General features: G+C 46.9%; 2 protein-coding genes and 1 pseudogene across 3 annotated transcripts; 2 read left to right on the top strand and 1 right to left on the bottom strand.

The window, feature by feature from the left end:
* Positions 1-40,662: 40,662 nt before the first annotated feature.
* Positions 40,663-57,992, top strand: KDM8 (lysine demethylase 8). Its single transcript, XM_080912848.1, has 8 exons — positions 40,663-40,791; positions 49,001-49,501; positions 51,816-51,979; positions 53,164-53,296; positions 53,679-53,723; positions 55,535-55,684; positions 56,537-56,629; positions 56,709-57,992. Exons 2-8 carry the CDS (start codon positions 49,010-49,012, stop codon positions 56,871-56,873), a joined length of 1,242 nt encoding a protein of 413 aa, XP_080768974.1. The 5' UTR covers positions 40,663-40,791; positions 49,001-49,009; the 3' UTR covers positions 56,874-57,992.
* Positions 57,993-61,298: 3,306 nt separating this feature from the next.
* On the bottom strand, positions 61,299-86,397 carry NSMCE1 (NSE1 homolog, SMC5-SMC6 complex component). The gene is made up of 8 exons (XM_080913594.1): positions 86,366-86,397; positions 81,246-81,392; positions 67,057-67,178; positions 66,827-66,904; positions 65,858-66,004; positions 62,731-62,847; positions 61,886-62,006; positions 61,299-61,497 (listed from the first exon to the last, which is right to left on the bottom strand). The coding sequence occupies exons 2-8, from the start codon at positions 81,379-81,381 to the stop codon at positions 61,418-61,420; spliced, it is 801 nt and encodes a 266-aa protein (XP_080769720.1). The 5' UTR covers positions 81,382-81,392; positions 86,366-86,397; the 3' UTR covers positions 61,299-61,417.
* LOC308416950 (phosphatidylinositol transfer protein beta isoform-like) lies at positions 74,276-79,943 on the top strand (annotated as a pseudogene). The gene is made up of 2 exons: positions 74,276-74,369; positions 79,367-79,943. The product of its transcript is annotated as a phosphatidylinositol transfer protein beta isoform-like (transcript).
* Positions 86,398-138,504: the final 52,107 nt, after the last annotated feature.

Below are 138,504 nucleotides of genomic sequence, written 5' to 3'. Positions count from 1 at the left end.
AGTGACAGGGCCTGGGTGCCCCCTAGCGGCCGTATGTGGCACTGCCGCGGCCGTGTGGCGGGACCTTGCACTCTTCCCTAGGTACGTGCGCGCTTCACCGAATTCCCTACCTGTCCTCCTTAAAAGCCACCTCCTTGCTCTCACTCCAAACCTTAGGATCTCCTGCCCTGGCATCCTCTGGAGAGCAGAAAGATAGGCGCTTCCTTACGCTCTTTCCTGAAGGGGCTTCCTATTCCCTCCTCCGTGAAAAAGAATCGGTAAAGGTGGGGGCTGCGCGAGAGAAAATGGTTTAAGTTAATTTAAACTGTGTCTGCTGCAGGCAGCAATCCAAAAAAGGGCTTCCTTTTTTTTTTTTTTTTTTTTTTTTTTTTTTTAAGTCGTGGTGGAAGCGTCAAGGGAAGCTCTTTGCTGCAGCCCAGCGGTCAGATGGAGCCAGGTTAGTCCAATGTGGAGGCTGCGAGGAAGAAGGCAGCCCGGAAGCCTAGACCTGGTAACACCAGAGAAATCACTGGGAATGACAGCGCTTATGCTCTCTTGCAGTCCCAGCATTCAGGAAGCATAAGCAGGAGTATATCCACAAGTTCAAGGGCAGCCCGGTCTTAGGACACAGCAGGACCCAGACTGAGCACTTCCCCTCCAGGCTGTTTGCATAGGTGAGCTTATTCATCGCCCGGAGACCCTGAAGTTAGTACTATGTGATCTCCATGTCCAGAGGAGGTAAGGGCACCCAGCTGTCCAGTGGCTACGCTGGGTCCTAAGCTGCTGGGCCCTCATAGAACAGCAGGCTAACGTTCTGCCTCATGGTCAAAGCATGTAGGAAGTGTCTGGAGGCCCTCTCCAAACTGACCTCAGCTTCAGTCCCTGCAGGTAAAGCACCCCAGGACGACCTTGGTGGCGGGTGAGGCTAATGACGTCATAACCCCTCCCATCTGTCATCTACCTCCGGGCTCCACATCAAGAGGCACAGCATGCCACAGACATGGAGTCCCCAGCTTCTGCATCCGTTCAGCAGAGAGTTCCCAGGATGTCTCCTCCGGTGCCAGGAACTGTGCTAGAGAGCCAGGAGACAGGGGCCAACTCTAATAGCTACCGGTGATAACCGGGTCGGTCACCAAATACACGGTACGGCTGCATATTTGCAAGTGGCAATATGATGTACCCAAAGATGGCCTGGGCTAAGGACAACGATGTAAAAGCTCTTATTGGAAGCAGCCTCAAATGTAGCACTGGGGAGTTTACAACTATACCCGCAATGCCAAGTGCACCCAAGGTCCTGGGTTTAATCCCAGCATTCCTCCAAAAGAAAATGGGGGTTGGGGGTAATAAAAGCCCTTCCTACATGGACCCACCCACTGAGGGAAAGGACCACCTTAGGAGAAAGTGAGTTTCCCCCCTCCAGCAGGAGGGTGTCAGAGTGTGAAGAGGTGACTCTGCCTGCAGCGATGGCTCTATTAGATAAGAGTGGCTCATTTTAACCTTAATAGGCTTTGAGCTGGCAATCAAGACCCCATGTGAGTGATGTCATTCGGTCTGGGACTTAGCTGAACATACACATGCAGGAAGAAGAGAGTAAGGCAGAGGAGACTGAAGAGAGGGGAGGAAGGGGAGGGAGGAGAAGAGGAAGGGGAAAGGAGGAGAGAAGAGGGGAAGGAAAGAGGAGGGAAGGAAGAAGAGGAACAGGAGGAGACAATAAGACCCTGGTGGAGGTCAAGCCTTTGAAGACAGTCCCTGGGCTCCTTGGCTTACAATGGGTGATGTCCAAAGAGTGGTTTCAGCAGAGAGTGCCACTGAGGACCCTGAGCTCAGCCACCAGCCCATGTGGTTCACTGTAGACATCAGGCACATAAGAGCATCCCACCACACCTCTCCAATCTGGGAAAAGGTCATAATACCAAATCAGACATCACGGTTTTTAATGAGCAAAGAATCACTTTGGCACCATAATAAAATCAAAGGATGGTAAACCTGGCCACCATAAACTAGTGACCCACCATGGCCCCCATGCAACAGTCAGCACCCACTAAGCTCTGCTGCTGTAACAAATGAACCTCAACACCCTGACACAGTTTATTTCTTATCCATAACAAAATTCAGACATCCCTGTCGACTGCTATCTGGGTTATGTGACCTTCACAGAGGATCAGATGGCCCAGCAGTTAACTGCCATATCCCCAAAGTGCCACCAGCCCCACCTACTTAGAACCACAGACCTAGTCCCACAATCACAGAGAAGCTGGGGGGATGGAGGAGTGCAGGGCTGTTTGGAGAGCACCGATGTCTTTCTACCACACACCCCAGCTCATAATGGAACACAGGATGGTTTTAGGTGGTGTTTGCAGATAGTTTGCAGTGAACGTGGTGAAGTCAGTGAGAAACATTAGTTGCAAAATGAGCAAACTGTCCACAGACCACTTGTCTTAAAGGCCTTGTGAGGATGAGTGAGTATCTGCTTAGAGATCACATACATTAGCGTTTCTCTCTGTATCATTGCTGATCTGTATCTGAGGCAAGACAGAGCTGCCTCAGTCTCCAGCTTTCAAGACAGAGAGTGTCTCGCTGAGTTTCCTTCTTTTGTAATGTGCGTCTGTGTGGGTCCATGTATTGACAGCCTTGGATGTCAACCTCAGGAACACTACCTTCCTCCTTTCAGACAAGTACTCTCACTGGTCTGGAACTCAGCAATGAGACTGGCTAGGCACCTCGGACAGCCGCCTGTCTCTGCTTCCAGGGAGCTGGGATCCTAAGTGCATGCCATTGGGTCTGGATTTTATGTAGATGCAGGGGAACAAACTCAGGTCCTCATACCAGCGAGCAAAGTGCTTAACAGCGTCAGCTCCTCAGCCCACATCCATTTTCTTGATTTCCTCCTACTTCTGTAGGAAGGTAGAGTTGAGCTTTCTTCGGTGTTATTATTGGGGGATTATTGTTGTTGTTGGGGGGGTTGTTGTTGTTGTTGTTGATTTGTTTTGGGGACAGGTAGGACAGGGTCTCACTATGTAGCTTAGGCTGGGATGAAACTGGATATGCAGATCACATTGGCCTCGAACCACTGAGATCTGCCTGACTCTGCCTCCAGAGAGCTGGGATTGAAGGTGTGAGCTACCACACATTCACACTGCATCACCTGTTTTGAAAAGAGTATTAACAATGGTGGAGATACTTAAGTAGGTGAGACAAACTGTGCTGAAGACAGTGACTAAGGAAGTTGCTTTAACTGACAGAAAGATGATGTAGTCCAAGTACACACTGCGGCAACTCAATACACATACCCACTGTATGACTGCCACAGTCTGCTAAATGTACCCGGTACAGCCATGTTGTCCCAGATCTCCAGACTCACTTATCTTAGGACCAACATCCCCCCCATGTTGTCCTCTTCCACCTACTCTGTATTTAGATCCCACACAAAAGTGAGGACACAGGGCAGACAAGATGGTTCAGTGGGTAAAGGCGCTTGCCATCAAGCTGCATGACCTGAGTTCAAACCCTGGGACCTACATTGTGGAACAAGAGAGCTGACTCCTGCAATCTGTCCTCTTGCCTACACACACACACACACACACACACACACACACACACACACACAAATAGACAGACAGATTATTAAATAGATGGATAGATAGATCACATTTTTAAATATCTAATATTGTACAAAGTTCTTCCTGACTCCGGCTCGTTTCCTCCAGCTGTACCTGTGTTGTCCCAGACATGAAGACTTCCTTCTCTTTATGGATGAATAGCACTCACAGGGAGCCAGGGCCAGTGAGCTGCTCAGGAGGCTGAGACAAGAGGAAACACTTGTGCTTAGGAGCTGAAGAGCAATTTGAGCCCCTATCTCAGAAGAATGGAGAGCTCAGTGTGGCTCAGTCCTGGCATGCCTGCCCAACATGGATCAGGCCTTGAGTTCCCTGGAACCTGTAAGAGCCATTTTCCATCCTGCACGGATTTATGCATGTGTGGACCGGATGCATGTATGTGTGGAACGTGGCTATTCCATTCTCCCTTTTTAATCCATCAATGTACTCATCCTGTTCCTGTATCATGGTCCTTGGGAATAAGAGAGGCCACACTGGGAGAATCACAAGCTTAAGGCAGGCTTCGGCTCCACCAAGAGACTACCTCAAGGGAAGAAAGCAAAACTGAATTCCAGAAGGTGGCTGTTCCCGACAGACTGAGGACCCTGAACACTGCCTTGCACAGTGTCACTACTGGCTTCCCAGCAACCAGGAGCGTGCAGTCCTGTTTTCTCTACGTTCTCTTGTCCATTGCCTGTCACCCTGGCGATTATGTTTAATCTATACACACCAAGAAAACTCTGACTGTTTCCATGTTACATTCTGTTCTACATGTACTTTATGCTTATGGTAACTAGTGGGATTTCAATGCATGCTATCAAACCTCTAAAAGAACTGCCAAAATGCTTTTAAAAAGAAAAAAAAAAAGCCATCTTGCTGGCTGTGAGGTGACAGCTCCCGGCAGCTGTGACTTCTCTGATAGTCGGTGGTACTGAGGAATTTTCCCTGGACTGTTTGTTGGTCATTAATTGACCCTTTCTGTTAATGCTCACTTGGGTCCTTTGTCTCTCTCCTTAGATTTTTATTACCTTTATTTATTCGTATGTTGGTGCCTGTGCTTGTTTTAGCAGAACACCTTTTTACTTGTGTCTGTTTCACCTAAACGTGTCTGCCTTAGTCCCACCCGTGTCTACTTGAGGAAAACACTCCTTCATGTGTTTGCCCCGATCTTTCTAAAGAACCCTTAAGTTTCTACTTTATTAACCTCTTATCAGATATGTGGTTTCTCGGTGCTTTCTCCCTTCTCATGCGCTGCCTTCCTGCCCTTCTGATTTTGTGCTGGGAAGAAACTTGCTAGCTGAGCATGGTTTCACACACGTTTTGATTTTATTTGCTCGAGTTTTGATTTTATTTTCTCGTTTGCACTTTAAACATCTGTCAACTTTAAAGTACCAAACTTTACCAGACTTGTCTCGAAATCTGTCGAGACAAATACCAAGGAGTTCATCTCCTAGGTTTTTTTTTTTTTTCTTTCCCAATTTGTTTGTTTGTTTGTTTGGGTTGCTCTCATTGGCTTCTGTCTTTGGGGGGTTGGTTAGTTGGTGAGCTGGCTGGTTTGCTTTGTTTTGGAGTCTCATTTTGTAGCCTAGGCTGGCCTCAAACTCCCAGTCCAACAGGTAACTTTGTGCAGTTATAAAATAAACAGCTTTGCTTTCGCCCCTCTTTGAGACTCAGGGCTCTTATTATGAGGTGGAGATGATTGTTTTTCACATCATGGTCTCCTCAACAACTCTCAGAGGCTGAGCAAGAGGCAGGAGAACTGGATAATCAGAATAAAGACTGCCTACTCCTGGTTGGTCCGTTGATCAGTTGCACTGTGGCTGTACACACTCCTGTGCCTGTAAGGCGCTCTCCCACCCTTCCTCTCCGTGTCTCCTCCCCATCCCCAAATATTAAAACAGAATTAGATCAGCTATTCTTGAGGCACAGTCTCTCCTTGAACCTGATGCTTGGTGGCTTGACCACAGTGGCCAGCCAGCAGGCCCCAGAGACTACATCTTTCTCCACTTCCCCAGCACCAGAGTTACAGGTTCAAACCCCAAGCACTTCTATCAACTGAGCCATCTCCCTCGCCCTGGCTTAACGTTTTTGAGGATTTTAGAACAGTGGCTGACTTAAGGCTCAGCAAATTTTCGTTAGTAATGGAATCAGCCACCTGCCTCCTAATTAGGGCCATATACACATCGGCTCCTTTGAGAAGCACACTCTGCACTTGCTATGGGGTAGATGACGGAACAGCTCAGATATGCTGATGCACCCAAGTTCCTATGGGCAGGAGAGTGGCCTGGGTGGTCTCTCAGGCTTGCTTCTGAAATGCCTGGGACTTTGATCACGGTGCCCTTCCAACTCTGGTGATCTTAGCCAGTTTCCCAGCATATTCCTGCTCTTCAGTCATCCGTGAGCAGCTTGGTCTACAATGGCATTCACTTTGTTGCATACTTGTCTTCTGTGTGTGGTGAGTGAAACCGTTCTTCAAATTTATTAGATAAAAACAAAAATGCTCTTTTTTCCATTAGGAAAAATGGTTGACACCATTGTGCCTGAAAACCATTTGATGACCACCCCTGGAGTTGGGTTGGTGCACATTTCCACTGGATTGGCATCCCATGTGGCTGTATGACCCACCTCAGCCACATTATAAAGGTGGGTCAACCCGCCTCACCCCCAGTTGAACCTTGATAACTGATTTCATGTCTTTCCTCTGAAGGGACCACATCTCTAGAAGACCCAAGAGACCCAAGGTCTTGGGAACTTACCCCTCTCCACTCTTCAGTTCATTCTCATGAGTAGCCCTTATGAGGCCCTCTGTGCTCCCACCCACCCCATCTCAGTCCCCTTGGAAAGATCTTATTTTCTCTCTGTACCCAGCTGCTACCCAACATGGCCAGCTTCCCTGGTACTCACAACCAAACAGACTGTGCTCAGAAAACTCATTTGTCCCTAACACAGACGTAAGATGGAATTCTCCACGAATTCAAATGTAATTGAAAGTTATTTTCCAGTATCTAATTTGCCTTTTATCTATTTCAGGCAATATTTCAGAGGGAACCTCCCAACCAAAGCCCCACGGTTGTTTTCAGTACCAGGCCCAACCAAGGCGGGAAGCTACATGCCCCAGACAGGGATGTTACCAATTCAGAAAGTAATTACAGCATTGAACACAGCCCTAAATAAAAGTAGAAATGCGGCAGACAGGAAGGAAGCAAAAATAGAAACTGGGAACATGCTGTTTCCCCAATGCTCTGAAAAATCCACTTCTGCCTGATGCTGGGCTGAGCCCTGCCTGGCTGTCTGGAGGCAAACTGAGCTCCCATCCTGGATAGAACGGCATTCCTGTCCTCTGTCAGGCAGAAAGAAGTGCCACATGATTGGAGGTTAGGATAGGACAGATCTTGAAAGCCAATGCTCCAGAAGAAGGGGGGGTTTTCAAAAGCCATTAGTTCCAGCTCATCAATGGTGACAGCCCTTGATGGGCTCACAATGACATCATTATTGCATGTGCACACACACACACACACACACACACACACACACACACACACACACACTGCAAGCATTATTTCTTGTGAGGGCAGCATAGATTTATTTATGAGTAGATCTGATTCACATTATAAAGTAAAGTCAGCCACCCCACAAGCTTGGTGTCTTATGCACAGGACTGTGTTCCTTCCGGTTTCTTTGCTCTGCTATTATGTAGACAGAAACCCTCAACAGAGGAGTCTGATTGGAGGAAATAGATGATGGGGGCATGTTCCAGACAGGTAGGCCTTGTCTTCAGTCTCTCCTCTGTGTGCTCCTGGTGCAGCCATGAGGTGAGCACCCCTCTTCCGTCACACCCTTCCACCACAATGCTTCTGCCTCTCACTGGACCTAAAAGCGGTGGAGCCTGCCAGCCAAGGACTCCAACTTCTGAAACCACAAGTCAAAAGCAATCTTTCTTCTTGAAGTGGTCTTCCTTGGGCATTTTGCCATAATGCCAATGACAACTAACAGACATCATGTGCTGTCCTGCTTAGCCTTTTTCATTAACACCTTCCTCCAGTGAGATCCCCTATACTGATCTGAGGATGGGATTATTATGACAAGTGACCCCTGTTAGTTCTTGTTGTGGGTCACAACATAGGAAGGCCACCTCTCTGCCACTCTATGAAGTACGTGTAGTATGGGACCTTCATCAAATAGATCAGGCCATTTGTTTGGACTTTGGGCCTCCAAATTATGACCTAAGCTCTTTTTAAAACCCCCACCCTCCATTATTTTGTTGTAGGGACAGAAAATGGACAAATACTTGGCTCGAAGTCATGTCACAGTGAAATGAGAGCCAGAAGTCAGACATCTTGCTCTCCACATAGGGATTCCATGATCAAAGCTCTTGTTAGTCTTCTAGACAGAAGAGATGGCAGGTATGTGCATGTTTATTACTTCCCAGAACAACGTTCAGGGCTTGCAGACACAGGACTCATTTAATCCTCTCCACAGCCCTGAGAAGCCTCAATGTTCTTATTCCATTTTAACAACATGAATTGAGTCACAAAAATGTCAAGCCTTTCCCTGGGTCACAGCTACAGCTGGATTCTCTAGAGGGAATCAGCATACAGAGAAGCACTGTCACTCTCCATGAGGGAACACCTTGAGCAGCAGCCTGGCAAGTCTTTGCCCCAACTCTCCTCAGACAACCCTGAGCCTACCCTCCATTTCCCAGGAAATAGACTCCAGGGATCCCAAAGGTCCCTAAATACTTGGGCTTCTCCTTGGCTAAGCTAAAAGTGTGGTGGCAGTTCTGGGGAGGGGAGGCCGTTGGCAAAGTACGTGCTATGCAAGCATAAAGACCTGAGTTCAGTCCCCAGGGCTGGATGGGTTGATACACACGTGCAGTGCCAGCGCTGGGGAGAAAACACGTGGGACTTGTTGGCCAGTATATCTTATTTGGTGAGTTCCAGGCCAATGAGATGTTCCAAATTAAAAAGAAAACAACAATCAGTGGATGAGACCTGACACTGGGGAGGTGGGGTGGAGACTAGAACTAACAGAGAAAGGGGAGAGAATGTCTGGGGAGAGGAGAGGGGAGGGGAAAGAGCAGAGGAAGAGAGGAATCAGACAAAATATGGCACATAAGCTGTGCACCACAGGGAAATGAGGTCTTCATTGAATGCACTAGAGCCTCAGCTCCACCCTCTGTGCAGTCCAGCAAAGATGACTGTAGGGGGCGTGGCTGGGGACGGGTGCTGGGGGATCCTGCCCTCATGAGGCAGAATCAGACTCCCTGAAACACCAGAGAAGCCTTCACCGAGGAATGGAGGGCCGAGGCCCCAAAAGCAGCTTCCTGTGTGGACCAAGGCTGAGAGGAAAGCACACAAAGAGCCAGGAGCTGAGGGAGCCCACAGTCACCCCCAAGGTACCCATTAAAGCTCCAGAGAGGCAGAGGAAAGGGCCAGAGATGGACAGCCTGTCTGACATGGAGACTGAACTGTATCTTGAGGACCAGTGTGCAAAGCTATCATAAAGGATCCTGAGAATCCTCAGTTCGTGTGGCGGGATTCTGAGCCATTAGCAAGAATCTGCTGAGTTCAGGTGTTCACAACACCTTACCCTATTCTCTGAAAACCATCATGGAGACTTCAAGATTCTGGTGCTCACAGACACTATGGGGATCTTTCTTGCAATGTTGTCATTCTCCTGAGGCAAGGGGAAGGCTGAAGAGATGCACTTGAGTTCTAACTGATGCACAGAGGACAGATGAAGGCACTGGCTCGTGGGCTGCTTAAACAGCTGAATAGAGTCCCCAGGCCAGCCAAGGCAGCGCACACAGTCGAGCCAGGCCAGCTGTGCCAGGGCAATAATTTATTCTGGCTAAGTGGTGGTTTCCCTCCAGCAGGACATCATCATCCATCACAGTAAAGAAATGCTAGTTTGAATTTTAGCACTTTTATTTACCTTGTGTCTAATTTGTTTCCATCTGATAGCACTTTATGAACTTCTCTCATCTTTCATTGTGAATATAATTTTTCTCACACTTTGGCTCTGGAAGTGGCATGTGTGTAACACGTGCAGGCTCTAACAGTCATGTGACTGTGCTTTTTTTGCTCACTTAAGGTCTCTGTAGGTCAGGCATCACATGCTGCATGTGCCATTTTTTATTTGGTTGATGAGCAACTGCCTAACGCTATAACCGTGGTTCAGTCAGTGCAGAGAATGTGTCCCAGGAAAGATTCCTCAGCCATTGCATACTCCTCCAGCTAAGAAGTCTTTCCACAGACGAGACGGAGTCAAGTGTCCCTATAAGAAGACCCTCTAAGATGGGCAGTGGTAGTGCACGCCTTTAATCCCAGCATTAGAGAGGCAGAAGCAGGTGGATCTCTGAGTTCAAGACCAGCCTTGTCTACAGAGTGAGTTCTAGGCCAGCCAGGGCTGCACAAAGAAACCCTGTTTGAACAACAAGAAGAACAAGAGGAGGAAGAAGAAAAAAGAAGAAGATACTCCAGCGCTGACAAAAATACAGAGAGCCATTTCACAGCAAACCAAGTAAAATATTTAAGGATCTAACCCAAAGATAAATGACTGAAGGCATGACGTGAGATGGGGGAGGGTTGGTGAAAATGGTGGAAATGAGAGCAGGGGATGTGATCATGGTAAGGACAGGTGGTGGTTGTAATGGTGGTGATTGTGGTGGTGGTGGTGGTTGTAATGGTGGTGATGATGATGATGATGGTGATAATGATGGTGGTTGTAATGGTGATGCTGATAGTGATGGTGATGGTGCATATGTACATGATGATGGTAATGAATATCACAGGTGTGGTCATGGCAGAGGTGTCAACAGTGAATGGTCACAGAGTGGTAGTAATAAAACTGGCTTGGTAAAGAGAGTGGTAGTGGTGGTGAGTGTGGCTATTGTAATGGTGGGAGTGGTACTAATAGTGATAGTAGAGATGATGATGGTGGTGATGATGGTGGTAATGGTGGTGGTGATGGTAGTGGTGATGATGGTGGTGATGATGGTGGTGATGGTAGTGGTGGTGATGGTGGTGGTGATGATTGTGGTGGTGGTGGTAGTGGTGATGATGGTGGTAGTGGCGGTGATGGTGGTGGTAAAAATGATATTAGACTTGTCCTCCCAATGCTTTTACCTTAGAGGCCTCAAAAATAAAAATGGCCACATGCCCACCCTCCTGCTACCTCACCTGACATGAAATGCCCCCTGAGGAAGAGGCTACTATTGCAGGATCCCATCCAAGCAGAGACTAGCAGATCTTCCTTCCCTCTTATCAAGGCTGTAGGCATCTCCCTAATCACTCAATAGGAAATAAATTAAAAGCAAAATCTGAATCCAGCAATCCACGCCCCCCCACACACACACAGCAGGGAATATCTATTATTTACCCATAAAATATTTCAAGGGTTATTAGCATGTAAACTGTGATTAATTAAATTCACAAAAATTGTTTCTGATGCATGCAAATGAGCTAGTCCCTGCTGGGCAAGACCAAGGTGTGACTTCCCTGCTGCTGGAGGAGGTGACTGGGGGCAGTCCTCAACTTGCATCGTGCTCCAGAAACTGTAAAAAGCTAAAACGGCCAGGCAGTCTAACATGCTTGCCCTTCCAGAACTTGGGAGGTGAGGCAGGAGGATCAATGGTTTGGGGCCAGCCTGGGCTACATATAAGAATCTGTCATCAGAGAAGAAGACAGGGAGGAGAACATGGTACTCTCCTCTAGCTACTTGCTGCCCTCAACCAGACAACTCAAAATAAGAAAGTCAGCAACAGCCAGGCATTGTGGTGCACACCTTTAAGCCCAGCACTTGGGAGGCAGGAACAGGTAGATCTATGTGAGTTTGAGCCCAGCCTGGTCTACATACTAAGTTCAACACAACCAGAACTATAGCGAGGCCCTATCTTAAAAGGAAAAGGGAGGAAGAAGATCAGCAACATGGGCAGCTCTTGAGCCCCCAAAACTGTGAGCTAAGTGAACTCTTTTCCTTGAAATTTGTCCAGCCTAAGGTATTGCTATTAGTGATAGAAAACAGACTAAGAAGCCTAAATCTGGTGTTTGAACCCCAAAAACACAAATTCTTTGTTCCTTGCACTGTAGCACTGCCTTCAGCAGTCCACCACAGCCCAGACCTGGGAGCCTCTAAGCCAAGCAACCAGAGAGGAGACCTCCTGAGCTAAGGAGCCTCTTGTTTCTCTGTGGCTTTCCATGCCTCTCAGAGCCCTTCCCTGTCTCCCTAGGTTAGTCCTGCACACAGGGTTTAAGAATCATCTCTCATGGGAATTCGGCTCTTAATCTTCTAAACTCCTACCAGGATGCCTCATTTCCTGTAGGACTTTTCCAGCCCTAAGCTTCAAACCCTTCTACATTCCTCTCCCAAAACAGTGCCAAATGCCTAAGAACCACGTGGTGAGGCTCATCAAAGTAGCAGCAGCCTTTGGTATCAATTTTCATAATTAGTTGCTTTTGCCCAACGAAAGCACCTTTGAAAAGGAAAGATTTATTTTGACACACAGTTTGAGTGATGCAGTCCATCAAAGCAGGAAGAATTGGCAGTAGCTGGTCACATTTCATCTAAAAGAGCATAAAGAAGCAGAGAGTCTGCCTGTAAGACTTCAAGCCCCACCCCCAGTGACCCCAGCAAGGTTCCACCTCCTAAGGGTTCCACAACTTTATCAAACAGTCGAGCACCAACCCACAACACTGTATACAAACACACACAGACACACACACAGACACACACACACACACACACACACACACACACACACACACCGTCCCTGAGTGAACAGTAGCTGAATTCATGATCTTCTTATTTTATGCCAGTATGAAGCGCACATGTAGCCTTCCCGCCTCTTACTTCCAACAGCGTATTCAATCGATTACAAAATGTGCTCCATGTACTGTCACAAGATGGGCTTTGTGCCCGGTGATGTTGCATGTTAACACTCTGGCATGTTTAAAGTATACTCGGGAAACTATTTATGGTCCTCAGTGAGTTTGGTGCATTAAATATGTCTTTTGCACTAGGACATTTCACTTTGCAGTGAATATGGGGACATGATCCACAGAAGCCAAGGTGCGTTTGTGTAAGAATATATGGACAAGTCTCCTCATTGTCACCCCTCAGAGGAGACAGACCACACACGGGCTTGCTTCTCCCCTCACTATTTATTGGAGATTCTATTATAGCAGTATGTGTAAATCTGTCTCGTAATTTTTAACAGTTATGGAATAGCCATAATTTATTTAATGGATACCCTTCATGAGTTATTAAATATCATGGCCGACCATCACAGTCTCTGGGACTCACTCCTGCTCCATCACAGCAGTGCAGAGAGTAGAAAGCTTCCATCCTACCTGCTCTGTAGAGTCAGGGGAGCAAGACTGTTTCTTCAAGCCCCTGGGTCCAGTGGCAGGCTCTCTACCTCCTCTCTGGCCTCCACTGCTACCTAAGCTTCCCAGAGTCTGTGGGAGGCCCATCCAGGGTTTAGTAACCCGGCTATCTATTTTCATTTTGTAATAAAGTTGCTTTGCCTGCCTGTGACACAACTTCCAGGCAATTTCTTGGGAAGTTAACTTGCCTGGCCCTCCTCTTTGAAGCTTTATTGAGGCCACCCAAAAGACAGCTGCCTCAGCAGGAGCAGCTGGGCAATGGTCACCACTATCTGGAACTGTCTTCAGGAGAACAGCTACACACACACACACACACACACACACACACACACACACACACACACACGGAGTACCGTGGCGTGGCATTGCTCCAGAAGCCCAGCCTATGGGCCAAGCTTAGGGCAACACTGAAGAACACCCCAGCTCCGGAGCTCTCTAGGAGGCCTGCTCCCCACCACCCGCCCGGTCCTGTATCCTCTGATCCCTGTGAGCACGGTTTTGGGGAATCTGCCCAGGACACTTCAGTCCAGGCAGTCTTGGTCGAGAGTTGTGTTTCTATGAGCTTTCGTGCTGGACCAAGAGCACAGCACTGTCTGCAGCAGTTTGATTGGTCAGCAAAGGAGAAGAGAGAGCTCAGAGGGTCTCATTTCTGCTCATAGCTCATTGGTCAGAGTCACTACCCACTTTCCTAAAATGAGAGAACCAGATGCTCAGCAAGCAAAAATAGCAAGGAGGGTTGTTATTTACCCCTTTTGAGCATTGATTCTGAAATGACTCCCAGCTTTTGTGCCTCTGGGAGGTGGTGGGATCTTTTGGGAGAAGGACCTAATGGGAGGAAATGAGGTCACTGGAGGAGCACACATCCTCAAAGCAGATGCTGGGATCCTGGCACCCCCTTCTTCCATATTCATTCTATCCAGTCTTACATTTTGAGACCTCTGACTAATATGCACAGGCAGGATGGGGGACAGTCAACCTGACAACCCCGAGTGCTCATTAACAAGGGGTTAGAAAGCCAGCGCTGGCCCAGAAACTATCCTAGGAATTCACTGGAAAAGTCAGTGATAGTTTAAACAGCAAAAGGCATTGATGGTGGCGAAGGCTGAGGTTCAGTGGTAGAGCCCTCACCAGACACACAGCAGCCCAAGGCTCAGTCCCTCCCTGTCCTGCCCCGACATAGCATTAAATAGCTGTAATTTACAAGGGTGACAGTCAACTTTCTGTTCTACAAACACATGAGATCATGAACTTACAGAGGAAAATGATTAGGCCAGACATGGTGGCACCTGCCTTTAATATTAGCGTTCCAGAAGCAGAGACAAGAGAATATCTGTGAGTTTGAAGCCAGCCTTGTCTACACAGGATAGTCGGGACCATGTGACTTTATAACTGAAATCTTACTATTGTATGAACAGTAATGTAAATATCTGTGTTTTCTGCTTTCTTAGGTACCCCTGTGGAAGGGGGTTGAGACTTACAGGTTGAGAACTGCTGGCTTGGAGGCTTCTGTCCACAATCTGCTGTTCCCATTCCTTTATGTGACAGCAGATCACAGCCGGACAGTGTAACAGAACAGAAGTGACGGCTCAAACCCCTGGTTGGCCAAACAACTAATCTTTTCCACTTATTTCGGTAAGGCCCACCACCTGTCTGTGGAAATGCCAAGCGACCTGGAGCTTGGGACCCAGAGAGCATTCAGATCTGCAGACCAGAGTGAGAGAGGCAAGGATGGCTCAAAGATCTGCAGACCAGAGTGAGAGAGGCAAGGATGGCTCAATCACACAGGAACAGGCCAGTGTGACCACAGTGCTGGGATATACCAGTGGCCCAGGCCCAAACTCATGCCCAGCCCAAGGCCAAGTCTGACATAGATTAGGCACAATTCAATACCTATCAACGACCTCAACTCACTGTTTATACAAAGCGAGCCACGGAAAACACTGTGGTAAAGTCACAGTCACTTTATCTAGCTCATGACTTCCTATGTTTTCTGGTCTTGCTCATGGAGGTGGCAGGCTGCTTCCAGGGAACACCAGCCAGGCCAGTTCTTCTGTGCTCCGTTGGCAGGCTCATCATCCCACAGGCCAGCTCAGCCCCTTCGCTTGAATCTACAGACCTCAAAAGAGGAACAGTCTTTGTGAGCAGCGGGCACTTTTCCAGCCTCTTCGAGTGTCACATCTGCTCTGCAGCCCAAGATCATCATGTCACCAAGCTGAAACTTAAAATGTGGACTAACAGCAGGGTTTTACTTCCTCACGAGAGAGAGAGACACTGCAAAGTCAGACATCCCAAATGGGGAGTACCAGCAAGCAGGGTTTCCCTTCCTTGTGGGAGAGAGACACTGCAAAGACAGACACCCCAAAAGAAAAAGGGCTTGTGCCTGGGACCTAGAGACCATCTAGGTCTGTGGATCTGCAAGACACCACCTTCCATAGTGAGTAGGGATAAAAATCAGTGGGCAGGTGACTGGACACAAAGAGGAAAGAGAGCTGCAGGAAGTTGAGCCCTTGAATTCCACCTTTCCTCAGAACCCCTTCTATTGTTCTGTCGGTCACAAAGGTCAGAAAAGAAGAGCAGAGCCACTAGGGAGGGTCTGACCAGAAAGGAGTTGGCAGACATCAGGAGACAGCCAGCTGTGTGTGTACACTGCTCCCATAACCTTGCCCCAAAACAGGCCACTGTGGGCAGTTGTCCCTTCTGCCCCAGGGTCTATACCCCCTGCCCCTTGCCCACTCGGATCCTGTTCCCGGTCCCACTGAGCTGTGTGTGCTTCGAGATGCTGAGGAGTATAATCTCTGTGGTGATTACTAACAGCCATTACATTAAGTTTTAAAATGTTCCCTTCAAATTGAACAATGTTTTTTCAAAGTCAACAGCTGGTTCACAGCTTGAATGCAACCGTTAGGATAAATTAAATAAAAAGGGTAATAAAATCACAGTCTAAATTTAATTTCTGAAGAGTGCACAGGCTCAAAAAAAAAAAAAAAAAAAACCCAGCATTTTAAAAAAATGCCTTTAAAACACAGCTAGAAAAGCAGAAGTTAACTCACTCACTGATTACGCCAGCTAATGCGCACACTGACGAAATTAACACACAACTGCCCTAGTGTAGACCAAACTTCAAGCCCACTCTTGGGCTTCTATAATATAAGGTTCTGTTAGATAAGCTCAGTGTCCTCTTGGGAAGGAGTTTTGTTGAGGGACTTATGTATTCAAATATCTTTGTGCCTCTAATCCCAGCACTGGGGACACAGAAGGATTACCAACAGGTTAGATGCAAACCTAGGCTGTGTGGTAAAACCTTGTCTCAGGGGGGAAAAAAAAAAAAAAAATATATATATATATATATATATAAAGTGAGTTCTTATCCCTTAAAAAAATAATAGTGGAAGTGATGGCCAGGCAGGCCTCTATCCCATAATATCCCATCTGGTTATCTGCAACTCCCCTGGCAGGAGACAGGATGGCAGGGCCCCCTCCGCACGTGCTCCCATGTATGCACTTGCAAATTCATCTGCAGAAACCTGAGACCTAAGAGCCATTTACTGAGTGACCCGCAGAGAGAGACCTCAGCCCCTCAGCGGGGCAACCTGACCCTCCACACTTTGGAGGAGCAGGAGCTTGAATCGTTCATCTACAGGACAAATGATTGAATTGCTGCCGAGCTGGCCTCAGTGTCCTCCGTGAACTAGAAAGTCGGTCTTTCAAACGTGAAATGCAGGCTTACAGAACCCCAGCTTGGAAGACACCCGGTGAGACTTGGAAGGCAGCAGCGGGACTACCTGTCCCTGTGAGGGGGATAAACAATAAACAAGGTAAGAAAGTAATGCAGGAAGAATAGGAAAAAGTAACTGGCAATTTTAGAAAAGCCAAGGGGGGTGGGGGAGAAGGGAAGAAAACTGCCCGTTCTAAATGAGGCATCCAGGAGAAAGCGCATGAGAAAAGGAACTTGGAACAAAGACCTGAAGAGCAGAGCCTAGAGAGGTCTGAAGTGAGCATGCTAATGTCCTGAGGCAGGAGTGGTGCTAAAGAGACCAAGAAATGCCAAAGAGACCTCTATGCCCACATCAGGGTGATCAGAGAAAGTGGGCAATGATGGCAGAGAGCAAGAGGCGAGGTGATCATCCTTCTCCTGATCTCTTCGTAATTTTAGTTACCGGCAGTCAACTGTGCTCTGAAAAGGTTCCGGGGGAATCACACAAAGCGCATGTAAGATTTAAATCATGCACAGGGGCTGGAGAGATGGCTCCCTGGTTAAAAGCACTTGCTGCTCTTCCATGGGACCCAGATTAGATTCCCAGCACCGGTGGCAGCTTACAACCATCTGTAACTCCTTTGCCGGGGAATCAGTTGCCCTCCTTAAGCACCAGGCACACACGGTGCACATACATGAATGCAGGCACACACTCATACACATAAAATAAAAATAAATATATCTTTTTAAAAACAGTATTCAATCCTGTGCTGTTCTGAGCAGTGTGATGAATTCATCTGCAGGGGGTGGAATGAGAAACCACCCTATGACCTCACCATCCCACTTCTGCACCCAACCCCCCCCACTCCGGCACCACCACCCCACTCTTCCACCTCCACCACCCCACTCTTCCATCCCCACCCCATTCCTCTACCCCCACCACCCCACTCCTTTACCCCAACCACCCCACTCCTCCACCCCCACCACCCCACTCCTCAACCACACACACCCTACCACCTCATTCCTGCATTCCCACCAGCCCATTCCTCCAGTACCCCCATCCCCACCCTAGACTCAGGCCACTGTTTGGATTGTTTAGGAGGTGTGGCCTCGCTGGAGGAAGAAGGTTCCTGAGATCAGGCTGTGAGAGTTGAAGTCCTTCAGCCACTTCCAGCTTGCTCTCTCTGCTTCATGCTTGCAGCTGAGATGTGAGCTCTCAAGTGCCCTCTCCTGCTGTTCTGTCTGCTACCTGCTGCCACACTTGTGACACCATGGTGGACTTGCTTCCCTCTGGAACCATAAGCCCAAATAAACTATTCCTTCCATAAGTTACCTTGCTCGGGGCCATTTTATTACAGCATCAGGAAAGTAGCTAATACAGCCTCTCGCCTGGACCATGGCTCAGCGTTGTCTATGTGCCCCATGTCTGTGCTCTGCATCCTGCTCACACCTGTTACTCTCTTAGCCGTCTCAGTGACCAGACTGACTGTGTGGATCACAGTGCTTGTGTTCAATAACCCTTAGTCCACTTAACAACAGCTCCAGAGAGCGAGAGTATTCGAAGGAGGCACCTGGGCATGAAAGGCAGGAGAAGAGATCACTTCTTGTGCTCTGTGGCAATACCACAGGCCACTCAGGAAACATAAACTGGTGTTAAGGCTTAAGGCAATGGTGTGAGACATCCACTGAGAACTCGAGACATAGTCTCTACGTATAAGGGAGACTACCATAAAATCCAATTCAAAAGCCAATTCAGTTAGTCATTAGAATTTGCTGGGTGTTTAAAATGTATCGGCGAGTACATGTAAGGACCCATTGAAGGAAAGGAGGCATCAAAGGCAGCAATGGACAGGCAGCTAGCAAGCACTCAACAAGGTTAACCAAGGGCTGGCAAGGTGGTTCAGCAGCCTAACAACCTGAGTTCAATTTCCAAGATCCACACAGTGAAAGGAAAGAACCAGTTCCCATAAATTGTCTTCTGACTGCCATGTGTGTATCATGGAATGTGTGGATGTATACATTTAATAAATGTAATTTAAAAATTTTTTAAATGTCAACTAAGAAGTGAGAAGAAAAAGGAAGGGAGGGAGGGAGGGAGGGAGGGAGGGAAGGGGAGGGAGGAAAAAAGGAAGGAAAGGAAAGAGAGAGGGGGGAGGGAGGGAGGGAGGGAGGAGGGAGGGAGGAAGAAGGTGCTAGCTGGCAGAGGTGATCTGAGAAGGTCAGCTCATAAACACTCTTAGAACTGTGGGCCTATATAGCAGGGCTGTAGCCATGGGTCTATGGCAGTGCTGTAGCCATGGGCCTATGGCAAGGCTGAAGCCATGGGCCTATGGCAGGGCTGAAGCCATGAGTCTATGGCAGTGAAGCCATGGGCCTATGGCAAGGCTGAAGCCATGGGCCTATGGCAGGGCTGAAGCCATGGGCCTATGGCAGGGCTGAAGCCATGGGCCTATGGCAGGGCTGAAGCCATGAGTCTATGGCAGTGCTGAAGCCATGGGCCTATGGCAGGGCTGAAGCCATGAGTCTATGGCAGTGCTGAAGCCATGGGCCTATGGCAGGGCTGAAGCCATGAGTCTATGGCAGTGCTGAAGCCATGGGCCTATGGCAGGGCTGAAGCCATGAGTCTATGGCAGTGCTGAAGCCATGGGCCTATGGCAGGGCTGTAGCCATGGCCCTATGGTGGGACTGAAGCTATGAGCCTATGGCAGCACTGTACCTCCAGCAAGACAGTTGCAGGGCTGGGAGTGTCTGATGCTTGAGTTCTCTAGGCTGTAGATTAGGTCTTAAAGTGATGGGCCCATGATCTATAGGCCCATGATCTCATAATGAGCAGGGAGTTGGGAAGAGACCTGTCAGGCCCCTGTCAATCCACCGACTAGGAGTCTAGTACTCCAAGTTACAAGGTTGGCAGGCTGGGAAGAAGGCCCACTGGAAAGACACCCTCCCTGGATGTCAGAAAGAGTCTCAAAGGAGCTCTTTTAGCCACAGAAGAACAAAGTTATACCATTTGCAGGAAAGCACTGCACCCATCACATGTCTCAGAAGGACAAATACCATGTTTCCTCTTGCTTGTGGTTGCTAGATTTTATAGAGATACATGTGATATGAGAGCAGAAATAAACCTCTCAGGGGGCAGAGGGGGCAAGAGGGAGGAGGAGGGTGAGGAAGAAAGGGTGAGGAGCCTGGACAGAACAGGCTCAACTCACGGAGAAGCTACACAGAACTTCAAGAGAACCATCCAGAACCTGAAGGGGTTTCATTCTCCCTAAACAGGCTCCCACACACTCTCCGGAGCTGGTGGTGGCTGCCACAGGGTCTGCACTCAGCATCTAACTACTGTGGCATGGGCGGGCCTGGCTTCTTTCCAGGGATAAAATTAAAAAGCAAGGAAGGCACTGCCTAGTATACAAGCTTCAGGAAGCCCTCACTATCAGTTCTGGGGATGCACAGGGTCACTGCCAAGCAAAAGGGCCTCCTTAAGAGCCCATTTCCTGGATGTCTTCCCTCCTCTCTTCCTATTCCTGGTCCTGCTTTCTTGCCAGACTTTCAACATATCTGAATCCTCTTAAAGTTTGCTGGGCCGACAGTGCGTCTGCCTGGCTGCCTGGCGGAATGGTAGCGTAACAGAAAACATTTCCTTCAACCCAACCTTGTGCTAAGCACGCGGTCATGTCACTATTCCCATTTTACAACGTCTGAGGTATAAAGAGGTTAAGGGGCTGGCCCAAAGTCACATGAGAAAGTAACAGAATGAAGATTTAACCCTGTCATCCCATTGCCTCTGCTGCCTGGCTGTGAGAGCCACCGGAAGTGGGAACTACAATCCTCAGGTTAATAACTCATTAGTAGACCATGTGACCACTGAATCATCTTGGAACCTAGTTATCATTAGTAGCATGTGTGTCTGCTTTAATGATGTTGTGATGGCCATCGATGTGATGTTGCTCTGGGTCAGGTGACATGGCTGAGCCGAAGTCACCCTCAGTACAACAGAAGTGGGTGGTACTATTGTCTCTGTTTTACAGGTGGGGAAACCAAGACAGAAAAGGTGAAATACGTGGCTCACAGCACACAGAAAGGCACAGAGTAGATGAGAACACAGTGAGGAGAGAGGCAGGAGGCTGGGGAGGGGAGGACAGAGCAGAGGAGCCCACACATGTCCAGCTCACCCACCAGACTCTTGAACTGGACGAGATCCACTACCTTTCTCACCTGCCGTTTGAGGTCAGGCGCTGAGCCTGGCTCCTCTTTCCTCTCTCAATCCAGTGAAGAAAACAGCAGTTTTCCTCAGAATCCTTACCCAGTCCCCAGAGACAGCAGCCTCCCAACAACAAGAAGCAGATTTTCTCATCTTTAGCTTTAAGCCAAGAGACAGTTCATTAAGCTCCAAAAATCATGTAACATACCATAATAATCGCATGACATCACTCAGACAGAATAACTGTCAGGTCAACCTGACAACAACAAGTGCGCTGAGCTCCAGGACAAACCATCTTTACGAACATTGGTATTTTGCCCCATAAATCACATATTTCTCATTTACAAACACTCCAGTAAGGAAATTTCTGGCATCCAGAAATGCCTGGCTCTACCCAGATGGTGGCTCTGCCATCTTCCAGGGCAGTTTTCCATGAAAGGCCCTTTTGGTTGGTGTCATGTAGCCTATGTCATTGTGCTCTGTCTTGTCAGACAAGGTCTCTGACATTTAACTCTGCCATTGTAGCATAAATGGCTCAGAGACAGCATGTACGTGAATTACAGCTGTGCCCAAAGAACATGTTATGGACACAGGCAGAAGCCAGGGGCTTGCTCGGCCATGATCTCCTATCTCTGCTAGAGTATCAGAACCTCCCGTTCTCCAGGAGACAGGAAGGATGCCATGTCTGTAAAACAGCATCTGGGGCCATGACACCAACAGGTGAGAATGCTCGACCTTGGAGCAGAGGAGCATGTGAAGTTCAGACTGAACCCAAAACCTAGCAGTCATCCTTCTCTCTCCCTTTCCTTTGCCTCGCGTGTCTCCCCCGTCTAGGCAGATGTCCTGCTTATTACAGGTCACTGCCTGGCTCCCTCGGCCACCTATGCTCCAGCACAGAACCCCAAGGAGTCCACAGCATCGGTCAATCCTGGCCTTCAGGATGCCCAGGAAGAGACAGCTCCCAGTGTTGGGATTCTGTAAACCCCACCCCTCAGTTCCCTAGCAACAGCCAGGTATACCCCACCCCTCAATTACCTAGCAGTAGCCAGGTATGCTCCGCCCCCAGTGACCTGACACTATAAAAGAAGCTGCTTGACTCTCCTCTCTCTCTTGCTCTTGTGCTCTTGCAGCCTTGCTCCCCCACTCCTACCCCTCCTCTTCCCTTCCCTTCCCCCCTCTCCCTCCAAGTGCTCATGGCCCGGCTCTACTTCTCTACTTCTCTCTCTCTCTCTCTCTCTCTCTCTCTCTCTCTCTCTCTCTCTCTCTCTCTCTCTCTCTCTCTCTCTGCCTCTACCACCTTCTTAACTCTCCCATGACCTGAATAAACTCTATTCTGTACTATACTGTTGTGTGGCTGCTCCCTCAGGGGGAAGGGATTCCCAACATGGACCCCCCCCCCCAGAGGCATCTCCCTTACCCCCAGGCCTTGCCGCACCTCCGTGGGCCATATGCCCCCTACTCTCTTCATCCTTCCCCTAACATTGGTGTCGTGACTCGGATCGTCATCTTTTCACAACATTGGTGCCCCGTGACTTTCCTTTCAGTGACTTTTCCTTTCATTGGTGCCCCGTCATTTTTTCCTTACACCCAGGGCAGGAAACAGCCGGTGTCACCGAATGGTAATGTTAGCTTGAGTTAAACCTAGAAAACAAGCTTCGTGCACAGGATAGGGGAGCCTCACATTCTTGCCTCAGATAGGAATAGAAGCAGAGGACAGGTGATCATCCTGCTTGTAAGACAGTGACCCTGAAGCCAATTACCCTCCCCCCGCGCACATACACACACACACACACACACACACCAAAATCCCTGCTCTGCCACTGACCAACTAGAATCTTGAGAGATTTCTAATCTTCTGTGCCTCGGTTTCCCTTTCTGTAACTTAACAATGAGAACAGTACCAAGATCATAGGATCAAGATACAAACTTAACTGGATTAAAACCCATAAGCCACCTAGAACAGTACCTGGCATCCATAAATGTCAGATATATGAAAGGGCGGCTCCCCTGCCCCCTGTGACCGCAGGCACCTGCCTCCTAGGAAATAGGATGTGAACAAGCCAGGTCAGAGCATGTGGCTTTTCTTCCCTTCCTGGAAGTAACAGCCCCTAAAGCGGCATTACTGACTCTTGGTGCTCCTGCAAAGAGAGCTGTCCAAATGTCAGCCGCCAAATGTCACTTCAGCTGACTGAAAGTTGTTTCACCTGGTAACAGCCCAGAAATTAAGGTGCTTCTGTGTTTTACATGAACCTACGCTTCAGGGCTGGTTGTAGGCTTTGGCACCTGCCACTCTCAGTAGATCAGGCCCCAGCAGGCTGACAAGGAGGTGGTCTTTCCTCTCTGGGCTTTGCCTTGAGGTACCAGTGGAACTGCACCAGGCTTCCTGAGGCACCTCTGAGTACTTATTGTGTTCTCTTCCGTCTCACTCAGCTCCTGACTATTGAACAGGTTGACTATTGGCCCAGGAGGCCAAGTTAACCTCAGCTCTACCCTCCTGCACACTAGAAAGCCTGGATCCCACTTGTGAGTAAGGACAAAGATACTAACTAGTGCATTCCACTGACATCCACCCCCTCCCTCAGGAAGCACTCATAGCCTGGCTGCCATGACAATGACCTGGGAGAGGAGCATAAACCGACAGACTGCTGTTAGAATAGAAAGTGCCCTTGCTGTTGGCAGTGGCGGAGGTGGGGGGGGGGGGGCAGCAGCAGGGGTGGTGGAGAGGTTCCAGTGTATTCAACAATTAACTCCCTGACTAGAGGTTCTGTTTGGGGAAACCTGTGGAACCTTTAGGAGGTAGGGTCTAAATGGTGGACGTAGGGGGTCGTGTTGGCTTTGAACCCTGACCTGTGCTGTGCCTGCTCCCTCCCTCTGCTTCCTAATTCACTAGGATGGTCAGCCTCTGTCCCCTTACTCACTGCCACAGACTGAAATGCTCAGCCATGAGTTCCTGCCCTGAACCAAAGTAAATCTTTTCACCCTTAAATTTTGTTTCAGGCACGTTATCCTTGTAGCAAATCCACTTGCTCAGAATCACACCACTGAAAGTGGCAGTATGACTGGTAAGAAACTCCATGATGTGCTAGAATTCCTAAAGGACAAGCTTCAGGCAACTCTCACTCCTGGTAGCGAGCCCCCGACACCCCAACACCCCCTCCCTACACACTCCTACCCCCTTACTCCCACTCCCTATCCCCACACCCCCAGCCTCCTCTCCCACCCTCCCCCACACCCCTCCCCATTCTCCTCCCCCACCTTCTACCCACCCCCACCAACCCTCAACCTCTAACCCACCCCTTCCCCCACCCCCCTCCCCACCCCACTCCCCCATCCCTGAGGGGAGTAGAAGCAGTTTTTCATTCAGCTATACATTCCACATACATGAGATAATTGTGGTTTCTACCTTTTAAAAACCTTCTCTAGTTTTTCTGCAAGACACACCTTCCATTTGGCTTAAGGCTGTCAGCTTGCCAGCAGCAATTGATAAAGTCACATAATTATAATTTAAATAGAGCCTACTGTCTTTTCCCAGTAGATTCAAGCTCAGTAGATTCAACTGCAGCAAGGGTCTAAAAAACCCATCTTCAAGCCACTACCACCCCCAAGCCAGTCTCTGCTGATTGACACCTCTACTGTAACTCTATGTTGAGCCTGCGAGAGCCCCCTGAAAAAGATCTACCTTCCAGAAAGCAGGGCCACTTGGGAAACTGCTTAGCAACCATGAGGTCTGGAAGGAAATGAGGCTTGCCCAGTGTTTGGTTTGGGACCTGGGAAAAGGGACTGAAGTGCATATTTTACATACCAAAACAGACCTGGCCTCCAGGTTCTTTTAACCCTCAGTTCCTACCTGGCAGACCCTGTCTCTAACTCTAAAGTTTTCAACTGAGGGGCTGGGCTGCCCTTCCCCCAGAGGGTCCTCCCTTTTTTTCTTTCTATCTCCCTCCCTCTACTCCCCCTTCCCTTTTCCCATGGCAACCTCTCTGGCCTTGGTCCTTGGGGCCAATGAACTCGCCTTAAGTGCAGCTTTCCAATGAACCTGCCTTGAATATAACCTAATCTAGTTTAAACTGGCCCATTTTAGAGTCCGAGAAATAACCTATCACCCAGTACTTGTGCTGTGACCCTGGGCAAAGTTTCTCTTCTTCCTCCACCCCACTTTGACCATTCTTTCTCCTCTTCATCCTCTTTCCTCTTCTCTTGAGCCTTTCCCTCCTCTTTCTTGCTCCTCTCTACATAATAAGATTAAGAAGGCCATTACAATAATCTGCCAAATGAGTCTTTCTCAAAGTATGGTCCCTAGACAAGTAGCCTTGGTGCCTGCCTCCCCAGCTGTAAGAAATATTAGGGGCCAGTTCACACCTGTTCCATCCCCTGGGGCTGGAACCAGCAGTCTGTCTGAAGGCTGAAGGCTGACTAATTACAGAAGGCATACAGAGGGCTCATGTTGGGGGCAGGGGTGGATAAGTGAGGACCCTCTGCAGCAAATACATTCTTGGTCTTTGACAGGGAGAGGCTGAATCCTAAGGAATGAGTGTCCTGTGGCAGCCTTCTAGCTCATCAACAAACCTGCTAAGAAAATGGGCTTTTTCCTAAGCATTTGCTATGCTATGGGCGTGCACCCCAGTTAGGTAAAGCAGTTACCAATTATACATAATGTCCTGAGTCCAACGGCCAACAAAACGAGTAATAAAGCAACTTAAAAGCCTATGGCCTGCTGGTTCCAGACTGATGTTGCTGTTCTCCTGTAATTTAGTCTTCTTTGAGCTTTCTTCTCTTTTGTGAGGCTGGGCCTTAAAGCTGAGGGGGCCAGGCTCATTGCTGTGGTTGCAGTGGTCTTAGCCAGAGTGTGTGCACTCTGAATATGGTAACTATTAGGATGCCCACCATTCCTGACCATGTGGCCTCTTCCAAAACATAAGCTCTTTGTGGCTCTTGAAGCACACAGGGATCCCAGAACCATCACTAAAACCGACTTGGCCCCGGTATCCAATGCTGTCCCCATCCCTACACACACAGAGAGAGACAGAAACAGAGAGAGATAGAGAGAGACAGACAGACAGAGGGGAAAGAGATCCCCTAGAGCCAGGCTGAGGAAGCAGCATAACAGGTTATCCCCTGGCAGAGTTTGGAACCGTAAACACTGACTTTCCGCCAGGCTCCAAGAGGACCCTCAAGACAGTCCATTGCCACCTGGTCTCTTTGGCTAGACAAAGGGGGCTGAATTTCCATGAGAAATCTAGAGTAGCCAATCTTATAAATGTCAACCACAATTTATTAAATTTGCATTTACTTCCTCAGAGAACAACTTAGGAGCACTGGTTCTTCCTTCTACCACGTGGGTCCTGGATAGCATACTCGATCATTACACTTGGTGGCAATCGCCTTTGCCAGCTTGAGTCATCTCCTCAGCTTTACAATGTTTGGGCCAAAGCAAGATCGGGGACTCAGACCTTCCACAGAGCTGCTTCTGCAGGTCCCTGCAACTCCCCCAGTGAGGTGCAGGGAAAGAGAACCCGTCTTAACCCAGGCCCATGGCTCCCTCCCCTCCTTCCCTAAACAAGAAATCTTTGCAGTCTGCAAAAGGGAGTCCTGATCTCCTTATATTGCTTGAAGTCCCTGGTGGCATTTCACCTGTCCTGCTCCCTTTTCTGAGGACTCTCTGGATTCTCCTGAAAGAGAAGAACCAGAAAACGTCATGGGTTCTTTCTTCCCTCCCTTCTGCTCTAGTCTTTCGTCCAAGGCAATAGCTACCTGCTCTGGTCAGAATAAAAAGAAGACAGAGAAGGCAGAACAGAAGATATAAAGAAATATGTCAAAATATGCAGCTTTGTGCACAAAAACAGAAGAAGGCCACAGAGAGGTCTGGTTCCATCTGGATGGAGCCCATCCATTGCCTCCCATCCCTTTCCCCCTGGGTTGCTGGTTTAGGTGGAGAGGCCAGAGAAGACCTCTCTAAAAAGGTTACACTGAAGGTGGCATCTGAAAGGCAAAGGATCATTCCTGAAACCTTTCAGGGAGAATGCTTGTGAGTACAAAAGGCCTGGAGCACAGTTGAAGGAGTATCAGCATGCCCAAGACCGGTGGATGGGAAGAGAAAGAGGACAGATAAACCAGACCAGATTGTGATGAGGATGGTAGTCAGAAGGAATTCATCTTGAGAGTCATTTGGAGGATAAACTTGATCTGTGTGGTGGTTTGAATAGATATAGTCCCCATATATTTGTGTCTGAATGCTTGGCCCACAAGCAGTGGCACTATAAGGAAATATGGCCTTGTTGGAGTAGGTGTGACACTGTTGGAGGAAATGTGTCACTGTGGAGGTGGGCTTTGAGCTCTCCTAGGTTCAAGCTATGCCCAGTATGACGCACAGTCTCCTGCTGCCTGCAGATTAAGATGTAGGTAGAACTCTCGGCTTCTCTAGCACCATGTCAGCCTGCATGCTGCCATGTTTCCTGCCATGAAGACACTGGACTAAACCTCTAAAACTGTAAGCCAACCGAATTAAATGTTTGCCTTTATAAGAGTTTTGCTGTGGTCATGGTGTCTCTTTACAGCAATAAAACCCCAAGACAGAAATTGGTTCCAGGAGTGGGGTGTTGCTGTGAAAGCCCTGACCGTACTTATGTTTAGAGGAATATGGACTTGGGGACTTTGGATTAGGAAAGCATCAAAATGTTTTAAGTATTGCTTAATGGGCCATGCTAGTAGGGATATTGAAGACAGTGATATTGGGTGTGATTTGAACTGTGGGGGTTTGGCTCAAGAGGCTTCAGAGGAGAAAAATGTTGGTATGTTTCCTAAAAATCTTTCTTATGATATTTTGGTGAAGAATGTGGCTGCTTTTGCTTTTTTCCAAAAAAATAAAAATCTGCTGCAGCTAAATTTGGGCTTTGGATTAATTGCATTTGCAGAAGAGATTTCAAAGCAGCATAGAGTGGGCTGTGTCCTGTGGTCATTAACTGCTATGTTTATAATGATCTAAAATGAAAAGGGACACCAAGAAGAATGGAGCTAAATCTTGCATTCAGATAAACAGATTTCTTTTTTAAAGCAAGACTGTACTGGCTGGTTTTGTGTCAACTTGATACAAGCTGGAGTTATCACAGAGAAAGGAGTCTCAGTTGAGGAAATGCCTCCAGGAGATCCAGATGTAAGGCATTTTCTCAACTAGTTAGTGATCAAGGGTGGAAGGGCCCATTGTGGGTGGAGCCATTCCTGGGTTGGTAGACCTGAGTTGTATAAGAAAGCAGGCTGAGCAAGCCAGAGGAAACAAGACAGTAAGTAACATTCCTCCATGGCCTCTGCATCAGCTCCTGCTTCCTGACCTGCTTGAGTTCCAGTCCTGACTGTCTTTGGTGATGAACAGCTATGTGGAAAGTATAAGGTGTATAAACTCTTTCCTCCCCAACTTGCTTCTTGGTTATGATGTTTTGTGTAGGGATAGATATGCTGACTAAGACAAAGATTTTAAATAAAATAAAGGAAGTGGTGACCTTAGAGCAAGATCCCACCCAGTTAAACTTCCAATTCATGAAAAGGAATTAAATAACAGTTTAGGTCTATGGTGGTGACACACACCTTTAATCCCAGCACCCCATAAGCAGATATAGGAGAATTTAAGGTCAGCCTGCTCTACAGAGCAAGTTCCCAACAGCCAGCCTTAGGCAGTGAAGGAAACCATCAAAACCAGAAAGGTAGTGAAGTTGTAATTGAACAAGGGGAACATGTTCTAGCCCCAGCAAGTAGCAGAATTTAGTAGCTTTGGCCACATGGTTCTGGCCTTAGAGTAAAGAATAGAATAAAGGGATATAGAATCTCCCTCTGTGGCTAAGGGGAGTTGCTGAGACCAGGTATGTGACAGGAGTATCCTTGCATAGAGGCATAGAAGGTCATCGTGAGAAGCTGTGAAGGTTAAGCCTGGATTGCCTTGGAGACCCAAAAGGTTAGAGATGCCAGAGATGTGGGACACCTGCCAAGGAAAGCTGCTGAGAGGGAGTGGAACCAGCCCAAGGGAAAGGACTGTGCTGTAGTCAAAGCTGAAAAGAGTTGGAGAATATAAAGAGCATTGACATCAGCCATGGAGATTTAAGAGTTTGGAGTTTGGCCAGCTGGTTTTCAGTCTTGCTTTGGTCCAATATTTCTTCACTACACTCCCTTCCCTACATTTTGGAACAGTAATGTATATTCTGTGCCATTGTATGTTGGAAGTATGTGATTCAATTTTGAATTGTATATTATAGGGGATTACAGTTAAGAGATTGCATGAATCTCGGAAAAGACTTTGAACTTTGGACTTTTGAACACTGTTGATACTATGACAGGCTATGGGGACTTTTGAAGACGAAATTCATTTTGCATTACGTTCTGGCTACAAGTCTATGGGGGGCAGGGAGTGGAATGTGCTGTTTTGAATAGGTACAGTCCCCATAGACTCATGTGTTCTAATGCTTGGCCCAGAAGGAGCAGTGCTCTGAGGAACTGTGGCTTTGTTAGAGTGGGTGTGGCCTTGTTAGAGGAAGCTTTGAGGTTTCCTATGCTCAAGCTACACCCATCATGGCACACGTTATTTTTGCCTGTAAATCAAGATGTAGAACTCTCTCAGCGCCTCCAGAACCATACCTGCCTGCAAGCTGCCATGTTTCCCACCATGCCAATAATGGACTAAACTTCTGAAACTATAAGCCAGCCCCAAATTAAATGTTTTCTTTTTTTAAGAATTGTCATGGTCATGGTATCTGTTCACAGCAATGAAACCCTAACTTAGACAATCTGGTTGACATTTTTATGAGATTGTTTTGTATAAAGACCAATGTGCAGGGGCCCAAGAGGGAAATCCAAAACCTGAAGGAGCTGAAGGAAGGTGGTGGTGGCTCACTTCCACAGAGGAGCTGGAGACAGGGTTGTATGCAGACAAGGCGTGCCTCAGAGCTGTTGTTGTCTGCCCCAGGTGTGGAAAGGAAAAGAGTACAGGCTGCCCTCTGGTTTTTGTCTTAAACACTTAAGTGTCAGCCTGGGTCATTTGGTCATATTTACCAAGCACCTGCTGGGCTCTAGTACCTGGCAGGCAAAGCTTATAACCAGGGATTGGTATCCTCAGGGAGTCACCCTCAGTGTGACCCAGAAATTTCAGGGGAGGGGTAGAAGAAAGCGACAGCGTGTTCACCAACAATAGAGGTCTGTGCACCGCTGTTGCACACATTGAACGTTTGTTCCAAGCCATTGGTGGGTCAGCAGGGAAGGCTGCACACCAGGCCCAGGCCCCATAAAAATCCATTACAAACATGGGAAAGACTATACTAGAAAGACTACAAGTATTAGAGAAAAAAACTAAAAGACAGGGAGGAAGAGAGGGGGCCAAGAGCACAGGGATGTGGTCTCAATTCTAAACCGGGAGTTTAAGTAATAGCCTGTGAACACAGATCTGAGAGTGAAGGCCCAGTGACGGAGTTGTCAGCAGGAGCATACAGTAAGCACTCTATAAATGTTTCCACCACAGGCTTCCCTGGGTTCCAGGTCGAACAAGCCAGGGATAGGCTCTCACAGGCTCTCCCCGCTCACTAGTTCTCCAGCCTCTCCCCAGGTGGGCAGCATGTGAGTTACAGGTCCCTCTGGGGTGCTGTGTGTTTGGGGGCATCTGTTCCCTTTCTATTGCTTCTGGCCAGGGCTTTGAAACTCCACGGAGCAAATCACCACCTCCCTTCCCACTAATGCAAACAGCTGCTTCCTGCTTGCCAACTCCCCCGCTCTAATCACCAAGGGAGGAATTATAAATAAATGTGTACAAGCAAACAGATGCTGTCATTTAAAAAATCGATCCATCCAGCAGAAATGCCCCACTTAGGACTGAAGTGGGGACTGCGGAGCTTGGTCTCCGTGGCATTCTAATGAAATCAGGCAAACAATGGCAGAGCCTGAGAATGGATTCCAGAGGGCAGGTGACTGAGGAAGAGGGAGGGAAGAAGGGGGTAGCATCTGAGTGGCATCTGTGACACCAGCCCAGGGCAGAAGAGGAGCTCCTGTCCTAGGCACTCTCTCCTCTCCCATCTCTTCTCAAATCCTCCTCACTCCTCTCCGTTATGGCATCCAGTCAGACTCAGTCTCGGAAGCATTTAAGATGTCGCTGTCATTGTGGCTTCTCTAGGGACTAAGATCTGGGGAGGTTACAGCTTCCCAGTGCTGTCCTGGGCACGGAGACAAATCTCTCAGCTGTGCTGTGCTCAGCAATTCACCGAGAGATAGAGCTAATGATCACCAGACCCGGCTCGTAACACCTCCCCAGAATGCCTGCCAGGCTCTGCCCCTGTTGCGATAAATATTAAAAAGATGAATAAAACCTCACTATTAGCTGGAATTGTTAGAGCCATATGACATTATTAGGGTTTATTCATCAGCGGTGGCTACCCTCTTGGCTAGTCTCTCTCAGGGCTATCTCTCTGTCAGCTCGCATTCCCTGTAGCCCAGTAAAATCAAGACTCTATAGGTCTCAACAGCAGCTAGTCGGTTTCACAGGGCTCTGGGACCTGCCCTGGTCTCAGACTCAGCTCATGTTCCCTGCAACCAAAAGCCCTGGTTCCAGGGGCAGCTACCCTCTTGCAATTCCCTCGGCAGGTGGCTACCACACCAGCCCCCACACATCCCAATTCCATGGCAGGCTTGGTGCGTCCTGCCACTGTACCTTTCTCTGGAACTCAGCTGAGTCACTTGCGTGAAGGAAAACACCACACAATAAACTCTGATCCAGTTGATATGCTATGATCTGCCCACTTAGATAAGACAAACTGTCCCATAATAATTCATCCCTTATAAGATATTCATGAGTGTCCATGAAGTCGTGGTGCCGTTCGCATGCTCAGGTTCCACTGGATTTAAAAGCTGTCGCTGACTCTCCGGAGAGAATGGCAGTGTTCAGGTGTCCTCTTTTCTCAAATAAAATGATTTAACTTTAAAAAAAAAAAAGATAGTCATAACTACCTGTGACTACTCTGAGCCACGTGGAGATGGTTCATCTTTGTTTCTCATCTATCATTTTTTTCTCATCCAATCACGGGCTTTGTGCCTGCCTTCGCCTGCATAAAGAGAACAATCTGCATGCCCCATCTTCCAGTGAAAGAACACTGAGTTCTCTAGAGGAGTGGGCATCCTATGGAGAAGTGTGGGTCCCTGAACACTCCCGTCCTCCAACATCAGAATGTGATTGGTTACTGAAGGGACTCTACCCTAGAATGCAGAAAGTTCCAGAATTCATTTCATGTGTTCATCACCTGCTCAGTGAATACATAATGAAAGGATGTCTAATGATCACCAGATACTTCAGTAACTAGATGGAAGGCATGGTATGGGCCTATTTTCCTTTCTTCTTAAAATTAGCTTATTTTACATATATGGGTGTTTTTGCCTCATGTATGTCTGTTGACCACATGAATATTGTGTCCACAGATGCCAGAGCAAGACAGCAGATCATCTGGAACTGGGGACAGCTTGTGAGCTGTCCAGTGATTGATGGGAATCAAACCAAGGTCTTCTTGAAGCTCAGCAAGTGATCTTATCCACCAAACCATCTCTCAACCCCAGGGCTGTTTTTCAGATGAGAAATTTAGGTCAGGGAAGGTCAAGCACCCTGCTGATGTTGATAATGCTGATAAAGCAAATGTTGATAATGACTACTTATTGAGCACTTGCTGTGTACCAAGCAAAGTGCTGGGTGCTTCCTGCTTATGAGACTCCTTACCTACTAGGTACAGTATCCTTGGCTAGCAGATAAGGAAACAGAAGCTTAGAGGGATGGATATACTAGTTCAGGAGAGGAAGGATAAAGAAGGGGGAGGAGCAGGATAGAAGGGAGGAGAGGACCGAGAAAAGGCAAAGAATGTCAAGTAAACACACATTCACACACACATACATACACATTCACAGGCTTACACACATACACTCAGTAAAGGTTAAACCCATTACATCAAAGTAAAACATATGGCTACCCAAATTCTCATTTATGACACATAATTGAAAGGGATACACTCAGGACAATGACTGTTTTAGCACTTTCCAGTGTGCAGACCACTGTGACAAGACAGTTAGTGGCTGTGCTGAATAGTTTTGTGTCAACTTGACACAAGCTAAAGTCATCAGAGAGGAGGGAGGCTCAACTGAAAAGATGCCTCCAAGAGATCAGGCTGCAGGAAAGCCCATAGGGAATTTTCCTAATTGGTGGTTAATGAGGAGGACTGAGTCCAGGGGTGGGGGCATCCCTAGGCTGGTGGTCCTGGGTTCTATAAGAAAGCAGGCTTAGTAAGCCATGAAGAGAAAGCCACACCTCTCTAAGGCATCAGCATCAGCTCCAGTCTCCAGGTTCCAGCCCTGCTTGAATTCCTGCCCTGACTTTTTTTTAGTGGTAGACTACAACATGGAAGTGTAAACCAAATAAACCTCTTTCTCCCAACTTGCTTTTAGTCATGGTGTTTCACCACAGCAATAGAAACCCTGAGACACTGCAATGGGTTGTCCATCCCCTGCCTCTTGGTGGATATGTTCTGGTAGCCTCTCATTCTGTGTCATATCTCACTTACTGCTTAGGAAGGATCACCCCATGGACAGAAGACCTGAGAAGCCCTGAGTTTGATCCCAGAACAAAATACTTGAAAGTTGTTCTCTGACCTTATCATGTGTATGTATCAAGACACGTGTGCCCCTAATACACACACACACACACACACACACAGAGAGAGAGAGAGAGAGAGAGAGAGAGAGAGAGAGAGAGAGAGAGAGAGAACATCAAGTATGGTAGAAATACCTGTAATCCCAGTGCTCCAGAGGCAAACAGGTCCCCAGAACTCAGTGGCCAGCCAGCCTAGCCTAATCAACAAATTCCAGGCCAGATGAGAGACTGACTCAAAAAGGTAGATGGCTCCTGAGAATAAACATCTGAGGTTAACTTCTGGCCTCTACATACACAGATCCACACACTGGCACACACACACAAATCTGGGATCTTGAGATGGCTCAATGGGTAAAAGTGCCAGCCACTAAACTTGATACCCTGAGTTTAATCCCTGAACCTACATGGTGGAAGGAGAGAACTAACTCCTGCAAGTTATCCTCTGAGCTGAGGCGATCACCACCTCCAAGAACACAAGAAGAAAGGAGGTAGGTAACTTGACTTTGCAGAATGGTGGGTTTTGGGATGAGGACACAGCTGGGAGGCCTTCTTCCCTGAACACATAACCCCAGCTTAATTCTGAGAAAAAACAGAAGCTCTTCAGCAATGGGCTGGTCCCCTTAATACCTTCACAGAGTACAAGATGGCACTCCTCAAAACTGGGAATGCTGGTAAAGCAAGGGGGATCTAAGACTGCCACAAGCCAAGAGTGGATGTGGGGATAAGTGTTTGTTGGATGCCAGGGAATCCTGGGAAGAAAGGAGTCTGAGGACAGGCATGGACTTTACCACAAGCACCTCTTTGTGCTGTTTAGTAATTGTGAAAACTGTACAGTGATCCAGGAGTGAATGGAAACTCTGAACTGTCTCTGCAACCTTTTCCTCAATCTAAAAGTATTCTAGAATTAACTTTGGATGGAGCTTGTAGTTCAGTGGCAGGGAGTATGTTCAGCATGCATGAGGCCCTGAGTACCATCCCAGCATTAATTAAAGTGTAACTGTCTGTAACGTCACACTGCACCTGTTGGATACCGTCTTTGTTGGGACTCCCATCTGGTGTGCCTTGAGACAAAATGCAGAAGTCCAGCTTCCTGAGGCTGACATGTCAAAGAGATGGTATAGAGAAAGACTGCTCCCAGGCCCCACCCACATCTTTTAAACTTGCCTCACCAAGTGAGTCTGTATCAGCTGACATTACTCCACCAATCAGCCCAAGTCTATGGAAGCAGCAAGAAGCACCAGAGTACCACCTGAAGTATTTTGGTAAGGTTCTATGAAGTCACAACAAGCACAGCTTAGCTACGCAATGTAAGACGAACCAATACATGTGTGTCATTAGCAAACAATTCCTCAGCACACATCCTTTCATGTGTTTGCTTTTGCAAAACATCATTTTACCTGTGTCTGCTTCAGAACAACACTCCTTTATGTGTCTGCCCCAGCAAAACACTATCTAACACAACTGACTTTCTTAAAAAAAAAAAAAAAAAAAAAAAAAAAAAAAAAAAAAAAACAGAAATCTCCACTTAATGTGTGAGGAAGCTTTGCAAGTGTCTTTAATCCCTAGGTTTCTACTGGCCCTAAGTAGACACAGACAGCCTATCCCTACCAGGTCCTTCTCAAAAATACCTAATGTGCTTCCAGCCACTAACTGCCAGGGAGATTCATTATCAGCAGTACAAAAACACAGCTGGTTTTAAAGGCCAACTCCAGTGTCTGATGGATGTCTGCTACACATGTGCATTGACATGTGCTGGGCAGCTGATATTCCCAGGGTATGGTTCCTGTCCTGGAAGAGCTAAAAGGCCCCATCCCTGAAGGAACAGGACAGTAAATACAAGAGGATGACAGTATAGGTCAGGTACCCCTTATGAAAGACACTTGGAACCAGCGGGTATACTTTTTGATTTTGAAATATTTGCATAATAAGAGATGTTGAGGTTAGAACCAGTCTAAACAAGAAATACACCTTATTAACCTTTTAAAACAATATTGTGAATGCATCACATCAATGCCCAGCGTTTCCAAGTTTAGAAGTCTTGGGGTTTAGGGATTTGGGTTAAGGGCATGCTATGCTGGGTTAAGGCAAAAGGATGAGTCCGTATTTTCAGTGACCCATCTGTTCTGTGTTCAGTGATCTGGCCTTCCAGTGAACTCTGAGATGTACTAATTAGGGCCATTTTAGTGATGAGGAGGCTGAAACCAGAGAAATGAGATTGCTCAGGGCTGGCCAAGTGATTGAGATGGGACTTCAAAGGTATGTTCAGTTTTCCTAGCTGGGCGTATCCTATTCTGTCAAATCTTTCTCTAATTCATCACTTTGTCTGCCACTCAGACACCACTTATAAACATGGCTACTCCCTTCTACAAATTAACTTCACCTTCATTGTCTGGGATTAAATGTGTGTGCTAAGCGCATGTCTGTATTCCAGCCAGAGAGATTAAAGGTGTGTGTTAAGGCTGAGCCACACCACTATAAATAGATTTGTCTTGCTTTTTTAAGTAAATGTGATCAAATATCCTGTTACAACTTCCTCCCTGTGAATCCTGAGGCTCAAACCTAGGACATCAGGCTTGATGGTAAGCTTACCCGCCCAGCCCTCATCAACCTTCTTAAGTTGATCTTCTTAGGTATTTCATTATTGTAATGTAACCATTTGGGCTTTTTCTATGTCTGCCCCAGTTCTCAAATAATGACATAAAGTCTTAATTTTATATTACAGTGCTTATGGCCTTAGCTTAGGCTTGCTCTTCAACTAGTTCTTAATTTATGCTAACCCATTTACACTATTCTGTATGCCAGCCACATGGCTACTTAGTTTCCTCTTCTCAGTTTCCTAAGTGTGACTTCCTCCAAGTCTAGGGGGTGAATCTTCCACACCTCACTCTTTCCCCAAGTTCCTCTCTCTACACCAGTTGTCCCACCTTCTAGTCTACTTTCTGCTAAAGGCCATAGGCTTCTTATTTTGACCAATCAAAAGGTATCTTAGGCAGACAAGAAAGGACAGAGACTTCAGTGTACAAAAACATCACTCTAGCATTGTTGTTGTAGAAAATTTTAATCCCAATCCAGGGTTTCTAGCTCACGTTAATCACTCAGTTCCCAGATAAAACACACATATTCTTTATATTTACAATAAGCTTTAAACAGAACAAGAACTGGGCAGATATCTACCCTCTATGTATTAGAACCTACTTTCCTATCGATAATTCCAAATTATTACTTACTATGTTTCATCTGGGCTGCTCTTTACTCCAATTAGCCAGCCCTCAGGGCCATGTTTTCATGACTCACCTAACCCATGGCAGCTTCTCCTGTTCCCTTTTCCCTTCTTCCCTGTCTCTGACGCCAGCTATTGGCTGTTGGCATCTTCGTTTACCAATCAGAAATAACTTGGGGGCAGGGTTAAATAGAGTCACTTGGGTCTATGGATGGCCTCTAGGATTTAAGGGCCCTGCACTCAACCCACTATATATTGTAATATAAACTTAACAGTAAATTTAGCCTTCTTAACACCTGCTCCCTTGCTCTAAACAGGAGTCCCGTAATTCCTTCATGTGGACCTATCCAGCCTTCCTGTTAGTTAAGCATATCCAGCCAGTCACAGCATCATAACCACTGTGATGTGTGTCCCTTATGACAAGGCAATGGCCACCTTCTCAATAAGTTTTGCTAGAACTCTTAGGAAATAGGTCCTCTATTTCCCTTAAGATGCTGAGCTAACACAGAGGCACGAGGGCCACCATAGAAGAATCTGCCTGGAAATACTGTTCAGAGGCAAGTAGACCTTATAGGAGTAGCTGAGATATGTCTGCACCATTTACACATAGGTCCAGCCTTACTGGACAAAACAACCCCCAGCGTTTTCTGCCATGGCTTATAAAAGTTTACTTTCTGACTTGTGTTTGTTGTTGCTTGCAGTGCTGGGGATGGAATGCAGGCCCTCGTGCACACTAAGAAAATATTCTCTCGAGAGCTGTTCCCAGGCCTACCTGGAATGCCCAGCAGTCTTCTCTTGGAGATGTTCATTCCACAGAGGAGGAAGTAAAGCCCTCAGCCAGCCGAACTCTGTGTCTGAGCTTTTAGTCTTGGTCTTACATCCAAAGCCACTTTTTTGGAAGTCCTAGTGTCACTTTCTCTTGCTGAGGCAATGATGTAACTGGAATAGGGCACGGCATTATAAGTAATCATCACACACGAGGCAAGAGCCAGAAACTGGGAGGTCTCCACTTTCTGCTTTGAGAAATTTAATTGCATTAAACATCTCTCTCACAGTCCCACTAAATGTTGTTTTTGAGTTTAGAGTCTTGTTTGTGTATTTTAAATAAATTTCATAATTAAGCCACAAATGTTCCCAGAGCACTTGGAGATATTTAAATTATAGGCTTCTGATCTAATGGAGAAAAATCACAAATATGGACATAAATGATTCCTTTTGTTTGCCCGGTGCCTTTCATGGCTCTCAAATGGGTCTGCCAGCTTAATGGCCAATTCCAAAGCTGCTAGGATTGGAGGGGTGGTGGCAAACAGATGACAGAAAGTAAAGCCCTACAGTGTTGAGAAATTACAGTTCTTTTAAGGAATCATTTCCTTTGAGCCTATAATTCATCATAACAGGACAGTTTTGAATACACAAACAAGGCTGGGGGTGTAGTTCAGTGGGAGAATGTCTTAATATGTGTGAGACCCTGGGCTCTATCCCCAGCACTAAAAAAATAAAAGACATAATCAAGACAAAAACAAAGGAATGTTCGTCTCTTTGGCTGGCAGCACTCCAGGACACATATGCTGCCCAAATCCTATTCCCGAACACTGTGCGAGAGGGCTCTAGGAATTCCAGGTTCTGGGTTCGAGTCCTTTGGCAATTGCTGGGGGATCAGTTTGGACAACTCAGAAACTAACGTCCAACCCACCACAGTATCTTTGTAGCAACCTCTCTTCCATTAGCCACTGTCAAATAAAGACCAAATGCTGACTTAGTAAAGAGAGATTTTTTTTTTTTAAAGACATTCAAAAAAAGAAAAAAGACCATAGCCTATCATTGCAGTAGAGAGTTTGTGGTCAGAAAGTCCACAAGTACCCTGAAGGCTAGCAAGAAGAGCAGATAGAGAAGGGGCTGGGGGAAAGTACATGAGAAGTCAGAGATCAATGGTGGGTATCTTCCCAAATGGCTGTCCACCTTATTTTTGAGACAGTGTTGATATGCCACGGCCTGGGAAATGAGCCTGAGATGACTTCTGCTTTGGTGTGTAAGATATGCACCTCAGTCCCTTGTCCTGGGGTCCAAAACCAAACAAGCATCTCTCACTGGGCCTTAATCTCACTTATGGGACAGCAACTCTGGGGATCCTCCTATCTTTGCCTCTCCAGTTCTGGAATTGTAGGTGCTTTCCCCTGCACTTGGCTTTTTAACTGAGAATTTTAAGCCAGGCCCTCATACTCTAAGAGCAGGCACTTAACTGACTGCTCATCTCCCTAGTTAGAGCTTTTCTTTCGCAGGAAAGAAATCCAAAGCTAATAGATTCAGGAAGTGAAACAGAAAGGTAGGCTGCCAGCATAGGAAGTCTGAGCTGCTCCACCCGGGTCAGTCTGTGTACATGGGGACCAACATTCAGAACCTAAGTTGGCTATGTAGCATTTTGTTGATAAGTGGGGACAAATAGTTCGATTAATCACTTATTGAACCAAGCATGGAACTTTGGAAGGACTGTCTGGCCTTTCACTGAATGAAGGAGCATCCAGGAGTTTTATCTATGTCCTATTGAAGGGACGCCTTTCTGCAGTGAGCTATTTGCTGCAGTACAAAGGGATAAGCTTTGTTTCCTTCCTGTTTTCTAGGAGTACTGTGCTCAGGAAAAATTAGCACTCACTACTCAGTGGAGGGAAGGTAAGCAGGCTCAGTCACCAGCATCCCAGTAAGCCTAGTAGTTATGACAGCCTTTTGTTCTGCATTTCTTCCCTTCTTAGCTAAAGATGCAGATAGCATCAACAGCTAGATATGATTATAATGTTTTCAGTGTGTGTGTGTGTGTGTGTGTGTGTGTGTGTGTGTGTGCGCGCGCGCGCGCGCGCGCGCGCGCGTCAGACAGACACAGAAAAGAGAAAGGGTCCAAGATGGCCGACTTCCTCACATTTCTGACTTAAGACATGTTGGACAGCTTAAAACAAAGACCTAGTGGGCTTTGCTTCCCACTAAGGTCCCCGGCTGATGGATTAGCTCAACAAATTCAAGGTCAGATCTGGGTGCACAACAGTTGCAGGACAATCAAACATTCTTTCTTCAAGGCCATCAACCCTATATTAGGGGAGAAGACTTTAAACACAACAGCCTTCAGACTGGATTTTTTCACACTCCCCTCTACCAGCGGCCCCAAATCCGCTCTGCAGGTCTTTTTCTCTATCTGCTGATTCGGTCTATCGCTGTCTGTAGTGTTTGTGGTTACTCTGCCTGTTGAGTTCGAGATTTTATTTATTTGTTTGTTTGTTGCCTTTTACTTCTTTAACTGGCATAGATGAGCCGATCAAGACCCCCCTAGGCCGTATCACCACCACAGCACCCAGAATATGACCCTTTGCACCGGCCTTGAGCAAAAACTATCATTCGTTTCCCCATCTCTACTTAGAAGCGTTCCTGGGAGGATGAAAAGCGGGGAGTGCCGCACCCTGACTCATCCCTGCTGACCAGCAGATGAATTCACTACTAATCACACTCCAAACCCAAGGCTAGCAGCCCATTTCAGGGAATCGGGGGCTGCTGCTACTTCCGGCATCTCTGGAGTCCACCGGGAAAGAATGCTGGAAACGCGACTGTCCCTCCACTCCACACAGCCCGTATCTACAAGGAAATCATAGACGAACTCACTGGAACCGGCCCTGAATGCTGTCCTTGTGGGTTCAAATTATATATGTGACTTCTAAAACCACTTGGCTATTTTCTTCCACCTCGGTTTCCTACTCTGCAAAATAGGGAGAACGCACTATCTGAGTTGGAAGGATTAGGTAAAATGGCTAGTGACAAACTTGTTTGGCAAGGTATGACCCGGAAAAGAATGCTCAAGCTAAGTCTTTGACCCGAGGAGGGCGGGGCCCGGCCGGAGGAGGGCGGGGCCCGGCATTGATCGCTCGCTCGGCGCTCCTCTAGGCACCCGTCGCGATCAGCCGAGTCAGAAGTGATCGATGCTCTCGGTGTAGTCGGTGATAAGGCCAGCGGAAAATCTTTTCCCCGACGGAACGAGTCGAGTCGTCGCCAGCGACAAGAGACACAAGCTCGTCCAAGTGCCAGAGAGGTTAGTTGGAGCCCCGCGGCGCGCAGGCAGCTGGAGTAGCTTAGACTCGTAGAGCCGGCCTTGAAGGACAGACTGCGCATGCGCCACGGGAAAGCCCGGAGCGAGCGACCGGAACGGTTTCGCGCAGGCGCCTTGAGAGGCCTGGGAGCCGCTCGAGAAGTCGCATGCGTAGTAGCTGTCTGCTTGGCTCAAAAGGTTGGAGGAAAAGAGCCCGCTCATTACGTAAGCTTCTAGGGGTGTCAAATAGCGCGTGCGTGAAACTGCCTTGCCCCTACTGTCACCTTGTAGACTTTGGTTAGTGGTTCAAGTGTGGGGACAGGTTTAGATGGTGAGACCGGCCCACCTGACACACCAGCGCCGTCTGTCTCCAATCTCCACCCTCGAAGCCGCCCAAGTCCGCCTGTCCCCCGTAAGCGGACAGAGGTCCGCGGCAACGACCACAGACTTCCTGGGAGCCAGGGCGTCTTCTGCCTAGGCCACTTAACCAGCCCTCCAATCCAGGCTGTGCAGAAGGGCGTAAGCAGCTGGCTTTTGCCTGTACTTTAAGTGAAGGACTGCACGTGCTTTCCTAGAAATTTGTTCATGCCAAGGCCTCCAGCAACCCTTGGCAACCAAAACCAGTTCCTGTAGTGCGTCCCCCAAAGGAGTGCACTTAGGAAGCAAGGCTTGAGTCCATTCGACCGGTTCGCAGTTCCTTTGCATTTTTTTTTTTTTTTTTGGTTTGTTTGTTTGTTTGTTTTGTTTAGTTTTTGGTGTAAGCAGCAGGAGGTCTGGGTTCCTGCTTGGTTAACTTAGGAAGCTTAGATAGAACCACACAGATTAGATCCTGCACCCTTTAGCTGACATCCTTTCGCAAAAAGAGTCGTTTTATACACTAACAAATGGGCCTTTATTTAAAGACCTCTTAGAATTAAGGCCACAGAGAAAAGTTGTTTTGTGCAACATGCACCTGACCATTACTTGAAAGCAGTGCCTTTTGCCTGACACATGGGCATGGAGCACCAGAAGGCCACTTTGCAAGCCAGGACACAGCCCCTACCACCTGCAAAAGCACAGCAATGGCCAGCAAGGTGTCTTTAAGGCCTATATAACTGTTGCACAGTGGGAGAGAAACTTACAATGCAGCATATGAGGCCACTGAGGCTGGGACGTGCGGCCTGTGTTTGGGTGATTATAGGTTTCATTTTACCAGCAATAATCCCGGTTTTGTTTGTCTAGGCTCTTAAATTTATAGTAACCTGGTTTAGATAGTGAATTCCATAGTTAGCTCATCTATACCTGACTATTGGAAGCCTATTTACGCAACTCACAATAAACTTTTATATGGTACTCTGGGAAGCCAATTTAGAGGCTAGTCTAAGTACACTATGAAAGACTTTGGTTTATAAAACAAGACCATTGTAAGCCAGGCCATACTTACAGCCAGATCACAGGGCCACTCAGTCTGGTTCCCATCTATGTCAGACCCGGTTGTGTGGAAGCACTGGGGGGTTGACTTGAAGCCTGGACTGGAGGCGGTATACACTGGAAGGCCTGTTCAAGCTGCCTGTTGGGTGAAGACCATTGCTTTGGGCCCACACCAGACCAGTTCTGGAGACATTCATAGCGCTTAGGATCCTACACAGTGGACAGTCACAGAATACTGGAGCTCTTAAAAAGAAACCTTGACAAATTGGTTATAAAACCAAGGCAAAATATGGCTTCACCTGGTGCATGGATTATATCTATTAGCTACTGTCTTAGGGTTTCCATGGTGTCTGTGAACAGACACCATGACCAAGGCAACTCTTATAAAGGACAACATTTACTTGGGGCTGGGTTTTCAGAGGTTCAGTCCATTATCATGGCAGGAAGTATGGCAGAATCCAGGCAGACATGGTGCTGGAGAAGCCAAGAATTCTACATCTTCAGTGAAAGGAAGCCAGGGGCAGACTGTCTCCCAAGTGGCTAGGAGAAAGGTCTCAAAGTCCACCCCCACAGTGACACTCAACAAGGCCATGCCTCCTAATAGTGCCCCTCCTTGGGCTAAGCATATTTAAACCACCACAGCTACTAACCCTGAGTTAGCAAAAATGTGTCAGTGTCATGTTAGGGGGAAAAGCACTTCCCCTTACAGTCACTTAACCAAGAGTAAGTCCAGATTTGAATTCTCTACTTCACGCTCCCCCTGTCTTCTGTCTGCTGTCTGTTGCATGAGTCTGTCTGCTGTCTGTTGCATGAGCCTCCTCCTGGAGGCTGTCTGATGAATCTGTTTAGCTCTGTGTCTGTGTGTCCTGTGTGTGTCTGTCTTGCGTATGATGTCTATGGCTCTGGGTGTGTTGTGTGACTGTCACACAAAGGGCTTCACTCTATTGAACGGTATAGAAAGCATCACAAGGGGAAGGAATATGACACTTCATAGGCATCTTTAACTGAGTCTTACACAGGGTGAAGTTACTGACCGGTCCCCACTGACCCAGACAGTGACAGTCACTGCTTCAACCAGTATCCACAAATGCTGCTTTCAGCTTTTATGGTAGATTGTAGGAAGTTACTTTCAACAATGATTCAATGGCATGGTTTGATTTAAGGGCACGGAAGAATACATTATTTAATATGATAGTTCTGCATTCGCTTAAATTGTAAAAGTTGATTTCATGGGAAACCCAATACAAGTAAAGTTGACTGGTACAGTCTTAAAGGCAGGTTAAACAGTTTGAGTGCACAGGAACATGAAAGCCTTAAGTGACCTCAAGGTATATTATTAACTTTGGATGTTAATATGTCCAGCAAAAATTCACGTCACTTAGAATATGAGATATTTACATAATATTGCCCCACCAAAATATGATGCTCAGCAATTAACTGTAATTTAAATTGCTTATAATTACTAAGGCTGGCTCATGTGGCTGAGGGATGATTTCCTACACCTTGTGTGAGGCCCTCTCCCAGAAGGCTCTTTCATGTAATCTACAACAGGAGGCCTTATGTTCAAGGCCATTGGAAATAGCAGCTTATAAATATTGGGTTTATGGGGCAGCATAAAGAGATGAAAGGCAGAAAGAGACAGAATCTGACATTATAAATGGGACTTTTATTTCAGACATTGGAGGACAGTCACTCTCCTGTAGAAAAAAAGGGGGGGGGGGTTGCCTGCAAGAAAAAAAGCTGGTTGGAACCCTTCACAGAGGCAGGGTGTCAGGCCTAGGGTTGAGGAAAGTGTGGCGGCTGTGGAGAGCTACATGCGGATCTGAAGTCCCTCTTTGCTGGAACCCTCTGTTTCAAGCAGGGCAGATCATCTTGGAAGACATTGTCTCTAAAAACATTCCTGTCTGGGCTGTGATGGCTGTGACTTGATGACATCTGGAATTAATTAAACCCCAAGTAACTGGGTATACTTCTGAGGGGTATTTCTTAACTGAAGCATTTTAAGTGGGAAGTCGCACCTTTGATCTGGGCCACACCAACCTCTGCTCTTTGCCTGCTGCCCTCACCCCTGATTGCAAGTTCATTCCTTCACTGGCATTAGAGCCTGTTTCTTCAGGATTTGAATAAACACTGGAGATCAGCTGAGACACCCAGCCTAGGGTACTGGATTCTTGGACTTTCTGTGGGTAGACAGCCGTTGTTAGACTACATCCTGTAACCCATTTTAATAAATCTCTCTCTCTCTCTCTCTCTCTCTCTCTCTCTCTCTCTCTCTCTCTCTTTCTCTCTCTCTCTCTCTCTCTCACACACACACACACACACACACAAACATATATTATGTTGTCAGTTCTTCTAGAGCAGCAGTTCTCAACCTGTGGGTCATGACCCCTCTGGGGATCAAATGACCCTTTCACAGGTGGCACATATCAGATATTCTACATACCAGATAGCTACATTACTATTTATAATAGTAGGAAATTACAGTTATGAAGTATCAACAAAATAATTTGGGCTAGTATTAGGCACAGACATGTTTTCACAGAGAGATCCTTTATTAAGCAAGAAAGAAAAGTTAAAGTGGCTGCTTTCTGACTCGGGCAGAAAAACCGCCGAAAATGACCTTGTAGGTGTGGTTTTTAAGAAGAGAAAAAGGGGAGGTTTGTGTTAGAATGGGCTAGCATTCGGTGGTATATTTTGATTGGGTGTATTAGGTGAACCAAAGGGGGCTTTGGATTGCTGGACTTCAGTACTTTGAAAGCTGGACCTTGGTGGTCAGCCTCAGGAGGAGGAAGGGCCCAAATAATGGACTACCTTGTTTTTGGTGGCACGCTTTAGGAATGTGATGTAACAGTTTTTAGCAAGGCTGCTCACCACACCCAAGCTGGCCAGAGTCTCTTCAGAACCGTTTTTCTGAGCTGAGTGTGTGTGCATGGCTTAGCCAGTCCTCTGTGTTAGTGTCTGTACTTCCTGAAATGAACCACAGTCCAGAATTGGGAGGCTCACCTGTGATCCTGATCTTGAGGCATAGAGGCTATGAATCTCAGGACGCTAAGGTAAGGAGATCTCTGAGCTCAAGGTCATCCGGGACAAAGCAAGTCCCAGATCCAGGTGTGGTGGTTCACACCTTTAATATGGGGCACACCTTCTGTTGGAGACCTACATAAGGACATTGGAAGAAGGAAGGTGCTCGCTCTTCCTGCTTATCTTGTGGGACTGAGCAACTGCTAGATCCTTGGACTTTCATTAACAGCTGCTGCGGACCATTGTTGGGGAGTTGGACTACAGACTGTAAGTCACCAACAAATTCCCTTACTATACAGAGACTACTCATAAGTTCTGTGATTCTAGAGAATCCTGACTAATACAGTATCCCTTACAAGACTAAGATCTCACAGGGGAAGAAGAGGTAAAGTGGCTGCTTTAACAGACCTATGCCCCATACAGAGTATGTTGGCAGTAGTCCGTATGGGTGTGGGCAGCTTCGGACACAGAGCCTCAGCTCCTTGTTTGCTATTAGCTACAGGCTCCTTTCAACATGGTGGCATGAGCTAACACACATTAGTCAGTAGAGTCAGTAATGATGCCGGTAGCCCCAGGCTCATGTGGTCTGACCACAGAAGCAGTGCATTGCCATTTTCCACTACTACTGCTTTCTCGTTTCTTATTTTATATGAGCATGGTGGCTGTGAACTGCAGGCTTGCCACCTCGCAGATCTGTGGGCTGGGATCTGACCAGTCTTGCTGGGCTGAAGTCAAGGGATCAACAAAAGCCCCAGGAAAGAATCTATTTCTTTGATTTTTCTCAGCTCCTGTAAGTTGCCCTGAATTCCTCTCAGCTTCTGGTCATCAAAGCCACGTTGCCTTTCTGTGACCATTCTTCTGAAGTCCCAAGTCCTTCCAAATCGATGTTAATCCAAAACCAGTATTTTTAATGTAATACTGAGCCCATCTTGATAATCCAGGAGAATCTTTCATTTTAGGTCCTATTCTCAGTCACATTAGGTGACATACTTACCATTCACAGTTGGGATATGGCCATCTGCAGGGGCTGTCATCTGTCCAGTAGCATAGACTAACTGCTGTAAGAGGTGCCAGCTGCAATCTGCTAACTGGCAAAGTCTGTTTATTTTTGGCTCAGGCCATGTGGCTCATCCCACAATTCCCCTTTCCTTGTGACAGCTTCCGGACACCCGGAACTTTAATTCCCTGGAGCCTGAGAAACACCCCCCCTCCCACTTCCACCTTTAGGAGACCTGTGGGAGGTGTCTGTGGCCAGACATTAATAACTGTATTCAGCCCTAAAGCACTTGCTTCTGCCCCAGTAAATTACATGAGAAGCTTGTCCGACTGGGACAGGAAAAGGGTAAAGGCAGTCTTTTCTGCCTGCTGGTGGTTACACATACTTTTAATACCCATGAGACAAAGGCTAGCAACTCTCTGAGTTTGAGGCCAGCCTGGTCTACATAGTGAATTCCAGGATGGCCAGGGATACACAGAGAGACCCTGTCTCAAAGAAAAATATATAAAGGCTATTTTTTTCCTCTTTATTCTTTCCTTTTACCCCAAGCCAGGGATGAAACCCAGGGGTAAAACTCCAGTACACAGAAGAATAGGAGCTGGCAGACTACATCTGGCACCCACTCTTATTTTATAAATAAAACTTTAATGGAACACAGCCACTCCTATTTGTTTATTCCGGTTCATGATTGGCAGAGTGGTGGCAGCTGAGACTGTGTGGCCAACAAAGCCTAATGCTTCATATTTGGCTATCTGCCTTCTCTGTCAAAACCAGGACAGTCCCGTCACTCAACAGCACAGGAGGCAGAGGATGTGTCCTACTCTGTCTGGTGTTGCTGTAAGACTGTGTGACACATACTGGGAGATGAATAAACAAAGGGAGGTCCTTGGCTCAAAATTCTGATGGATGCAGAGTCCCAACAGCGTGGTCCTTCTAGTGAGGGCCACCCAGCTGTGTCACCACATGGTAGAGAAGCGGGGCACAGATGCATGCAAGGACCCAACATGAGGGTGAACCTCACTTTATAACAACCAGTCTTGTAAGAACTAGCACACTCCTGTAAGATGGGCATTGACCCTTCCCACAGCAGTGCCCTTAATGACCTAATCACCTTCCTGGCCCCATCTCTTAAGTGCCCTCCAAAGGCCCAAACTCCCAGCCCGTGAACCTTTAGGGATAAATCACATCCAACATAGCAAATGCCACGCTGTTAGGCTAGAGCTGCGAACAGGGTAGGTTCACCATCATCTGTGAGAACATAGCCATGGTTGTCTGCAAGCTGCAGATCTGTCGCTGTTAGTGCAGTGACACCGTCCACACACAACACTCAGGCTTAGACACCAGACTACCAGTGCCGAGTGTTTTCTTTCTGCTTAGCCTGTTGTGTTTGTTAGCTTCCTGTTTCTGTAACAGATAACTGGAATAAATTATAAGGAAAGGTTAGCTGAGAGATGGTAACACACGCCTTTAATCCCAGCGTTTGGGAGGCAGAGGCAGGCAGATAAAAAGAGAGGGAAAAGGAAGGAAGGAAGATTTGGGTTGGCTCATAATTTTAGAATATCATCAGGTTGCATGGCCCTGTTGCTCTGGACCTGTGATATCCCAGCACATTATTGTGGGAGCACAAGGCAGAGGATGCCTCTTTACCTTATGGTGACCAAGAAACAACGCTGGAGTCATAATGTGTCCAACTGTAAGGCCATGTCTCCATGACCTTAGTTTCTCCCCCTAGGTTCCAGCTCTTAAAAGGTTATGCCATCCCTAAGTGCTAAGATAGGCTGGGGACTAAGCCTTTCACACATGGGCCTTTGGAGACACTGAAACAGAGCATTTCCTTCTGCACCTGTAGCTTTAAGGAAACCAGAACTGATAAGCCACAGCCCAGCCTTGGAGAAGCAGATCACACACATCTGCTTGTAGATGTATTTTGTGACAAGTGCTGTAGGAAGAGCCCAAGGGCTGTGGACACACAAACACTGAGGAGTTTCTTCAGACTTCACATAGATCATTCAGGATGGGCCTAAAAGGCTGGGTAGGAGTTTCCCAGACAGAGTAGGTACGTTGGAGTCATTTTGATGAAGACAGCACTCATCTCTCTGAAAAGACATCTGTACTGACTGGTTTTGTGTCAACTTGACACAAGCTGGAGTTATCACAGAGAAAGGAGCCTCAGTTGAGGAAATGCCTCCATGAGCTCCAGCTGTAAGGCATTTTCTCAACTAGTGACCAATCAAGGGAGGAGGCCCCAGTCCATTGTGGGTGGTGCCATTCCTGGGCTGGTAGACCTGGGTTCTATAAAAAAGCAAGCTGAGCAAGCCAGGGGAAGCAAGCCAATGAGGAACATCCCTCCATGGGCTCTGCATCAGCTTCTGTTTCCTGATCTTCTTGGGTTCCAGTCCTGTCTTCTTTTGGTGATGTGGAAGTGTAAGCTGAATAAACACTCCCCCACCCCAACTTGCTTTTTTTTTTTTTTTTCAGAGCTGAGGACCGAACCCAGGGCCTTGCGCTTGCTAGGCAAGCGCTCTACCACTGAGCTAAATCCCCAACCCCCCAACTTGCTTCTTGGTCATGATGTTTTCTGCAGGAATAGAAACCCTGACTAAGACAATATCTATCTAGAGTCCACTTAGTGCTGGGCATTGTACAAGGCCCTGAAGACAGAGCAGTGACCTCCAAAGGAAGGCCTTGCACCAGCGAGACAGCCAGTAGCAAAGACCTTGTTGAAATGAACTGGTGTGAGCCACAGGGCTGTACAGGGTCTGATTCCTGTCTTGTTCCTCTCAGGCGCTGATCATGTCAGAGGACACTGCAGAGCCCCTGGTGGGATCCAGCACCCTCTGGAAGGACCTCAGGGTACTCCTGCCTGACACAGAGGAGGAGCTGAGGCTGGACTGTGGTGAGACGGTGGATAGGAGTGTCACTATGCTGCTGCAGCAGGCTGCGGGTCTGTTCTGTGAGAATCGTTGGCAGGAGTGCCTGCAGGCCAGCGAGGCCATCCTGGACTACTCCTGGGAAAAGCTCAACACTGGTCCCTGGCGAGATGTGGACAAGGAATGGCGCCGGGTATATTCCTTCGGCTGTCTCCTGAAGGCCCTGTGCCTGTGCCAGGCACCACAGAAGGCCACTGCTGTGGCCGAAGCACTGCGGGTGTGTGACATGGGCCTGCTGATGGGGGCAGCCATCCTTGGGGACATTCTTCTCAAAGTTGCTGCAGTCCTCCAGACACACCTGCTTCCTAGAAAGCAGCCTGCCTGTGGCCCCCACCAGGATCAACCTGCTACCAAGGTGGGTCACTATTGAAAGCTGAACCGTCCAGCAGCCCAGCCCATCTTCTAGAAGGATCAGTCCTCTCTCAGACAGTCTCATACAGGCAGCCTCTCTGCTGAAAAGGGCATTCATCAAGTAGACTTGGGGAATTAGTAGCTGCAAAGGCATTGCCCTTTGGGGGCGGGGGTGGCAGCTTCCTTAATCTAAGAGAGGCAGCTCTGAAAGAAATCCAGCATGCCTTCTCACCACCTCATCTCGGTGAGATACCTCAGCCAGCTGACTGAGGTTCAGGGGGCCAGTGTGTTCTGCCCATCCAGTCCTCATGGAGGTTGCCCATGGTATTTAAGTGTCCCAGAGATCTTTCCAAGCCTGGAGCACAGCTTACCCCAAAGGCTGCAGACACATAGTCCTCACCAAGCTTCCACCGGGTGAGCCAGAAACTATCTCTTTTGGGCCTCAGGGTCTTCATCTGTAGGTCGTCAGATAAATCCTGAGCCTCAGAGAGGAAGGGCTGGGGCTGTGTTGGATGCCAGCCCTGGAATTCTGGATTGTTTTGCATGTATTTCTTGGAGCTTTCCGGCATTTTAGAATGTCCCGATGAGTGTGACTTACCAATAAGATGGATGGCATTAGCACTCGTGTGACCACAATGGGAAGAGATCCACAAGCTGAGGAAGAAAGGTGGAACTTTTCACATGAGGAGTTGGAGGGGGTCAGCAGGGTAAAGCTGAAACTTGGATAGCCAACCACTCCTGAAGACATAGAGCCATTAATGAAATGTGCCTGGCCTCTGCTTCGCCAGATACAGAGAAGCTAGGCTTGATGGCACAGACCTGTAATCCCAGCATCTGGGAGGCAGAGAGGCACAGATGGAGAGTTTGAGGCCAGCCAGGTCTGTAGTGCGATTTCATCTGGGGGAAGAGCAAATAAATAATAGCAACAATGTTACGAGTTAAGAGAGACGCTGCCAGCCTTGGAGACCCAGCAGCCATTGTTTATGTGGTGCTTGGTACCACGAAGGATCTGTGGCTTCAGGGTAGTGTGCTGCTTCACTCTTTAGAGAGCAGGATAGTCTACAGTTCAAGAGACAAACATGTCCCCTTCAACCTAAGGGAACACACCTCCATCTTCCCATCAGTGTGTCCCCAGGGGATATAACAGTGGACTCCTGCCCAAAGTGTTCCTCACTGGGATAGGGGGTGGGATGCATAGCCAGAGAAGAGCATAGGTTCTTCTGTCAGCCCGCCTGGGCTCAGTTCCCATGCCACACCCTATCTGGTCAGACAGGGCCCCTTCTCTGCCCCTTGGTACCTTGCTGGAAGAGGGCATTGAGTTGCCAACTTTACTGCGCCTGCAGTGACCTGGATGAACTGGCTGAGCATGTATACAGAGCATCACCATCTCCACCCCACAGCTTATGTTCCTGAGGCTGTAGAATCTTCTGTTGCTAGGGGAGGGGTGGAGGCTTCTGTGAGGGGCTGTACTCAAAGGCCTATGTTGAGTGTGGGGACAGTGTAAAGGAAGCAGGGACAGTGGAGGCCAGCCGTGGTTCCGGGTACCACATGTGGGTACTGTTGTCACCACCAGTTTACAGATTGATTAGCTTACCTGGGGGAACTGGATAAGGAAAGTACGGTGCAGCCACTTGTGTGACACTGTAAAGACTTAGTGGCCATGTGCAAACTGCCTGGGACACAGCGCTTAGATGCCAGGCAGAGCTACACACTCTTCAGGACTGCTGTCACGGACAGTGCTCTAAGATTGTGAGATGCCTAAGGAAAACAGGACCTTGAGTTCATGAAAGCAAATGGTGTAGAAGTGTTATCTGCTGCTGGGTGTGGTGGACACTCTGGACCTAAGGCATCTGGAATTCTGGGTCCAAGGTCATTCCTGGCTTCCTACTGAGACCCTGTCTCAAAAACACAAAACAGCTCCATGTAGTGGTGAACACCCTTACCCTTGCAATTGAGAGGCAGAGGCAGGTGATGTCTGTGAGTTTGAGGAGATGGTTCAGAAAAAAACTGGTCACACACACTGGAGCACTGGAGTTTGATCCCTAGGACCTTGTGAAAACTTAGCATGGTAGCATGTTCTTGTCATCCCGTAGCTGGGCAGGTGGAGTCAGGTGGATACCAGGGCCTTGCTAGTCAGCCAGCCTCGCTTGAGTCAGTGAGTCCCAGGCCAGGGAGAAAACCCCAGCCAAGGTTATCCTCTGCCACACACATGTGCCCACAAGTAACTGTCACCTGTTGGTAATGCTACCCAAGACACCCTGCCGCTAACATAGATTCCAGAGACAGTTGCCGTCTTGCTCTGTTTGGATTCTGAACAGAAGGCAAAGCATGCCAGCTCAGCTCCCGACATGGTATTGGAGCGGCCCGTACCCAGGCTTCGATGCCCACCTCTGCAGAACTTCAAGAAGCATTTCCTAGTTCCTGGGAGGCCTGTGATCCTGGAAGGTGTGGCTGACCACTGGCCATGCATGAAGAAGTGGAGGTGAGTAGCCACTGGGGAAACTGAGGTCCTTCCTCCTGAGTGTCCCTAGGACTTCTCAAAGGTCTCTTTGGGCCACTCATAAGTCACTGCCCCAGACCAACCTTCAAAACCCCAACTGATTACAGAGGATTAATGAAGACTTTAAAGTGGGGTACTCTAGGCCTGGCAAGATGTCTGCAAAAGCCTAGTGGCCTGAGTTCAAACCCCAGGACCCACACAGGTGGAGAGAACCACAGAGTTGTCTTCTGGCCTCCGCACATGACACGGTGGCATGTGTACCTTCATGTACATGGAATAATATTTTTAAATTAACAAAACATTTAATGGGCCATCCTGAGTGTGCAGGGGTCTAAGCGATCACCCATGCACTTACTGAGCCTGTCCTTGCAAGTGCCCAAGTAACAGTCTCAGAGAGCCTAGGTGTCCATGCAAGATCTCAGGGATCCCGCAGCTCTTCTTTGGGCCCTGAGGCCATGACTGTAATCACCCAGGAGATGGCTCCTACTAGGATTCAGAATGATATTTCAGCATTCACAGAATGAGAGGTTACACTAGTGTTTCCTGTAAGGATTGCAGAATCCTGATACTTCAGCATCCACAGGGGTCATGTAAAAGTACCCTGAGTGCTCTGTGAGACAACGGAAGGGGGGTTGTGTCAGGTTGGCCTGTTTGGAGTTTGAGGAGGAAGTAGTTCCTGAGATTCCAGTGAGGAAGAATTTTGTGGGAGCCACAGCAGAACAGTCACGATCCAAATGGGGGCAGGTCCTGGCATCACTTCCTTTAACAGATGGGGAACAGGGACTCAGGAAGGTCCCTGACTCACCCCAGAGCCTGCACTCATCATCCCCATACTGCCTTCCACTCATCCCAAGGTTTCTCAGCAGTGACAGGAAAGTGAGGAGCCAGCAGGATTGTGACGGCAGAGGTGGTTAAGACTGTCTGTGTGACAGGCTGGGCCTGAGGGTTGGGCACTGCGAGGGTGGCCATCCAGATCCATATGCAAAGCTACCTCAGCTGTGTGGTCTCAGGCAGGCAGCCTCAACCTTTCCATTGCGAGAACGCAGTCAGCAGAGTAAGGGCAATAGGCATCTCACCTCATAAGGTTTTGCATGAAGAGAACAAAGGAAACCATCCCTAGGTGTCAGTATCAATGTGCGGCTGACACTATAGTGTTGTTCTTGTAGTCTACAGTACATCCAGGAGATTGCTGGCTGCCGCACTGTCCCCGTGGAAGTGGGATCAAGGTACACAGATGAAGACTGGTCCCAGACTCTCATGACGGTCAATGAGTTCATTCACAAATACATCTTGAGCGAGGTATATGCAAGTTACTATTTAACAGATGTTACTTAAAGGCATGTCATGTACATCTCAGCACGGCTTTTAAAACAACCTCCAATGAAAAGCAGCAGCACTTGGCTATGTGCTACACCTGCATTGTGCTCTTAAAGGAGAAGCTGCAGGGGCTGGTGGCTCAGAGCAGAGCTGCATCCCAGGCCCTAAGTCTCCTGCCTTTCAGCTCTGTCCTGCCTGGGAAGTCACTGACCACATCAGACCCCAGGTTGGGGAAGGGGCCACACAGGACAGTGGTGGGTGAGGCCAGGGCTAGGACTCAGCATCCAACTAAGCAACAGGGCCATCAAGAGGTGCTTGACACAAACTAACCAATGGTCACCTCTGCTTTCCTCCTCTGGGTCAGGCAAAGGATGTCGGGTACCTTGCTCAGCACCAGCTGTTTGACCAGGTGAGTCTGCGGCCATGTTCCTGCCCTGCTCCTCTGCTCCCAGGAAGCACACGTGGCGTTCTTCTGCTGCTACCCTTTGGAGCAAGGGCTCTCACTAATTACCACAGGCAGAAGTAAGGCAAATCGAACTGCCAGGCTTGAGAGATTGAACATGCTGAGGCCCAGTTTGGGTCCTCAGGATGACCTGCCAAAGACTTAAAGGTACAGCTTGGCTAAACTGGAGTGGGATTGGGTGGGAGAATATTCCCATTAAGAAATACCCCAGCACCAAAGCTTTAGGAAATTGTGGAGACCTCCAGCCAGGAGGTTATACACACAAGAGTCAGAGAGCCGGGTGGTAGAAGCCTGGCAGGCCAGACAGGACTCTGGATTTAATCTGGAGATGATGGAGTACTGCTGTTATCTTTAGGGTGAGTCAGAACCGTGTAAGGCAGTATTTCAGGCAGATCATGCTGTGTATCCTGGGGACAGGACACAGGCTGTTTTCTAGGACCTGGGTGTTTATAGGAAGCTTAGGCTACTGACAGGTGCTTGCCAGGAACCTTGCACTGACTTTCCCAATGTGGTGTCTTAGAAGTCTTTGGCCAGTGCCTTGGGCTTGTCAATAGTCACATCTCTGGAGCATGTGTTTTCTGAGTGTCTCTGAATCCTTGGCCAATGATTTTGATATCCAGCCAACCAATCACCCTTCAGAATTCCTGATGACATCATCAGGAACCAATCAGAGTTATGCTCAGCATCCAGGGGCAAGGCTTGGTCCCAATCAATCAAAGCAGTATTAAGGTATGCCAGGAGCCTGGGGTTCTATCTATCCAGTTCTGCTCACTGACTAATAAGACCCAAACCCTTCCTCACCACTAATTTGCTTCTGAGTGCCTGCTTTAGTTCCCTAGTGTCTGGGAAATGTACTCAACTTGGTCCTTAGGCTCTCTTTTCCGGCTTCTGAACATGGTTCAATAAACTCCTTTCTTCCTAGAGTAAGTTTAGTATGAAGCCTACTTTGCCAGTCTTTGTAGTAATTTATTTAAAATATACCAGTTGTAATTTCCTCACTGGTAGTAACTTTTTGAAAATGATCCTCCAGAGATCTGGTAAATATCCTGTACACTGGGCTCTGGAGGATTGTTTTTGAAATAAGCTCTCACTGTGTCATGCATGCTTACCTCCTGGGTCATACTTGTCATGCTCCTGTCTCAGCTTTCCAGGTCCTAAAACTGCAGGTATGCACAAACAAGCCCAGCACCCGTGAGGTTTTTGATTCTTTTGGTTTTGTTTTGGTTTTGTTTTGGCGGTGGTGGTGGTAGTAACTTAACTCTTGCCTGGTGTGGTGACTCATGCCTTAATGCCAGTAGAGGCAGATGGAGTTCTGTGAGTTCAAGGCCACCCTAATCTACCTGGTGAGATCCGGGTCAGCCAGAGCTACAAAGTGAGCCCATCTCAAAACAAAACAAAAAGATATTACTCGTTGGTAAATGACAGTATTACACCTTTTTAAAAAGATATAAAACAATACCAGGTTTCTAAAAAAGATGTCTATGATGTAGAGACAAATGTGAAGCAAGGTTATAACTCATCCTACTATTCCTATCTTAAGACTTTTACTTATTAGTCTGTGAACCTGAGCTGGGTAGGGTGGCACTTGTGTGCAGGAGCAGCACTTGGGAGGCTGGAGGAAGGGCATGAGAATAGAAAACTGAAAGATTAAACAAGAAGTGTGTTCAGGAGTGTGTGTTTGGCTGTCAGGCAGTCAAAAGTCAGCTGGGCCCTGCCTAGACCCAGACCTGGCCTCTGCTAACTGCCACTACCCTCAGATCCCAGAGTTGAAGCAGGACATCAGCATCCCCGATTACTGTTGCCTGGGCAATGGAGAAGAGGAAGAGATCACTATCAATGCCTGGTTTGGTCCCCAAGGAACCATCTCCCCACTGCATCAGGACCCCCAGCAGAATTTCCTGGTTCAGGTAGGAGTTGCTGCCAGACGGGCTGAGTAAGGAGCGTGTGATGGTGAATACCCATAATACTAGCACTTGGGAGGTTCAAGACCATCCTCAGCTCATAGCCAGTTCAAGGCAAGCCTGGGCTACATGACACCTAGTCACAAAAGGGAGGGAAGGGGAGAAAGAAAGGGAGTGAAAGGGATATAGACAGGAAAAAAAAAGTCCTGTGCTCCTGGGATAGAGCTTCTCCCACGTCACGGCTGTACCCAAGTGGGATTTCTCCGGGGAGAGCTGCATATTTTAGCTAGCATCTGCCATTCTCCCCAACACCTACTGTCAGCTTGCACCTGTGGATAAGGGCTGATAGAACAGGCCTTTCAGCCACTAATAGATGTTTCCAGAGGTTTGGCTGGGTTTGTCACAAGGGAACCAGCACACACCCACTGCTGTAAAACCTTGTCATGGCTCAACTGCTAGAACCTTAGTCGATGAGAGCATTCTTGAAGAGCTCTGGGCCAGCCCTGCCGTGCAGCTCAGTAGCAGCTAAGAGCCAGGTTTGGAGAGCCCACTGCCTGGCATAGCACCAGCTGTCACCTTAGTCAACTTGGGCAATTCACTTTACCTCTGTGCCACAAACCTTCACAGCCAAGGTGAAGAGGAAACCCCTGAGATTAAGCCAGGTCAGCACGAGCTTAGCTACATGTAGAACACTGATCTTTAAGGTACCTGAAGGTGAGCACGCTCAGAATGTCAGCATGTGGAGGGGAAAGACAGCAGCAGACAGACCACAGAAAGGCCTGGAAGGACAGGCCCACAGGCCTGTAGCCATTGGGTCCCACAGCTCACCACCTGAAGCTAATGGCCTTTCTCTCCCAGGTGTTAGGAAGGAAGTACATCCGGCTGTATTCTCCACAAGAGTCTGAGGCAGTGTACCCTCATGAGACACACATTCTTCATAACACCAGCCAGGTGGGTACATGGGAAATCAGGGTAATATGGTACCTTCTGTCTCTACAGACCAGCAAATGACTTCTGTTGCTTTCTGCAGGTTGATGTGGAAAACCCTGACCTAGAGAAGTTCCCCAAGTTCACTGAGGCCCCATTTCTGTCCTGCATTCTATCCCCAGGAGACACCCTCTTTATACCTGCTAAGTACTGGCATTACGTGCGCTCCCTGGACCTGAGCTTCTCGGTCAGCTTCTGGTGGTCATAGCCAGGGCCAGAGTGGAAAGGACCCTCCAGGCAGACACCTTACCCAAAGGCAGTAAACCCAGTAACTGTGTGGTCCTGGATGTTGCTGGACTCCAGCAGCCCTGCCCCCAGCCAGTATCTGAGCCAGCATGTTCAATCTCTCAAGCCTGGCAGTTCGATTTGCCTTATTTCTGCCTGTGGTAATTAGTGTGTGCCCCATGTGTGTGGCAGAGCTGCTGTGTGTACTCCCGTGTGTGTTGCAGAGCTTGTGTGTACCCCATGTGTGTGGCAGAGCTGTTGGGTGTGCCCCATGTGTGTGGCAGAGCTGCTATATGTACCTAGGCTGTCCAGATTATGGATGCTTCTTTTTTTCCTTTGTAACTGCTGGGCTGAGTATTTGCCTTGCTGCTGGAGTGCCCCAGTGCTGCTGGCAGGCTGCTTAGAGGAGGCAGAACAGTCTGTAGTAGGGTCCTTGGTCCATGTTTTCTTGGGTGGGAAAACAGCAAGGTCTGGGATGGTTGCTGTGGTTCTCAGTCTGTGTACACAGGTGTCGCTGCCGGCTTACCACTACGAGTTGGAAACAGGTCCTTGGGTCCATGCTTCTCCTCAGGGCATTTATGCACCAGACCAGAAGGGGAAGGCAGAGCCTGAGATTGGGGCAGAACTGGTTCTCCGTGGCGAGAATATGGAGGGGCTGGGAGAGAGGTCTTCTCCGGTAGACCTAGGTGCGGCCCTTTACAAGGAAGAGCCCAACCCCAGGCGATCCTTGATGAAGAGATGGTCCTAGCTCGTTCTGTTTTATTTGATGGTAGATGTGGATGCATACACCTTACTCAGGGTGAACCGGGTGTTAAATACCTTTTCTGGGAAGGACTACCCAGGAAGGGAAGCTCACCGAACACTCGGGCCCTACCTAGATATCTCCTTAGCATGGAGAACTCCAGGTTTTAATGCTACAAAACCAATTGCCGTGGTCCTCCAGAGTGTCATGGTTACATGTTCCAGATCAGGTCATTTGGCAGGGAGCTGGCTCTGCTCTAGCCAATCTCAATTCTGAGATTTCCCCAGAGTCTGAGCCTGCTCAACCTTACCAGCTCTTCTGTTGGGAGGCACAGTCTACTTGCCCCATATGTAATGTAAATTATTTCAGTGACATAATAAAATATATTTTCTTATTAAAAAGCAAACAAAAGGAAACATTTCTTTAACCAAACTCCCCCGCTGCCTGTAGGTAGGGCAGGCAACAAAAGAGGCATTGGTGGAGGAGTAGAAACGTGGATGCTGGAAAGGAAACACCCCATCCGAGGACTGTCCTGTGGGAAGTGCTGAAGGAGGCGGTACCACATGTCACACAAAGGAAGCTGGCTCAGAGAATCAGAGACCAAAACACAGTCAGGACCAGACAGGAGCTGATTCTTAAGGCCAGGGGGCCTGCTCAATGAGTGGGAGGCTGGCAGTAGAGGCTGTAACTAATTGTGTTTAGTGTGTGGGCTCAGCTTTGGATGGATGGGCCTGGCTAGTTAGTGATAAAAACCCATCTCCAATTGGCTTATGTAAAACCTGGGGGTTCCTACAGCATTAGGCCCCTGGCCCTGCTTCCCCTCCTTCACCTCCGGTCTCTACTTGGTTTCATTGTTTTCCCTTTTCTAGAAGGGGGAGGAGAACAGCTCTGACTCTATCTCCCTCTCTATATCCTGACCCTCAGTATTAACTGCTGATCTTTGCAGACCAAGAATCAGGTCTCAGGGGTGGCTGATGATTAACAGGCCTAGTTCACAGTCCCACATCACCCAATATGACAAGAAGTTGACCAGGCCAGGAATCTGAATTTGGTTACACAGGGTCTGGGAGGGCAAATCATCAGAATATGCCCTTTTATAAACAGCTAGCTTTGGCAGGGAGGGGTTTACAGCAGGCTGAGGTAGTCGGAAGCCCAGAGAGTAGGTGGCAAGGCTTCAGAGGCTGGCATCCTGTTTGGTTCAGTAATTTAATCTCACCTGGACAGTTCACTAGAGCCAGTGCTGCTGGGTAAGGCATAGAGTAGGAAAGCTAGCATACCAGCTTGTGGAACCTGAGGAGGAGCCACACATCCCAGGGGCTCAAGCACTGGCACACTGCTAGTGTACACGGATCAGTCTTGTGGCTCCAGCTTCCTGCAGTGGTCTGGCCTTTACAGCATCACCTGTGACAACTGACAGGCTCCATAGTCTTCTGGGCCATTGCTGAGCAGCAGATGGCCATCATCAGGTGGGAGGCAGAGAGGATGAAATGGCTCTACCTATGGGCAGGTCCCAAGATGGCTGGAACCTGCCTGCAGAGCTCCCTTCTTACTCATGAGTGTGGATTCTCAAGTTGGCCTGAGTGTCACAGTGCCAACAGGCCCTTCAAACCAAGGAAAGGGCAAGTGTGAGGATCCACCAGCCCATCACTAATAGCACACATGGTCTGCTCCACAGCATGGCCCTAGGCCAGGCACTGGAGACACAGTACTCCGCCATATGGGCTTCTTTTCTCCAGGTGTTGGACATACCATGGAGGGATCAGCAAGACCAAAATATGACAAACAGAACCAAGCATGTGTGTAACATGAAGAGTAACAGGACAGGGCAACAAGGAGGCCTGGAGGGACATGTTGGGACATACTGACAATAGAGGGCAAAATGATGAGGGACAAAGTAGGACTTCAGACTGGCATTAGGGCCCATTTACAACAGCAGAGACAGGAGCCTGTTCTGTTTGGTTTTCTGTTGGGTTGTATTTTTTTTTCCCACTGTCAACTTGACACAGCTAGTCATCTGGGAAGAAGAACCTCAACTGATAAAAATATCTGTCACACTGCCCCAGAGGCAAGACTGTGGGGGATGTTCTTGATTACTGACTGATGTAGGAGGGCCCAGCCCACTGCGAGTGGTGCCACCCCTGGGCGTGTGGTCCAGGGTGGTATAAGAAAGCAGGCTAAGCAAGCCATGAAGATCAAGCCAGTATGCAGCAGTCCTCCAGGGCCTCTGCGTCAGTTCCTGCTCCGGTTCCCTCCTACCCTGAGTTCCTGCACTTTGGATGGGCTGAAAGTTGTAACAAGAAGTAAGTCTTTCCTCCCCAATCCCTTTGGTCATGGTATTATCACATCAACAGGAGTGAACTAGGAAAAGCCCAAGAGGAACAACCAGGCCTGGGAAAGGAAGGAACAGTTCGGCTGGGGCAGTACTGGCTGTCAGTGAAGCCAGCTAACCAGTCTCAGATGCCACAGTGTAGACAGAAGCCTGCAAGTGGGAAAATTGTAAGCCAGGAGAAGCAGAAGAGGCCTGGTCCAGTTAATGATTCCCACCCAGTGGCACCAGAGGGACCAAAGGACAGGACAGACTGTAAAGGCCTAGATGAACATCAAACCAGGATCTGGAAAGGTGAGGGTCTTAGGTGGGGAGTGTCAGTCCTGTGGGATGCTTACACTGACTAGTGGGTACCATGACAAGAGAAAGGGCAGAGGCGAGAAGGGAGTTATCTCCAGAGCTCCTTGGTCATCCTCAGGGATGGCCTGAGCTGTACCACTGCGACACAGGATAAGCAGGCAGCTGGCCATCCTAAGACAGGGATGCAGAGCCACCTTGCAGGCTGTGAGGATGCAGGGGATCCTGGGACCAAGGACTCACTCCCAAACCCAGAGCCCCAACTCTAAGCTCTGGCTATTCTAGACCAGTTCTGTCTTCCCACTAGAGTTCAACAGAGATAAAAAGTAGGGTGAACTGTTGACATCATTGGAACCACCAGCCTAAGCCTCTCCAGAAGAACCATTAGCATGTCCCTCCTCGTTTGGGCCAGTATGGGTCCTGACATGTTGGAGTGAATGGAAGCTGGCAGGGAAACAGTGCTACAAGTGCTGATCAAGGAAGGGCAACGGTACTGTGGAGCTGAGGAAGGCAGGCTTAGGTGAGCAGGTGAGAACCCTCACCATGAGTCCTAACTTAATGCAATCACCTGAAATCAAGGTCTCAGCAGGGCGTGGCATGTGCAGGGGGATGGGGCCAGGAGCAGAGCAGCTGCCGCAGCTGGGAATGAGAGGCGAGATCTGGTCTGGACAGCAGTGAGGCCAAACGGCAGGGGCTGGGCAGGGTTTGAGAACAGCCAGATGTAGACACAAGGGACAAAGAGGCTGGACTAACTCAGCTACTTGCTAAATATTTAGCTACTTGCTAAAATAACTGGCAGGCTGATGGGGGACAAAAGGCCCCATGGAAACATCACAAATCTAGTCCAGCCCAGCCTGCAGAGTTCTTCTGCACGTGGGGAACTGTGGACATTAAGGCTAATATCATGGACCAAAACTGCAACAGAGCAAAAGTACCCAGAGCCAGACAAAGAGACACCTGCCCAGGGCTGCCGTTCAGGGACAGTCCATTCAACTCACCAAGGGGAACCCAGCCTCACAGAAGCCGTGGATTACAGAGCACAGTGCCATCAGGAAACATTTATTAAAAAAACGTGTTAAGAGTAAGTATTAACAAGGGAGACACAGTTCTAAATGGGCTATGAGGGTCAGCCCACCAAGAGCCAGAACAACGCAGGACACAGCTAGTGCTGCCGGGTCCGCAAGGACTTTCTGCTCGACTTGGAGATGCCAGCATCCCTCTCCTTCTCTGGGTCGAAGACTTCTGTGTATAGAACAGCATGGAGACATATTGAGCATCACGGTGAATAGACTGATCACACAGCTGATGTCTACAGCTGTTTCCATGAGAGGAATCACTGCTCACCCTCCTCCCCACAGCACCGTGAGCTGGGCACATAGCTCAGTGAGGGGACTAGGGAGTGGCGTTCCCATCCTTGTCTCTGGATGGCTATAAGGACAGCCTTGGTTGGGACTCTCACAAGCTTTGGGGTTTCTGTTGGATTCTAGAGCCCTGTAGAACAATGCAGGCAGGCACTGTTCACCTGTGCTTCAGTGGGTCACCAACAATGGCCTTCATGCTCGGAGTCCGCCTCAGCCCTCAGCCTATCACAAGGCTACCCCATCCCATTAGCACTCTGGGGATCACGTACCTGGTATGTCGTGGGGCCAGTAGTCATTACAGTGGGGGCAGCGTGGCTCTGAGGTGGACTGGAAGTACTTGGCCACACAAGGTAAATGCATCCTAATTCCACATGTCTCACAGCTTTGACCCTGAAACAAGAAAGCTGATGACCATGGGCCAGTACAGCTCTCTACTTCACAAACCAGAGAGCTGTGAGAAAATGGCTAGCAGGTTGGAGGGTTTAAATTTCCAGGCCCCAACTTAATGCTGGCCATAAACCCAAGCCTTTACAGCAGGGCCTTTACTACAGAATTTGAACAAGTAGACATGGGTAAATGCTGAAAACCTCACGCCCTGCCAAGTCCTGGTAGCTCCAAGCACAAGCTCCCTGACCAGAGAGTCCCTGGTGAGAGATAGAGGCATACAGCTTTACAGTCGGCCAAGTGGATCACATGCTTTAAGTTCAAGAGAAGCATGTTCTAAGCCAGAGACTCCACCTCCAAGGATCTGAACATAGAAACACCATGGGCCCCTGTGGATATGCACACAGAAGATCAGTATGGAGCTTGGATGCCAAAGATAATCGAAAAGAAACAAACTCAAGCATCCAGGGAAAGCCTGCAAAGCTGCAGTTGAAAAGCAGAATGTTAGATGCTGAGAAGCACATGTTACAGAGCTACCAAGACTTAAGAAAAACTTTCTACAGAAAAGATATCAGCCAGCATCCAACAGCACTCTTGGGATAGAGAACTAGGGGTGTATCAGTAGGGGAGCATCATGGCCTGTCCTGAAGGTGCCATATCCTGAGGATGTAACAGTGGAGGTTCAGTGGGGCTAAGCATCAGGACCCCACCCCCACTGCTGCCTCAGTACCTGGATGAGGAGGCCGTGGCAGATGTTGCATATCTTCACAGCATCTGGGTAGCTCTCTCGGATGAACTGCTCCATCTCCAAGATAGCCCGGCCATGCAAGGTGAACTCCCCCTCCTTCTGCAGGGATACAACACACTCAAGCTAGCTCAGCGCTGACTCTCCCGGTCCCACAGCCCAGAGGGCAGAAGGACTAGGTCTGCATGTTCTAGTCACTGCACCCTGTCACCAATCCCCTTAGCTAAACCTCAAGAAAGGGAAACTACAAGTCAAGCAGACAATGGAAGAGAAAGTCTTCTTACCCTCCAGAGCTCAGAACCTCCCTTCCTTTCACAGATGTAATGGCCCCCATCTTCACAGCTGCCCCACAAGCTAGTCACAATGTCTTCAGCAAGGGAAGACAGAAGCCAGGGAGAGCAGTCTTCCCACTGGTGTTACCCCGTCACTGCCAGCCCTGCCTGCCACTTTGCAAATGAAGCTGGAAGAGCCAGGGTGGAGTCTTGGTGGTCTTTGGCATGTAAAGTGGACAGAGGGAAGCTGATAGAAGGGCCACACAAAAAAGTGGCCCTGTAGTAGAGGAAGACTGAGGAGACAGCCCGACAGTCCTGCTGTTGTCTTCCACAGCCGAGCTCCCTCCCCACCACACAGTGGGGAAGGGTCCTTTCCAAGGCAAACATGGTAGGGTGGGAGAAGCGCATTTATGAGTGGGTCTGGAGACCAAAGAAGCAGGTGAAATTAGTTCCAGGAGCAAGGCTGGGCAAGGGGAAAGGAGTTCAGAAATAGAAAGGCCTCTGTACACCAAGCACTAGCATCCTGAGCAGTGGTTATTGCTCAGGCAGACAGGGACTTGGAGCCTCCTCGGGTGTGGTGAGAGCACGGCTAACTTTCAAGCTATTCTCAAACCTGTCAAAGATCCCAGAACCATAACGGTAGCCCACTACTCAGTCAGCTCACTGAACCTCCTTCCCCTGCTCTTGAGGCTGCATCCCACCAGAGGGAGCCAACCTGGCATACAGGAAATTGTGGGCCAGGCTCTGATATCTGACTTACCACCCTCCAGTCCAGAGCCTCCTAGTTGACCATCCAGCTGCATAGAACCTCAGAGCCAAGCTAGAGCCCCCAGGGAGGAAAAATGCCCTTGAGCAATAAAACCTTGTGGGAAACTGCATTTCCGAGGCCAAGGATGACTCTAAAACTCAGTCCGTCTGACCAAGGAACTGGCCGCCCAGGAAGGCTTGGCAGGGACCAGCCAGCAACCCTGTACTCACAGCAGCCCAGAGGTGCTCTGCCAACCACAGCCCCTACTGCCTGAGCCTGTGCCTTCCTTCACCAGATGAATGGTGAACAAGAACTCAAGGAATGCCCAGTGGCAGGGCTGAGGATTGAGGGGCTGATGGGTGCCAAGGTAGAGGGCCGCCATGCTTCCTCTTCACAGCAGGTCACAGATTTCTTCAAGACTCCCATTAAACCCTTGTGACAGCTCAGAGCTGTACCTTCAGAGGGCACAGCCAGCATCTTCATTCTGAAAGGCACCAGAAGGACAGGGTCTAGATGCCACTGACACCATGGTAGACCTCAGAGTCTAGAGGTAGGACTCCTCCTCTCTGTCACCAGCCTGCCAGCAGCAAAGAGCTAGGCAAAGGGAACGCACAGTGAGGAACCTACTTATCTCTAAGTTTCAACTATACTGTCTCTGGAACTTCATCTGCAGGCCCAGCAAGCATTTACTGAGCACGACGGTTGTCAGGCACATTCTGAAATAGGGCAATGAAGTCAGAACCCCTGCTCTCAAGTTTCCCAAAATAAAGCACATCAAGAACATTCTACACTGACAAACCTACCTCAGAAAGGACAAGAAACTGAGAGTCACTGATGTATTTGCTGCAGGCATCTAACAAGGCTTGTTACCTGGGCTGCATGCTAGCAGGGTGTCAACATAAGCAAACCAATCAAGTGTGGTCAACAAACTTTCACAGGACAAAAAGAATATCCCAGGCTGGCCCTCACTCCCCAAGGCCACTCCTACCTCTCTTCCTGACAGATAACCCGGACTAAAATTCTACCAAGGTTTCCAGAGGAAGTAAAGGGCGGTGAATGAGTCCACAAACTGTTCTCTCAGGCTTTGGACTAACTACCTAAGGAAGAAGCTGAGAAACTGTAGCCAGCAGTAAGTAAGCTGGGGCTCATGTGGGGAAGAGCTATGATCAATGGGGCAAACCTGAGCTCAGCCTGGGCTTCTGGAAACAGTGGTACCTTTTCTGGGGAAAAACCTGTGGCATTTGCCTTGCTCCAGCCAGACTTCACCACACAGCCTGCTCTTCCCAGACCCACCTGTACTCTGCACCTCTAGGGTCAGTGTCCTAAGTGGAAGGACCAAGAGCATTGGCCTTCAGCAGCATAGTACTGACAATGCTGTCACAAGAGGCACTCTAGAAGCCTCCTATACCAGGTGGCCCAGCAGAGCACCTCACACTCTCACACTTGCCCCTCACACACCAGGGTTCCTATCCCAAGGCACAGGAATAAAAGAGCAGTCACTTGTACCAGAGATGAGACCCAGGAAGGAAAGAATTAGGGCCATTTTCATTCCACAGACTTTGTTACTTTCTCATAGCTGTGACTGAGGTAGCTGAAGGAAGCATTTAATTTAGGGCTCACAGTTCTGAGGGCTAGAGACCGTGACCATCATGGCAGAGAGCATGGCAGCGGGCAGGCAAGCATGGCACTGGGGCAGTCTCCAACAGCTTACATCTCCATCCGTAAGCAAGAGGCAAAGCCCATGTCCCAGTGACACATCTCTAACAAAATCACACCTCCTACCCCTTCACAAACAGTTTCACCAACTAGGAGCTGAGTATCAAATGCATGAGCCTGTGGGGCTGGTTTCATTCACACCGCCACACGATGCCTCTGTCTGCACGGGAGCTCAGATGTACCTTCCCTCGAGTCCAGCCTCTTTCACTTGTCGCTGTAGCACCCAAGACAGACCATATGAGTGTCAGGGAACACAGGCTGTCCTCTCACAGGTCACTGAAAGCTTACTGCAGAGAAGTGACCACAGATGGGCCTAGCTCAACTGATAGGACAGATTATGCACTTCCAAGTGAACAGGTGGAGGCCACCAGGGTACCTCAATTAGCCATTTGCTCTGCACAAACTTCTGCAGCACCTGCTCCGCTTCCTTCTTCCTCATCTTTTTGCCTTTGAGTTGGTCAACTAGGTTCAAAATGTTTGTAGAAGAAGCAAAGCCAGTTTCTGAGTCAACAATCAGTTCCAACTGCAAGAGAAAGAGGTGACTTATTCATCTATTTAAATAACAAACATGGCACCTAAGCCTCCAGCCAGCCCTGGCAGGGATGGGCTAAAATGGCCTCACCACAGGCAAAGTGGTACAGACAGCCCTTCAAGAAGAGAATGTATAATACATCATCAGTAAACGTGTCCAGTCCAACTCCTGTCAGACCATCCCAGAGCAGCATTCCTGCCCTCTTCCGTCTCCCTGAAGAAGGGAAACGAATGACTGGGCGCATGAGGTAACACCTCCCCTCACTCAGGCAGAGGAGCAGAGCCAGTGTCAGGAGGAGCTGCATGGACTCACACCAGACACATTCCCTAAGTCTGCTGCCTGTGGCAGGACAGGTGCTAGGTATTCCATGTTCACACAGGGGTGTGGCCCTTGTCCTATCCTTACTCTCACACCATTGCTCACAGGCTAGGAGCACCATGAAACCATAGGGCTCAGTGGAGATGAGACTGGAGAGGGGCACTTTCTTACCTTTCCAGGAATTGCTATGAGCTTCTAGGACTCAGACCCACTGCCTTAGACAGGTGTGTGGTAGACGGGCTGAGCGGACTGCCACAAAGCTTGGACGGACAGGGGCCTAGCATGCCACCTCATTAAAGTGCAGGGTTGGGGCATTCTAGGGCAGGGACTGGGACCATGCACTCCAACAAGTTCTCAGGTGATTTGTTTGGCAGGTAGCTTAAGGCCTGTCACTTCCCATGGGACCCAGGAAGCTGGGGAGCACGACAGTGGCCCTGGAGTGTCTATTCCCTCGCACTGGAAACAGCATATGGTAGCAATAAGTACTGTACTCACAGCTTTTCTAAACAGATCCAGCTCATTCTCTGCAAAATCCGTGGCCATTTTGGAAACTGATGTTGTAGCAAGATTCACCTAAAAATAAACCACAAGGATCAGGCCATGTCTCCACCACAAAGTTGATCACTTTCTCATCCCTCTCTCAGAAGAGTGGTTCAGGAATGAGCTATTACAGAGCCCTCTGCACCAGTTTCCCAAAATGCCACTAGAGGGCACCGCTCACATACCAGTGCATAAATGGGTCTCCCATCGTCCTCCGTGATGCCTTTTTTGATCTCAATATACAGAGACTCCAGTACACTGTTGATGTTGTTGATGAAGTCCTCCAGCTTATCGACAGTAGCATTTCCTGGAAATAAGCAGGCAGGGACAGGAGTGGACTCATCAGAAAAGCACACACAGCCTGTTTCAGTCACTGGCACCTGACCACACTAGCAGCCTAGCCAGAAATGTTTTGGCTTTCTTGGGCCAATGCCAATACTGTGTGGTTTCTTTCTTCCCGGAGTGCTCAAAGATAAGCTGAGACAGAGAGGGTGTAGTGAGGCAAAAAGGCCACAGAGACTGTTATCTCAGACCACTGAGACAGTGGCCTTCCTTCCTCTGCCCCCAGGCTTCAGGCCCTCCACAGCGCCCTCCTCCAAGAAGCCATCCAGGACACACGTGAAGGTCTTGGGCCAGCCCAGGTCTAAATAAAGAGCCACAGCAGGGTAAAAGAGGCATTCACAGCAGAAGAGGCCCTGCTCTGGGCATAGTCCAAGCAGCTATTGCCCAAGCTTTTGTCCTCCCACTGACCTTTCTCAGGCCCCGCAGCCCTCTGGGCACAGGCAGAGATGGTGTCAGCTGTGGAAGCCTGGCTCCGGCAGCAGCTCAGGCTAAGCCGCCACTAGGAGGCCACAGACACAGACCTTTTTAAGAACCTTGAGTCTGAGGAGGGGAGCAGAACCAGAAGCAATATTACAGGGGACTCGGGTGAACAAGTACTAATTAGCTGGTGAGAAAGACGAGGAGAGGTTGCAAAGGGAGAGGACACGTGTTATACATCCCAGTGTGGAAATTCAGCCCTTCTGTAGGCAGCAGAACCATCTTTAACACAGTGAAGGCATACGGCCAGCTTAGTATCGGGAATTACCTATCTGCTGTGGGGGGGGTACTTTCAAGACAAGAGTATTACCCTCATTTATTAAAATAATTTCAAAAGATTTATACTTTAAAATTACTTTGGGAAGCCCAGCAATGGTGGCTCATGCCTTTAATCCCAGACCTCAGGAGGCACAGGCAGGCCTCTGAGTTCAACAGCCAGCATGGTCTACAGAATGAGTTTCAGGGCAGCCAGGGTTACACAGAGAAACCATCTTGAAAAAAACAAGCAAAAGAAATTTTTTAAAAATAAAAACAAAAAACAATCACTGAAGAAAAAACTGCAGGAAAAGTAGAAACAGAAAACATGCCACCATTTATGCTTTAAACCATAACAGAAACAACAAAATCATACACAAAGGCTAGGCTACTCACTACCTTTCACTGGGTAAGTGACAAGATCCTTTGTGAATAGGTTCAGCCCTGTCCACCTAATGCGACACAAAGAACAAGTCTCACTCCCTCTGAAAGGGACAATTCACATTTTCCAAAGAGGTACTTAAGGTATCATTTAGAAAACTGTACTCTGTGGGCAGATCAAAGGCGCTCTACCACACTGTACTTTCCAAATCCTCCGGGGGTGGGAGGAGACCACCCTCTTCACACAATCCCCCAGGAGAGCCACATCCATGTGGCTGCCTCCAATAACCGTATGCTCAACAGGTCTCCACACCCTCACTATCTCCAAATTGGCTTTGCTGTTTGGTAGCAACAGAGCCAGCAGCAAAGACGCACTTGTCTGTGAACTTGTCTCCCCTTTCATCTCCGAAAGCCAACACTTTTTACCTCAGACCCTCTCTTAACTACTCCAGATGGTCTACATAGGCTCTCAGTGGTGCCCTCTAATCTCCACAACCTCCTGGCCAGGCTTGTCCCTGTCAAGCTAGCCAGAGTTCCCACCACTTCCCTCCAGAGTTCTCAAGCAGTAAACTCATGGCGGTCACCAATTACCACATCTGGCCACCGACTCAGGAATCCCAAACCTGGCTACAGATGCCAAGCAGCCCCATGTCCTTCCAGAAGCTCCCCAGCATAGTCCATTCTAAGCTGTCCAGCTCTGGGGTCCCTTTTGTGCTCTCAAGATTGAGGGTGCTGCCACTTAACATCAAGGTTATACGAGGTGGAGCTTCTACCCTGCAGCCTTTGCACTGAGTAGTCATTGCTCTGCCTCAGTTGCTCCAGGAAGTCTTGGCTAACAAGCTACAGTGTGTAAACCTGCAGAGTTACATGTGGCCCCATATGCCCCCAACTGTGCCATGTGACTCTAAGGCAAGTATTTCCAGTCATGAAATCCTACTGTGAAAGATTTAAGAGTTAATTACCATTTCCCACACCAAACCTCTCTTCAGAATCTTGAACCTCCTGAGAAAATGGTCATGCAAGCCAATCAGACTGCTTCCCCCAGCAGCAGCCTGCAGCTGGCACTGTGAAGTGTGGTCTGCTCAGCCACAAGGTAAGCAGGCTCTGGGCAGGGTCTCCTGTCACGCAGGCACCTGCTTTTCTTCTAGGCTGTGGTCGTGAAACTGTAATGAATGCACCTTACAGCCTGCTGGACACTGCACTAGTGTGGTGCATTTATCATTACAACCACCCTGCCAGGTGCATTATTAATGTCCTCTTTATGCACTGGCTCCCTAAAGAGAGTAAACAACTCACTGGAGTTTCCCTAACTTGGACATAGAGCTGGCCTGCCAAACTCCAGATCCTCAGCCCAGGCACTAAGCCACGCACCCTCAGTAGAGAGAACCTGAGAGCCTCCCCCACCGCAACCCTGAGCTGCCACAGAACTTCAGTCACAAAAAGGGGCTCTGCCAGGGAATGGGAAGGGAGCATATAAACTGAAGCACCCTGGATAAAGTCACCAGAGGGGCCGCTGAAGTTACAGATAATATGCCAGAGGCCAAGTGGCTGACATCAGCCGCATGACATCAGTTTAGTCCTTGTCTGGTCCCACCCCAAGATGGAGTGCAGAAAGGCAAAGATCCATAAAGGCCCAGAAAGAAGCTCTCTCATTTTTTCACTAGGATATGCTTGACAGAGAACCAATTAGAACCTGGGGTCCAGATTTACAGGGGCAGTGCTGCACGCAGACCTCTGGCTGGAGGAGTGTCCTGACATGGATTTCCCGTGCACATGGCAAGTATCCCACTAAGCAAAACAGGCCTCTCAGACTCAGGAGTTTAGCCCACTGAGACCACTTTCTCTGGCTCAGATGTATTTTCTCCCTTGTTTAACAATCTAGTGTGCCTTTACTAAAGAACTTCCTGCTAAATCGCGGAGCCTGCTTCTATAGGCTGTGGGGCTCTACACTACACACTGGACCCTAATAGTAGACAGTCAGGAAGTCTGTTGCCCTAACCCCTGGCCAACAACTATTTTTGTTCTAAACTAGACACTAAAGATAGGAAATGCTATTTTTAAACAGAGAAAATAAGAGTAAAAATGAGCCCCGGGGCCCAAACCGTTGTGAGCCAACTAGCCCTGTGATGCAAGAAGGTCGCCTGCTGAATTTACTTTACTAGCAAGCTAGGCCTTGCCACAGATCCAAGTGCCAGGCAGAGCTGATGCTCAAAGTTCAGACTCCAGCCGGCGCAGTGGTTCTCAAGCTTCCTAACACTGCAGCCTTTAATACAGGTCCTCCTGCGGTGCTGACCCCAACCATAGTTATTTCCTCTCTACTTCACAACTACAATTTCGCTACTGTTATGAATCGCAATGTAAATATCTAATATGCAACTCCTGTAAAAGGGTCACTGGATCTCCAGAGAGGCTGAGACCCACAGGCTGAGAACTACTGAGCTGGAACAAATGAAAAGCTGGCAGGAAGGACAGATGTGCAAGGGGACCCTAGAGTTTTCCAGTTCAGAGTACATCATTCCTGAGTCCTGAAGAAAAGACCATCTTGACCTTTGGACATTCCGTGCAAAAATAAGAAACACCGCAGTGCAGCTGCCCTGCGTAGCGAGAGAGAAGCATCTAACATGAAGCCCAGAACACAATGGACAGTGTGTTCACCACAGCAGATCCTCAGGAACCCAGGATGGACATGTAACAATGCATCAGAGAATCAAAATCACACAGGGGCCATCCTTTTGGTTCAGCAAGAATGATAGAGCCTCCTACACTGGTCTCCACCTTCTGTGGTTGCTCTTCCATGTATCAATGTTTAAAAGAAATCCTTGGGCTTACAACTGCCTAATGACTCCTCCATCTTCAAGAGTCATCTCAAGAAATAGAAAAGTAGCCACTTGGTAGATTGACTCTGGGGTGTGACAAGAAGACGGGATTTCTATGCTGTGATAAAAACACCATGACCAAAGCAACGAGGGGGCAGGAATTCACCTTATAGTCCCTTATCACAGCCCATCACTGAGGAAAGTCAGAGCAGGAATTCAAGGCAGAACTCTGGAAGCAGGAACTAATGTAGAGGCCACGGAAGAGTGCAGTTTACTCGCTCACTTGTTCCTCATGGAGTACTCATGGTCTGCACAGGCCACCAGATCCAGCTGACTAGTTTGGGTGTTAGATGCTTTCTTTGTTCAGAGGCCCATTTTCAGGCATACTGCACCACTACTTAACAAAGGCATTCTAGGAAGCAGGTCAACTCAGCTGCACCAGAACAAGACAGGATGGCATACTCACTACAAAGCACCTAACAGTCCTGCTGAGTACTGAATGCCCACGTGCACAGGAAATCCATGCCAGGACACTCCTCCGGCCAGAGGTCTGCGTGCAGCACTGCTCCACACTGCCATTTTTCCATCTGGTTGAGTTCTGAATGTCAACTTGAATCATCACAGATACAAACTACTTTCAGCAGAATTTTACTACTGCTGAAAGCAGGTGTCCATCTACCCTTTATAGAAACAGCAACAGTGACAGCTCTGTGCCACCAGTGCAGCAGGAGAGGCCCAGGTGAAACCAGAGCACCTCTCTTGGCTGTGTCTGTAACATGGAGTTTCTTCTCAGGTTTCATGAGAGCAATGCTGACACACCAGCCGACAGCAGGAGATGTCACTGTGGGAGCAGCTTCCCACCAAAAGGGCAGGCTAAAGCAACTGCACTCAGCAGGTTCTTATTAAAAACAAACAAACATACAAAAACTTGGGGTTTTCTTTTTATCATGTTAACTGACTCAGACCACTATAGGGTACCACACACCACAGGGCTCAACCAGTTTTCAGACTCTGATGGGGCCTGGAACCTCCTGTGAAGAGACTTAAAAGCATCCACCCTAGCTGTCTAATAAAGAGCTGTAGTTTCTGACCTGAGGCAGGATGGTGAACACTCTTCTCCAGAAACTGGACAGGCAGGCAGTGGGCAGCCATACACAGAGGTTTAACTATGAGCAGCAACCCAGGCAGCCACCCTTAAGCCACAGACCTACTCGGGAAACCAGCTTCTTAAGCACCAACTAGACTTGTGAGTCTGATCACAATTCTAACAACCAGCCTAGGAAACAAACCACTTATCCAGAGCTGACAGACTCAGAGTGGCCAGGACATCGTTACACCTGAAAGCTTCTGGGCTTCACAGGCTCACATCCGCTCTGCAGCCCAGCTCCTTCAGTACCTTACCCTGCAGGTCTGAGGATGGTGCAATCCCTGGGGCTAGATGTGGGTGCAGGCACACCCTGTCACAGTGACTCTAGAGTCCCATTCTGCAGACTACTAATTCACCTTTGTTCAAGCTCCTGAAGCCTGCACTGAGGCAGTGGACTAGCTGCCTGTTGCCTGAGTGGAGCCAGACACCTTTTCTACCTTCAGGGTGATCTCTTTACTCTTAACCAGACCCTTTCCCTCCAGTTTTCCCTGATGAACTTCAACACAGGGACCCTTCTAATGCCCATGCCGAGTTCCACTTCATCTAAATGCTCCTTCCAGGGGAAGCACGCCAGACTCCGGCGAGCTCATAAACTGTTCAGCATAGCCAAGGATGGCAGGTGTACAATAAATTCACTAAAAATACAAGAATATTTTATTTGGAGCTAGCTTCTAATTGCTGCTAAGATTCCTTGGGAGGTTGTGTTTACACCATATGACAGGGTGGAACACAGCGAGAATGCCAGCATCACTGTGACTCAACACATGAAAAACAAAAGAGGTGCAAGTGTGTCAGCAGCATGCTTCCGTCAAATCCTGGTAAAGCAGGGAAAGGTTTGCAAACACTGGGAGACTCCCATGTGCAATGGATACCGAGCTCATCAAACTGTTTACATAGCAGATTTCTGGAACTTGTTTGTTGTTGGGCTTCCCAATCTGAAGTTTTTAGATGTATTATTTATTTATTTATTTATTTAGTGTCTAGGGGTGTTCTCTCTGCATGTATGTCTGTGAATCACATGTGCTAGAGGTAAGAAAAGGGTACTGGATCTCCTAGACTGGAGCCACAATATACATTTGGGAAGTGAACACCAAGGTCCTCTGCAAGAGTAGCCACCCCATATTCTGGGAATGGTGGTGCACTCCTTTAATCACAGCACTTCGAGGAAGAGGCAGGTGGATCTGTTTGAGGTCAGCCTGGTCTACATAGAAAGTTCCAGAACAACCTGGGTTATATAGACCCTATCTTGGGGGGAAAAAGCATCCATCCCTGATCTCTTGAGCCATGAGTCATCTCTTTAGCCACCAATCTGTTTGTATATTTGTTTTTTTCAAGACAAGGTTTCTCTATGTAACCCTGGCTGCCCTGGAACTCACTCTATAGACCAGGATAGGCTCAAACTCAGAGATCTGCCTGCCTCGGCCTCTGCCTCTGCCCCTCTGCCCCCTCCTCCTCTGCCCTTCGGCCCCACTGCCCCACTGCCCCTCTGTCCTACTGCCCTTCTGCCCCTCTGCCCCACTGCCCTTCTGCCCCTCTACTTCTCTCCCTCGCTACCTCCCAAGTGCATCACTAAGCCCAACCCTTAATTTTTTTATATCTAAAATTTAAAATATTTTATCTTCCGAATGATAACTTTTACACTTTACTAAAAATTAACATAAAACAGCAAAACCAATTACAATATGTAAGTGGCAGTAGCAGCCCCTAGAGAAAGAATTTAGGGAGACATGCTAGCAAACAATGAGCCAGAGAACCAAATAGGCATCTACCTTGCCTCCAAATGGCTCCCAGGCTTCGGATATGCTCAGTTGGTGAATCACTTGCCGTGGAAGTGGGAGAACTCGAATTCAATCCCCAGACCCCAGAAAGGTGGAAGGGCAGAAGAGACCTCACAGATGCTGCCCTCTCCCTCAAGGGTAGCCTACACTCATCACACACACATTAAAGAATGATTCTAAGAGCATCTTCCCATGACACACACTGGTCATGTTAGTGAGGAAATGCCTAGCAGACATCATCTCCACCTCATCTTACCTCATCCGAGCGGAGAGGACCCAACACCAGTTTTACAGGCCTCTGCGTACTCCTGAAAGCTGCCTGGATCTAAGCAGGAGAAGGCTTTCTTCGAGAGAAGCTGAGGCACTTTGTACAGCTATCTCACATAGCTACTGTGCACTTCAGCTGTGGCTACTCCAAACAGGTATGCTGAGTGTAAAAAATGTGCACTGAATTCCACAGCTCCATTTTTAAATATGTAAAATGCTTCTTAAGTAACCTTATCTGAGTGTGTGGTGTTGGCCTGGAACCCAATATGTTAATAGGCTGAAATACATAATTTTATGAGTTGACTTTCTTTTCTTCTATCATGTATCCCAGGCTGGCTTTGAACTGTCTCTGTAGCCAAGGATGAAGTTCTGATCTTCCAGTATCCACCTCCTAAATGCTGTGATTACAAGCGTGCACACCACACCCAGCTTATGTAGTACAGCGCTGGAACCCAGGCTTCATGTGTACTAGGTAAACACTCTATCAACTGAGCCACATGACCTCACTGGCTGACTTTTCAAATACGATGGTGGTTTGATAGGAATGGCTCCCATACATTCATGTGTTTGAATGCTTGGCCATAGGGTATGTCACTACTAGGAGGTGTGACCTTGCTGGAGGAAGCGTGTCACTGTGGAGACAGGTTTTGAGGTCTTATGTGCTCACACTATGCCCAGTGTGAGGTACAATCTCCTTCTGCTGCTTTTGAATCAAGATGTAGAACTTTGAAATCCTTCTCCAGCACCATGTCTCCCTGCATGTTGCAGTGTTTCCCATGACAATAATGGACTAACCCTTTGAAACTGTAAGCCAGACTCAAATTACACATTTTTCTTTATAAGAGCTATGGTCATGGTGTCTCTTCATGGCAATAAAACAAAAACTAAGACAAATACTAAACTAACCCAACACTCTTCAAATAAGCCCACTAGATCCCGCTGTATCATCTCTGGGGTAGCATATTAGCTTGAGAATGCTCACAGTAAAACCATGCTCTGTGATGTCTGCCCTCACAATGCCTTTGACATGACAATGATGTGGGCCTTATAAACTAAAGAAATAGGCACTCCCTTCTCACCACAATCCACTCAGTCAGGGCAGAATGGGTATTACAGACAAGCTTTTAGACCCTTCTCAGACTTTGGAATATCTGACTTTATATAGTAAGACATCTAGGGATGAGACCCCAGTCTAAATAAGAGATTCACTCAGCATTCCTATACACTTAATGATAGGCTAAAGACAATTTTATATAACAGCTTAAAGAATGCTGTGCATGAAAGACTGAGTGTGGAACCTTCTACTGTGTCAGGCTGGTGCTCAAAACATTCCAGATTGTGGAGCGTTTGGTTTCGGAGTGCTTACTCTGTATTTTGTTTTCCTTTCACATTTGTTTGTTTTTGTAGCAGAGAGTTGGTTTCCTCCATCCACTATGTAGGTCCTAGGGACTGAACTCGGGTCTTCAGGTTTGATAGAAAACACTAAGTCATCTCAACAGCCTGCTGTCAACTTCTCTGCTCACAGATTCTCCCAATATACTGGGTACCTCTGTAGTTCTAGATGTGCCTCCAGCCCAGCCTGGTCAGTCTGCCATGGCCCAAACCCTGTATAGCAGAAGGCTAAGACAGCAGCAGTCTCACCATTGCTGCCTATCATACAAGAAAGACCACCCAGCCTCTGCCCCTGGTTCCTGGCACAGAACTAAAAACCCTGAAAATTCCAGGGTGACGGCATCTTTTGCTCTAATGAGGAAGCTCTAGGTAGTTTCAAGGTAGGGGCTGGTCACCAGAAAGATTGTTATCAGCATCAGAATCCCCCAAACTCTAGGAAGAGGAAGAACTAAAGACTGAATTAATCATAGATAGGATGTTCTAATTAATCAGACCTATGAAATAAGACCCTCATAAAACCCCTAAACAGTACTGGGACCAGAGAAGCTTCAAGTTCTGGGAGTGGTACACTTAGAAGGCTCAAAAGCACTAAACCATCTCACCTCCCAAACCCCACCCTCCACATTTTCTCTATCTGCCTATGTCCGGGCTATACAATTGTAGCAGACATGTCCAGCCCACAGTCAACATGCCACATGCATCTCAGAACAGCCACAAATGATGAAGCTGTCACATCACAATGTCAAAAGGCCAGAGAGCCCACTTCCTAACCAACCAGCAATGTACACAAAGTACTTCCCTAAGTGCTGAGTCAGTCTAGCAAATTAGCTAACAGGAAGATGGGGTCACAAAAGCCCTTGACTTATAGTCAACAGTGCATGTGACCTGAGACTCACAGCTAACACCTGGACTTGGGACAGTGTGTGGAGCTGTCACCCTTTAACTTGTGGAATCTGGTGCTTCTCTCACAAAGATGGTGTAGGGGTAAGTGAACTGCTGCACCCCTGCCCTGGAAAATGGACAAAGATGCATGTCTGGTGGGTGGGGGGGGATCCCACAGTCAGTCTCTCAGAAGTTCAATGGCATTTGCTGACATTGCGTCACTCTCTGCACTGTTTGGAGAAGGAAATGTCCCCAATATTCCACCTAGATCCAATGTGGAAATCTTCACTTAGCTCCTGTTTTCTAAACTTCCTGTGCCTGTGACCAGCAAGGGGCTTCTAAAGACATGATGTGACTCATGACTCAAGGTCACCAGTCCCTAGGACAGAGCTGACAGTCTCAGGCAGTAACACTGGAACAATGTACATGCACAGGAATATAAGCCCTAGATAGATCCAAGGTCCTCTAACAACATACACAAGTCTCCAGACTACTTCTGGGGAGCCAGACAGCTCTGCACCAAGACTTCGAGACAAGATCTAATTCTTCCCAATCGAGGAGGATGTGAATAAACGTTTCCCCAGAGGCCACAAGGAGAGACCAGGACAAACAGTGCTTCTGGGTACTAAACACAGCCCTAGCAGAGCAGGGACTGCAGACCAGTTGCTACAGACCAGTTGCTACTTTGTGCCACAATTCTTTTACAATGTCTGTCCCACTGTACAAGAGACTTTCCTGGGTGGTGCTTCAGAATATAAGAAAAATAATACTGGGTCTTGTAAGCATATTTGATTTATGTCATTTAGTTCTTCCATCCGTTGTTTTAAAATCTCTCTAGTAACAAGAATTCTTGGGAAGAGGCCCTTTTCTTTCTTTAACGGCCGACAGGGAATGACAGTCTGGCTAGACCCTGCTTACCTCAGCATACGCAAGCACAAAACAGTGCACATGGCCAGGAGTGGTAGCACAAAATTTAATCCCAGCACCCTAGAGTTAGAAGCAGCTGAATCTCTGTGAGTTCAAGGACTGCATAGAGAAATCCATTCTCAAACAACCAGAAGGAGGAGGAGGAAGAAGAGGAGGAAGAGGAGAAAGAGGAAGAGAAAAAGAGGAGAGTGGGGTGGGGGAGCAGACAGATAGACAGAGTGCACGTGGTCACAGAGGCTTCCCAGCCAAGGTGCTACTTTCTGGTGCTGCAGTCACCTGGCGTCAGCTGCAGGCAGCAGGGCAGTATGGCGGCATGAAGACGAGTTCACTCCCTTGACTGTCACTGCTGAGTCTCCTGCTGTGCTTCCGTCCCACATGAAACTTCAGTGTGGGCATGTATGAAGGAGAAAGCACAGCACACTCGGGTTTAGTACTAGCCCTAACTTCAGGTGTGCCTGGGGTAGTCTCAGAGCATATGCTAGCAGACAAGGGGATACCGCTATAAATCACTTTCTAGGCAAATTCCACAGGACTTTCCTAAATTAGGTCATAGCAACTGAGAGGTTGAATAAAGGCAAAAATACTTTCATTCCGAGCACTAAGGCATCATATGGCTCCAGCACAGCACCACAAAACTGTGCTTTCAACAAGAAAAGGAAGGGGGGGGGGGACCTACCCTGTAGCTAAGAGATGGTCCTGTATTAGAGAGATGTGCCTCAGCTGAGAAAATGTTAGTTGTGCAAAACATGAGGACTGGGTTCAAATCCACAGCAACCATGTAAAGCCAGGTAAGGGAGTAGACATCTGTAATACCAGTGCTCATACGGGGAAATAGACAGAGACAGAAGAATCCCAGAAACCTGGACCAGAGACCTTGAACAAAGTGGAAGGAGAGAACCAGCATCCAGGGTTGTCCTCTGACTTTCACATGTGCACCTGCATTCATATTGTCCTCCGCTTACCCCCGCGCCCCCCACACGGACAGAGAGAGAGAGAGAGAGAGAGAGAGAGAGAGAGAAGCTGAGTGGTAGACATGAAGTTCTGTGGGGCTTGAAGCAGAGGACAGATGTGACACTCCAGCTCAGTAAAGTCTCTCAACCAGGTTCCCCTTCCACTGCTGTTCAGGTAAATACAGATCACAGACTTCCTAGAGGATAGTTCCCAAGCAGACACTGATCACGGTTCCCTGCTTAAATCCTCCCAGAGGTCTGCACTGTTCGCTGGGCTCTTCTCATCTAGAAACAATTGTCCTGTCTAGGCCAGCGAGCGACCCTTCAGTAGGCTGTGCTGCTCAGGGCCTCCAGCCTCTCGTTGCTTCTGCTTTAGCTCCTCCCAGGATGTTCCAGAGTGTCTCATACCCCCTGCTTTGGAGAAGAGACTCCATGATGCCCTCCTACATTCTCTCCCCACTGCATATCTTGAAGGAACCCCGTTTCTATGTCTGTCTCTCTCAGTCCCAATTCTGTGCTCTGCCCTCTCAGTCCTCGCACCCCCATCTCTATGGGCCCTACCTTACCTCTACAGAGCTCTAACTGAATGTGTCCACTCCTCCAAGTCCTCTGCCCGTACCCCTTTCCTCACTCCTTCTGCCTTGGCTCACTTTTAGAAATACAGGAAGGGAAACAAAAATGCAAAACAAAAGCAAGCACTTCCATGAGTTAAAAGGGACAGTCAAGAATACACTGACGAGGGTGGTGGCGGCGGCAGCTGTGAGGGCTTCCTGAAGATAGTGCTGATTGAGGAATTCCGTGTGGTTTCACCGTGTTCTGTCAAAAGTAAGAATGAAACTGGTGGCGGAGAGGAATCCAAGTCCTGAAGAATGAACCTTAAGAAAACAATGGCGAGGAGAGACAGGACACGTTTGTGAGGGTTGCTCCCGAGGGCTTCTGGGTGTTTCATGAGAAAGCCTGGAATGCTTACCCCTTCTGCAGAACAACTGTAACGAATGAATACATGAAAGATGACTTCTGTTGAAATTGTCCACATAGACATTGCAGATCAAAGTCAAGTTGAACCAGCAGACTACAAAGCTGATGAAGACCCTGCATTATTCCAGTTGGTCAAGACCAAGAGAGGCCCTCTGGGACCTAACTGGAAGGAACTGGCAAATACCCCTGACTGTCCTAAAAGGTGTGCCTATAAGCTGGTGGCCATCAAGTTCAGGTGGCGGGGGCTGCAAAGTAGAGAGCTTCATCCAGAAGCAAGGAAAACAGATGTTTACAGACTTATATCACCAGCTCTTTTGTTGGACTGGCAAGTGGATTGGCCTGACAATGGAAGGCATTAGGAGAATGGAGGACGAGACTCAGAAAGAACTAGAAACAATGCATAAGAGGGGCTCCGTCCGAGGCACGTCACCTGCTGATGCCAAGATGAGCCCCTGTAGGTCAGAGACATTATCAGTTTAGAGTTAAGGCCAAGTGAAGGGAACCAGCACAGCCTGTGACTGAAGCCAGCATCTCAGTGTTGATGTTTTTCAGTGTGTGCCTCTGATGACTCGAGCACATGTGTGCACACCTGTATACACACACACACACACACACTTGTATGTGTGTGTATGTGTGAGCTGTATATAAAGTACATATATGGCTACAGGCCTAGATACACATATGAGTGTGTATATATATGTACATGTAAAGATCAAAGGAATCAGTACATTCTCTTCAAAGTACTGCACCTGTCTTCAACAAAAATACTAAAGAAAATATTTTCAATTTAAAAAAAAAAAAAAAGAATACAGTAAGGAAGCCGGGCAGTGGTTGTGCACCTTTAATCAATCCTAGCTGTGCACCTTTAATCAATCCTAGCACTCAGGAGGCAGAAGCTGGCAGATCTCTAAGTCTGAAGCCAGCCTAGTCTACAGAGCGAGTCTCAGAACAGCCAGGGTTGCACAGAGGGGAAAAACCAAAACACTAACACTATAATATGTTCAGTTCCAGCTTCCTTTTATAAAGGAACACAGCATAGATGGAGTGTCTCTGGTTCCAACTGGCATCCTCTTCTACGCCCTCCCACACAAAAGCCAGCAGCACAGGAGCTCAGAGCACAACCTTCCAGTCCACCCTGCTGCTTTCTCAGAGCCTAACACAGCAACATCGTAGAGTGAGGTCAATTTTCCTTCCCATTTACAAACCCTCCCATAAGGACACTCAACAGTCTGAGTCTATGGAACTTTCCTTACTGACCTCATTGCTTCTACTGTCCTTCCAATGACAGGAGGCCTCAGTGTGTGCCAAGCCTTGTCCCCAAGTACCATCTTACACCTCCCAGTGACCTGCAGAGATGCTCCAAATACATAAGGTTAGCACAGGGCACACAGCTGGCACATGCTCCAGGCTGACTGGATCTAAGGCTGTGCCCTGCCCATGTGCCAAGCTGTGCTCTTTCTAACAACAGGTACCCAAGCGCTCTTCCTGTGCGAGGCTTAAGTCACTCCTCAGCTCTCAGGATCCTGAGGCACTCTTCCCACCCTGAAGACATGGAGCCCAGAGCTGGAGGGCACACTGGAGCCTTGCTGGGAACTCCAACTTCATACACTCAGAACCCAGGCTTCTGCCTCTTGGACTAAATGGCAGAGTCACTCCGGAGAGGCAGAGAAAGATGAGATCACAGCCTTGAATGGTCGGGTCAGGGCGACCAGATTATGTTTCTCATCTTGTTATCACAGCATCGCTAGTCTCTGGGACTGCTGGCAGGGACGCAGCACTTACGGTCATGGACTTTGTAGCAGTGGTTCTGCAGGCGCCTGACCTCCCACTCCTCCAGCACGCCGTGAGTCATCAGCAGCTGGAGGAAGCGCCGATGAACGTCCGTCATAGCTCCTGCTCTTCTCGAGCTGCCCTGCATGCTGGAGGGAGCTGGAAAACAAGTGTCACCGTCACCTCCATACACACAAGAGCAAAGGCAGAGGAGGGTCTGCACTCCATTACGTTCAGAGACAAACACAGCTTGTGACTGTCAAAGTTCAGCTTGTGCTGATGACTCCAGACTTAAAAAGAACAGGGGGTAAGCTCAAGTCATTCCACTGGTTGTGCAGATTCGGGGACCATAACCACTGGTTCGCAGCCCTCCTGAACTAACTACTTACAAAGTGGTGAACCAGACCACTAAAGTCTCCATATTAGTCCATTTCTACCCTAAAAAGTGGGAACAATGGCAGAAATGTTCTCCCAGGAGCTCCTATCACCCAGTGAGTTAAAACAGGTGACAGTACGGTACCGCAATAAGCAGCAAACTTGTGCCAATCACGACAGGATAATTGGGAGTCTAGACCACTTACTAGCTCAACAGCCCTGCAGAAACTAAGCCAATGCCTGTATTATTTCTATAAAAATATGGGGCCCTCTGCTGAGAACACTGCCAAGGAGACCTTAACAGACCTAGCTTCCCCTCATCCCAGCTGCCAATAAAACATGTCACAGGAAAACTGTGGGCCATTACTACAGTCCTCTGCTCTCTCACAAAAAGCTATCTTTTGGGTCCAGCAAGATGACCTAGCAGGTAAAGACATGCCACAAAGGCTCATATCTTGAGTTCAATCTCCAGAACCTACATGGTGGAAGGAGAAAACTGATTCTTGCAAGTTCTCCTCTGACCTCTACACGAATGCTATGACATGTGTGAGCCCACGCCCACACTACTCGTGTATACAAAAATAAATGTAATAAAAACTTATCTTTCCACAAACCACAAAGATCAGAGCTGATAAACACACAACACAAGGCAGATCAAAACACCTGCTCCTGGCAGGCAGGCGGGGCTGGGTAAGCACTACACACATGGGTTTGAAGCTGGGTGGATGGTATAGGCCACACAGCCACACAACCAAGATCATACTCTGGTCCTCCTCTCTCCAAACACAAGGAAAACTGCAGATACTCAGAAAAGCATCCGGAGTCTCGGAGGCTAGGCTGACCATGTGACCAGAGGTCCCAGACTATGCTTTGAAGTGACTGACAGCCTCTGTTCCCAGTGCCTAGAAATTAACTTTCTAAAGATGAGAAGAGGGGAGCTGATTTCTTTTTGTTTTTTGAAAAAGAGTCACACTATATAGTCCTGGCTGGCTTAAAACTCACAGTGAAGACTAGGCTAGCCTCCAACTCATAGAAATACTCCTGTCTCTGCCTGCCTCTGTTTCCTGAGCATCCTGAGATTAGGCATGAACTACCAACCTGTTTCAGATGCTTCTTTTTTAAATTTTAGTTGTCTTCCCAGACTGCCAGCTCAGTGAGTAAGCACAGCTTAGGGATTCAATTTCTGCCTCTGCGTGACAGGCAACATGAATTCTGGCTACACAATTAGATTAATGATAACAATGAAGAAAAACAGTCCAACAACAGAGAGCTCACCTAGAATGCACCAAGCCCTAGGTTCAACCCTGGGATGAGGGAGGGACAGAAGGAAAGGGGAAGAGAAAAGAAAGAAGAAACCCAATTTAAAGATTAAAAACCAATCTATCCTGCAAACGGAGTTAGTGAGATTTTATTAATGAGTCAAAATATAATTTATGGTTTTTTTTTCAAAAAGGATTAGCAGAAATAAAGATCATCACAAAGCGGGAAGCAGTCACTCAAGCACACACACAATTTCTTCAGATGTTTAGGCCTTTATGTGAAGGTCTGACAAACTGCCGTGTTAGTTTATCAGGGTTGCGGCAGCACACACAAACCCACTGTAGGGTGGGAAAGCTTGCAGTCCTCTGGATCAGAGGTGAGAACGCAGGCAACACAGGGAGTGCTAAGTGCATGGGAGCATTAGGAACACAGGGAGAGGTGATCTACATGACAACAAAAGCCAAAGAGGACAGTCATGCCTGCTGGCTGCAGACAGGACATGCCAAGGCACCCAGAGAGCCAGCCTACAGACTGACTACAAGACTATGAAGTTAGAAGCCAATCCTCAAGAGGTGACTAAGGAAAGTCCATTTGCTCAGAATTTAAGGAATGCAGTTATAAATAATCCCTTCTAGCCAGGTTAGATGATTCAGGGCCTCCAGCCCTTGGGTGGGTGGAAGCAAGAGAGGATAGAAAGGATGAGACGTAAGTCATCCGTTCTAGGATTGACATCAGTCAGTCAAGGCAGTGGAAGTTAGAAGAAAGGGGGAAAGCAGGTATTGAGTCAGAACACACAGAAAACAAGTTTATAAAATGTCCTCACGTTACAAAGCTAACAAAGATATAGAGTAGGAAAGGATGTCCTCAGAAGACCCAAAAGCCACAAAGGACAAAGCATAAAAGAATACACTATGGGCTGACTTCATTCTAGAGCCTCACCAAAATTACCAAGAAGGGAAGGAAGGGGAGGAGGCGACATGCTGGAAGGTGTTTAAAATACACTAACCACAAGAGCCTTCTTCAGAACACATGAAGAACCCCTAAGGATCAGAAGAGAAAAATAAAGAGAAGAGCGGATGCAGAAGCAGCATGAGAGGTGATGTATAAACAAGAACACGTTAAAAAGCTGATGTAGTCACACGAGAACCAAAGCCACGCTGACACACGGTCACAGTAACACACACCAGCAATCCCACAAAGCAGAAGGCTTTGGCAGGAGACAGAATGAGTTTGAAGTCAGTCCAGACTCTGTACAGAGTGAGTTTCAGCCAGTGTGAGCTACAGAGAGAGAAAAAGACACAGCTCAGGGGCTAAGAGCATGTGCTGCTCTTACTAAATCCGAGAGTTCTGTTCCCAGCATCCACAGGCCACTCAGAAAGACCCGTTAAGTCCAGCTCAGGGGATCCGAGGTCTCTGAGGGCATCACACACATACCCATACTCAGACACACATATACATACATAAAATAAAATAAATCTGGGAGAGAGAAGAAGACAAAAGGAGGGAAGGGGAGAGGACAGGAGGCAAAGGGAAGGATCTTCAGTTGAGTAAGCGTGGTGGAATGCCTGGACTGTGACTTTCATCCACTTCTGGGGAAAACAGATTCTAGCAAACTTGCATGTCCCCAGAAACACCATCATTATGTACATTCCTTACAAACGTGTCCTTAGAGGCATCATGTAATGGAAGTCTGGCAATACTATGAATGTCTTATCAACTAAGGAACAGCCATATAAAGGGATTCTAGTCGCACCGTGGAATCCAGGACAGTGAAGAAGAAAGCAAGGCTATTCACATCTACATGGGTGCTGCTTAAAATGCACTGCATGCAACCTGGGCACTGTGGTGCATGCCTTTCACCCCAGCACTGAGGCTGGATCACTCTGAGGTGGATCTCTGAGTTCAAGACAGCCTGGTCTACATTACCAGTTCCAGGTTAGCCAGGGATACAGAGAAACTCACAAAACAAAACAAAACCACAAACACAAAACCATACCATATGTAAAAGGTAAGTCATACACTCACACAGGATGCCAAAGACTCAAAGAACTACACAGTGATCATGGCAGGGCCATAGCAAGTCAGTGCGGCCTACCGCCAGCAAGGGAAGCAGAATTCATAGTGGGAAACTTTGGAGAGATTCAATGACACCGGTGAGGATGGAATAATACATTTCTTAATCTGGTACACGAGGTATTCACTTCATTTTTATAAGTCTGTCACAAAATTAAAATACTTAAAGCCAACTTTAATATCAATGAGAGAAATGTGGTACAGAAAAAGGTGTGATGTGGGGAAAGGGGGGTCAGAAAATGAGTGTGGGAAGGCTCACAGGGGCCATGCTTGCTTGTGGCTATGATGGTTACTGACTATGACCAAGGACTGTACGTGCAGCCCACTCAAAGGACTTTAAAATACAAGCGTTCACAGAATAAGAAAGCCTGGGCACAGCACAGGTGGCCTGTGCTCTGATGACACAGCCTGGTTTGAACCTGCAGAACATTAGTTCACAGGAGGCAGTTGATGCTACAAAGGAACCCAGCTGAAGGTGATGGGGAGTGGATGGTACTACAAAAGCAGTCTCTCTTCCTGAGGCACTTCCAGTTGAGGTGTTTTTTTTTTTTTTTTTTTTTTTTTTTTTCCTAAAAAACTAGACAAATAACAAAATCATGGTTGCCAGGCAGTGGTGGTGTACACTGTTAATCCCAGAGGCAGGCATATATGAGTTTGAGGCCAGCCTAATTTACAGAGTGAATTCCAGGACAACCAGGGCTACAAAGAGAAACCCTGTCTCGAAAACATAATCACAGATGTTTAGATAGACTGCTTAGGTAGGTAGGTAGGTAGGTAGGTAGGTAGTAGGTTGGTAGGTAGGTAGGTAGGTAGGTAGGTAGGTGACAGACAGATCGACAGACAGACCAAAACATGATCTAAATTCCTTATCTACATTTCTCCAGTCTTCCGTTTGAGAAGTTGGTCTGGATTAGAGGTGTTATTTGGGGCTATTAGTTCAAAGTGCAACATAACACGGGGCACGGGAATCCTAAACTTTTTCCAAATTCAGACAAACGGATGATTGTGAACACATTTAGCCTCGAGCTTTTAAATACCGACTCCACAAACAAAAGGAGGAACGGGGGGGGGCGGTTGAAGGGGAATGAAGGCACGAGGCGGGTGTGGTCGTTTTGTACATAATGGTACAAGTGGCTGTAACCTAACAGTGCCAGGGACGAGACGCACTTTCTACGCCTGACATGAGGAGGCCGAGGCAGGAGCTAAATGAGTCCCAGGTCGGCCTAGGATATATGGTGAGAAAACATTTTTTAAATTTAAATTAAAAGTAAACAACTTGTTGTGGAGCTATGCCCCAGCCCGCGCCCTTTGCGGGACTCGATTGCTTGTCAGCGCCAAACCCCGCGCTGACTTCACTGCCCTCCTCCCGTCGCCCACAAACGCCTGCTCTGGTCCCCGCAGCACCCCAAAGCCTTCATACGTACCGCAAACCCGCGAGATCACGCCGGAAGCCACCCTCAGAGCCCGCCTCCGGGGCGGAGAGATCGCAAGTGTGGAGCTCCTATTGGTGGTCACCAGAGGAGTACTTCCGTTCCCCCCCCCCCCCCGCGCTGTTGCTATGGCGCCTCGGCACCTGTGGGCTGCGTTCCGAGCTACGCGGTTTCCCGCGCGGTTTTCGTATTTCCCGGAACCGCTTCCGCCGCCCTCGCCTCTCGCTCTCTAGAGGAGAGCCCACGGCGGGACAGTCCACGGCCCACGGCCTGTGTCATAATAAAATTAATGCAGGCTTTCGACTGGAGACGAAGAATGTGGCTTTTGTTTTCCTATAGCCTGAGCTAGAATCCTGGCTCTGCCGCTACTGTTTGAGCGTTGACCGTTGACCATTCTTGGTGCAACTAAGTGGAGTTAAAACAGTCGGTTCTGGGGTTGGCTAGCGCAACCTGTAAAGTGCTTGCTGGCTCTTTTTTCTCCCTGCCTCATAGCAACTTCTCTGGCCTCTGTTCTCTGAGACTGGTGAACCTGCCCGAGAGTTGCTCCCAATAAACCTGCTTTTATATTTTTATTTAGCTTGATCTGGCTTATTACGTCAGCGGAGAAATTTACTACCTGGGGCAAAAACTTTTTACTAATGTGCATGCAGGGAGAGCTATGCAGCTGGTTAAGCTTTGGCTGTCTGAGACATGATGAAATCGCCAAAAGGAGTAACTTCAAAGAAGTCACTTCAGTTAAGCGCTGAAGGCATTTCCTTTGCGTGCATGCATTCCAGACTCGAAATCTCAGAGCTGGAAATGCAGCCTTGCCCAGGAAAAGTGACTAATTATACAACTATACAAAGTGCACAATCTAATCCCTGAAAGCACACGCAACCTCTCACAACCCCTGGAGTCTTGGACGGCTTCTTAACCTCTGGAGAGGTCTTCAACTGAGTGGGGAAACTAACAGCACAGAGGTCGTTAAAAACTTGATCTCTGGAGCCCGAAGGCCAAGATCAAATCCTGGTTCTTAAGCCCCAAATCTCTGAGCTCTAGGACAAAGCACTCTCAGCCAACCCCCTAGCCTCAGCCTGCCAGTCTGTAAAGAACCATAGTATCAGACTGAGGACAGGGCTGTGAAGATGAACTGTGAACCACTGGGGAAGGGGGGAGTAATAAATCCTTGGTAACTGAACTATCAGTGGTAAGGAGCTTTGTATAAACTGTCTGAAAACAGCCCGGATGGGAAGCCTCATGGTTGGTTTGCCCTGCAGTCTTGAAAAATCTTTCAAACCATGTCAGTATTCAAAGTCAAGGGGATGATGGCTCGGTGGGAAAAGACACTTGTCACCAAGCCTGAAGTGAGTGATGTGGTTGTTTCTTTTCCTACAGGCGGGTTTAAAACTGTAAGCCCACTTTCCCTAATGCCCCCAGTTCCTGAAAAGTCTGTTGGACCAGGTGTGATCTGCTCAAACCTGTATGATAGTCTACGTTTTCCCTCAACTCTCTGCCCCTTCTCAGGCTGCTTTCTAGTTTAGCAGATTAGGAATAGGTTGTGGGGTTGAACCTCAGCCACTGAGGAACAGCCTTGAACTGGGGATGAGACAGAGGCCATTTTGGCCGTGTGTGATATGCTAATCAAACATAGCACACCGTTTTGACAAAAAAAAAAAAAAAAAAAACACCGCCTTGCTGGGTCACTTTTGTCTGGTGGTGTGTTTCATTTTTTCTCTATGAATGCAAGCTTTATTATTAATGTACCTTCGATAGACATAAATCACAACAACCCCCTGCCCCAACAAGGAAGTTGAAAAAACCATTAGCAAAAAGAGCCCATTCTAGGGAGTCAGGAATCCTGTGACATGCCAACTCTGCTTTGGTACCCAGAAGAGAGTGTGAGACTCTTCGAGGCTTCTGAAGCATTGGAGAGTCCAGGGTCATTTTGAGAGGACTCCTCGGGGTTCCGCATGGTATCAAGCAGTAACTGTACATTTCCAAATTCTTATTGGCCTAGTGATGCTGAGGAAATGCCAGGGAAGAGGGTGAGAGTTAAAGCACACATCGAGATGAGTGCAGAAAAGGAGCAAGTCTTGACACCACAACTGCAGAGGTGACAGTTATCTGAGCCCAGAGGCGAAGCTAATCTGGATTCATCTTAAAATGGCCTTTGGTGGGCCCGTGCAGCTAATTCGTTGTAAAACACCCACAGGGCACTGCTTTGAAGTGGAGCTCTGTGGTTAGGGCGGAAACTAGAGGATGGCGGATATTTCTGTTCAACCCAGGACACAGGAAAGCTCTGGCAATGGAGAATGAAGAGGGTAAGTCATAGGGCTCAGCGAGGCAAACTGGTTCAGTGGACCTGGGAATGCAGTGTTGAAATCCAGTCACCTTGCTGGCAGCAGTCCTTCCCCTAGCACAGGCACCTTCTGAGACATGGCCTTTGAGTGTAACAGACTTCCGTCTGCCAGGATTTCTCACCCGGGGACATGAGTTTACATCAAAGAGAACATTGGTCTTGGCATCAGAAAGTAAAGCTGCGCTGTGAAACCACCCCCATCCTCAGAAAAGTCTTACTGCCTCTTCTGCTCTGTGGGCTCTTGACTCCTCCCTTCAGAGTCCCTGCCATCTGTCTGTCCATGGCACTAATGACTCTTGTAATAAACTCCATATTCTCAACAATTCATCTCAGTGTCCCTCTTGAACCCACATCCAAGACCTTTCTATAGGAACAAATATGAGAAATGACTAGGGTCCACCAGGAAGAACAGGTTCCCCACAGGACACGTCACCCCAGTAGTGAAGACGTGAAGCCTCTTTTTGGCTCTGTGTTTACCACTTTGACATGCCAAGTACTGACTCTCCACTCATGACAGTATCTCAGCTCTAATGCTCCCAAGTCAGAGGTCTTCACTCACATTTAAAAAAAAAAAAAAGTGCTGGTGAAACACCAGAGGAGGCTGAGTGGGGAGGACAGAGGAGGCTGAGGTAGGTAGTGAAGACCTGAGATGAAGAAGCTTCAGGTCAGGGGGTCCCACTGAGCAGGTGGGTCATTTGCCAGAAGACAGTGGAAGGGGTCAGAGAGGAAACGATGAGTTTAACTTTGTAGTGTCGAGAAAGGGCTTTGATGGCATCTGCTCTCTTCAGAGATTCTTGGAACAGGTTCGGAAGCTGACTGCGTGCTGGGCCTCAAAGCTTTGACAGCTTCCAGAGAATCTTCAGATCACACCAACGAGCTACAGCACTGTAAGTCAACAACAGACCAGGCCTGGAGCCCTTGCGCAAGCTGCACCCAACATCAGGTACAGCTGCTTCTGAGGAAGGGGCCAGGAAGTCAGACAATTTTTTTTCTTTTTTCTCTTTTACTGTACGCACCTATTTGCAAAAAAAAAAAAAAAAATTAAAATTATAAGTATACCTCTGAGTTTTCTTTCTGAAGCTAAGTGACGAATGAGTCAGTGTACACACAGGTGTTTGCTATGTTCATCTTTATGGTCTTTCTGAAAAAGTTTTTTTTTTTTGTCATACTTTTTTTTAAGAAACAGAAAAATAACTTATCTGGAAACTGGAAAATACATGCAGGTTGAGAAGAAAAGCGGTACAGAAATTACAGGGCACTCAGGGGTGAGTGTGGGAAGCTGGCAGGGCAGAGTCTGCAGACCCAAGGTGCAGAACTTCGAAGGGGATGAGGGTGAGATCTGGGATAGCAAAGCCTGGGAGGCGCAGAGCCGGAATTCAAGCCAATGCACATTATCACGGGTGAGTTACTCGGCCGAACAGCAGAAAAAATGTCAGCTAAACAGAGAAAGCAGAAGGAAGGACAATAATAATAGAAAAGCAGAAATGGGTACAAAAGGAAGTTATGAAAACCAAAAACTGGTGCTGTTACAGACCCGTGAAATAAACCTCTAAGGTCAATCAAGAAAATGGCACAAGCAACACTATAAACGGCAAAGGGGACACAGCACATACAGTGACACCCAGAGGAAACAAAAAGCTGATGGGCAATTTGGTGGGGGGAGGGCAGACTTTCAGTGCTTAGTTGAGGCTGGCCCAGAACTTGCCACAGTCACTGTGGGCTGCTTGGGATCTTTCTGCCCTCTACCTTCAGGGGCTGGGATACAGGTTTGCACCCCCATACCTGGCTCAACATAAGCAACTCGGGGTGAAAGTTTTTGAGAAGTTAGGTTAAGTGAAAGAGATAGTTTCTTGATAAGAGTGCAAATTCCAAAACTTGGCTAAAGAAGAAAAGCAGAGCAGTAGTTATCAATGAAGTTAATGGATTTGCTTCAGCTCCCAGAAAGCCCAGGCCAAGGTCCAAGAACTCAGCCACAAAGAAAGGGGAGAGGACTGAAGGGGGCAGGAAGAGGAGAATGGGGATGCAAAGAAGAGGAGAGGGAAGGGGAGAAGACATAGGAGGAAAAAAAAGTGGGGGGCAGGGGGAAGGGAGGGATCATATTAAGCAGGTTTCACAAGAATATGAAGATAGAGAAGCGATATAATACATCCTATGAGGATAATTATCTTGTTATCAAAAAAAACAAGAACAAAATTTGAGAAAGCGCCAAGTACAACTACTTGTGAAAAGATTTGTTTTTAATTCTTTTGTATATGTGCGTCTGCGTATATGTGTCCTGGAACTGGAGTTACAGTTGGTTATAAACCACCCGAGGTGGATTCTGGGTACCAAACAGTTCCTTCTGCAAGAGCTGAACGGGCTCCTAACCACTGAGCTCTGTCACAAATACAGATGCAAAAAGTCAGCTCACTGGCTGTGGTGGTTATTTCTGTTACCAACTTGACTATATCTGGAATTAACTAAACCCTTCGTAGCTGGATACACACATGAGGGACTTTTCTTAATTAACTTATTTAAAGTAAGAAGACCCACCTTTAATCCAGATTTTCTGAGTTGGGAAGATCCACCTTTAATCTGGGCCACACCATCTGTGGCAGTCTATATAAAGGACATGGAAGAAGGACATTTTACTCTTTGACTATTTGCCCTTGATCTCAACTTACTGGCACTCGAGCCTACTTCTTCGGGATTCCAATGTATACTGAAGACCAACTGAGACATCCACCCTCATGGACGGAACAACTATTGGCTTTTCTGTAGGGAGACAGCCACTGTTGGACTAGCTGGACCACAGCCTATTAGGAGCTCTAATAAATACCCCATATATATGAATATTCCCATATATATGAATACATATGTATGAATTTTCTTATATGGTCATTCTATCAGTTCTGTTCATTTAGGGTACCCTGACTAATATACACTGATGTAACATGGATGTGGAGAGGTCTAGAGAGAGAACTCCATGGTTGAGAGCACTGGCTGTTCTTCCTGAATTCAATGCTGGCTCGCTCATGATCATTATAACTGTAGTCCTGTGGGATCCGATGCCCTCTTCTGATATTCAAATGTACATAAAGACAAAACATTTGTACACATTAAATGTATAAATAATTTTTTAAAAAGGTATGGGGAAAGGAAAATGTTCAACCTCACTACTCATTGAAAATAAAAAAACAAGAAAAATAAAATAAAATTTCACCCATAAAAGTGGTGAACTGTTGGCAAGAGTTAAGAAAAGACCAACATTTATGGACATGTGCTGGGATGGAAGCATCCTAGCTACTGTAGAGGACAGTTTGGTATTCCTGATGTTGCAAGAGTTCATCCAGCAATTCATCTTGTCTGAACTGAACTGGAGAACCCCACTGGTGTGCCAAGAAAGTTGCTGCAACAGAGTAAAGATAGGAACAGTCTACACATCCACTGTCAAGGAAATGAAAAAGTAAAATAAACTTGTGTCATGATCCTGTGACCATAAAAGTAATGAGCTAACCCTTACTTATAAGTGTGTATGTGTGTGTGTGTGTGTGTGTGTGTGTGTGTGGTGTGTGTGTGTGTATGTGTGTGACTTCTAAAAGCATAGAATAAAGGAGGAAGAGAGATGGAGTGGTGAAACCTGGTTAACCTGGTTTGGTTTTGATCTTTGGGACCCACATGGTGGAAGGAGAGAATTGACTCCTGCAAACTATCCTTTGACCTTTGCACACACATGTAGTCATTCACAAACACACACACACACACACAGGGGGGGGGAGGAAGGGAGAGAGAAATGGAAAACCTCAAGAGAAAAGAACGCATACATCAGGGTTATTATCCATACAAAACTGATTGAGATGCAAGAAAAAAAAGAGGGGTATGTGTGGCATCTCTCCAGTCCAAGGCTCTACTAATTCCTAAAGATTTTAATTGATTTGTTGCTGTTGTTTTTATTTGGTTTGGTTTGGTTTGGTTGGTTTGGTTTTGAGACAGGTTCCTCTCTCTCTCTCTCTCTCTCTCTCTCTCTCTCTCTCTCTCTCTCTCTCTCTCTCTCTCTCTCTCTCTCTCTGTTTAGTCCTGCTGTCATGAAACTCACTCTGTAGACCAGACTGACATCAAACTCCGATATCTACATCCCTCTACACCCAAGTACAAGTCTTAAGAGCATGTGTCCCCAGATCTCATTAAGCCTTGAACTTTGCTTTAGACTTCTGAGTAGCTGGGATTACAGGCAGAGGCCCCTAATTCCAGCACTAATCTCTGTCCCCTTTTTAAGTATGATGCATTATGGTGTTTTTTCTGGCACCAAATACTTGCTGAAGTCACGCTCTTTGGGTGACCTAGTATTCCTAGAATTAGCAAGTGCTACCATCACTCTTTTCAAGCTCTTTGCTGACAAGTGGATGTCCCCAGACACAGTGAAGTCTAAGATGCATTGTTTGCATATTAACTGTTGAGGACATCTCTGCTGCTCAGATTCCCAGAAGTAGAATATGGGGTTGAAGAATGCACATACATCTGGGCTCTTGGTGAACACAGCTGAGAGTCCTGAATAAAAATGAGTCACTTATATGCCCCCTAATGCCTGTCATTCCAAATCTGGCTCTTGGCTGACTTTAGACCAGAACCTTAGGAAAAGTTGGGGGTAGAGGGCATCACCTCCTTCTAAGACATTAATCTGACAGCTCCTGAGGATTCTTTGGCTGTGGTTTGGGTATAACTGAAGTCTGGTTGGTACCTAATTTAGGAGGGTCTGTGTGGCCAGTGGTGAAGCTCCCTACAGTAGGTCTGCTATAGTGGTTTCTTTACTTCTGTCCAATGGTGTTAGCTTATAACAAAAAACAAAACAAAACCTAGCCACGCATATTGAGACTGTCCAAAAAAAAAAAACATTAAAAAGTTAAAAATCAGGACTACAACCTGCATTCTAGGCCAGCCCAGGCTACTTAGTAAGACTCTACCTCAAAATAATAATTAAAAAAATTATCTGACAAGATGGCCCATCAAGTAAAGGTGCTTTCCAAGAAGCCAAACAATTTCTGGAACGCATATGATAGAAGGAGAGAACCAACTGCAAACTGTCCTCTGAAATCTACATCTCAGCCACTAGCACATGCCCACACCCACACATACATATACAATAAACTGATGGAGTAGAACCCTCTGGAGCAGCTGGGACTATAGATGCCCAGCTAGTTATACCCTTTTAAAGCCACGTAGCCTGTGTGGTCAAAGAGACGGCTCCCCGGGTGTAAGATTCTGTCCTACCTGTTTGCTCTTCTCGCCCTCAGTCCGGCCTGCTCTGGCATTCTTCAGTATTCCTGACTGCTTTCTGAAAGGTAGTGAAATTACCAGAGACATTATTTCCAGATAAGATGCCAGGTGAGAATGATCTTTCCAACATCTTAGCCAACACTGATGAAAAACTGAATTCAGAGCAAGCTAATCAAAGCCTCAGATCACCCCCAAGGAGGCTCTAACACCGCTCCTCCGGTCTACAGTTGGCCTTCTACCCATAGTCAGAAGACTACCTGGGGGCTGGGAGACTACCTAGCCAGGCGGCTGGTGTCTCCACCCTATATTACGATATCTGCAAAGAGGTGCACCGAGACAGTGTGATCAACCCATATCCCGTGTTAATGCCTTTACACCCTGCCTTATTCTCTCTCTCTCTCTCTCTCTCTCTCTCTCTCTCTCTCTCTCTCTCTCATTCTCTCATCAGGAATTATCTCCACGTTCATTGCTTTTAGAATAGACAGAAGTGAGGGGTGGGCTCCTCGACGCATTCCTCAGTCTACAGCAGCCTCCAGGGGTCCCTTTGTCTGACTTGAAGTTGATTCACTCCTCTGGGAACAGCAGGCGATTCATTCCAAATTTCCAAATCATTCCTGCTCCATTTCTCTTCAGTAATGCTGGAAACCAGCCAGGGATGGGGTGAGACAGGCATGAGGGCTGAATGCAGAGTGTTTGTCAAAGGTTAGGAGCAGGTGAGCAACCTTTTTTTTAATATTTCAAAAATCGTTACTCTTTGAGACCTAACAATGGTTTTTGAGGTGTGGCCGGGCAAGCGAGTACAGAGATTTCAGGTTTAACTAGAATTTGATCTCTTCGGTGGAGAATCCCATAGAGAATTACTCAATCCTATTCTAGGAACTCAAGGTCAAGTTGCCCCAGCTAACTTGTTAGCTTCTGTTAAACTGCTAGAGTGAGCAGAAACCCCTCCAGCCAACCTCTTATCTCATCTTCTGTCAAACTGCTTGCTTACAAGGAGCCCCCACTACTGCTGCCAGGACCTGGTTTCTGCCTCCAGAAACCCTATGCTCTGGACACTCTGTGCTACGCTTGGGACTCAAATACTTGAGTGTAGTACCAGCTGGCCGGGATAAAACTTTCAAATTGCTTGCAATTGTTGAGAGGGAGAGGGCACACTATAAACTGCTTCCGAGCGGTCATCTCTGGTGGGCTCCCCATAACAGAGGTATGAACTGTAATATGACAACATAAAGACACATGCTATCATCATAACACAGGGGTTGGCTGCAGTGTGACTCGAGTTGTGAGGACATGCTTCTAACGCATATGGTACATGTGGCGTTCATCTTCCCAAAGATGGAAATCAAGCCGTGTTTTTAATCCTCATTTACTTAGAACTCACTTGCAAATGGATGAGGAAACCACAGCTGAAAAGAATGTATCAGGTTGACTCACCGAGGTTTTCATTTCCATTCGCTTTTGGCACTCCTCCTAGGATTCATCAAGAGCTTTACAAGCAGACAGGAACTGGAGGGTTGGAGATCAAACTCCAGACTTTGTACATCCTAGACAAGCATGCTACGGCAAGCCACGTGCTCAGCCCTGCAGAGAACTTTGTAGTCTTTAGGTGGGCCAAGAGGAAAAGGAGCTTGCTGCCAAGCCTGTGACCCAAGTTCAAGCCCCAGGACCAGTATGGTAGAAGGAGAGAACAAGCTCCTGCTGATGCCTCAGGTCCTTTGACTTCCACATCTGTGGGTGCATGTGCCCAGCCGATCCCCACCCCTACACACACACACACACACACACACACACACACACACCAAATTAATGTCATAAAAAAAACCTTTAAAAAATAGTCTTTTTACTCAAGTTGCTTGCAATTGCTGAGAGGAAAATTAGTAAGTAAAACCTAGAAAGAAACTGTTGGATGCTGATGGAGTACTTAGTATGTCATTGAGTGCAAGGATACTGAGTATCATTTAGGCAGAGGAGTTTATTGACAGGTATTGGCATTCCATTAGTCGGGACAGGCTAGTCTAGGATATACAACTGTTGTTGTTCTAGGTTGTGCCGCAGATAGATGCCCTATGGCCTGCTTTAGCTTTCTGTCACCATTACAAGTGCTTGCAACAAGATTAGAGAGTGTTTGTTTGGGTCACACTTTGGAGGTCTTGGCTCATGATTTCTTGGCCCTGTTGCTATGAGGCCTTTGACAAGGCACCCTGGGACCTTAGGAGGAAATGTGTTCATCTCAAGGCCGGAAAGTAAGGATGAGAAAGACAGATAGACTAAGATTTCATAATCGCCCTTTAAGAGCATGCCCCAACAGCCTAAAGGCCCCAGACCCTGTCTCTGAAAGGCTCCTTCACCTCCCCAAAGCAGAAAGTTAGAAAGCAAACTGTAGTTCATGAGCTTTTGGAGAGTTCCACACTCAACCAGTGGTAGGTGACTGCTCCAAGTTAACTCAGAGACTCAGAGTAGTGGAGGTTCACATCGGCAGAAGGCCACCTAAGACACAGTCTTATGTAACTTGGAGTGGACAGACCAAAGCTTGACACAGGCTTTAAATATGTGTATGTCTACATATGTAACATCTATGTGTTTACACATACATACACACATATGTATAACTCTAGTTTGTTCTTTTTGTTTTCAGTTTATGTGTGTAGATATTTTGCCTGTCTATTTGTCTGTGTTCACCAAGGCCAAAAAAGGGCTTCAGATCCCTTGGGACTGAACTGCCTTGTGGATACTGTTGAATCAAACCCACGCCTTCTCAGAGAACAGCCAGCACTCTTAAGTGCTAAGCCATCTTGTAGATTTATGTTGTCAATACATGATTGGACAGGGAGAGGAGGTGGGGAAAAGGAGAGGAAACGGGGGAGGATTCAGAGGAGAAGGAGAGAAAGGAACAGGAACAGGAGGACGGTTAACAGCAAGTTATAAGGGATTTCCTAGGAGGGGATAGAGAGTGTGGTGGTAAATCTGCCCAATATAGAGGCCCAGCTTGTGTTCCTAATTAATGAGTTGTGTTTTCATTGAATGGGTTTATTTGGGTTGAAGAGGATATTGCAATGCCATCTCTCCTGTTCTCTCGTCTCAAAAACAAAACGTGTGACCATTAATCTTCATTGACAACTTGGTTGGATTTAGACCGAGCCAGGGGCCAGCAAGATGTCGAGTCGGCAAAGGCGCCTGCCGCCAAGACTGATCATCTGTGTTCTATGCCCACGCCCCAGATGGTGAAGAAGAGAATCCACTCTTGCAGCTTGTCCTCTGACCTCCACTGGGATGCCTGTTGCATGCTGTATCAATAAATAAGTATGAAAAGGATTTAGAATTACCCGGGAGGCAGGCCTCTGCATGTATCTGTGAGGTATTTCCAGAGACGGAAAGGCTACCTGAGTATAGGTGGCACCATCCCACAGGAAAAGAGAAAATCAGTGAATGTTGGCGTTCCTGCACCTCCCTTCCACCCCATTTGGACTTTCACTGCGCTGATTTCTCTGGACCACAATGGCGAAGTTCAGAACCATCTAAAACCTAAGCCAAAAGAAATCCCACTCTTTTAGTTTTGTGAGATAGGGTCTTGCTCTGTAGCCTCTGCCTCGCTGGCCTTGAACTTATGTAGCCTAGGCTGATTTCGAACGCATGGCACTCCTGTCTAGGTCTGCAGGATGCTGGGATTGCAGCAACCCAACCACAATAGGTTCATTTGCTTTTGTTACCCAAAGAATCTTAGTCAATTTGTTAATAAACAGGTGAACAGTCAATTACATAGCTTGAAGTTTAGGGTGAAGCCTTGTGAAAATGAGCTTGATACACAAAAGAAATGATACAGGATGCTCTTATTGCCTGAGCGAGCTGCCCACCATAACGGGAGATACAGAAAACTACATTTTGGGGACTTTTCAAGAAGAAGAAAAATGATTTTGACAGAATTACGAATGAACACAGATCCTGAGAAAGACATCATAAAACACAGAGGATGTGCTTGTGTGCAAAACTTTATTCCCCACAATGGACAGGACGCAGAGCCTGGAGTGGGCTTGTGTGTATTCCACAGTCTACATCCCCCGTGGGTCACTAGTTTATAACAAGCATTTCACAGCCCATATGTTCCGACATTCCATTGACCTAGAAATAACCCAAGATTTCATATTTGCTCTTAAAAATCTCCAGGAAAACAACACCTAAAAATAACACTGACTATTTTCTCAACCATTCCAAAAGTGGGCTCTGCAAAAATTGCAACAAAATCCTGTGCACATGTTCTCCCCCCGTTAGCCATGTTAGTGGGTTTTCTTTGTCTTTGCTAGTTTTGTCTTCATGACAGGGTTTTCCTCTGTAATATCCCTGGCTGTCCTAGAACTTCCTTTGTAGATCAGGCTGGCTTCCTCTGTAGGACCTGCTCCAGCCTCCCTTGCATGGAGATTAAAGTCATGTGCCACCACACCCAGCAGAAACCACTGATTTCAATGGCAGAGGTGATCTTGGGTTAGGGCAGACCATGCACTGGGCATGTAGAGTCATTCCCATTTCCCTTTTTCTTTCTCCAGAGACAAGGTGGAAGGGCATCTTTCATGCTCCTCCCATTCCTGCAAGCTTAGTGTTTTGTTTTTTATATAAATTCCTTTTATTGTTTGATAACTTTATATATGTATGTCATGTGCTTTGATCAAATCTATTTCCCATTTTCTCCCTTCTAGCTCCTCCCCTATTCCACTCTACCACATTCCCATCCAATATCATATGTTCTTATTTAAAAACCCACTAATTCCATCAAGTGCTGCCTCTATGTTCGGGTGTAAAGGATAATCAACCGGTGCACTGGCAACCTCTCAGAGGCAGCATCCTTGAAGAGAAGAGAGTCTGCCTCTCCCAGAAACCCACAGTTGTCTCTGTCTCCTCAGCTAAGGGTGGGACTTTATGAATTCCTCCCACATCCGTGTTGGAGCATTGGCTGGCTTGATCTTGTGAGGTCTTATGCTGTCACAAGTGCTGTGAATTCATCTGTGGTCCTCCTTGTCAAATGACTGTGCTCATAGGGAGAATCGTTTCCTGTGCCTATCCTTCAGGCAGGTCTTCTGTTGAGGTCCTTGATCCATCTGGAGCTGATGTTTTGCAAAGTGAGAGGTAAGCATTTAGTTTCATACTGCTGTATTAGCTATCCAGTTTGACAAGCACCATCTGTTGAAGATGCTGTCTTTTATCCAATATGTATTTTAGGTCTCTTTGTCAAAAATCAGGTACCTGCAGGAGCAGGAACTTACTATATTTGGGTCCTCAATTCTATTCTATTGATCAGTTTCCCTGTTTTGTGACAGTATCAAGTTGTGGTTTTGTTTTGTTTTGTTTTGTTTTGCTTTGTTTTGTTTTTTAACTATTTCTCTGTAGTATAACTTGCAATCAAGGAATAATGATGCCTCCAATAGTTTTGCTGTTGGTGTTGTTTTATTTTTACTTTTTAATTTATGTGCATAATTTAATTTAATAAAAATAAATTTTAAATTTATTTTAAATATTAAACATTATTTTAAAATTTAAATAATTTAATTTAAATAATTAAATTAAAACTTTCAATTAATAAATTATTTAATTTTAATTCTTAATTATTTGCATATCTATACACATATGAGTTTACGTATGAGTACAGGTGACTTGAGTGGGGAAGAAAGTTTCAGATTTCTTGAACTCGAGTTACAAGCAGTTGTAAGCAGCCTAATGTAGGTGTCAGAAACTGAGCATGGGTCCTCTGCAAAAGTAACACATGTTTTTAACTGCTGTACCAAATACTTCAGCTCCTTTAGAAGTAATTTTATTGTTCAAAATTGTTTTGGTCTCTGGGTCTTTTGTGTTTCCATATGAATATCTAGGTATTTTGTCTGTTTCTTTCTTTTCAGTTTCTGTGAAGAGTTGCATTGGAATTTTGACGGGGATTGCACTCAATCTATACATTGCTTTTGGCAAAAAAAAAATGTCTATTTCACAATCTTAATACTACTAGTCCATGAACATAGGGCACCTTTCCATCTTCGGTGGCTTCTTGAATGTCCTTTCTTCAGCATCTTAAAGTTTTTGTTGTGCAACTTTTTATTTCCTTGATACCTCCTGTCTTTGTTTGGGTTTTGCTGTAATAAAACACTATGACCAAAAGCATCTTGGGGAGGAAAGGGTTTATTTAGCTTTCATTTCCACATCAGAGATCATCAAAGGAAGTCAGGACAGGAACTCAAATGCTCCCGGAGTCAGGAACCCATGCAGAGGCCATGGCGGAGTGCTGCTTAACTGGCTTGCTCGCATGGCTTGTTCAGCCTGTTTTCTTACAGACTCCAGGACCACGGACCCTGGGCTGGACCCGCCCCAGCAATCACTAATTAAGAAAATATCTTAGAGCTGAATCTTACAGACACATTTTCTCAATTGAGATTCCTTCCTCTCGAATTACTTTAGCTTGTGTCAAGTTGATGCAAAACTAATCAGGATGCTTCCCACTTCTTCTTGGCTGGAACTGAGTTGATCAATAGCTCATGCTGTAGAGGAGCCAGGAAAGTTTGACAGTTGATTTTAGGAATTCAATCAATTCAATTAAGAAATACAGCATGTGTGGGCAGATGTGCTGTGTGTGTGTTGAGAAACTGTTTAAGAAGCTTCTAGTATCTGAGCCTTCATGGGCTTATGGAGGAAGACTCTTCTCAGTGTGTGTGGGCAGCATCCAGTCTCCTGGGAGGTGATGAGCCCTCCACACTCTGTCTTCCTGACCTCAGATGACCTGAGAACTCATAGAGGCAGCATTCTGGTCCTCAGGTCTTCAGAACAGGACAGAATATTCTCAGAGGGAGACTTTCAGACATGGGCTGAGCCAATGTGGCAGCTACCTCCACACCTCTGTGACCAAATACCTAGACAGACATATTAAGAAGGAAAAAGATTTGTCTGGTTCACATATTCAGGCATTTCTGCCCACAGTCCCTTAACTCTGTTGCTCCTGGGCTGTGACAAGGCAAAGCATCACTTTGAGAAACATGTTCAACACGGCATTGCTCCCCTTATGGAAGATGACAGAGAGACAGAGAGGAGGGTCCAGGAATAAGACATACCTTTCAAAGGGACACCCAAGGGCCCTTTTTCCAGCCAGATCCCTCCTAATGGCCTTCTCAGTTAGGAACTAATCAATGGGTCAACAATCCATGGATTGTGTCAGGATTTACTTAATTTTTAAATTACTACAAACTTTTAAATTAAAATGCAATCACATCAGCTCCTCCCTTTTCTTTCCTCTAACACCTATGTCCTCTCCCTCTAACTCCTCACTCACTCTCAAATTGGTGTAGTTCTTTTCCATATATACATATATGTATACATATATACATATATACACACATATATGCATATATAATTATATATATGGAAAATTATATATGTATATATAATAAATATTATACACACACACACAACTTGCTTGGTCCATTCAGTGTAGCTTGTGTGTACATAATTTCAGGGCTGACCACTTGGTATCGGATAACCAATTAGGTGACTCATCCATGGTAGAAGGTAATTCTCCCCCTCTTGCACTCAGTTGCCTCTAGTTCTTTGTCTAGGGGTGGGACCCCATGAGATTGTCCCTTTCCATGTCAGGATGTTGTCTTAGTTAGGGTTTCCATTCCTGTGAAGCGACATCATGGCCAAAGCAACTCTTATAAAGGACAACATTTAATTGGGGCTGGCTTACAAGTTTAGATGTTCAGTCCAGTACCATCAAGGTGGGAAGGATGGCAGCATCCAGGCAGAAATAGTGCTGGAGGAGCCGAGAGTTCTACATCTTGTTCCAAAGGCAAACAGGAGAAGACTAGCATCCTCAAGTAGCTAGGAGGAAGCACTTAAAGCCCACCCCCACAATGACACACTTCTTTCAACATGGCCCATGCCTCTTAATAGTACCACTACCTGGGCCAAGCATATTCAAATCACCACACATGACTAGAAGGGATCCACTCTCAGAAGCCCATCAGATGACAAGCAAACCCCTCATGTAAGCCTTAGGAGATACCTGAGATTCCAAACACAGTGCCAATCAATCAGCATGCTGAGGTCTCCAGCCTGCAGTGGGCTGCTGCATGAAATATCCTATCATCTTCATACATGCCAGTCTATGCAGTATTCCACGCTCACCTTTTCTAGACAGGCGTAGATGCGCAATGGGTGCTGTCTCTCTGGAGAACCCTAATGACAGAACTGGAACCCACTAAGGCCTGAGTCACTCTCGGAGCAGGCATCAAATAGCATAGGAAATATGGGGGTGGGGTGGGATGGTATTGTTAGGATCTATAAAATGTATGTCCCAAGCAATGGGAAGTGCCTGGGAGAAGTCACTTCAGTCCTGGTGAGACAGGTGTGAGAGCCTAGCTTGGGACAGAGCAGCAGGAAGGGAAACAGGCCACTTGAAGGTGAAAATGAAGGCAATGGGGAGGACACAGGACACACAGGCCATGGTGGTCACCAAAGAACAGGAAGAGAGAAGGCAAAGGTGACAAATTACATCAGCTTGCTATACTGGATACTGCCAGAGTCAGGAGGCTGAGCGCACAGAAGGGGAAGTGAACCTGGGCACAGATAGTGACTTTGGCCAAGAGACAGACAGAGGGAAATGTCCACAAGGCTGGAGTATTTGAACAAGGCAAAGGCTGAAGCTAGAGTCCGATGCCCCCACAGAGCACACTTCGTTCGGAGCCTTAAAATGCATTTTAACACCACTTAGTCCATCCATGAAATCACACGACCTCTGGACTGGCCGCCTTACAAAGAAAACCGGGGTGTTCATGCTTCGGAAGCTGAAAACCCAGGGCAAGAGTGTTCTATCAGCTCAGCATCTGGTGAGCATCCTCCCTAACATGCCACAATATGGTGGGTGGCCACACGTGGGAACATGTGCAGGACAGGGGAAGTCATGTGGCAAAATAGGAATCCAGAGTGACACAGAAGCCAGGCTCCCATTTCCATTCCCTTTCTCCCTCTCCCTCCCTTCCTCCCTCCTCCTTTTCCTCCTCCTCCCCCCTTTCCCCTCCCTCTCTTCCCTCCCTCTCCTCCCTCCTCCTCCTCCTCCTCCTCCTCCTCCTCCTCCTCCTCCTTTTTCTTCTTCTCTCTCTCTCTCTCTCTCTCTCTCTCTCTCTCTCTCTCTCTCTCTCTCAATTAAAGCTTTAAGCATGCTGGACAAGTACTCTACCACTGAACTACATCCCCAGCCCTCACTCTTTTTGAAAATTAAAGATTTGTTTTTTATGTGTGTGATTGTGTGTCTCTGTGTGTCTGTGTCTCTGAGTGTGTGTGCACGCATATGCATGCATGCATGTGTGTATGTACTAAACTAGGGTCGGTCCTCTGTGAGAGCAGCAAACTATGGAGCCATCTCTCCAGCACCCTCATCTCTAAGATAAATTACTCTTGTAACCAGAGAGTTGCAAAAAGAGCTAATGACCTAAAGTCCTCACATTAGTTGCCACCTCTTAAGGGCCTACCACCTCTCACACTGGGAACCAAATTTCCAACATATGAACCTTCGGGGGACATACCATGTCCATGGGTGCTCAGACAAATGAAGATGAAGAGATGAAGTGGAAACAGTCTGCAGACAGGAGCTCATTTGCTGTGATTTGACTCCATCTCTTTTCCTTTGTGTGTGTGTGTGAGAGAGAGAGAGAGAAAGACAGAGACAGAGAGAGACACAGAGAGAGACACAGAGAAGAGATCAAACTTAGGTCATCTGGCTTGGCAACAAATACCTTTTACCCACTTCAACACCTCAACAGCCCTGTATCTATTTTTTTTTTTTTTAGATTTAGTTATTTATTTTATGTATATGACTACACTGTTACTATCTTCAGACACACCAGAAGAGAGCATCAGATCCCATTACAGATGGTTGTGAGCCATTATGTGGTTGCTGGGAATTGAACTCAGGACCTCTGGAAGAGCAGTCAACGTCTTAGCCGATGACTCATCTCTCTAGTCCCACCTCTGTATGTATGTATGTATGTATGTATGTATGTATGTATGTATGTATGTGTGTATGTATGTATGTATCAGGCCTGAGGATGGAACACAGGGCTTCATGCATACTCAGCAAGCACTCTACACCCCAGTCCTGTTCCTTACTCTTACATCTGTCTGCTCTTTCCTGAGTGGTGTTCCTGGAGGCAGAGGACACTCTTTGAAGGGTCTTGACTCTTAACTGTCTTTTAACAGTGACTACCTGTAAATGTCCATGGTAATACATTCACTAGAACCAGAATACCCAGCTTAAAAGTTACCTTCATAATGAAGACATTTCAGACCAGATCTGACAAAGTCTTGTACAGTAGGAAGTCTTAGGTTGGGGGCAAAACGTTCAGCATCTTTTAACTATTTCTGTATGTGAACAAACTTTGGTTCTAGCTCCCATGTGAGAGACCCCTCCAAGGGGACATTCTTTTCCAAACAAGGCTTGCCTTGTCTGTCTTCCTCAGTGGCCTGGCAGTCACTACACTTTGCACAACAGTGCTATATAATCCGCGGGCTGTGACTTGGTTCAGGCCAGCAATGCTGAGTCAGCACAAGATCAATGTTAATGAGGGCTGGGGACATAGGACAGTGGCTTAAGTACACATAGTGCTTTTCCCAAGTGCCCTGCTCTGATGCTGAGCTGCTCACAATGACCAGACTCCAGCTGAGGGTTTGACTTCTCACATGAACATACTTACACCCCCACACTCTAGATACATAATTTAAAATAAAATCTTTTCCTTAAAGTCAGTGCTATCTCTCCCTTGAATATATAACTATACAAGTTAGTTCTCCCTTTATTGGCAGGAAAACAGGCTCAGAGAAGCATTGGAACCTTGCTCCTGGCCCTGTTGTTAGAAAGCCCAGACACAGCCTGGATTGGATGTTAGAATTGGTGAGACCATCCATGACCTCAGAAGACCACAGTTCAGAAGAAGGCCTCAAAGGGGAAATAAATTCTTATAACACAGTGAGCTAAGATAATGAACAGTGGTCAGGGTGTGGTCTCTCCTGCAAGCCAGGCCAGCAGGGGTGATGGATACTGGCAAGTGCTCAGAAGAACCCAGTGGAAACAGGGGAATTGGCTTAGAGGAGCCCCCTCGAAATGAAGAACCAAAGAATCAGAAGACTGTCCCTATCCCCTGTCCCCCAACCCCTCACCCCAACCTCCAAGGCCCCCTCCCCCAACCTCCCAACCTCCTCCCCACAGTGGTCATGCCACACTGCCTGGATGGCCCTTCCCCCACCTCAGCGTAACTCTGAAAACATAGACTGCATTCCGTCAACCACCAGAAAAAAATGTATTAGACTCTAGAGCATTAAGCATTGGCACCAGACTTTATTTTATTTGGAACGACAAATTCTATGGTATCTCATACATTTTGAGAAAAGGCCCACTCACCAGGCTGCCCCAAGCTCAGGTCTGTGGAAATGAAGAAAAGAGAGCTACCTGTGCATAGGAGGGAATGCAGGAATCCAGGGACCCACAGGAGAGAGTCAGTCAGAGTAGGTTCTCTGGGTTGGAGAGGAATTCCCCAGGGGCTCAGGCTGAGGGAGAAGACGTAGGTATGAAAGAGTAAATTTTATCTTGACCTTCAAACCCTACAGTGGGGCAGTACAGCTCTTAGGGAAGGCAGAAGTGGTTTAGGGGAGCAGCCCAAAGCTAGATTGTTTGTGGCTTGTATGAGGCCTGGGTCTTCCCTGGCCCCTAGCTCCCCCACCCCATCTCTCCTTCTCGTCCCAAACATCATTACTGCATGATGAGACAGCAAGTGAACTCTGCAAATTCAACACACAGTAGGTGGGCCAGGAATAAGCTGTGCAAAAAACTGCACAGCTGTGCAAGAAACCCACCCTGCTCTCATTAGCACTTAAGCTTGGGAAGTGTTCCATTACTGTGAGAGTCCTTCCCACTGGAGTCAAGTGGCCTGGTCTAGTCAGATGGTGCATTGCTGGGTCGGGCTTCCAGGGTGTGGCTGCTCTCCACCTATCTCCGCCCAACTCCCTGGTATGGAATTTAGGTTCTTTCCTGAGACTCTTCTCTCCCAGGAGTCCAGCTTTCCTGGGGACAGGGGCACCTTATTCCTCTCTGAGAAGACTAGGAAGGAGACAAGTCCTAGTCACTCTACCCTATGCCCCAGGACTTTCTACTACCAGTCCTGGACCCAATGCTGGAGTTAGGTTACCATCTCCACCTTCTGACCCTGGGCCACAGACACTCTGGCTACAGCCTGCTCTAATAAACTGAAGGTCGTGGCCAAGATAAATTCAATATACAGCATGGGAGTGCTGTCACGTGCCTATAAGTCTAGCCCTCAAAGGTGGGGGCAGGAGGATCACTGTGACGATGATCTTCATTATCACCTCATCCTGCTTTAGGATCAACATGGCCGATTCTGTTTCTAGAAAGCTTAACTGAGCAGGAATGGCCCGCTCTAAATGTGGATGGAAGCTTCTCCCTGGGCTCGAAACTCAGACGGAAAGAGAAGGAACAAGCAAGCCAAGCATGAGCATTCTCCTCTCTCTGCTTCCTGACAGCCCTTGTGGTGAGCACGTTTCTGCCACCACGGCCATTCTGCAGTGACGGACTGTGAGCACAGATAAACCCTTTCTTCTTCAAGGAGCTTCTGCCAGGTAGTTTGTCACAGCCACGAGGAAGGAGAGTGATATGACAACCTTGAATCAAGGCAAGCTTGGGCTTCACAGCAAGATCCGTCTCAAGAAATGAAACAAGGGTTTGGGGGAAGGCTCAGTGGGTAATGTACATGCCACACAGTACGAGGACAAAAGTTTGAATACCCAGAACCCATGTAAAGCTGGGTAGGGTGGCAGCATCTGTCATCCCAGAGTTCCTATGGTGAGGGGGAAGCTCCAAGGCCAGCGAGCCTGCTATACACAGCATCAAACAACAATAACAACAACAAAAACAATCTCTGCTTCAAACAAAGCAGAAGGCAAAGACTGAGGGCTGAGGTTGTCCTCTGACCTCCCCGTGCACACTCTAGCTCACACGTATCCATATACTGTGCTCACACACATAGAGATTTTTAAAATTATCAACATATTGGGTAATGTCTTAGTCAGTCCTCAAGACTAGACCCTCAGCCTGCATGCAGTGCATTGTGTGGTTTAGTAGCCAGTGAACTGCATTCAGTCAATGCAGAAGAGTTTGCTGAACCCTGAGTATCCTCCCACACCCTTTGCACTTGACCTTTCTTCCCAGCCCTGGCAACCATTACTCTTTTCCATCCCTATACTCTCTCACATAAATAGAACCATATGGAGGTTTGCATTTGGAGCCTGGCTCCTTTCCTGATGCATAGCTCTCAAAGCATCTGCAGTCCATCATGGGGTTCTGAGAAACAAAGACCTGTCTCATGACTGAGCCCTTTCTTGGACAGGCAGATCCACTTAACCCACTAACAGCTAAGGGGCGGCCAAGCAATTCCATTTAGTAGCACTTGCGAATAAAGGCACTGGCACATGTGAACACATTTTTACGTAAAAAACTGAGTGTCCATCTCTTAAAACACTTCTGTCCTGTCTTCTAAGTTAAACCACTGCCACCTTGTACCTTAAGCTGGGCCAGGATAAAACCATCACACTTGTTAAATGCTAATATTCCTTCACAAAAGAGGAGATTAATGGGCCACCCCAGTCAATTTTATATAGATAAAAAATGGGGGCTCTATCTATATGCATATGGAGTAAAGACTTTTCAGTGTGACTGCTTCTGGGTTACCCATATTCCCATCAGAAACCATTTACCATTTTTTAGACCGTTTTATTGATTTTTTTGTGAGTTTTACATCATGCACCCCAGTCCTGCACATATCCTGTTGCCCTCATATCCACTCTTCACCCTTGCAACCTCCACCCCCAAAATAAAACACACCCAAACAACCAAAGAACGAAGCACAGAAACATCTCATCATGGAAGCTGCAGTATGTCACAACGTGCCCCACAGTATATCGCTCTGTCCACACTTCTTTCCTTGCAAATGTTCATTGCAACAAGTTATTGGTCTGGTTCGAGATCTCCAGCTTCTGGCTTCTATGACACCATTGATATTGGATCCTCATTGGGAGGAATAATGATACTGTTGTCATATATCATGGAGATTCTGCAGCCTTGGAACAGCAGAACTGGCCCTTTTGTGTATCCTGATCATTTGCAGATTGATTGGGGGGGGGTGCAATTCAAAGCCCTGGATCTGGGCCTGTATGGTAGCTGAGCTGGTCAGCCCACCAGCTCTCCCTTATCCCATACCTCTAGGGTGAGATCTTCAGTACTGCTCTGGCTAAGCCACCCAATGCTACCATCAGCAGGACGCAAGGTCAGCTCTCTAAATTTCAAGCCCTCAGAGCTAGCTCACCCACACCCTAGAACCAGCTCTACAGAGCTTCCCAAAGTGCAGGAGTCTATGAGGGGCTGGGCCAGCTCTCCTGCTTTTATACCCTTGGGGATAGCTCGCTCATGCTTTCAACATCAGGACCAGCTCCACTGTGTTGTCTAGGCAAAGTGCAGGGCCCACTCTCCTGAGGGCTATAACCAGTGATCAGGCAAGGCTAGCTAGCTCTCCTGCTCTCAGGACTCCAGGCTCAGTCTCCCAGCTACTGCATGTAGCTAAGGGAATGAAGGGAAGGACATCACGCTGAACCCATGCCACCTCACACCAGGCAGTGGCAGGGCCAGCTCTTCTGCACTCTTGCCCTGGGGGAGGGCAGGCTCATTTGCATCCCTTCCACCAATGTCAGCTCTAGTATGCTGTCCAGATGGGGTACAGGGCCCACTCACCTGCTTTCATGGCCCCAGGGCCAGTTCTTCTGACTGACTACTGAAGGTGGTGAGAGGTATGAGAGGAGGGCATCACCCCCACTCCACCTCAGGTAGATAAGTGGAGAGTGATGAGGCTAGCTCTCCTGTGCTCTCACCCTGATGGCTGGCTCACCTGTGCCCTCTCCCTCCACCAGGGACAGCCCTACTATGCTTCCCAGACAAGGTGCAGAGCCCACTCTCCCCAGTGCTTCAGCTGGTGATGAACAGGACCAGCTCACCTGCTTTCATGAACTATGAGTCAGCTTTTCCAACTGCTTCTGGTGGCAAAGCATGAGAAGAAGGAGAGCATGTATGTACACACACACACACACACACACACACACACGCCACTCCTCATAGCAAAGAAATGGCAGGCCAATTCTTCCATGTTCTTGACCTCAAGACAAGCTCACCTGCACCCCACCCCCACCAGGGACAGCCCTACTATGCTGCCCAGATGAAGTACAGGGCTCACTCTCTGGAGTGCTGTAGCTGGGAAGCAGCAGAACCAACCCACCAGCTCTCATAACTTCAGGACTAGGTCTCATAAATACCAACTCTCTGTAAGTAAACCCAATAAGCTCCCTGGTTCTCTAGGAGGAACTTTGATGAAATTAAACCCTGGTTTGTCATTGGGACCTTATGAGGAAGGGGATATTGCCTAGTCTCCTCTGCCCCTAGGGGGGAAATTCTGACAACAGATAGTAAATTCATTTGTTAATTCTGTTGGATCTTACAGTGTTAAAAAAAAATAAAAGAAAATGTAAAAGGATGTAAAGATAAAAATTGTTTTAATAAAGAAAGATTTATATATTCCATGCTTGATAGTTTTATACCAACTTGACATCAGCTAAAGTCATCTGGAACTTCAATTAAGAAAATGCCTCCATAAGGTCAGGTTGTAAGCAAGCCTATAAGGTGTCTTTTTAATTAGTAATTGATGGGGAAGGGCACAGTTCATTGTGGATGGTGCTATCCCTGGGCTGGTGGCCTTGGGTCCTATAAGAAAGCAGGCTAAGCAAGCCATGAGGAGCAAGCCAATCAGCAACATCCCTCCATGCATCAGCTCCTGCCTCCAGGTTTCTACCTCTTGGCTTCCCTCAGTGATGGACTCAAATGCAGAAGTACAAGCCAAATAAAGCTTTTCCTCCCCAACTTGCTTTTTGATCATGGTGTTTCATCAAAGCAATAGAATTCTAATTAAATTGCACGAAAAGATTAAGATGACTGCATGCTTCCAGAATGAAGAAGAACATAAAAGGTTTTGCAGGTTATGAAGTTTTGAGTAGGTTAATTAAGATAAATTAAAGGGTGAGCTAGGATATGACAATATGGTATTCAAATTTCCAAGGTCAAAAATAAAAAAATTACTAAAACTATTTAAAATGTATGTTTAATCAAAGTTTATTTTAAAGTGTCTGATTTAAAACATTATACAGTAGTTAAAAGTACAGACTGGTATAAATGACATTCTGGGTGTCTGATAACCATATTTGGAGGCTTCCTTAGTCACTAGTCTATTGCTGTGAAGAAACACCATGATCAAGGCAACTAATATAAAAGAAAACATTTAACTGGGGGGTTGCTTACAGTCTTAGAGGTTAGTCCATTATCATCGAGATAGGCATGGCACTGGAGCAGTCGCTGAGAGTTTGCATCCTGATCTCTAGGCACTAGACAGACAGACAGGGGGGGGGGGGAGGGAGGGAGGGAAGGAGGGAGGGAGGGAAGGAGGGGGTGGTGGGAGGAGCTTGACATGAACTTTTTTTGTTTTGTTTTGTTTTGTTTTTGACATGAACTTTTAAACCTCAAAGCCCACCCCCAGTGACACATGTCCCCCAAAAGGACCACACCTCCTAATTATTTCCAGCAATAGGAACTAAGCATTCAAACATATGAGCCTACGGCAGCCATTCTCAAAGCACACAGTGTGCTAATATAGTCAGAGGGAGGAAAAGAGAGAATATTTTCCCACTTGCCTCCCAAGGTCAACTAGGTCCCAGGGGACTGTGGAGCATCTCCTGAAATGCTCTGAACCCTCTGGGAGTCATCTGTTTACTTCTTCAAAGAGGCGATGGAGATCCCATCTGGTGCATTTTAACCAGTGTGTCCAGTCTACAAAGGGAAGGGACAACACAGAGAAGTTAGAAATTTTGTCTACACTCCCAGGTAAAACAGTGGTCAAACCTTTGGCTCATCCTCTTATAGATACACAGCTAGTTTAAAAACCAACAACAACAAAAACCAAAAAAACCAACGACTTGAGGAGCTCCTTCCACACCCAAGTGTCCCCTCAGGACCAGATTGTCAACTGTCTTTGACAGAAAAAGAAATTAAAAAGATCAATTTTTGGCCATGTAGGTGGTCTTAAACACTCAGCAGGAAATATAATTAAGATTAAAATGATCAGTATGTTTCTTTTGACATTTGGATTCAGTCTTAAGACATACTTAGTCATATGAGATGTTATTTGGATAACAGTTTCTCAGTAATGATTTTTTTCTGATACACGTGTGTGTGTGTGTGTGTGTGTGTGTGTGTGTGTGTGTGTGTGTGTGTGTGTAATCTTCTTAAGAACTGAGGCCAAGTCTAATACCTGTATCTACCAACTATGGAACTCTGTAGAGCACTTCTCAAAGCTGCACCGTGTCATTCTCCATTCTCCAAGCAAACAGGTTACCTGATTAAAGGAGGCTGCCAGGTACTCCTCAAACCCAGGATATTCAGGTGGGTGCATGGGACCTTGCTAGATAACTCTATAAAATGATCCAGGCTTTTGGATGGGGATAACTTGGAGAATAAGATGTAGCTAAGAAGAGACCCCCGGTTTAGATGGCAGATTTGCCAGCATTCACCACTGGAGGATTTAACTTAGAATGGCTTACACATTAGGAAGATAGTTGCTGTTCCCAGCAATTGTGTTGTCCGTTGATTCCAAACTAAGATTGTGTAGTGTTTTCCTTCACTTGGCATCTCACCTGGGCTCCACAGAGAAAGGTAGGGCAGCAAAGCAGAGTGGAGGTGGAGGGATTTGTGAGAAGTTCACCCCAGCTAGCCATGTGAATTTGTATTCGTGGGGCTGGCGTGGCAGTGATCTACCATTGGCAATGTATCAACTCGGGTGGAGAGATTTCAGAGCTCTGGCTCAGAGAGGCTCCACGAGATGAGAACAGGCCGGTGACTTGCCAGCAATAGCATGGATTGGTGTTTTAGTATTTCCCGCTACAGATGATGTCCAACGTGACAGGCAAGAATCCACTAGAAATGTAAGATTCTTAGCCTATAGTCTGATGAGTGGGGCAGGGTTGGGCCACGTGATGGCCCAGTTAAAAGGGTGGGGTCAGAGGGGTGGGGGGGGCAGGAGGAAATTGAAATTGAAAGAACTAGGGCTCTGAGGTCCCCTGCTGTGAAGAGACAAGATGACTCCTCAAGTCGGAGAGCTGGAGAATGGAAGCTTCCTACTTCTTGGGGAAGATACTGATTGAACTGTGAATTTATAATATTAGGATTATTTGCTTTTAGGATAGATTTATATGCATATTTTATCCAAATCTTGTGGGGAATTTCGTCCTCAGTCAGAACTAGGATAGAGAAAATTAATCATTGACTACAAGTAGAGAACAGTGACATTTGCCTGCTATAAACAGGTATTAATTAATAGAAGTCTATAGCTCTAGGTAGAGAGTGTAACAGACAGATGGTATATGAAAGTCTACAGGAAACTCTTATTCTTTGTTTGTGGGCTCCATGGGAATTTTGGGTTAATCTCCTAACATCACAAAATAGAAAAGGCCTAGGAATAGGCTCATACTGTATTTTAGTTCATTTGTTCTGGGTTGTTTTAATTTTCAAAATGGGTGTGATTTTGAGTTTTGTGGTTATATTATTCCTCTGAGCGAGAGGTCAAGCTAAAGGTTTTTCTGGTTACTGGCTCAAGGACATGCTATTTGCAAGATAGATTTTTGTCTCTGTGTTTTTAGAAAAGGTGCTTAGTGTCTATACATCTTCCAGAGTTATATGAATCAGATATGACAAAGGGAGACCCCCTAAAGATTCCAGAGAATCAAACAAAACAGAAACCTTGATGATACTAAAATTTGTTTTGAGATTTATATATTATAGAATGTTGATAGTGAGTCTCATCATCAGACATGTTGAACTGACCTGCTTGAACTCCTGATCTCAGGGACTTTCAGCCAGATCCAGTCGGGACAGACATCAGAGACTACAGCAGTCATTGGTGTGGCCTTCTTAAAGCCAAACAACTTCCTCATTTTCTCTACCCTCCCCGCCCTAAGATATCTTAACTCTCATATACAGCTGGAAGTAGTTATAAAGAGTCATTGCCCTGGTTCCATGGCTTGAGGGTCTGGAGGTGATTATTCTAAGTTGTCTTTCTGGGGAATTTAGAAATGGCCAGAAGTTAACAGGAGGAACTGGCTAGAATTGATTGTGTAGCTGTAATCTCATTTGGTAGAAATCCTTATAATTGTTACAAGTTGAGTTATAATTTCTCATATTGGTACAGGATTGGTTTTGATGCAGAATCAGGGTTTTCATTGGCATAAACTTCCTCTATTGTTACAAAAATTTAAAGTACAAGGCTTGGACCTAGTCCTTTTATAAATGCCATTACAGACTGATCTGAGATGATTACGCATATGAGTTAGGGCCAGATAGCAACTTCATGGCTCTGAATTTACTGTTAGGGTGTTTTCAAGATATCTTTGTTAGAAATAGCTGAGTAGTTAATGAACAATGGTCCAGACTACTTTACATAGATAGATAGTTTTCAAAAACATCAGGAATCTACAGTATATGACATTTAATGTTATGCATTAAATGAGGTAAGGTTGTGCATTATGGCTAGGTGGCCACTGGGCAGAAATTGCCCATTTCTCCTACAGACTTGTACTGCTTTTGAGAAGACACAAATTATAGGTTAGGACAGCTTAATTCTGCTGAGACAAAATAAGCTGGTCCTTAATAATTGCTATTTCATTAAGGTCTGTCAGATTCATGGAGGCTGAAGACCGATGCTTCTCTTCCTGGCAATACAAATACAAACATATTTAATTGGTTAGCTCTCGGGTAGTATACAAGCTAGCCGGGACATCACAGGGGTTTTAAGCTTTTCTTAAGTTAGGATAGATAACAAAGTATTCTATTCAATTGACAAAAATGATGGACTGGGTGTCAGGTGTATTTTGTACTTTGTACATTACAGAATGGTAATAGATGTATGTGCTCAGCTTATATTTGAGAGAAAGGTTCTTTTTTAATTGGACAAAAAGGGTGAAATGTGGAAGGACCTTCCCCTAATGAATAAAAATTTCAGGAGGCCAATCACTGGTCGAGGAGTAGGTGGGACTTCCGGGTCGGAGAGAGAGGAAGAGAAGAGGCAGGGAAAGATGGCTTGCTTTTTGACAGAGTGAGCTTGGAGTGCAAGAGGTAGCAAACAACAGTCCCCCCCCCCCCCCCCCCCCCCGTTTCGATGGTGGATTTAACTTAGAATGGCTTATAAATTAGGGTGATAGCTGCTGTGTTACCTGTTGATTCCAAACTACAAAAGAAAAAGAAAAGATTCAGCAGGGTTCTGTCTCTTTTAAATTGTCCATTAGATCCAGACTTAACTGACTTCTCTTAGGACAATTGGCTGAGGTGCCTATTAACGTATCAAAGTCAGTGCTGGCGCCAGGTCCTCTCAGCACCACCTGTTCCACTTCACCTGCAACCCTAAATCTCCCCAGCCCCAGCTTCACTTCCTCCCACCTCACCCCCTTCCCCTCTCTGATTTCTATGGAACCCAGTTATTTTGGCTATGGTTATGTAGGTTATGTCTTGGTTCTTTTGGTCCTCTTGTTGCTTTGTTTTGGTTTGTTTTGTCTTGGTTTGGTTTTTATCTCCCTCTCCTCTTCCTCTCTTGCTCCCCACCTCCCTGCCCTGGGTCCAGTCTTTACTGCTGGCTATGTTCAGTATAGAATCTTCCAGATTCCTCATCAAAACGAGTCATGGCCTCACTTTTATCTAATAGATACTAATTTATATGTATTTCAGCATAAATAAAATTTTAAAACCTAATGTTTAACAGTGGTTTTTTTATGTTTTGGTTTTTGGTTTTTGAGACAGGGTTTCTCTCTGTAGCCCTTGGCTCTCCTGGGAATCATTATGTAGACCAGGCTGGCCTTGAACTCAGACATCCACCTGCTTCTGCCTCTGAAACTGGGGTAAAAGGCAGGTACCACCACCACCAAGCTTAATAGTTTTATATTGTCTATCTTGAAGAAATCTATGAATTTTATGTTGCTCATTATTAAATGAAGTAAAAATGTATATAAGTATATATATTTAGAATCTATTTTACAAGGCAATCCTTATCATTAAATTTTATTACTCAATAAAATCTTACAACTCTAATAAATATTTTATATAAACAATTAGCATTTTAAGGTTTAGGAAACACTTAATATACCCAAATATATCATTTAATAGATTTTAAGATGTTTATAAAGTAGTATGTATTTATCAGGCCTTGATATATGATCACAATATTTAAATTTGTGAATCTGTACAAGCATTTTAATTGGTCAGGACAAGAAAACTTTTTGAGTGCATAACAAGAATGAATTTTAAAAAAGAGAAAACTAAAAAAGGCCACAGCTTGTTTTAAAAAAAGAAAGAAAAAAAAAGGAAGAAACCACAGTTTGCATCTTTTTCACACAAAGAACATAACAACCAAAAACATTTGTAAATCATTGTCATAGTCATACATAACACAATCTGAGAGAATTATAAGCACCCAGTTTAGGAAAAGAAAGAGTAAAAAGTTTATTTTATGAAGATATGGGAAAGGCTGGGTAGTGGTGGGAGGCACTTGGGAGGTAAATCTCTGTGAGTTCGAGGCTAGCCTGGTCTACAGAGCGAGTTCTGGGACAGCCAGGGCTACACAGAAAAACCCTGTCTCAAACTCCACCCCAAACGACGTGAGAAAGGTTTAGTGATACAAAAGATGAAAAAGTGAGGTATGTCTTACAGACTCTCATGACACACACACCCACTCTTGGCTTTTAGGAGGTAAAAACTGGCTGAGGATGTAGAGATGTTATTAAACTTGGAAGTCAAAATTTGTGCCCTAAATCGACTTGGGCTTTCTTTTCCTCAGGAAGCCAATGAAAAGAGCCAGATTAAAGGTAGAAAGCAGAAAAGGGCGCTTTATCCAGTGTGGCCACTTTGGGAAGAGGGACAAAGAGATCCCCCAAACCAGGCCTGAAGTGAGATCAAACTTCAAATAATGTCCAAGGATATGAAAATCTAAGCAATCCCTGCCACACCTGTCAGGTCTCAAACCTGGGGCCAATGGCTAACTGAGGTATCCATTAACATATTAAAACAGACACTGGCCTGTGGGTTCTCCCAGCCTTCCTGTTACTGGGCCTCCTGGCTGTCATACCCTGCCCCTACCCTGAAGTCTCAAGCCCAGGTATTGACTGGGCTGCCCTCCCTCCATCTCCTCTAGTCCCTATGTAACTTAGCCATTTTGGCTATGCCAGTCTCTTAGTCCAGGCTACCCCTCTTGATCAGTGACTTTTCTCTTCCTCCCTACCCCCCAGATTCCCCTTCCCCTCACTTGGCCCAGCTCAGGGACCTGTTCACATCCCTGCCTCTAGCTGTGGTCTCCCTTTTATCTACAATAAACCTTCTCCTCCACTATACCTAGGAATAGTCTGCCTTTCCTCTTTTTAAAAATTCAACCCCCTGCCATTGGCTCATCAGTATCTGGGTTTCCGTCTCAGCCTGCAAGGAGGTTGACAAGTTGTTGAAACTGTGTGAGACCTCTTTCAGGGAGACAAGGTCCCCTCTGGCCGGGCCCTTTCCTTTTTTCAGCAGGAAACTCTCGAGAAAGTCCTATATTTCAGGGATCCAATATTTCAATTGTCTGATGGTCTGATTGAGAGACACCAGTGTCTCTTTAGAATATCTTTTTTTCTGCCAGGTATAAGGGGTTTTATAAAGCTCCTCCCTGGAAAAGCCGGTGCGTTAGTGCACATGCCCCAGGGACACAGTGTGGGTGGGTCCAGGAAACGTTGATCTCTGATGTCAGTAGCACTCATTTAGAAGGCTTCTGGTTTCAAACGCAGAGGCAAAGAGAAACTGAACCCATGTTTAATGGGCTGGCAAAAGGACAGACAGGGAAACTCACCAGTGAGTGAAGCTGGATCCCAGGATGGGGGTTGGGGGGATGGGATTGGTAGGGAGGGGGAGCCAGGGAGCTGCATTTGGTTATCTTTAACAGTTAGGGGAATTCTCCTAGGCTTTGGGGACCAAGCTGAGAGTTTTCTGCACTGAGGCTAGAAGGAATGTTAAGTCTGGTTTGTGTAACACACAGCTTTGCTGTAAGCAAAACTATAAATCGGTAGGAGCCATTTCAGAATGTATCTTTAGGGATTTCTTGACGTTGACGTTCTTTATTTTGGTGTTCATGTTCTTTTATACATTTTAAAACTTTTTATTGGTTCTTTGTGAATTTCCCATCATGCACCCCAATCCCACTCATCTCCCCATCCCTCCATGTTCACCCTCCACCTTGCATCCTACCCCCTTCCCCGGCCCACCCAAAGGCAAAAAAACCTCATTGTGGAAGCCGAGGTGTGTGTTGTGACCTGGTGTGTCCCACACTATACCCTTTTGTCCACACGTTTTTACTTGCAAATGTTTATTGCAATGAGTCAAGGTCTGGTCCTAGGCATCTGGCTTCTGCTTCATTATCAAGACTGGATCCTCAGAGGGACTCCTTTAGCATACCCTGTTGTTGCCCGGTGTCATGGAGATCCTGCAGCTTTGGATCTGTAGGACCTGCCCCTTCTCACTCTCCAGCTCTTGTGGCAAGGGGTAGGGGAGGGCATCTCTTCCTTGCTCCTGCCACTGTATGGCAGAGAAGTGTTAGGGCCAGCTCTCCCATACTTACACCCTCGGGGCTGGCTCACCCACCCCGATGTTACCAGGGCCAGTTCTACTATGTTGCCCAGATGAGGTGCAGGTCAGGTCTCCTGATCTCATGACTTGGAGGCCAGATCTTCTGCCTGCTATGGTGAGACGTGAGTGGTTGGGAGAGCATACCTCTCCCTTACACACCACCATGTGGCAGGAGAAGGGCAGGGCCAGCTCTCCTGTGCTCGCATCCTTGGGGCTGGACCCCTCAATCTCCCACCATCAGAGTCAGTTCTACTGTGTTGCCCAGGTGAGGTCTGGGGCCAGCCACAGTGCCTCAGGGGGCATCCCAGACCACAGATATCTGCATGGCCTTTGGTAGTAACAGTGGCCTGGGACATCAATACAGAGCTAGGCTTCAGTAGGACTATGGACCCAGACATGGCCACTGTCAGCAGCACAGTCCTGATGTCATTCACTACCGTGTCAGGTGACAGCACAGCCACTAAAAGCAGCATGTCCTCTAGTAGCAGCACAGCCCACAGACATCCATACAGACTCCGGAGGTAGTCCAGACCACAGATATCTGCATGACCTTTGATGGTGACTCAGGCCATAGATCATAGGCCCAGACAGAGCTCTTGGCTGCAACCTGAGCCTGGATATCACCATGTCCTTAGGCTTCTTATAACCACGCCGTTCCTTACCACCGCTGAGCCTCCAGTTCCACTTTTCCTCACAGTTTTTGAACCCCTCAGCTTCCATTTCTCGCTCATCCCTCCACAGAGTACTTCTTCATTCTCATCCCTCCAACAAACATTGGTCAGGCATAGAGGCTCCCCTGGTGAGCACTTTGGGTGTGTATTTCTTCTGGTTACCCCAGGGCCAGCCTGCTGGCCCCTGTGTTTAGTTTTGATACAAATTCTAAACAACTTTTTAAACTAATTTTTTAATCTTAGCATCTAACTAAGTGTGACTGCATGTGACTTTTTAAAAGCTCTTTATCAATACCAATTACCAATTTATCAGTTTTTATAAATCATTTTATATTTTAATTAAAGCAGCCTACCTATCTGTAATTTAAAAAAGAAAAAAAAATAAAACAAGAAAAAGAAAATGAAAATAATTATTGCCTAGAACTTTATTAAACCCACAAGAGAAGCCTGTTTGGAAGTAGTAAAGGTTCAGGTTATCTTCAGATATCCCCATTTTTTCCAAATACTGGCAAGTTAGCAATTATCACACATAAAGCCAACTAGAATACCAGACGGCAGTTTATCACCAAACATTTTTTTTTTTTTTTGAAAATTTGGTGTGTGTGTGTGTGTGTGTGTGCTGTATGGTATGTGTGTGTGGTGTGTGTATATATGATGTGTGTGTGTGTGTGTGTGTGTGTGGTAGAGGGTATGTGTGTGTGTCCACATGTGAGTATATTTTCTACTGAAAGACTACCTGTCTATGCTATCTAGGACATATGTGGGATTTGGAGTCAGTTTTGTGTGCTGCTTTTGGGGGTCAATTTTTTCAGCTTTGCTTGAGCCCATCTACAACTACTGGGTCTCTGGATTATCTTTCACATTTATGCAAACGTGAGTTGGACTCACAACAGTGGGTGACGAGTCTCTCATGCATGTTCCTGGGTGAGCCAATAAATTTCCTTCTGAACCAGAGTTGGGTTTTCCTACGAGGCTGTTATCTACCATGGGGTGTCACCTGACATGGCCAAACTTGGGAGTGGGACGGAGCAAGTGCCTCTTAATTTCAGTATCTGTTATCAAGTGCTCACAAGTGCTTACAAGTCTTACTATGTAACTTGGCTTCAAACTCATAATCCTCCAGCCTCCGCATCCTGAGTGCTGGGATTACAGGCATGAATCACCACAATGGACTTGTATGTAGTCCTAGATTGTTGCTATGGTAAAACACTGACTAAAAGCAAGGCTTACATGTCAAGATCATATACTAGGAGGAAGAGAAACCACAGCAGATTCAAGGCAGAACCTGGAGACAGGAATTGAAGCTAGTTTTTTTCCTTAGTGAATTGCCTTGACAGACATTAACACTTATTATTAGTTTTATCACAGACCTGTCAATCTTTCCACACCTCTGACTAGCCACCAAACTACCATATCTTTTGAGGCATTTCCAAAGCAAGCTGCAGATGCCAGGACACTTCCTCCATACATACTATCAGTAAGTACTTAATGTGTGTACATAGCTTTTCACGTTTATTTAGTGCATGAGAAAGAGAGAGAGAGAGTCTATGTGTGTGTGTGTGTTAGCTAGGCTCCACGCAGCAATGGCCTAGTGACAGCTTACAATCATCACCTGCTGTCAGGTGCCAGCCAGGTGGGACAGCCTATAGAGACTGCTCAATGCCTCACCTTCTCCATCTTCTCTTTCTATCTCTCTTCCCATATGTTCCCAGCAGGCCTCTCTTCCTCCCCTCCTCTCTTTCTCTCTCTCTATCCTCTGTCCCCCTTTCTCTGCCCTCATACCTCTGTTCCCTGCTGCCCCAAGTCCCTGTTCCCTTCCCCCTATAATAAATCTTCTCTATACTAGGCCTGTACCTGGCATGATCCCTCAGAACACACCGCAGCATGGGCCCACCCAGTATCCCATTGCCAATGTCTCTGTTACACCCCATTATAAAACAACAGTGTGTACTCAAGTGCACACATATGTGTATGCCACAGCACATGTGTGACAGTAAGGAGCTAGTTCTCTTCTTTTCACTATGTAGTGTCAGGGGATGAGTCTCAGGTCACCAAAGGCAAGCAACTTTATCTGCTGAGCCCTTAGCCCATTTTCTGCTGCCATGTTAGAATCATCAGACATGTTTAAGTACAAAGTTTACAGTAAAATGCTTTCTATCTTTCTTCTTGTCTTTCTCTTTCTTTTTGTCTTTCTTTCTTTCTTTCCTTCTTTCTTTCTCTCTCTCTTAAGTCTGTACCTCTGACTGTCCTGTGAGCCTTGAACTTAGAAATCCATTTGCCTCTGTGCCTTTCCCTGCCATGTGACTAGAGTCGTGCTAAACACTCACACACCTTAGGCAGCCATTCTGATGCCTGCTGACATTATGGATTTACCTGTGCAGTGCAAGCCTCCATCAGGCTCTAGTTCCTGCACAACCACAAGTTCTCTCACATGTGTTTACTTTTTACATATTTATTTTTGAAAAAAAATGCTTCTACCTGAGGAAGCACTGCGTGAGTCAAGGCACAAAGCATGCCCATCTCCCGAGAGTTTCTCTTTATCCTTTTCCAGTGAAGCCTGGCCCACTCCGTCAATACCCAGGTGGCCCCATCTAATCTCAACACTGTAGATGAGTTTACCCAATATGGACTTTCCCATAAATGAAAACAGATGACATGCACTATTTCTGTGACCAGCTTATTTCATTCCTGACAAAACAGAAAACAGATAGACAACTGAGTGTGAAATTTTGCTGACTATCTTCATTTTAGAACATAAATATTCAGAATAAAATATTAGAGAGAGAATTGTGTGTGTGTGTGTGTGTGTGTGTGTGTGTGTGTGTGTGAGAGAGAGAGAGAGAGAGAGAGAGAGAGAGAGAGAGAGAGAGAGAGAGAGAGAGAGAGAGAGATGGGGGAAGGGAATGACTGACTTTGGTCGAAATAGAAAACATTTCTCATGCCAAGGCTGACCTCAAACATCTTAGATAGCCAAAGATAATCTTGAATTTCTGATATTCCACCTCTGGAATGATATAAACAGTGATAGAAAGTGAACCCAGGGATTCATACATGCTAGACTCTACCACTGAACTCTATCCCAGCCCTAAAAACATGCCTCTTACTGTGGATTATAAACAAACTGATTTAAGGTTTTTCAGCCGGGACTGCATCTCCATAGTAAATAATGTGTCAAGCATACTCCAGACCTGAATTCAATGCCTTACTGTAGGCTTAAATTTTTTATAGCCTACTTTAGTACTTAAATGCTTTAACTTCCCTTCTAGCACATCACCCACCAGAGGTAGAGGAAAGGAAAGGTTAATAGGGCAAAGGAGGATATGGACCTGTTTAGAAATAGTTCTTTGGGGTGAATTCAATCTGCACTGTCGGGATATCAGAAGTTCATTTCACACAAATCAACATCTGTAGCTAGATCCACTCAGAAATACCAGTCACAAATCAGCAATGATAGTTCAGTCCAGACGAACCCCAAGGCTCTGCCAATCAGCAGAAGCAGCAAGAAGCCACCAGAACACCACTGGAAGTTCTCTGGGGAGTTTTGCTCTACCAAGTCAGGACAATGATCAGCAAAGAAGACAAGACAAACCAATTATCACACAGTATTGTCAGTGACGACATGTGTCAGCAAAGCCCAACTCAGACCAGGAGAGTGGCAAGGCGAACCAGTACCACAGAGAACTGTCCACTGTCTGTCGAGTTATATTTATACCCTTTCGAAAACATCAAATGCTCTCCCAAGTGTAGCCCTAGCAAAACATCACATCTCCTTGTCCCAAGCTGCCTCCAGGAAAACACCACATGTCTGTTCTCAGCAAAACATCCTCCCACACATCTGTTTTAGCAAAAACATCTTTTCATAAGACAGCTTCCAGAAAAATATCACATGACACAACTGAGTCTCCAAAGAAACCAGAAATTTCCACTGTACCTTGTACCACAATGCAAAGAACAGTAAGTCTTCCCCTTCTTTCTCTTTTTATTTTGGATTCCTTGGGAGCTTAAAGGTCCTTACACCCACAGATCTCCATGGAAACCAGGATGTTAGTATACTGAATTGTCCCTTCAAAGGAAAGGATGTAAAACCCGTTTTACCACTCAGAAAGCTGAGAGGTGGAGGTGATTAATAGTCTGGAGATCTTCATTATCTGTTGGGCAGGCCATATCAAGCTCCCACAACCAGGACTGCATATGGCTAATAGCCCAAATGATCTTTATGTAGCTGGTCTTTACTGTTTTGTCAGTTCCTTTTTTCTTTCACCCTTCTCCACCGTTGCAACCCCCTAACCCTAGATAAGAGAGAAAAAAGAATAGAGAAGAACGGAGAGAAAGGCATCAGAAAGCAGGGCAACATGATCATTAGACTACTTCCCGCTGATTAAGGTCATCAAGTTTCTTGGAGCAAGTTTGATCTTTGCCATTGGGATCTCTAATTTCTTCTTGTTTCTTCCTTCCTTCCTTCCTTCCTTTCTTCTTTCTTTTTTGTGAACAACTACTACTTAAGAAACCTCGACCAGCAACAACCAATAACCAACAACCAACCAATAACCCATCAACAGCCCTTCCTCTCAGCTCTAACATTTACATACCTCTGGAAAAGTCCCCAGCATTCTGAACATCACCCAATCGAAGAAACTATCTGCAGCTGGCAAAATCACACCCCAGCTAGAGTACAAGGCAAGTCATAGTCAGCTGATGGCAGACAATCTGAAGAAGCCTCATGGTTCATACCTGGGATTAAAATGAAAACATATTCTTATACTATTCCTGCGTCTTTTAAGGAAACCAAAATTTCAAAATTGCCACTACATTTTCCTCTTCTGCTTTATTATGCTGTGTATAATGGGAAATTGTACACAGAAGAAATTACCTTGGATATTCTCTTGGGCCTATGCTCACTGATACAGTGGCAACCATTGACACATCACCCGCACATGTCAGGAAGCGTAGGCCTTCTTTCTTATTTGTATTTAGGAAAATGATTGCCCTTAGCAATGCCTTGTTTATAATTTTGCTCAAATGACCAAATTTCCCACAACTAAAGCACCAGGCATTTTGTGATCTGAGACCTGTAACGGCTTGATCACAGACTCTTTACAAATGACTATAGTTCCCCAAATTGAAGCACTGGGCATTTCAATATAGGTGACCTCTAGCTGTAGCTTGACCTATGTTAGGCCACATTAGATATTAGGTACACTTTAGGAACTGGTATCAGTCATATTCCTTATCTCCTCATCCATAGGTACTGCTCCAGCCTATTATGGTCTAATAACATGTTTACATTATGTATTAAAATTTTCATATGTCTAGCATTTATAAACCCTCTGAAAGTCCACAAAATTCCAAATCTCACACAGTTGCAGAAACTATCTGCACCTGGCCAAAAAAAACAAAAAAAACAAAAAAAAAAAAAAAAAAAAACAATCACAGTCAGCTGCTGTGGACAATCTGAAGCAGTCTCATATCCCACAACTAAGATTAAAATAAAAACATATTCTTACACCATTTCTGTGTTTTTTACAAAAATCCAAAATTGTCACTAACCCTCTGTGTTATCTGTATGACTGAGTTCACACAAGATCCTTCCCTAGGTCCTTACAGGTAGCCTCTCTCTAAACCCATCTTCTTGGACGTAATGACATATATTTTGAGTTATGGTTTTCTATAATTATGTCTCCTTGTGCACCAGGAACTTAATTATACCAGAAAAAAAAATTTTTTTCCCAAATTGTACTGTGTTTAAATATGCTAGCAATAAGCCACCTGGCATCAGACTCCTGAGGTCTAAATGAGCCCACCTAAGTCAGATTGAATCTAGTTTTTATTCTCACCTCCTCAAGGATCATTTTCCTGCCTGTCATGACCCCTGCAGGGAAACTGCTGATTCCCCAACAATCTCACTGCTTCCCGGAAGCCTCCCTCCCTATGGACTACGCACCTGCTCGCTGACCTGCAGTACTGAACGTTCCGGCTGTCCTAACTCAAGCAGGCACAACATTCTCTCTCCCTTGTTTCCATTTATCTCTCTCCTGAAGATGCTGAGATTACAGCTTCCTGTTCTATGGGCTTTCTCTTAACTCTACAAAAATTATCCTTGAGCTTGAGAGAAAAGCTGGCCAGAGGTGGCACAGGCCTTTAATCCCAGCACTCAGGGAGCAGAGGTAGATGAATCTCTCTAAGTTCAAGACAAGCCTGGTCTACAGAGTGAGTTCCAGGACAGCCAGGGATACACAGAGAAACCAAGTTTTGAAAAATCTAAATAAAGAAACAAACAAGCAAATAAGGGATGGAAAGAGGAGGAGAAGGAACAGGAAGAAGAGGTGCTAGGGAAGGAACTTAGAGATTTAAAGTTCTCACGAACTTTTTCCACTCTTCCCAACTATCCTCCCACTAGTGTCAGCCTCAGCTCATATCGGCTACCTTCTGTTCCTTCCCTTGGGCTACTCTTTTCACTTTTATCCTGGCCCTGAAGCTAAAGAACTGCTCATCCATCATATGCCCCCTTGATTAGTTTCCCCTCTAGAACACTTTCTTACTCCCAGTCTTCTCTCTTTAAACCAGTAGTACTACATATACCCAAGTTCCTTGATCCCTTTCTTCTCCATCTATCTACCTCTATGTCTCTCTGCTTCATAAATGAGTCTCAAGATGTAAGCTCTCAGTGACTGCTACAGCGCCATGCCTGCCTGCCTTTCTGCTATCTGCTGCCTGCCTGCTGCCTGCCTGCTGCCTGCCTGCCTGCTATCTGCTGCCTGCTGCCTGCCTGACTGCTATCTGCTGCCTGCTGCCTGCCTGCCTGCCTGCTATCTGCTGCCTGCTATCTGCTGCCTGCTGCCTGCCTGCCTGCCTGCTATCTGCTGCCTGCCTGCTGCCTGCCTGCCTGCCTGCCTGCCTGCTGCCTGCCTGCTATCTGCTGCCTGCTGCCTGCCTGCTGCCTGCCTGCTGCCTGCCTGCCTGCCTGCTGCCTGCCTGCCTGCCTACCTGCTATCTGCTGCCTGCTGCCTGCCTGCCTGCCTGCCTGCCTGCCTTCTGCCTGCCTGCCTGCCTCTGCCTGCCTGCCTGTTTGCTATCTGCTGCCTGCCTGCCTGCCTGCTGCCATGCTTCCCACCATGATGATCATGAATCCTCTGCAACTGTAAGCCTCCAATAAACTCTTCTTAAAGTTGTCCTGGTCATGGTGCCTTCACAACAGAAAAGTAACTGAGTCAGTTCTCTCCTGTCTGCTTTTATGAGTCTCTGGACTAAACACAGGGGGTCGGGCTTACACAGTAAGCATTTTACCCCTTCAGCCATGCCCCAGAGCAACTGGGTTTAAAAAGCAAATGCCAGGTTCAGAGCACGGAGGGAGTGTTCCTGTTGTCACACCCTTCAGTTCAACAACTTCTATCCTCAGTGTTTTTCCCAGGCAGAGAAGTGTGCTCTGACACACCAAGGTGCGATTTAGAATGAGGGAAAGATGGCAAACAAGTCTCTACCAGTAAGAGGTTGGTTAAATACCTGCCATGTCAGTCAGCTTCCCATTAGTGTAACAGCATTCGAGCTAGTCAACTCAGGAGGATGGGCTCTTCTGACACACAATTTAAGTTGAGCCCACAGGTACACTGGCTCTGGGCCTTTAGAGCACGTATGGAGTCAGGTCAAGCAGAGTTTTACTGAGATGCAAAGGGGAGGAAAGAAGAGACTGGGGGATCAACAACGGCCTCCAAGATAAGCCTTTTGGTTTTGGTTTTGTTTGTGTGCGTTTTTAGAGCTGTGCCCAAACACACAAGAAGAAACTTTCCACTTTACAAAGCTAAATGACTTATTTTGGCTCATGGTTTCAGAGGCAGAACGTCACAGTAGGAAGTCTTGTGGCAGGAGCTGACGTCTATTCCAGGGAACAGCATCGAGGAAGAGTTCAGAGACCAGGCGGAACTGTTCTACCTTCGATCTACATCTTCTAGCTTTGCCTGCTTTTAAAGTTCCTGCCATCTTCCAAAATAGTGCCACTGTCAGAGAACCAGACACTTAACCTGGGGGCCTGTGAAGGAAGTCTCATACTCATACATGCGCACATGTTCATGCACATGTTCATGCACATATTCATGATCATGAACATGCACATACTCATGGACATGCACATACTCATGCTCATATACATGTTCATGCATATACTCATGCTCAAGCACATGCATATACTCATGCTCATGCATATGCAATACTCATGCACACACTCATGATCATGTACATACTCATACTCATGCACATGAACTTACACAGACACATACATACACATACTCAAACACAATCTCATGGCCATGGGCATACTTTATATACTCTTGCACATGCACACACATACACATGCTCATGCACACACACATACACATACATATAAAAGTGATGCTCAGGTTGAATTGTCAACCTGATGAGATGTGCAGTTACCTGAGGGACAGGCCTCTGGGCATGCCTGGTGGATTCTCTTGATTAGGTTAGTTGCTGTGGGCAGCACCGTTTCCTGGGACGGAATCCTACCTAGACTATAAGAAGAAATACTGAGCACACGTATTTACTTCTCTCTCTTTCTGAGATGCAGTGTGGCCAATTGCTTCGTGCTGGCTTGATGTCCTTGTGAACCAAAACCAACCTTCTTCCACTGGACACTCTTGTAATATTTTCTCACAGCAACAAGAAAAACAGACATCTCTGGCATCTCCCAGAGGACTGCAGAGCAGACATTTAACATGGGCCTTTGGGACTAATCTAAATCCAAGTGCCAGCCATGGTATAGCTGTCTATGGTGGGGTAGCAAACCTTCTCAAGCGCTGGTGAGAACAGCATCGAAGTTGCGTGGGCTGAGCTTTCCAACACAGTCCCTGTTGCCTCTACTCAAACCCACTAAGGTTGTGCTGGCAAGTGTAGGTGACATGTGAGTGAATAGGTGTGGCTGTTTACCAATAAAACTTTATTCAAACTTCTCATTTAAAAATGAGCAGTAGAGCAGATTGGCCAGCAGGCTACAGTTTGCTGCCCTCTGAGCTGTATTCACAAACAAGGAGAAATGACCAGTTGTCGGTGAGCACTTCAGTTGCTTGGGGGTGATGTTTATGTAATCATTGTGTGTGGCTTATTCATTTTCATATGTACACTCAGAGAGGCCATTATCAAAACACCGCCAGTAGTGACTTCTGAGATATCACATGACTTCCAGTTACATCTCTATAGAACTTCAACTTTCTAATTGAAGGTTGTGGCGTCTGCGCTGATGTCATGCCTTGGGAGCCTCAGTGGCATTCAACATGTCTGTGGCTTCCATAGTAATAGATGTCAAGTGACTACTGGTCCGGCCTGGGCTCTTGCCTGGTCTGGCTGTTTCAGATTGGCTTTAGTAGGGAGCACTAGGGCAACCTTGTTCTACATGTCTGTCTTCCTCATGGGAAAGCCCAGCCCTGAGACATTCTCCTTGCAAAGCAGAAGTACAAGGAGTTCAACTGAGTAGGCTCTTGGCCACTTGCCAACCACTAACATCTATTGGGCCTAACAAGCTCTACAGTGAGCAGGGAGGGAGGAAAAGGGAGGGAGGGAGGGAGAGAGAGAGAGAGAGAGAACACTCGTGAGTCCAATGGTGAGGGGCATCAATGGAAGATGGGGTCAGAGCTGCAGCCATCAGTGCAGACATGCAGGCCTCCAGAGTCAGCAAAAGCAAGGCTGTGAGGTGGGATGAATCCCCAATCCCCCACCTGCCTCCACTAACGTGGTACAAGTGACAAACACCTACAAAAAGGATAATGGCTTTGTCTCAGCATCCCAAGAATCCTCAGAGGGCCTCGTTGGCTCTAGTTGGGCCACATAGCCATCTCTGAGTTTAGCTTTCAGTATATTGATTGGCTACCCTAGAATCATTCTTATTCTGATTGGCCACTGTGGCACCACCCCTTGTTCTAATTGGCTACCTTGCCGTCACCGATTATTCTGATTGGCATTGCCTGCTCACTCTGCTGTGGGGGTGGGGGGGACTCAATTCTATCTGTATGAATAAGAACTGACGTGAACGCTTGCTGCAGGCATGTTAAGAGTGTGTCTCATGGCAGGCACCTGACTTAGGTTAGATATCCCTGGCTGCTGGCTCTGAGATATACACAGCGGTGAATGTGGTTCATCTGGGGCGGGGTTGGGGGTGACCACAGAGGACACTAGGGAGGTAGTAGGAAGTAGGTAAGGAAGCTGGTTCAGTAAACATGATGAGCAAGCTGATACTAGGGGACCTAACACTGCCTGGGGACTGCACTGAGCCAGCATGCGCACAGACACACACACACACACACACACACACACACACACACACACACCCCTGAGGCACTCATCTGCCTTTTCCTTCCATGGACATTGCCTTGGTTCAAAGTTGATCAGGTGCCTGTGGTTCAGGCAGAAAATAACACACAGCTTTCAGCAGGAAGCTGGTAATGGCCGATATTGAGGACACAGATGAACCAACTCACGTGACACAGGCTTATTTCATTCTGTGAGTTAGTTTTTTCTAATCCTGTGAGAAACATCCAACAGAAACAGCTGTCAAGCTGTGGGTGGCACCATTCCCTGGGTTGGAAGCCTGGTCTCAACAAAGAGAGGAGGAGGAAAACTCCATTTCAGCTTGCTAAGAGAGCTCAGGTCTTCACAATGGGTGGGGAGGTGCTATACTGAAACAGAACTCATCTTGGCAGTCAGGAAGCAGAGAGAGTAACTGTGCCAGCCAGTGGGGCCTTGCAGCCCACAGGCAGGGCAGGCATCCTTTAGTTACCTCTGTGGAAATGCCTCACAGATTCGCCTAAACAAGTGCTTTCCTAATTTGACAGGCAGCTCTTGATCTAATCAAACCAATAATCAAGAAGCAGAGAAGCCTGTGTGCTGCCTTCTAGGCAAGGAAGCCAGAAGTGGGGCCTCTAGACAGAAATCCCAAAGAGGAAGTGTGGCCCAGTGGTTCTGATACACCGTGGGGGAGGGGTGTGTGGGCTGAACCAGTTCTGGCCAGAAGAAGGTGGACTCTGGGCCCCATGGCAATCCACAGGCTCTGAGGAGAGTAACTGAGGTCCAGTGAGAAGTCTGAGTATATGATGGTTGACATGTAAGGAGACACTGAGAACGACAGGACTGAGAGTACGCTGGAACATTCCTAAGAAGACTGTCCATATACTCCAAGACAAGGAGAAGGGAGAGGACACAGCGTGAGAGAACAGTAACTGAAGACACGCGTGCCACTAAAGGGACAGTGAAGACCACCATCAGAAATGATCAACACAGATGCTGGTTACAGGCCGTGGGGACCAAGAGCAGCCTGGAGCTGGACAGCCCCTCCATGTGGGAGACCCACCACATGTGTCCCTTTTCAGAAGACCGGGTACCTCCTTCCCATCTTCTTGAAAGATAGCAAGACAGAAGGTGGGGCGGGGTGCTGCCCTGCTCACAGCTCAGCTTTAGGGTCTTCATACATCCTTTCCTGGGGACCAACCCATCTCAGCTCCATGACGGTGAAGACGGAAAATCCAAGCTAGTGGCCTACGGAAATAACCCAAAAGTCCAAGTGAACGTGTGGGCCACAGACTTGGCTGCATCCCCAGGAGTGTGTTTGTCATTTATTCCATATGGAACTGCAGGGTTCAACTGGGACAGCTGTCTCTTCTCTTCTAGGTGTCGGGTTCAAACAGCAGCCACACTCATTCTGCTGATGGCTCAGCAACTAGGCCGGACTTCAGTGGCTCCATTATCTTCATATCACTTGGTGTCAGCAGGGGTGACTCGGGGCTGGCGGCGGGAGTCACTTGAGCACGTGCTCAAGACTCAGTACTGTCTGGGCAGTTTCATACTTCAGTCCCTACTGCGCACAGGCTCTCTACTGTGCAGTGGTTCTAGGGTAGACTGACTGCTCTCATGTCACTCAAGGATCTCAAGACAGAAGGAGAGAAGGGCATGGTGACAAGACCTGAGACTCAGAGGAAGAAGAGGCAGGAGGTCTGCAAATCCAAGACCAGATCTAAATCCTCTCTCTCTCTCTCTGTCTCTGTCTCTCTCTGTCTCTGTCTCTGTCTCTCTCTCTCTCTCTCTCTCTCTCTCTCTCTCTCTCTCTGTGTGTGTGTGTGTGTGTGTGTGTGTGTGTGTGTGTGTTGGGGAAGGGGATGTTGAAGAAGCTAATTCTTATGTTCACTCAGGTTTCTAGCATATTCTATCTGTTGAAGAGAGTCAATGAGTCTAGCCGTGGTGAAGAAGGGGAGACATTAGACTCTTCATGAGAGAAGCCATGAAGGCTGGGCAATGTTTTAATAGTGAAATGTATGCACCGTGGCTCTCCCTGTCAGCTGGAAACGTGAACGGACAGTAGAGCATTCAATTAGAGGGAGAATGATGTGGTTGATGAGTGTGTGTTAAGCACCTCCTTCTGACAGTGAGGAGTGCAGCTCAGTGGGTGGAGCGCTTGTCTACTATGCACAGTGCCCTGGATTGATTCTTAGCACTCCATAAACTAGCGGTGGTATGACATGGCTGCAGTCCCAGAATGTCTGCCATCCCAGCACACAGTAGCTGCGGCAGAGGGACAGAAGGAAGATCATCCTTGTCCACTGTGTCGGTTACTTTGCTTTGCTTTCTTTTCTTTGGGGGAGGGAAGCAGCACATTTAAGACGGGGTTTCTCTGTGCATCCCTGACTGTCCTGGAACTCACTTTGTAGATGAGGCAGAATCTCAGAGATTCACCCGTCTCTGCCTCCTGAGTTCTGGGATTAAATACATGTACCACTACTGCCCGGCCAGTTACTTTTTGTGATGCTGCCACAAAATATCCTGCAATCAACTTAAGGAAGGGACAGTTTATTTTCACTCAAAGTTCCAGGGGACTTGTGCCCACCAGGCGGCTTGGCAGATAAAGGTGCCCGTCATCAACCTGAAATCTGAGTTCGGTCCCTAGGACTAGGAATCACGTGGTAGACAGAGCGAACCCTGTGTTGAAAGTTGTTCTCTGACCCTCACACAAGAGCTGTGGTATACACACTTGCACACACACATACTGAACAAACAAACCATAATCAAAAGGTCCTGGGTACCATGCACAGCATTAGGGACTTTCCACAGTCAGGAAGCAGAGAGCACCAAATACTGGTTGCCACCTCGCTTTCTGCTTTTTATGAAGCATGCAACTTCATCCCAGAAACTGCTGTCCACAGTGAGGATGGACACCTCCATTACCTAGCCAAGAAAACCCCTCACAGACACACAGAGTTGTCCCTATCCAGTCAACAATCAGTATAAATGACCTCAGTTACACAGTGAGCTCTTGTCCAGCTTGATCTCCGCCATGAGGTCCCTTTCCAAACAACAAACCTGGGAGACAGGGCTTCAAGCACAAAGAGGGCTTGGAAGCTACCTCTTCTGTAGTTCATGTGAAACGTGCCCACGGGCTCTTGTGTGGAAGGTAATCACAGCTCAGTTACACCAACATTTACTTACTTCTGGATGCTTGGTATTAACCCAGTTATAATACTATATAAAACTGTCACCTTTTTGATTGATACTAGCCCTGTGACCCAACAGTCACTTTATGGACAGTTGGGATTAGCACAGTGCCACCAGCAGACAGCTTCTCAAGGGTATATAAGCCTAGTCAGACCAGGAGTCCCCACTGACATGATTTATCCATGCCTAGTTACACCCCTGTCAGCTCAGTTCACACACATTTCCTTTCTGGGTTGAGACGATCCCAACTGCTCCAGAGGTCACTTTCTGAATGGACTATGTCAACCGTTCACTGTGGCATTTTCCTGCTGAATGACTGATACTAACTCCATCACACATGCATTAATTTGTTGTTGTTTGTTGTTGTTGGGTCAGAAGTGGTGGTGTGCATCTTAAATCCTAGCATTTAAGAAGAGTGTCTGAGTTTGAGGCCAGTCTGTTCTACATAGTGAGTTCTACTCCAGTCAGGACTACACAGTGAAATCCTGTCTCAAACAAACAAAACAACAACCCACGTAGAGATTGTTTATAGGAAAATAAATATAAAAACAAATTTAAAAGAAACCAGGAGCACCTACATTTACTTCTAGTAAAGTAGACTTCAGATAAGAATATTAATACACATTAAAAAATATAAGTACATATTTTAAAGGAACATAATAATAAGAGTCAATTCTATAAAAATATACATGAAAATCCTTGCATGTACTTGCATTAAAAAATTCCACTGTGACCATCTCTTTTAGCTGATTTGTTTACAGTAGTCATATTTAAAATGACCATTGGAAAAATGTCATGGTGTTCATGTCTTAATCTCACCAGTAGAAAAGCTAAGGCAGGAGGATTTCCATGATTCAAGCCCAGTATAAAATACACAGGAAGCACCAGCCCAGGCTGGATATAGTGTGGGATCCTGTCTCGAAGCAACTAAAACAAGATCTAACAACAACAAAAACAACAACAATAATAAATGTGTATCTGACTGAATTAGTGTATGTAGTCCCTCCAACAGAGTCAACATGTGTGAGGCACAATGCAATAGGAGCTTAAGGAGAAAAAGACAAATCTTCAATGACCCATTGGGTGTTAGAGACTGACACCTCCAACAGTGACTGACAATAAGTATATAGCAGGAAGAAAATCAGCAAGACTGTATTACATTGTAATATATTGTATTCACCAGCATTGTCCATTGCTGTCTTAGGGTTTACTGTTGTGAACAGACACCATGACTAAGGCAACTCTTATAAGGACAACATTTAATTGGGGCTGGCTTACAGGACCAGAGGTTCAATCCATTATCTAGAAGGCTGGAGGAACCAAAAATTCTACATCTTGATCCAAAGGCAGACAGAAAAAGACTGGATCCCATGTGGCTAGAAGGAAGGTCTCAACACCCACCCCCACAGTGACACACTTCCTCCAACAAAGCCACACCTACTCCAAAAAGGGCACACCCCCTAATAGTGTCATTTTTCTGGGCCACGCATATTCAAACCACCACAATCACCCACCTCCAAAGGCTTATAAATGTTCTGTAAACAACACCTCAGCCAACACCCATGGAACATTCACCAGGACAGACAACACTCCATGCTGTGAAACAAACCAATAAATTCACAAGATTGAAAGTCATTTGAAGGGTATTCCCAGGACATGATGATATTAAACAAAAAGCCAACTGCAGAAAGATAGCTGGAAAACCACAACTGTTTGGAAATTAAAGATGGTATTTTATTTTTATTTTTGGTTTTTCATGACAGGGTTTCTCTGTGTAGCCCTGGGACTCTCTCTCTGTAGACTAGGCTGACTTTAAACTCAGAGATAGGCCTACCTCTTCCTCCTGAGTGCTGGTATTAAAGGTAATAACACATGGGGCAGAGGAGAACTCACAAGATAATTATAAAAACCTTCTATGGAGGAGAATTTACTATACATAAAAAGCTGACCACAGACTCATGATTCCCTTGCCTCAGCCACCCTAGTATGCACTGTGCTATCTTAATTATTTCTCAGGCTAGAAAAGTATCTTAGTGGGTAAAGTGAGAACCTGAGCTTGGCTCCCCAACACCAGTGTAAAAGTTGGCTCCTCTAACCCCAGCCCTGGGGAAGCAGGGATGGGTGGATCCCAGGGGCTCCCTGGACAACTCGTCTAGTGGGACAGTGAACTTGAGGTTCAGCCTCAAATCCTGTCTCAGAATTAAAATGGAGGGTGATTGAGAACATCCTAAACTGCCTCTACAAGCAGTTGAGAAAGGACATATGTACAAACACATACACACACACACACGCACACACACACAGATCCAGACACAATTTTTTTTAATAAGTGCAATTTTAAATGTAGTATACCAAACTTATGAGGCACAGCAAGTGCAGTGCTCAAAGAAAATGCGTAGTAGTGAATGCACACATTGAGAAGAAAGTTTGAAAAAGAATGACTGAAGCTTCCTTTGGAAGTCAGAAAAGGGAAATCAGCATATATGCCCTAACACAGAGATGAAACAAAGAAACAGAAATACAGCACCTGGCAATGAAATTAGAAAAAGAAAATAAAAAACCTGGGAATAAAACAATGGAAGGAAAGGATTGTGGAAGAGATCAATGAAGTTGAGGAAAGTGTAGGTTTGTTAAGAGGGAGAGAGATGACAGGGTTTATTATGTGCAGGAGGAGGCGGGAGGGGCAGCTCGGTGATTCAGAGCACTGGCTGCTCTTGCAGAGGACCCAGGTTTACTTCTCAGCACTCACATGGTGGCTCCTAACCTCTGTCTCTCCACTTCTGGGGGATCACTGCACACATGGTGCCTAGACACATGCAGGCAAATGTTCACACACACGACATACATCTAAAAAATAATATCGGAAAAATAATGGGCTCATTACCACTAGTTCTATGGGCAGAAAGGGAATAATAAAAGGATATTATGAGAAATTCACCATTTCAAAAATTAAATTTTTTATTGTATGTGCATAGGTGTTTTTTGTATGTATGCGTTGTCTGTATACCATGTGCACACACTGTCCTTGAAATCCCAAATGGAGCCCCAGAACTGGAGTTACAAATGATTGTAGGTTCTGGGACTCAAACATGGGTTCTCTGAAAGAGCAGCCAGTGTTCTTTACCCTTGAGCCATCTCTTCAGCCCAAGTTGATAGAAAATAAAACAGATAAATATTCTTTGAAGCAGTACTTTGCTCAGACCAGGCCCAAGCCAGCACGATCCACTAGGCCCCCAGCTCACTGCCGGAAGAGGCCACCCTCCTTGGGATAAAGACCATCTTTTAGAAGGAGAACCGAGGCACGGTGAAGCACTTATTCTATGTCTGTTCCCCGAGAGCTATCATTGGCAACAAGCATTACCTCTTCATCCGTGACCTGGGAGAGGGTGGGGTCAGCTATATGGACCTAGTGGAGGGGTTACATGACAGAAACTTGTACACCTCGAAGCAAATCCTATCTCATGAGGAGCAGAACCAGGAAGAGGCCCAGCAAGAGGCAGGCGTCACCTCTTCCAGAATCCTAACATGCTTTGCCTATGGCTTGCTTTCTGAAAAATGAGGTGCTAAGCATGAAGCCTGGCTGCTGCTGCCCTTCTTCTAGAGAGGTGCGCTATGAGACAGACCGCTCAGTGGGTAAAGTTCAGTCCCTGGGAGGAGAAAGAAGGAACTAATTCCCAAACTGCATACACAAAAATCAATAAACGTAATTTTTAAAATTGTTAAACGTGTGGATGATTGCAATGATAGATTCTAATAGACATTTATGGAAAAATGATGCTGATTTTCTCTGACACTTTCCAAAAAGCAAGCATGCAGATCTTTCTGTTTCATGAGCAAAGAGGCAAAAGCCTTCAGCAACATGACCAACTCAGATCAAATTACACATAGAAAGAAATACAAGCTGCCGTCAGGCAGAATTTATCCCAGTTGATCCCACAGTCAGAAGTGAATTAACGCCTTTCGTCACATCTGCAGACAGACGCAGAAAATATCTTCCCGTGTGCACTGAGTCAGAAAGATGATTTTACAAAACGCCAGTGTTCACGATAAGAAAAAAAAAAAAGACAAATCTCTCAGAAAACTAGGAATTGGGTGTGGGGATAAGAGAAGGGGGAGGAGAAAAGAAAACGACAACAAAGATGAGAAGGATGTCGACGATGACGAAGATGACGACACAAGGAAGACGCGGAGACGATGGGAACAGAGTGAATTCCACGTGGTAAGGGACATCTGCAGAAGCTGTACAACCAGCCCATCACTCACTAGTGAGATGTTAGGTGCTCCTCCACACCCAGATTAGAAACGAGGCAACAAAGTCCCCTCTCCCACCTAAGCATCACGCCAGAAAGCCCATCCCATGCAAAGCTACAAAGGAGGCCCAAAGATAGTGGCAGTGGCGGCAGCGGCTCAGTCACTTAATCCCAGCCATAGCGGTGGAGGAGAGGGAGGCAGATCTCTGTGAGAATGAGGCCCGCCCGTTCCAGATCGAGAATTTCTGGCTATTGAGAAGACCCTGTTCAAAGCAAGTAAACAACAACAACACAAACAACGAACAAAGGAAAGAAGAGAGGGAGCTTGAGAAGAAATACTTATTATTTATATTTTTAAAAATCCGGGGGCTTGAGAAATATCCCAGAGGTTAAGAGTACTGGCTGCTCTTCCGGAGAGAGCCTGGGTTCAATCAATTCCCAGCACCCACATGATGGCTCACAACCAGCTCTGATTTCTGCCCTAAGGGCTCTGACGCCCTCTTCTGGCCTGCATGGGCACTGCACTCATGTGGTAGACAGACTTTCGTACACGGAGGCCAAACATTTAAACACATACAAATAAATAAATCTTTTTTTTTAATCCTAAAAACTCAACAACAACAAACTCCTAGAAGTGGTGGCTGTTTGAGGTAGAGGTACAAGATACAAGAACAGCATAGCAAGACCTTCTCTCGAAGAATTAAGTGGGCAGAGGCCCTACTACGGGCTGCAACTAAGATATCCCAACAGCGATTGAGAAAGAAAAGCATAGAGTGTGGGAAAAGAGTGGCTAAAATCCAAAACTCAAGAGCAGCAAATGCCAGAGCAGACGAAGTGCAACCAAACAGATGTGTTGTCTAACTGCTAAATAAATCCACATCCCAGGGCTACAAATAATACATCGTATTACATCTATTTCTTCTTTTTTTTTTTTTCCTCAGAGAAAGGTTGCCTGACACAGCACATGTGGAAGTCAGAGGACAAGTCAAAGGAGTTGGTTCTCTCCTTCTCCTGGCGCCAGGGATTGAACTCAGGTCATTAAGCTTGTCAGTAAGTGTTTTTACCAGATGAACCATCTTACCAGTCCTATTCCCTGGGTTTTGATACATGCACATGTATGAGCATGTATAGAGTAAACCAACTCCACAAAGTAATTCTCTGGCTTTCACATGCATGCCACACAGACATGCACCTACCTCCAACAGTAACAACTGAAACAAAGGTTTAAAAAAAATTAAACTAACACTATATAAGAGAAGACCAAGCTTTAGTGTCCGGACGCTGATAGTCAGTCACACATTGATTTTACAAAATGCCTCCTTAGTACTGGGGTTACAAGTGTATGCCGCTATGCCTGGCTTGTGTGTGGGATGTGTGTGCATGGCACATGAGCATGTCTTGTGTGCACTGGGTGTTCTGGAGTTACCACCCTCCACCTTCTTCCCTGAGCTTGTAATGAGGCAAGCTCAGGGAAGAAGCCCTTAAACTGGAGAGGAGCCTGGATTATCTGGGAGTCCCAGCCCACTCTTGGGCCAGACAGAATGGCCACGCAGGAAGTCAGGGGCTGTAGGGGGAAGATAATTCTGCTATAGTCTGTCTTTTTGGCCAGCTTGCTTGGCTCTGTTCTGACATCAGCGCAGATTCACAGAAAGGTTGCAAGAGGATTACTAAGAATTCCCACCATTGCACCCCTTCATTTCCAAATGCCTTCCCTGACAGCATGTGTGCTAGCCTTCCGGTCTGCCAGCACTGTCTAGATTCTGATTTCACAACCAGGCAGGCAGGCTCTGGCCTGGCTGCTTTCTTGGCCTAGTTCTGCTGAGCTTCTCTGAGCGCCTGAACCAAGCAGGGCTGGTTCCAAGCACCATCACCGGCCAGCCCCGTGATGTCACATATAGATGTCTCTCCCACAGTCCCCTCTTCCCTCAGCAAGGGTCATATAATCCATAAAGCAGAGTTCACGTACAGACAAGGGATCAGCCAGGAGGGATCAAAAAGTGGCTTGTAGACGCAGAAGACAGCAAGATGCGGTGGCTCATATCTGCAATCCTCTTTGGGAAGCCGAGACAGCATTGCTGTGAGTTTAAGTTCAGTTGGTCCTACAGTATGACAACCAAAGCTATACAGCAAGATTCTGTCTCAAGAAGCAAAAAGCTAAAGCCAAACCAAACCATAGTCCCCAAAACAGGATGGCAAGCCCACGGGATGGCTTAGCTACCAAAGGCAGATCACAATCACAACAACTTTGTGTTTTCTCTTTTCCGTGGTTTCTAAGGACAGACTTTGCTCTCAGGCTTGTAGGACATCATCTCATCAATCCTTAAGCAAGTTTC

Source organism: Micromys minutus (assembly GCF_963924665.1).
Source record: "Micromys minutus genome assembly, chromosome: 2".
Taxonomy (NCBI): Eukaryota; Metazoa; Chordata; class Mammalia; order Rodentia; family Muridae; genus Micromys; species Micromys minutus.
This window is presented reverse-complemented; position numbering and strand designations above follow the sequence as displayed.

Bases quoted from the DNA above. Each gene is read 5' to 3' on its own strand.
- KDM8 (XM_080912848.1), top strand. From the start codon at position 49,010: ATGTCAGAGGACACTGCAGAGCCCCTGGTGGGATCCAGCACCCTCTGG. The intron at 53,724-55,534 runs GTGAGTCTGCGG...CACTACCCTCAG, and splicing joins AGCACCAGCTGTTTGACCAG to ATCCCAGAGTTGAAGCAGGA. The intron at 55,685-56,536 runs GTAGGAGTTGCT...TTTCTCTCCCAG, and splicing joins AGCAGAATTTCCTGGTTCAG to GTGTTAGGAAGGAAGTACAT.
- NSMCE1 (XM_080913594.1), bottom strand. From the start codon at position 81,381: ATGCAGGGCAGCTCGAGAAGAGCAGGAGCTATGACGGACGTTCATCGG. The intron at 66,905-67,056 runs GTATGTGAGCGG...GTTTATTTTTAG, and splicing joins GGAGACCCATTTATGCACTG to GTGAATCTTGCTACAACATC. The intron at 62,007-62,730 runs GTACTGAGGCAG...TTCTTGTTTCAG, and splicing joins GCCACGGCCTCCTCATCCAG to GGTCAAAGCTGTGAGACATG.